The sequence below is a fragment of the Coptis chinensis genome, chromosome 6 (assembly GCF_015680905.1).
Source record: "Coptis chinensis isolate HL-2020 chromosome 6, ASM1568090v1, whole genome shotgun sequence".
Classification (NCBI taxonomy): Eukaryota; Viridiplantae; Streptophyta; class Magnoliopsida; order Ranunculales; family Ranunculaceae; genus Coptis; species Coptis chinensis.
Window position 1 is genome coordinate 7,558,696 of NC_141461.1, and position 144,179 is coordinate 7,702,874.

At 37.8% G+C, this 144,179-nt stretch overlaps 6 protein-coding genes, 4 long non-coding RNA genes and 1 pseudogene across 12 annotated transcripts; 6 read left to right on the top strand and 5 right to left on the bottom strand.

Moving 5' to 3' along the window:
- The first annotated feature begins 327 nt into the window (after positions 1-327).
- Positions 328-2,408, top strand: LOC147491194 (anthocyanidin 3-O-glucoside 2''-O-glucosyltransferase-like; annotated as a pseudogene). The gene has a single exon (XR_015199393.1). The product of XR_015199393.1 is annotated as an anthocyanidin 3-O-glucoside 2''-O-glucosyltransferase-like (transcript).
- Positions 2,409-52,578: 50,170 nt separating this feature from the next.
- Positions 52,579-55,682, bottom strand: LOC147491195 (uncharacterized). 2 transcript variants are annotated; one of them, XR_015200164.1, is made up of 2 exons: positions 55,094-55,682; positions 52,579-54,296 (listed from the first exon to the last, which is right to left on the bottom strand). It is a non-coding gene; the product is annotated as an uncharacterized LOC147491195 (long non-coding RNA). The 2 variants fall into 2 exon arrangements; XR_015200163.1 differs by having other exon boundaries at positions 52,579-54,624.
- Positions 55,683-57,363: 1,681 nt separating this feature from the next.
- Positions 57,364-58,645, bottom strand: LOC147491196 (defensin Ec-AMP-D1-like). Its single transcript, XM_086569082.1, has 2 exons — positions 58,489-58,645; positions 57,364-57,877 (listed from the first exon to the last, which is right to left on the bottom strand). The coding sequence occupies exons 1-2, from the start codon at positions 58,553-58,555 to the stop codon at positions 57,708-57,710; spliced, it is 237 nt and encodes a 78-aa protein (XP_086425208.1). The 5' UTR covers positions 58,556-58,645; the 3' UTR covers positions 57,364-57,707.
- Positions 58,646-63,034: 4,389 nt separating this feature from the next.
- On the bottom strand, positions 63,035-64,827 carry LOC147491197 (endo-1,4-beta-xylanase 1-like). Its single transcript, XM_086566060.1, has 3 exons — positions 64,670-64,827; positions 63,595-64,341; positions 63,035-63,395 (listed from the first exon to the last, which is right to left on the bottom strand). Exons 2-3 carry the CDS (start codon positions 63,739-63,741, stop codon positions 63,147-63,149), a joined length of 396 nt encoding a protein of 131 aa, XP_086422186.1. The 5' UTR covers positions 63,742-64,341; positions 64,670-64,827; the 3' UTR covers positions 63,035-63,146.
- A 4,915-nt stretch (positions 64,828-69,742) lies between these two features.
- Positions 69,743-70,790, top strand: LOC147491198 (uncharacterized). The gene is made up of 2 exons (XM_086567201.1): positions 69,743-70,153; positions 70,200-70,790. The coding sequence occupies exons 1-2, from the start codon at positions 69,743-69,745 to the stop codon at positions 70,788-70,790; spliced, it is 1,002 nt and encodes a 333-aa protein (XP_086423327.1).
- Positions 70,791-74,902: 4,112 nt separating this feature from the next.
- LOC147491199 (uncharacterized) lies at positions 74,903-77,934 on the top strand. The gene is made up of 3 exons (XR_015200143.1): positions 74,903-75,192; positions 75,524-75,912; positions 77,318-77,934. It is a non-coding gene; the product is annotated as an uncharacterized LOC147491199 (long non-coding RNA).
- An 8-nt stretch (positions 77,935-77,942) lies between these two features.
- LOC147491200 (uncharacterized) lies at positions 77,943-78,493 on the top strand. Its single transcript, XR_015200144.1, has 2 exons — positions 77,943-77,974; positions 78,101-78,493. It is a non-coding gene; the product is annotated as an uncharacterized LOC147491200 (long non-coding RNA).
- A 1,734-nt stretch (positions 78,494-80,227) lies between these two features.
- Positions 80,228-86,097, top strand: RXF12 (glycosyl hydrolase family 10 protein / carbohydrate-binding domain-containing protein). Its single transcript, XM_086565107.1, has 8 exons — positions 80,228-80,581; positions 80,673-80,732; positions 81,962-82,299; positions 82,375-82,534; positions 82,853-83,205; positions 83,412-83,589; positions 83,746-84,282; positions 84,787-86,097. Exons 1-8 carry the CDS (start codon positions 80,507-80,509, stop codon positions 85,900-85,902), a joined length of 2,817 nt encoding a protein of 938 aa, XP_086421233.1. The 5' UTR covers positions 80,228-80,506; the 3' UTR covers positions 85,903-86,097.
- Positions 86,098-86,367: 270 nt separating this feature from the next.
- Positions 86,368-89,756, bottom strand: LOC147491202 (putative protein phosphatase 2C 74). Its single transcript, XM_086565108.1, has 5 exons — positions 88,662-89,756; positions 87,819-87,992; positions 87,512-87,682; positions 87,176-87,355; positions 86,368-87,054 (listed from the first exon to the last, which is right to left on the bottom strand). The coding sequence occupies exons 1-5, from the start codon at positions 89,280-89,282 to the stop codon at positions 86,899-86,901; spliced, it is 1,302 nt and encodes a 433-aa protein (XP_086421234.1). The 5' UTR covers positions 89,283-89,756; the 3' UTR covers positions 86,368-86,898.
- Positions 89,757-92,206: 2,450 nt separating this feature from the next.
- Positions 92,207-93,141, bottom strand: LOC147491203 (uncharacterized). The gene is made up of 3 exons (XR_015198957.1): positions 92,954-93,141; positions 92,728-92,768; positions 92,207-92,655 (listed from the first exon to the last, which is right to left on the bottom strand). It is a non-coding gene; the product is annotated as an uncharacterized LOC147491203 (long non-coding RNA).
- Positions 93,142-94,518: 1,377 nt separating this feature from the next.
- Positions 94,519-97,175, top strand: LOC147491204 (RNA demethylase ALKBH9B-like). Its single transcript, XM_086567202.1, has 4 exons — positions 94,519-94,524; positions 95,586-95,896; positions 96,199-96,270; positions 96,362-97,175. Exons 1-4 carry the CDS (start codon positions 94,519-94,521, stop codon positions 96,810-96,812), a joined length of 840 nt encoding a protein of 279 aa, XP_086423328.1. The 3' UTR covers positions 96,813-97,175.
- Positions 97,176-144,179: the final 47,004 nt, after the last annotated feature.

A 144,179-nucleotide genomic window follows, 5' to 3' on the forward strand; every position in this document is an offset into this window, starting at 1 on the left:
ATAATATACATATATTCGATTTAAAATATATACATTTGTATAATGTATGATAATGTATTTAAAATTTTTAGATAACTTTCAAATATTATTATTGAATTTAGAACCATTACTTTTTATGAGAGGACAAAAATATTGATGACAAGTGTTATAGTGCCAGTCAAACCAACTTTTATATCTTTTATATAACTAAAAATAATAATTTTAGCAATAAAAATATATAATCCGATAAGAAATCGAAATAGAAACCGAAACCAACTTAATTAATAGGTATGGGTCCGGGTTTTCAAAATATAAGAAAAAACCCGAAAAAACCGAACTAGATAAGAACTACTAAAAATAGACCTAGAACCGAAACTGATAAGAACCGACCCATGAACACCCCTAATATCAATCCATTTCTCTACGTCTCAAACAAATTACTGAAATTTCAATAGAATACGAAATTTCAATCCATTTTGACGTAACCAACCGGCTGTGTAGAAATTTTCGCTAGATTTATCTACGACAATGCAACACTTATTTTGAATTCGTGATTGTAAACTTACTTAAAAAGAAAAGACAAACCATCGACTAGGACTGCTCCTGACAACTCTTTAACTCATGAAAACATCTAACCACCAACACCACCTACCCTCAATTATATGAAATTAGTAGTGTTAAATACCAGCTTTCAGAGATGCACATGGGGAATTTTTACTGGTTGCAGGGAAAGGACTTGGAGGATTTATTGCTGAAGTTGTGGCGCTAATAACGAGATATCTTCTCTGTATAAGTAAGCTTACAATCACGAATTCAAAACAAGTGTTGTATTGCCGTAGCTAAATCTATTGAAAATGTCTACACAACCCACATATCATGTAGCTATGTTCCCTTGGTTTGCCATAGGACATATCACTCCATTTCTCCACGTCTCAAACAAGTTAGATGAAAGAGGCCACAGAGTCACCTTCCTCATTCCCAAGAACACACAGAACAAGTTCAACCATCTAAATCTTCATCCCCATCTCATTCAGTTCATTCCACTAACCGTTCCTAAAGTTGATGGTCTTCCTCCTGGTGCTGAAACCATGTCCGATGTACCTATACAGAAAGCATCACTTCTCGCAGTAGCATTTGATATCTTAAAAGGCCAAGTTGAGATTGCTCTTCACAAGCTAAAACCTGATGCAGTTTTCTTTGATTTTGCTTATTGGCTTCCAGCTTTGGCTGTCCCACTTGGGATAAAATGTATTTTCTTTTCTATAATTAGTGCTGTTTCAAGTGCTTATTTTCTTGTTCCATCAAGGAAACTTGAAAAGGGACAGCACTTCACTGAACTTGATTTGATTGAACCGCCACCAGGTTATCCAAGCGCTTCACCTTTTAATTATCTTCCTTTTGAGTTGAGAGATGCCAAAGATTTTTTTTCAACCGAGTTTCATGGTGGGATTTCGTTCTTTCATAGAATTATCACCTCTATGACAGAATCTCTGGCACATTGTTTCATAACTTGCAGTGAACTTGAAGGCCCTTTTTGTGATTACATAGAGAACCAGTACAATAAGCCAATTTTGCTAACAGGACCAATTTTGCCTGATCCTTCAAGTAATTCGCCGTTGGAAGAAAAATGGGCCAAGTGGTTGGGTGGTTTTAAAGAGGGCTCAGTTGTGTATTGTGCATTCGGAAGTGAGTGCGTCTTACAAAAGGACCAGTTTCAAGAGTTAGTTTTGGGACTAGAGCATACTGGCTTGCCATTCTTGGTGAGATTGAAACCTCCGTTTGGGTGTGAGACACTGGTGGAAGCTTTACCTGAGGGGTTTGAGGAGAGGGTCAGGGGAAGAGGAGTTGTTCATGGGGATTGGGTTCAGCAACAACTCATCTTAAAACACCCTTCAGTAGGGTGTTTTGTTTTGTGGGCCTGGGTCTATGTGGGAATCTTTGATGAACACTTGCCAAATAGTTTTGGTACCCCACCATGGGGATCAGTTTGCAAATACCAAATTCGTGACTAGAGAGCTAAAGGTTGCTGTAGATGTAGAAAGGAGGAAAGAGGATGGGTGGTTTACAAGGGAAAGTGTGTTGAAAGCAGTGAAATTGGCGATGGACGAAGGTAGTGAAGTTGGTGGAGAAATCAGAGCTAACCATCGAAAATGGAAAGATTTCTTGTTAACTGAAAGCCTCGAGTCAACTTACATTGACACTTTCATAAGCAAATTACAAGCCGTTCTCAAGTGATTTCAACGCCAGGCAGTGTTACTAAGTTGCTCTGGAATGGGTGTGGTTATGTTTGTATTTGATTATTGGAGTCATCTCATTATTTTTTTTCGATAATCCAATTGGAGTCATCTCAAGTATTGTATTTTCCCTGATGTTAAATTGTCTATCATATATGTTGGATAGCACCTTTACAAAGCACCACAATTTTCACCGAGGAGCGAGTTAATCAAGTACTGCCACTACCAGCATTCACATTCTTATTCATGTGGTATGTTAAAATGCAGCACCGAGTTATGGTGGGTAGCTCTAATTTTAGATTGCACTCTACACCACGTACCCTAATTTTAAATCTAGCGACTAGCTTTGGAAGCCTTCGGCCTTCCCCTGTCTGTGGGCCAGTTCCACTGAGGGCTGTCAATGGGTTTCGATAATCCGATAATCGATCCGAATCAAACCGATAAAAAATGGTTTGGGTTGGAATAATTTGATTTATTTTCTACCGACTCGAAACCAAACCGAACCGATAAGATATTAGTTTGGTTTCAAGTTTGCCTTCTACCGAACCGATATGAACCCGAACCGATAAGATGACATTTTAGTAATATTTATGATTACTTTTGTATATGTTTATCAATTATGTGATTGAAATTAATTGATTTAATTTAAGATTTAATTGATTTTATAGTTTTCGGTTCGGGTCGGTTGGATTTGGTTTGCAATATTTTTTATCGGTTCGGTTCGATTTCGAATTCTCAATTTTCTTATCGGTTTGGTTTGGTTTCGGGTTCCTAACTTTCTTATCGGTTTGAGTTCGGATTTTCCAGAACCCGACCTAAACCGATCCATTGACAGCCCTAGTTCCACCATCAACTTATGCATCTAGCTATCAGGGAATACTCATTCGCAAAGCCTTCCCCCCAATGGGTCAGTTCCAACACCCGGGCTTATGTGCCTAGTGTTGCGAGCTAAAAAATAAATGGCCATAACAGCTACCCAACAAGAAAAACATGTTTTTCGTTTCAAATGACTATAAATGAATAAATAAAATCAGACACAATCATCCATCACAAATCCCTTAACACATAGTAAAAAGTACTAATTATATCATATTAAGAAATTGTTTTACATAAAAAAAAATCAAATAATGATTTAATACTAGACAAAAGAAACTTAGAATGGAGGGGGTGGACTGTAACCAATGAACGACCTTCCTGGAATATAAGGATCAACATCATAATACACCGTGTTCTTTATCTTATCAAACCCATGCTTGAAAACTCCAAAACCAAATATAAACCCAATCAATATAACCAGCATCCATTCAATAGCACTTATAAAAAAAAACGCTATAAATGTTTTGGGCATAGCATTTGTTGATTTAGTGCTATGTATTTTTTCAGCTGGACCAACATCAATTAAGCCCATTCAAAACGAAAATCTTAATTTTCAGCCGCGCTCTATTTTTTCTCATTTTCCCCCTTTCCAAATTAAGAACCAAAGAGAAAACACAGCCACCAGCCACTGTTCTCTCTAATCCAAACGCTCTTTCTACCACCTCCAACCACCCACTACCACCTCCAATCACCGTGCCACCACATTTACACCACCGACCCCATCAAAAAAATTTCCTTCCTTCCATCTCAAAACAAGTCAAAAGGTTTTATCGTAGGTACTCACCTTTTCCTTTTTAAAAAACCCCATCTTCTCATTTCATCTTTATTTTTAACAAAAAAAATTATGTCTTTTGAATTATTTTGTTTTTCTTTTTTATAACAAAAAGTTTTTGAAATGAAGGCATACTCTATAAGTATTTTTTTTTCACTTTCGTTTCAGTCTCAGTTATTTCATCTTTATTTCAATTTTACTTCAATTGTTTTTTCTTTCTTTTTTGTGTACTGGGTGTTCAGAGTGAATAGATTTAGCCAAACAACGTGAACATCTCAAGCTCGTCAAATTTATTCATCTTTTCATATTTAATTCTAAAATTGTATTTTCTTGTACGAAGTCAAACTCCAACTTAGTCGCCTGATGATTATTTGTGAATTTGGCTTTTCAGTGTTTTACTTCAAATTTGCAGTGATGGCTTTAAACGATTGGAAAAAAATAAATACATAAAAGAGATAGAGATGAAGAGAAAGAGAGAGAGTTGTGTATATACCGAGTTGATTGGTGTTGCTAATAGTTTGATTTGTTATCTTATTTCAGTAATCAACCCACGTTGACAAGTTTCATCGATAGCCGACGGAAGGTTTAAACTTTTTGAGAGGTATTATCTAATTTTTAATTAATCATGAATTGAGGTGTTTGTATGTTATGTTGAATCATTTGTAATTAGTGAATTATGAATTGGGGTTATCTAATTTTATGCCAAAATTGTTAGTAATTAGAGAACACATTGAAACATGCATCATTAAACTAGTTTTATATATATATATATATATATATATATATATATATATATATATATATATATATATATACACAATCTTTTCTTAAAAGTAGCTACTTAAATTAACTTAAAATAAGTACGTAAGTAAAACTTCACCTAGAAAATGAATTCAACCCTAATGTTTTGTGGTTATGAAACACTCATCATAAAGATTATCTCCACAAAATTTCAACTAATTTGAAAACTTCTAACATAGATAAAAATTGTTGTTATCTTTAAAAAGAAATCTAATGGTCAAGAAATGTCGAGTTTTTGCAATCATTTTTTTCCAATGTTAGAAGTTTCCAAATTAGCTGAAATTTTGTGGAGATGATCTTAATGTTGATTATAGCATATCTACAAAAAATTATGGTTGAATTCATTTTCTAGGTGAAGTTATACTTACGTACATATTTTAAATTAACTTAAGTAGCTACTTTTTAGAGAATGACTATATATATACAGCCCGGCTCCTAAAAGGACCTTAAATAAGGACCAAATCTAAAACAACCACAACTTTACCTACAAAATGATTTAAAATATAATCTTTTGTGCATATGATCTACTAGCCATAAAGAACATCTCTACAAAAATTCAACTCGTTTGATATCCTCTAACTTAGATAAAAATTGTTGTCCATTTTTTAAAAATATCTAACAATCCATAAATGTCTATATTTTGCAATCATCCTTTGCCAATGTTAAAAATTGTCAAACGAGCTGAATTTTTGTAGAAATGTTCTTTATGGTTAATAGATCATATGTATAAAAGATTAGGTTTTAAATCATTTTGTAGGTGAAATTGTGGTTGTTTAGATTTGGTCCTTATTTAAGATCATGTTAGGAGCCAGGCTGTTATATATATATATTGATTAGTAAGCCTGTTTTAAATAAGATTAGTAACCCTTTGATGCTGGCGAGGTTCGATCCCCATACCTCTGGTATCATCACCCAAAGGTTTTATCGACTTTGCTAGTTGCCAGCTAATATTCTCCCCTTGTTACGTCTATAAACTCACCTTTAAAAAATTATATTATATATTATACCCCTCTATTCTTCCACTTCTCCCATTAACATAAGCTCACCACCGTCTCTTTGAAAATTAAAACTCTCTAATTGGATAAACTGACCACTCAAATATTCACTCGATCTCTTTTACAAACCTTTATTATATTCTAGTTTATACATAATGATAGCAATTGAATCAACAATAGATTGTTCAACCCCATGACTAACACTGGTAATAATTTTTTTTTTGGTAATTGGTAATAAATTGTACGATGTATTATGCAATCGATCATCTTTATATAGATGTAAAAATCTTGTTCAAATTTAGTCTTGAGATAGTCCAATTTGAACAATATCTTATAATTATTCTTTATATATATATATATAATAGTAGTCCCTTTTCAAGCTCTATGAGGCTGTCTACGTAAGCAAATTTTAAGTACCCACTTTACTCATGCGAAATCTGGAAAGGAAAAAATTACTCACGGGAAACAAGGAGAGAAAAAAGGAAAATAAAAAAGGAGAGAAAAAAGGAAAATCAAACTTTCAACACAAAACACTAAATTCCTCTATTCTAAAACCCATCCAAAGATTAATCTAAACCCACCAAAGCCTACATAATGGAAGAAATAACCAATACTCACAAACAAGAAACAACGAAGAAAAAAAAACTAAACCCAAAAAATACAAAAAGTGCACGAGTAGCCTCCTTCTCCATTAATCGCGCTCGGAAAAGCCTAAATCGGTATAAGTCAAGTCAGGCAAGTTTTTTTAATTTTCCTAATCAATTATTCACAATTTTTCGTATTAGCCAAACTTGGGCCATGGAAGGATTAATCAGTCTCCAATCCTTGCTACCCACTCAGTCCTTTCCCTCCCACCCACTACAAGTGGCGAAGAGACTACTTGGCAAGATAACAACTTAAGATCGGCTCTGCTATGTTTTATGCATCGCTTTCAGAGCTCAATGAGGTATCATGGATTTTTCCTTATGGTATCATGGATTTTTTTTTAATAGTAGTGATTGATTGACTGAGCCAAGACTGCATCTCTTAATCGATTTCCCAAGAGCTTATTATATAATAGCAGTCCCATTGAATTAACCTGCGCACTTTTTTTCGCACTTATTGTCTATTCGTATCTCGAGGTAATTTGTTTCAAACCTCGATGCTTCATAATTATCCAAATTGTTGAAATTTTGATTGAGTTGATTGATTATATGAGGTTTTTTATTGGAGTTTTAGGATTTTTTGATGTTTTAGGGTTTGGTTATTCATGTTAATGGGGTTTTTGTGTTTTTCATTCATTTAGGAACCGATCCATCTATTTTTAGTTTGAAATTTTGTTTAATTGAACCATTTTTAGCTTTTCTATTGATTATTCATCGTTTTGATTAGTTTGATGAAATTGTATTGGATTCATCGCTCATACATGTCAAAATTTTGTATACTTTTGATCTCATCTCTTTTAAAGACAAGTAATTGACATTCTTTTCAATAGAGTGGTGATAAGAGCCCAAAACTGTAGTTTTAACCCCTTAATAATCATACTGTTAGACCAATTATGTGAATAATAAGTAAGAGTTAACACTGATTACGCGTTTTTATGCATTTCAGGCTTCAAAGTCCATTATGTGCAGAAATGTACCACTTTAGCGAGATACAGGAGCAAAAGTCAGCAGAACTTCCGAAAGCCGTATCTTTGGACTCAGACCTCGGAATTGGGCATACTTTATGTCAAAACGACCGGCTCGGAAAGAGCTTTGTAATGGTCCAAGCCTTGACCCAATCAGAGGAGCAGAAGTGGACGAAAAGTCTGTGGAAGTCAACTGCAGCTGAAGAGGCCTTTTTGGATCGAAAGAATTGGGTTTGGGCTGATTCTCCGCCCAAACCATGGCTCCAAGCCCATGCACGAATTTTGGATCTGAATGTATAAGAACAAAAGCTTAAGTCTTTGTTAATGGTAGATAGTTAGGTTAGAAAATAAATTAGATTAGTTAGCCTCCATTAAACTTTTAATTCTAGATCTAGTTTTCATTAGATTAATTAAGTTTAATTTCATTTCAATTCTTGTTTTAGATTAAACTCTCAAATTATTGTTCTTGATTGATTAGATAATAAAAATAGTTATTTAGTCAATTTCGATTTATAGATCTAAATTCCATTATTGTTTGTTATCATTTCATAGTTATTAATTAGATTTCGATTATTGTTTAGTGAAATCGCATAAAGTTAGAATCTTTTCATTATGTTTAGTTTAGATTCAATGGGAATTGTTAGTTTGATGAATCAAGGCTAAATCCTCCATTAGAGGGTTTGATGAAGCCTTGATGAAAACTTAGTGGTTAGTATAGAATTGGTTGTAGAATCTATTCCACTCTAGAAAGTCGTGTTTCGGCCATGAGAATGGGTGGACGACTTCACATGCTAGTTAGTACTTTCGGTAGAAATGCCATGAACACTAGGGATTAGAACTCGAATTTCTTGCCGAAGAACGCGTGAGAATCGAGATACAAGAATCTATCCTAGGTTATTAAGTTGGATTCGAGGTGGATTCAATTCCCCTAATCCTTTATCTAGATTCAAAACAAGCATATTTCCATAGTATTCAGTAGTTAAATTCAACGTAGACTCATTTTAGTTTCATCGTAGTATAACACCCTTCAGAAAAGCTCTCATTGACTTAAGAGCTTAACTAGTTAGACTTAGAAAACAATCCATGCTAGAGAACTAGGAGTGGAACTTAACTTCAGACTCCATTTAGTGCAATTCGATAGATTTGAGAGTAGAAGATTTGATAATAGACTCGTAAAAGTTTAAGTTTAGTTTACTTTACGTTTTGGATCGTGTAGTTCATTTCAGTAGGTAAACTATTGACATTTAAAAGTTATCAAATGGCCACGCTGCCATCTTAGTTGCACTTTAGCATTGTTTTTTCTTTGTAGAAGTAGTCATTTTAAGTCCCATTAAACCCACCCACCCTTGTTTGATTCATACCGTGGTTATTCGTTTTCATAAAAATTCGGAAAAATACACCTGAGCGCGCCGCTTCAAAGGAGAGCCACGACCGCTTATGTTACTTGGAATTTCAACAATACACCGAAGCGCCCGCTACAATGAGAGAGCCGACCGCTAAGTTACTGGAACTTCAATTTACACCGAAGCGCTTCGAATATAAACGCTACCGCCAGCCTTAGCTGAAATTTCTGGATTTCCCCCGGGTTTGATTCAACTTCGAAGTTGTCAAGTTTTTCAGTGTTCTAATCTCTTATTTACACTGAACACGCGTAAACAAGACGCTTATTCATAAGCGAAGCAAGGACGCTTATCGTATTCCTTTCTTCCACTCCTCGCGATCTTCGTCCGGAGGAGTTTTAATTCTAGTATAATCGGGCTTGTTTTCCGTGAGAAATAAATACAACACGCTTATCTAGAATTTCACACACTACACCTGATATTATGGGTGAAGAAAGAGAGACTCTCTCTCTCGACTTTTATAAAGCTTTGAGCGATAGCCCTAAATCTTGCATCGCTCTAGTTAGACTCAACGGGGATTTTCGAATCCCCAAATATATTTAATTGCTATTACCCGCTTTTTCATGGGTTAGACCATGAAAAACCCTATCAAAGACACGCGTAGGGATTGAACAAGTCCTCATAACATTCCACCATCCTACGGTTGGTACGGAACAGATTAAACTAAGGGTATTTCCTTTCACATTAGCCCGATAAGGCGGCTGCCTTGGTTTAACCGCCAAGCTTTAATTCTCGTGGACTCGTGGGCCAAACTTGTTCAAATTGTTTATGGAACATTTTTACCCACCCCTAAAGACGGATGAAATGCTTTCCAAGATTCACTTTTTCATTTAATCCTCATGAATCATTTTTCGAGGCTTGGAATCGCTTTCACCGACCGCTTTATAGAGTGTCCACACCATAACCTAGCAAAGACACGTTAGTTCGCGGCCTTTTCAAAGGACTTCAACATCATCATAAAGAAGTCCTTGACATAATGAATGGGGTAGTTTCCTAAGTAAAGGAGCCAATGAGGGCTTACAAATTTTAGAGGATCAAACTAAGCTTAAATAACAACCGGGGGGGTAGTGACGATTACCCGGCCTCCGCTAGTTCTTCTTCCACGATTAAGGCTACCAAGATGTTTGAGGTTAAACCCGATCTAGAACTTAAAAATTTAATCGAATCTCTAACTAAAAAGGTTGAGGCCATTTCTCGACAACAAAAGCCTTCCCCCGTATTGAATGTAAATTCAAATCCATGTAGTTTCTGTTGAGTTCGAAAGCATCCCGACTTCATCGGCCCTATAGCCTATGAACATTCTTGTTCTATTAATAGTGAACCCTACGCCCTTGGAGACAAAATCCCAACTTCGGTTGGAGAAATAACCAACAAGTCACACCTCCGTGGTACAATAATCAATATGTTAGGCCAACACACAGTCATAACCAAGCTCCTCCGTGACAAGGGGGGGGGTCGTCGGTAATTATAATAATTATAACAACCAAGCACAACCTCGACAAGGTCAAGCACAAGGTCAATATAGTTATAATAATTATAATGCTAATAGAGGTATCGTTCCGGTAAATAATAACTACCACAATCCGCCCATAAATAACCAACAAGTCACACCACCCATGACCACTACACCAACACAACCGGATCGTCTTGACACCTTCATACAAGTGAGCCAACAACTTTTCCAAACCATGGCTCAATCTAACCAACACATTCTACAACTGTTAATAATATAAACCAACAGGTAGCCAAAGAGAAAGCCCAACCAAAAGGCGTGTTTCCCGGCCAAGCGATCCCCAACCCTAGAACAACAAACACAGCCCTTTGAGGTAAACGGTAATACTAGTACGGAAACTACAACCAGAGGTGAAGCTAAATGCCATCACCACTCTCCGCTCGGAAGAGTGGTTGATAACAAAGTAACTATGCCTATAGTTACCCCATCAAGACTCCCTACACGGATATTGAACTAGATAACCCAAATAGAAACTCAAGAACCTACAACCGTAGAGGTACCCGGTTAAACCACAACCTAAGAAACAAAAAGCCAAGGTTAAACATCCTGTTGATCCATATGCTAATTATAGAGAGAAAACACCGTTTCCCAAAAATTAGCCATGTTAACTAGGGATACAAATTATGAGGAGATTAGGAACGTTTCAAAAATCTAACTATAAACCTTCCTTTCTCAAGCTATTAAAAAGCTACCACACCATGCTAAGTTTCTTAAGGAGTCAGGTACTACTAGGCGTAAGACCAATATACCAAAAGATGCCTTTTAATAGAACAATTCCCAACGCTTATCGAAAAAATAATGGAATTGTTAAGTACAAGGACCCCGGTCGCCCCATCAGATAATGCACCTTAGGAGATTCTCACACGACGACCGCACTACTAGACCGGGGGCTAGTGTTAACTTACTCCCCGTTTTATTTGTATAAACAAATAGGTTAGAGGAGATGCAACCTACTAAAATGACATTGCAATTAGCCGGATCGGGTCTATTAAGTATCCTAAGGGTGTAGTGGAAAACGCGTGCTTGTTAAGGTTCGGGATTTCTACTATCCTGCTGATTTTGTTATCCTCGACACGTAAGTCGCTAATGACTCTGCATCCGATCATATTAGGGCGCCCTTTGCAGCACGCCAACGCTTTTATAAATCGCCAGCGATGGTTCGATGTCCTTGTCCTTTGGCCATCTTTTCGTTGAGGTAAATGTTTTCAAAACTAGGACACAAGATCCGATTCATCTACAAATGGAGAGGTTAGCATGATCGAGAGCTTAGCTCAAGATTACTTCAAAAACATGTTTCCAGAGAAACAGATTAACAAATTCCTTTCCTTCGAAATTCGGACTTTAACAATGACTCCACGGTAGTAGACTAAATAGAAGAAGAATTCCTCGCAACTCTTTTGCACCGCTTCTTTACCACTTCAGCGAGTCCCCTTGCCAACAACCATACATCCTTTGATGCTATGACGGAAGATGAATTTTTCAATCTCTATCCCGGTGATCCTTTTGACCCAACTATTGAGGAATGTCTTGCACATATCAAGATTTTCGATGATATGGACTTGAGAGCTCTAGCTGAGAATCATTCACCTTCCCTCACCAATATTCCCCACCTCCACCTTTTCAAAGGAACCTCGAAGTTTGCACTTTCGATCCTTTAGTTTCTCCCCAGGCTTCATGATTTTTAAATCCACCTATTAAACAAATACTTCCCAAGGATAAACCACTAGACACCTTCATTTTTTAGACTTGAGAGCGGTCCCTAACTACACCATGAATGAGTTTTGTGCTAAACCCACATCCTCATTTTTTCCATGCTTTCCCTTTAAAACTTATCCCAATCCACCATATCTTCCACAACCATTCACTTTTCCACACTTATTCACTAGGACACCCTCTCATTCAAAGATGAAACATAAGGTGCCTACTCGGTTATGTTATAGGTCTATCCGACTTCGCTTTCATTCCACTAGGGTGCGGCCAGAGGGAAATCTTGGTGCTTGATTGTGTTTGGATATGTTTTCTTTGATATTTATTTATGGAACGATCCACAACTATTTCGGTTGTTGATATATGATAAACCGTGATATTCATACATATGTTTAGATAAAGTCTCAGTATCCGACTATAAACCACTCAATTTCGTGTTTGGTGCACTTCCTTTCATTTCAATATATTATTGAGTGCACCATTCAGGTGTAACCGGCCCTCCCTATGGAGTGTGTGTGGCTGTAAGTACCGGATCCTAAGTCCACGCTTCACATAATTCACGTTTTCCACTCTTGCATGTTTTCTCGGTTTTTTGAGTCATGTTTTCTATGGTGTGAATTATGTCTTTATCGCTTATTGTTTTCCTTTATATTAAACCTAATTCATAAAAAGTAAAAAGTTTAAAGATATATAAAAATAGTAATCTAGCACGTCTCGAATCGACTTTAAAAGACCCACGTTTTAAAACAAATTTTACAAACCCTGTTTTCAAAAAATTGTTGGGGGGGGGTGTTTGGTTTTTCCATTCTTGATCACTCAAATTCCTATTCTTACCCCCACCTCGCTCCCTTGAAGAGTAGCTAGATTTCTACTTGTTTGTTGTTTTGATGTTGTCTTTTATTATTTTTTAATAGATAGGATGTTACGTTGTTAAATTCAGAGTTAATTTTGACTTTTGTAGTGAAATGTTGTTTGAATGACAATATGAATATAATGTCGTTATTTTCATTGTGCGTGATTAGTTAATGTTGATCCCACCTTCCCAAACTGTTTGGGGTGGTGTTATCTATTCCAAAGATGATTTTATATAAACTTCATTCATTCTACACTCACAACCCACACTACACCTAACTTCCATCACTCACCTTTCACTCCCACGTTTCGCCTCATTTTTCAATTTTCAGCAACTCCGAAGATCAAGGCTCCTCTACAGGAGCTCTCAAGGCCTCAGATATTTTGTTCTGAATTTTGCTTTCGGCGCCAGCGGCTAAGCCGAAGCGCGACCGCCCCCTCATCTATCGGACCTAGAAGCGACCTAAGGCCAAGTTGAGCGACCACCCGCGCTAAAACACCGGAATTCTAAAATTTCAGAGCGACTTCAGCGCTCGCTATACTATATGCCCGCCCGACTTCCGTGGGACCGTAAAAAAATTCCAGTTTTCTACGGGTAGTTTCCGATCATTCATAGCTATTCCAGAGCGTAATTTTGAGATGACATCTCCTATAATAATACCGAAACAGTCTTTCAAAGATTTGTTCCAAAGCACTACTTATGGTGCTTGGTTTCATGAGGTGATCACACACGAGGCTAGGAACGCTTTTATGGGTCTTGCTAGAAATTGTTCTTGGACTTGCCATGCCCGCTGAAATACAAGACCCATGATGCTATTGGGTAGATAATATGCATGTCCGGGAGTGGAGGTAAGTTTTAGTTTCTGTTAGTGTCTGCTTATGTCCCAAGCAATTTAATTCTGTTAACCCCATAATGGGTGGAACTCTTATAGAGTTCGTCAATTTTTATTTCCTATATTAGTACGTTCTAACCTTGTTTTGTAGATGTTTATGAATTTTCACGCGTTTCCATGGTATTTTTCTACCCTCTTTATTTAAATGCTTTGAGGACAAAACATGCTTTTTGGGGGCATAGAAACACGTGTAATTAAGACATCTGCTAGGATATAAATATATATAATATGCATTTGTTTTCTAAAGTTAAAATTTCAAAAATTTAAAAATATAAATAAATAAGTTTATGCTATACACTTAGGAATATTGGTATTGTTTTCTTTCTCCATGCTTTTAACAATCTAGAAGTCTCACATAGTTGCGTGATCGTAATAATTGTTAGAAACTTAGGTTAATAATGTAGGTAATAATCTTTGCATCTATCTATAAATATATTACATGAGTATCTATGATTGTTAGCAAGAAGTTTTTGAAATCTAGGCTAGAGTACTTATTCTACAAATCCTGTGAGAATATAGCCTAAAAGCCTTATATGATGTAAAACATTTGAGAAATGACACAAGGGAGAAGTAAAAATCGGATAGAGAAATCACACGCCCACTTGCTTTGATCACTAAACCATATCCTAAGTGAGAATTTAGGGCCGCTCTTTGGATCGATATAGCCGTAAATTCAAACCTATGAATTATTTTCCGCTAGTCACCACTCGAGCCTTTTCTTTAGCCTTCCATACACCACAATTCCTTTACCTGTTACAAAAAAAAAAACAAAAAAAAAAAAAAAGAATAAATCAACCTACCCAATTTAGAATAAGTCTGAGAATAGAATGAGTGAAGAAAGAAGAAGAGAAAAACCTGTGTAAACAAAAATTGTTACTTGCTTCAGAAAATAAAGAAAAGAAGTTTCCATCCAAAGAAAAGAAAAATAGAAATAAAATAAAAACTCCAAAAAAAAAATAGAATAAAAAGGAGTCAAAAGCCAAGGAAAAGAAAAAAAAAAAAAAAAAAAAAAAAAAATACGGCTAAGGATGGAAACAAAGTGTAGAAGCAAAAGAAAATAACAAGGTTTTCTCTAAGTTACATAATACGAAGACTCTATTATCTCAGACTTGTCCTTTTGAATATCCATTTCCTTCCTTCTTAAACCATCTCCTAATCCCCGTAACACCTAATAAAGACCTCTAGCTCAATTAGGAATAGGTTAGTGTGATAGTAAGTGGCAGATGTGTTTGATCGACCCCGGCTTCCTTGTTGTCATTGAGATTGTAAGGTAAAGTGTGCCCACCGCATTAATCGGAGTAGCTTAAACTTGAGTGGAAAAATCAGAGTGTTGTTTCTTGACTATTATTGTGAGAACCTACTTAAGGACGCTTATTCCGAAGTTCTCTAAAACAAACCCGCTAAACATTTGATAGTACTACTCATCAGATATATGTTTATTGTAGATGATTGATTATTATGCATATATTAACTTAGGGTTTTGACTGGTTATTCTTATGTAATTGCTAGAGAGATGTATAGATAGTTGAGCATGAATAAGGAAACAATAGTTTTATTTTCTTAGTCGGATTGTAGTATAGATGAAGTTTGTGAGTACCTTCATTTGGAAAACTCTCACGAGGTTATAACTCGCCCACTAGGGAATTCCTAGTGGTTTAAGGCCTTGTTGCATATGGTCAATGCAATCGCACTCAAATAAACGAGAGTAGTTAGAACTCCATTTTTGGTCACTTATTCTAATTTCTCATATTTGCTTGAGGACAAGCAAAATGTTGTTTGGGGTGGTTTGATAAGAGCCCAAAACTGTAGTTTTAACCCCTTAATAATCATACCGTTAGACCAATTATGTGAATAATAAGTAAGAGTTAACACTGATTACGCTGTTTTATGCATTTCGGGCTTCAAAGTCCATTATGTGCGAGAAATGTACCACTTTTAGCGAGATCTGAGCAAAAGTCGCAGAACTTCCCAAAATGCCATATCTTTGGACTCGGACCTGAATTGGGCATACTTTATGTCAAAACGACCGGCTCGGAAAGAGCTTTGTAATGGTCCAAGCCTTGACCCAATCAGAGGAGCAGAAGTGGACGAAAAGTCTGTGGAAGTCAACTGCAGCTGAAGAGGCCTTTTGGATCGAAGATTGGGTTTTGGGCCCGATTCTCCGCCCAAACCATGGCTCCAAGCCCATGCACGAATTTTGGATCTGAATGTATAAGAACAAAAGCTTAAGTCTTTGTTAATGGTAGATAGTTAGGTTAGAAAATAAATTAGATTAGTTAGCCTCCATTAAACCTTAATTCTAGATCTAGTTTTCATTAGATTAATTAAGTTTAATTTCATTTCAATTCTTGTTTTAGATTAAACTCTCAAATTATTGTTCTTGATTGATTAGATAATAAAAATAGTTATTTAGTCAATTTCGATTTATAGATCTAAATTCCATTATTGTTTGTTATCATTTCATAGTTATTAATTAGATTTCGATTATTGTTTAGTGAAATCGCATAAAGTTAGAATCTTTTCATTATGTTTAGTTTAGATTCAATGGGAATTGTTAGTTTGATGAATCAAGGCTAAATCCTCCATTAGAGGGTTTGATGAAGCCTTGATGAAAACTTAGTGGTTAGTATAGAATTGGTTGTAGAATCTATTCCACTCTAGAAAGTCGTGTTTCGCCATGAGAATGGGTGGACGACTTCACATGCTAGTTAGTACTCGGTAGAAATGCCATGAACACTAGGGATTAGAACTCGAATTTCTTGCCGTAAGAACGTGAGAATCGAGATACAAGAATCTATCCTAGGTTATTAAGTTGGATTCGAGGTGGATTCAATTCCCCTCTAATCCTTTATCTAGATTCAAAAACAAGCATATTTCCATAGTATTCAGAAGTTAAATTCAACGTGAGACTCATTTTAGTTTCATCGTGAGTATAACACCCTTCAAAAGCTCTCATTGACTTAAGAGTTAACTAGTTAGACTTAGAAAACAATCCATGCTAGAGAACTAGGAGTGGAACGAACTTCGTACTCCATTTAGTGCAATTCGCATTGAGAGTAGAAGCTTTGATAATTGAGTATAAAAGTATCAAGTTCTAGTTTACTTACGTTTTGGATTCGTAGTTCATTTCATAGGTAAACTATACATTTTCCAGTTATCAAGTGGGAAAAACTAAAGTGTTTATTTGTAGTGTACATGATAGTGAATAAGGATGGCTTTCTTTTGGAATTTTACAAATGGAATATATATAAACACTGTTATGGATGACGAGGAAGGAGAGGATTTTGGTGTTGGTAATGGATTAGGGAATGAATATGTGAATGGGAGTTTGAGTGAGAAAGATGTTCAGTTAAGGATTGATGATGATGAGGGAAGTGAGTTGCCATAGTCCGTAGTGTGTAAAATCTGTGGTTTGGTTTTTGGTTCCAGAACAGTGGGCTATATTGAAATACAACCTAAGTAAATGGATTCTATACCTTGCGGTGTTAGAAGGTACTTTGCCTATGACTATATTTGAATCTCATGGTTTATATATCTGTATATTGTTGCATTGAATTAAAATCTTAAAACGTGAGTCAATTTTGTCTCCAACGTATGTTTGCCTTAGAATAGCTAACAAACATGTCTCCTGTTCCCATTTCAGATTATAATCCTTATTGACATGTGAAGCAATCCATTGTTTTCATAAGAAAAAAACTTCAATAGCTCATACTCTAATGGATAACTTACAGTAGTTGAGATTGATGGTTTTTTTTCATTATATTATGTTTACAATTATTTATTCCATTTTTTTTGTATGGTGTGTCGCTCTAACCATTAATCAATAGTCTTTATATAATAGCAATCCCTTTTCTACCTCATTGAGGTTATCCACATCGACAAAGGGTATTATGAAAACTTAGGAGAAAAAAATTGCTTGAGAAAACTGGCCCTCCAAGTCTCGAAACCCAAAAAACCCCACGATTTAAAAAACCAAAATAGTTGCCTTCAACCCAAAACTCTATTGTTGAAATTGACAAAACCCCATCATCTTACAAAGCTCCATCAAAGAGAAAAATAGGAAGTTTTATTGTCATATATTACTATATAACTTCTATGTTCTATCCACCAAGCAACCCTTGCTCCATATCTGATTTATTTACACAATTTTATCAACAATTCAAACTCAGCAAAGATGAAGCAATTTGTTGAGAATATCAACCATCAATTCAACTAACTCGCCCGCAGCTTCAACATTGTTTTTTTTTTTTTTTTTTTTTTTTTTTTTTCCAGTAATTTATTTTTTCATATTGTGTTTTTGTGATTTTGGAATCGATTCAATCAAAGATTTTCAATTTCACACCACGAATGAAGTTGACCTAGAGCCAATCTTCAAGGCTACTCAGTATGTATGTGATTCATGATTGTATGAAAATGGTGGCTACTAAGTGGTTAATGTCTTGGGAATCATTTGCACGGTTTTAAAACTTATTGCATCAAATTTTAATAGTCAATGTTGTTGCAACTGAAGTCGATGAGGCGATTATTACCTGTGAAGTTATGAACATAATACTGTGCTAATTCCTCAAGGTGGTTTCATGTTTGTCCTGCCATTTGTTTTAGGTAACCTATAATTTGAGTTTTCTTTGATATCTTTCAAGCTCAAAAATTTCTTACGATAAGTAGAATTTTGTTTTAAGGTTTTTTCTAATGAAGTTTCTTTGTTAATTTTACTTCTATTGGTCTTCTTCACTTTTGCTTCATCCATATGTTTTAAACAGTTATTGATCACACACACACACACACTTATAACTCGATTGGATTGGTACACTTGATAATGATTATAGAAAACAATGTTTTAAATTCTAAGACACAAGCTTAATTTGATTTCTATATGGACAAATTCCATGCATTAGGCCGCCATTAATTGTTATCTTGGTAGTTAAATCCTAAAGCTTCATTTTAAAATAATAGGAATTTTAAAATTTTGTTTCTGTTCTTGCAGATTTGGGTAAAGTTTGGAGATTCCTTCAAATCAATTAGGAGTTGTAAGTCTATGCCATTCGATTATTTAAACAAGGTGAACTATACTCTTCAGTCTTCGCAAAGGTAAAAATCTATAATTAAATGGCTTATCCTCTTGGAGTTCCACTCTTTTAAGTATTGTCATGAGTTAAATAGGCATATATTTTTCAATAATAATTGTTTTTATTATACCTATTATATATTGTCCGAAAATGTGTTCATACATGTAATATTGTGCTTTCCTTTTCTTCCCCTTATGACAAGTAATTTTCTATAAATTTTTTGCTAGGTAGGTAAGCTAAGCATTAGATTGAAAAGAAAGATAAAATAATTACACTAGGCCTAAAGGAATAATACATGTTAGGGCCAACATGCATGAACTATATAAATAAGTATGTGCTACACAATGTTTCAAGGAAATAGACCGGTGGACGGACACCTGTAATTTGGCCATTGACTGCCTATTATCAATAATAAACAATTTGAGTGACCATATCCAGGCTTTGGTTAAGACACGTGAGCCCATCATAGCGTGAAGAACACTGCACCAATATAAACACTGATGGCTCTGCTAGGTTGAATGCAGGTCCAGCTGGAGCGGGAGGTGTGCATAGGGATGTGATAAATTGTAAAAACGATAGTTTTACCTACGAATAAGTAACGAGACTCAATGCAAGTAAAACTAAAGCTAAACTTGTGCTAATTATCAAAGTTTTCTACTCTCGAATGCTATCACAATAGAGTTGGAGTAGAAGATTCGTTCCACTCCTAGTTCTTTAGAATTAGCGTTTCCTAAGATTATCAGTCTATCAAAGTCTATGAGAGTATGGACGGAAATTATACTACGATGGAAATTATACTAACAAGATATGATAATTCGACTACGGAATACTAAACTTGACTATATGATAAAGAATTAGGGGGGATTGATTCCACCTTAACTTGACTTAATTAACTAGCGAAGATTCGTCGTGATCCAAATTTCAATACTTTCGCATAACAAAATGGTATTTCTAATCCCTAATTATAGATGTCAATCTCTACCAAATAATAACTAGCATGTGAAGCAATCAAATCCATTCTCATGGTGAACTAATTACTTTCTAGAATTGAATAGATTATCACGACGATTTCTAAGCTAGCAAAAATCAAGTTTTAATCAAGGCTTCATCAACCCCCTCTAATGGAGGTTTAGCTTTGAGTCATTAAACTATCATTTCTATAATGAATTTAAACAAGACATGATATAAAGATTGTAAATTTACTAATTTGAACTACAATAGTAATGATTTCAATTGAATTAAACAAGAATTGAAACTAAATTAGCACTCGGATCATAAATACAAATTATCAATGAAGACAAACTAATTCTAAAAAGAATGAAATCAATAACTAAATGGAAATGAAAACTAATACTTTATTATAAAACTAAATATGATTCAAAAAATAATAATCTACTTTGTTCTAAAACTAATTAATGGAATGTAAAAACTAGATCTAAAACAAGCTATTGAAACTAATTAATGGAGTCTAAAACTAGATCTAAAATATTGGCTAATGGCTACCTAAAACTAGATTGCTTAAGAGTTAAGTCTTGTGTGTTCAAATGGAGGAGACCAGATCCATATTTTTGTGCATGGGCTGAGGAGCCATATTTTGGGCCGGAAAATCGAGCCCAAAACCCAATATCTTCAGTCCACAGACCTCTTTTCAGTTGGATTTGACTTCAGCAGACTTTTAGTCCATTTATTCTCCTCTAATTGGGTCAAGACTTGGACCATTGGAAAACTCTTTCCGATCCGGTCGTTTTGACATAAGGTAGGCCCAATTCTGAGGTCTAAGTCCAAAGATACGGTCTTTGGAAGTTCTGCTGACTTTTGTGCGCTGTTTCTGTCCGCGTTGACTTTGACTTTTCAGCTTTGACCGGGCATTTTAAAGGATTTTTCTCCTTGAATCTTGGCCTTTAATCACAGAACTCCTTAGCAACCAACCCTTGCTCCTTTATCTCGCAAAAGTGACACATTTCTGTACATAATCGACTCCAATGCCTGAAATACATAAAAGTACGTAATCAACATTAACTCTTATTTATTACTCGCATAATTGGTCTAAAAGTATTATTGTTAAGGGGTTAAAATTACAGTTTTGGGCTCTTATCAAACCACCCCTAAACAGCATTTTGTTTGTCCTCAAGCAAATATGAGAAATTAGAATAAGTGACCAAAAATGGAGTTATAACTGCTCTCGTTTAGCTAAGAGTCGCGATTGCATTGACCATATGCAACAAGGCCTTAAACCACTAGAAATTCCCTAGTGGACGAGTTATAGCCTCGTGAGAGTTTTCCAGTGAAGGTACTCACAAACTTCATCTATACTACAACGACTAATAAATAAACTATTATTTCCTTATTTATGCCTCAATTATCTATACATCTCACTTAGCAATGAATCTGGAATAATCGAAAGTGAAACCTAAGTTAATATATGCATAATAATCAATCATCTACTTAATAAACATATATTCAATGAGTAATACTATGAAATGCACTAGCAGTCCATTTATGAAAACTTCGGAATAACGCCTTAAGTAGGTCCTCACATAAATGTCAAGACAAAACCACACTCGATTTTTTAAGCTCAAGTTTCGCTACTCCGGTCTTGCTTGATGGGCACATTTTACCTTACAATCTCAATGACACACAAGAAAGTCGGAGTCGATCAAACACATCTGCCACTTATTATCACACTAACATATTCCTAATTGAGCTAGAGGTCTTTATTAGGTGTTGTGGGGATTAGGAGATGGTTTAAGAAGGAAGGAAATGGATATTCAAAAAGGACAAGTCTGAGATAATAGGGTCTCCATATTACGTAACTAGAGAAACCCTTGTTCTTTTGCTTCTACACTTTGTTTCCATCCTTAACCTTTTTATTTTGGCTTTTTGACTCCTTTTATTCTATTTTTGGAGTTTTTATTTTGTTTTTGTTTTTATTTTTCTTTTCTTTTCTTTGGATGGAAACTTCTTTTCTTTTTCTTTTCTGAAGGAACTAACTAATTTTTGTTTACATAGGTTTTTTCTTTCTCTTTTCTTCACTCATCCTATTCTCAGACTCATTTTATAATGGGTAGGTTGATTTTTTATTTTGTTTTGTTTTGTAACAGGGTAAAGGATTTGCGGTTTATGAAAGGCTAAAGAAAGGCTCAAAGAGGCGACTAGCAGAAAATAATTCATAGGTTTGAATTTCTGACTATATCGATCCAAAGAGGGCCTAAATTCTCGCTTAGGATATGGTATAGTGATCAAGTAAGTGGACGTGTGATTTCTCTATCTGGATTTTACTTCTCTCCTTTGTGTCATTCTCAAATGTTTTAGCTTCATATAAGGCTTAAGGCTATATTCTCACATGATTTGTAGAATAAGTACTCTAGCCTAGATTTGAGAAACTTCTTTGCCAAACAATCATAGATACTCATGTAATATAGTTATAGATAGATGCAAAGATTATTACGCACATATTAACCTAAGTTTCTAAAACTATTCTCATGCAAAAGCTACATTGAGACTTCTAGATTATTGAGAGCATAGAGAAAGAAAACAATACTAATATTCCTAAGTGTATAGAATAAACTTTTTATTTATATTTTTTGAAATTTTCAAATTTTTACTAGCAAACACGTGCATATTGTACATATATATATCCTAAGGATGCCTTAATTACACGTGTTTCTATGCCCCCCAAATAAGAAGCATGCTTTGTCCTCAAAGTATTGAAATAAAAAGGATAGAAAAATACCATGGAAATGCGTGAAATTCTGGAATATCTGCAAAACAAAGTTAAAACATACTAATATAGAAAAAGAAAAACATACGCAACTCTATAGGAGTTCCACCGGTTATGGGGTTAACAAGAATAAACTTGCTTAGGACATAAGCAGACACTAACTGAAACTAAAAACTTACCTTATCTCCCATTTAAGCATCATCCTCATCCTCATTTATAAAGAAATGAGGTTCCTTCGCATCCTGCCACGCCATGATAATTTGTCAGGCTTCACGCCACTTATCATCTACTATAGCTAACCTGTCAAGTGCCACTTGGTCGTATGGGGTGTAGGGTGCAACCTGATGAGGTTGTATCCTCCACCCTTGCCAAGTCATTGCACGGAAAGATTGAATAATACAATTGGTGGGTCTCACATGTCGACCCCAACCCAATCCGTGAAACGGGCACAAAAACAAGGGAAGAAACATAGCATAATACGGCAAACTAAAACAGGCATAAGAAGGTACTTATGCCTCATACTCTGGGCTCGTGCTAAACTAGACATTAATGTCTTGGGAAGGTCATATTGCAGGCGCCCCTTAGCTAGAGCAAGGAAAACGTCACAAGTGGTGTCATTCGCAGAAGAAAAACGCCACTCCCCTAATATGTTTAGCATGATAAAGAACATGACCGTGCCCACGTTAAGGGACAAGCTACCAAGGGCTACGTTATATGTCCCTTGGTCCTCTACACGGAAAATGTCGGCCCCATAATTCTCATGCAAAAGCTCATAGTTGTAGGCAGAGAAATTATCAACTATGTAATCCCATGGGTCTTAAATCTCAACAGGCATAGGAAGGTCAACAACAAAAGCCAACAAGAACTTGGTTATTTCCATTGTTTCGTCATCAATGTTGATGGAGAACACGTGTTCTCCATCCATCCGATAAAAAAAATTACAATGGTCATAAAAATACGAGGTAAGTGCAGGAGAGTAAAGTTCATCAGAACTTACCATTGAAGATTGTCATCCTGCTTGTATGATTACTTCGCGGAACCACGCACCATAGGTGTCACTTTGGAACAAGTCTTCAAAAGATTGTTCCGGTATGATACGAGGGGATGTCATCACCAAACTACTATCTAGAACAGCTGCAAACGATCCTAGAACAACCCACAAAAAATTGGAATTTTTTGTGCCTACGGATGTCAGAGCACGGGGGGCGCTCAAACTATGCCTTGTATGGGCGCAGGTTGCACTCTGGCTATGATCGAGTTCTAAGCACTTAGCGCAGTGGCGCCTCACTTTGCTGGGAAGAGCGCAGGGCGCTTCAGTCTGAATGGAGTTCTGATGTTTTGGGTGCGGGGCGCGCTCAGATTTGGTCTGGGTAGGGCGCGGGTCGCGCTTAGGTGAATTTCGAATTACAGGTGGTTCAAGTGCAGGTGGCGCCAACCAAGTGAAGAAGCGGCGCTCCGTGCGACAAGTCTTTGAAGTGAAGAAGAAAAGAGGAAAAATTGGGAGTGAAAGGTGAGAGATGAAAGTGAGATATGTGGGTTTGTGTGGAGAATGAAGGAAGTTTATATAGGGTTTGAGTTTCTAAAACGAATCGACAAGTTGCCAAAAAGCTTTAAGGCAATTGCCGGAAACAAAATATTTCCAAAACTGAAAACAGAAACAACCCATATTCTTTATTCCAAGACAAACCTAATATCTTTTAGGTTAAATTTAGGATAGTAACTGCCTAACTCATTGAGATTTCATCCTACCACATTATCTACTCATAGCTATGCCAATATCGGCAGCATTCCCAACAATCATCGCAAAATTACATAATAAATTGTGGATCATATAAAAACCATGCTAAAAGAAATAATACCACCCCCAAACAATTCGGGAAGGTGGGATTAACACAAAAATCAACGCATAATTTGAAAATAACCACATTAAATAAAAATCGAAATTCAAATTAAAATTAACTACAGAATTCAAATTTAGCTAATGAATTCAACCACTTAACATCCAAACTAATAAAAACAATAAAACAACTAAATAACATCAAAACAACAAATTTTTCTAAACAACTAGCCACGTGATGAAGATGGACCCTGAGATGGAGATTGGGCCTGGGATGAAGATGGGGCTTGAGATGAAGAAGGGCCCGAGCCATCAGTCTTTTGGCAACGATGCTCATGCCTCTCAGACTCATCTGAAACAGCCCCCAGGGGTGGCATGCGTCGTAGAATCTCTACTCGGAACAGGTGTTGTGCTTCCATCTCTGCCTTCATCTCTGTATAATGCGCATTCTGACACTGAACGAGAGTCTCCATGTTACACAAGAGATCCTCCTGACCCTTGTCGAGCATTTCAAAACTCGTCTGAAGGTTCTTTTGTTTATTTCGAATTATAATCTGCATATCCCGTACATCTTCACAAATACCATAAATGTAACGCAAGCCAGTATGTAGCACTGACATGCGTTCTAAATCAGAAGTACACCTCTCCAAGGCATCTTCATCCAAACATGTCATATCCTCTATTTCCTCATCCGAATCAACCACCCTATCCTCTGGCAACTTCCAAGTCTTTTGGATACACTCCATATAAATAATTGCATTTGAATACAATTTTAGCATAATATGAACATATTTTGTATTAGCTCTAAAAGACAGCATGATCTTAGTGATCAATACCGGAAAGGGCGCGACACTCTTTCCAACGCCTCTAATCATAGTTAAAATAAACTCGAGGATGCAGAAGTTATACCTCTTCTCCTGCAATATCCAAAGAATGTGAAGACTGTTCAGACTAATGTCACTGACCTTCTCTTTTCCCGTGACATTCCTACCAATCCACTGAGCTACAGCCAATTGGTTGGTTCGCAGAGATGACTGTCGAACACAATGAGAATTCGAATTGTACTGACCCTCTATGACAGTGTCATTCATCAATGCAGGAACTCCCGTATACTGAGATTCTTACAAAGTGGCTTCAAGGTGGCGTTCCAGTGTAATGCCTAAAATTTCAGCCAACAACTCTCTCGATACTTCTCTCCTAGTCTCAGCCACCTTCACGAAAAATTTCTGACCCTCTAACTCTCTCTTCTTATAGAATTGTTCGACCAAATCGGAGTGGTAGAAATCATCTGTCGAGTACCACAACCTATTCCAATTCCTCCTAATCATCTCGTCACGAAAAAACGACATAAAGCGGGAGGTAGTAAAAGCTTGTTCCACCAAAATTCTTCGTCTGAGAGCCATTGAAGTTTTGAAACAATTTGTGGGTTTGAATAAGGTGGAGGAGTCGAGTTTGAAGCAAACTCACTAAATAGTTGGGAGGAGGCGCGGTGGTGGTTCGATTATTTTTATAGTTTGGTGATTTTTTTTTTTTTTTTTTTTTTTGGTTCAAAAGGTTGGGAATAGTGGTGGAGATGTTTTGGAGTGGGTGAAACTAGTTTGGCGTGGTGTTGTTTAGGTTTTCTATTTTTTATTTTTATTTTGTTTAGGGTTTAAAATTTGGTAATGGTGGAATATGGAGTGAGGAAGAAGAAGAACGCGATGCGTTCTTGGTTCGTACTGTTGACTTGGGCCTAAGCCCAATCAAATTCGGAAATGCCCATTTTGTCCTCATGCACGCAAAAATTAAAATTGGAATTCTCAACTTGTTACCGGTCCGATTTTTGTGAATGAGATATGAAAACGATCAGGAGAGAATTTCCAATCCAATGATCCATTCCACACTCTAATCTAACTGCGGATGACATATAGAAAGGTGGTAAATACCTCGAAATGCATGAATGATGTAAGTTATGCGAATGAATGAAATCTAAATTTATAGATAATGTCAACCAGAATCAAAATACAATTAAACAGCCTAAGTAACAAAAATGGAAAGTTTAGCAATCAATGACGGAAAACCAATACCCCACCCCCAAACAAATTTTAGACAACAGAGTTTAGAAATTTTGTTTTAAACGTGGGTCTTTTAAAGTCAGATTCCCGAGACTTCCTAGATTACTATTTTTATGATTTTAAATTTTTTTTTACTTTTTATGAATAAGATTTAATATAAGAAAAAGAAAAGCAATAAAGACATAATTCACACCATAGAGGAACATAACTCAAAAACCGAGAAAATATGCAAGAGTGGAAAACGTAAATTATGTTAAACGTGGACTTAGAATCCGGTACTTACAGCCACACACTCCATAGGGAGGGCCCGGTTACCTAAATGGTGCACTTACCAATATATGAAAGTGAAAGGAAGTACACCAACATCAAAGTGAGTCTTTTATAGTTAGATACTCAAGACTATATATATTTAAGACATATGTATATAATGAACATGCAGTTTACCATATATCAACAACCTAAATAGTTGTGGATCGTTACATAAATAATTACCATGGAATGCACCCCAAAATAGAATCAAGTACCAAGATTTTCTACTACGCAACTTAGTGAAATGAAAGCGAAGTCTGATAAACCTAGAACGTAACCGAGCGTGCACCTTCTTCTTTATCTTTGAACGAGAGGGTGTCCAAGTGAATGATCGTGAGAAAATAGATATTTGTGGAAGATATGCTAGATATGGATAAGTTTTAGAAGTAAGGAATGGAAGAAATGAGAATGTGGGTTTAGCACAAAACTCATTCATGGTGTACGTGGGAACTGTCTCAATTCTGAAAATGACGGTGTTAAGTGCATTTCCTTTGGAAATTATTTCCGTATTAGGAGGATTTAAAAAATCATTAAGCACAGAAGAAGCACGAGGGTCAAGCACAAACTCAAGGTTCTTTTGAAAAGATGGAGGGCGGGGAACATTGATGGAAGGTGAATGAGTGACTGGATGATATGAAGTAGGTAAATGGTGCTCACCTAATGCTCTCAGTTCTAGATCATCAGAATCTTTAAGATATGCAAAACATTCCTCAATAGGTGGGCTAGAAGAATCACTGGGATAGAGGGTGAAAAATTCTTCTTCTGTCATGGCGTCGAAGGATGAATGAATATTGATAAGTGGGGACTCACAAGGTGGCAAAGAAAAGTTGCAAAAGAGTTAAAGGAAATCTTTCTCAATTTCATCTACGTCCAGGGAGTTCTTGTCGAAATTAGAACTTTCGAAGGAAATGAATTGGTGCATATGATTCTCACGAAACGTGTTGTTAAAATACTCTTGAGCTAAGCTCTCTATCATGCTAACTTCTCCATTGATATTCATATCAGAAAACTATTTCATCTTTTGAAAAACAGTGACCTCAACAGAAAGATGGCCAAAGGAGAAAGACATCGAACCATCGCGGCAGTTTATAAGCGCGTTGGCAGTTGCCAAGAAAGGGCGCCCTAAAATGATCGGAACAGAGTCGTTAGCGACTTCTGTATCAAGTATAACAAAATCCGTAGGATAGTAGAAATCCTGAATCTTAACGAGCACGTTTTCAACTACACCCTTAGGATACTTGATAGACCGATCAGCTAATTGCAACGTCATTTTTGTAGATTGCATCTCCTGTAGGCCTATTTGTTTATATAAATAATAAGGGAGTAAGTTAACACTCTCCCCCAGGTCTAATAAAGCAGTGGTCATGTGAGTATCCCCTAAAGTGCATTGTACAATAGGACGACCAGGGTCTTTGTACTTAACGATTCCATTATGTTCTGATAAAGTTGGAAAATATTCGGTTAAAAAGGCATCTTTAGGAATATTTGTCTTACGCCTAGTAGTGCACAACTCTTTGAGAAACTTAGCATGGTGATGTAACTTTTTAATTACTTCAAGAAAAGGTAAGTTTATCGATAGATTTTTAAAAACTTCTCTAATCTCATCAAAATTTGTATCCTTGTTTAACATAGCTAATCTTTGAGGAAACGATGGTTTCTCTCTATATTTAGCATATGGATCAACAGGATGTTTAACCTTGGCTTTCTGTTTCTTAGGTTATGGTTTAATTGGTACCTCTACTGGAATAGGATCTTCAGTTTCTACGTCCGTATCTAGTACAATGTCTGGTGTAGGGACCACTGGTGGGGTAACTATAGGCATAGTTACGTTGTTATCAACCACTCTGCCAGAACGGAGAGTGGTGATGGAATTTAGCTCACCTACGTTTGTATTTTCTGTACTAGTATTATCATTTATTTCAAAGGCTGTGTTTGTTGTTTTAAGGTTAGGTATCGCTTGATCTGAAAACACACCTTTGGGTTGTACTTTCTCTTTGGCTAAGTGCTGTAAGGAAAGTTGGATAGCTTGTAAAATCTGTTGTTGGGTTTGCATAAAGGCGTCAAAATGATCCGGTTGTGTGTTCAAATGGAGGAGACCAGATCCACATTTTCGTGCATGGGCTGAGGAGCCATGTTTTGGGCCGGAAAATTGAGCCCAAAACCCAATCTCTTCAGTCTATATACTCTTTTTCAGCTAGATTTGATTTTAGAAGACTTTTAGTCCACTTTTGATCCTCTGATTGGGTCAAGGCTTGAACTATTGGAAAGCTCTTTCCGAGCCGGTCATTTTGACATAAGGTAGGCCCAATTTCGAGGTCTGAGTCCAAAGATACGGTCTTCAGAAGTTCTGCTGACTTTTGTGCGTTGTTTCTGCCCGCGTTGACTTTGATTTTTCAGCTTTGACCGGGCTTTTTAAAGGTTTTTTCTCCTTGAATCTTGGCCTTTAATCACAAAACTCCTTAGCAACCAACCCTTGCTCCTTTATCTCGCAAAAGTGACACATTTCTACATATAATTGACTCCAATGCTTGAAATATATAAAAGCACGTAATCAGCATTAACTCTTATTTATTACTCGCATAATTAGTCTAAAAGTATTATTTTTAAGGGGTTAAAACTACAGTTTTGGGCTGTTATCAGGATGACACTGGTAAGTTCATTTTTTCCACAACCATTCCAATTTTTCTCGGAACTCTATTGTGTATATAATAGTAGTCCCCTTTCAAGCTCATTGAGGTTGTCCATGTCAGCAGGGGTATTACAACAAAATAGGAGCAAAAAAGGAAGTTTACGTAGACCCAAAAAGTTAACCCCAAAAGCCACTTCTTCCTTATTTCTTTTGGCAGAGATGAGGACCTGACTTCTTCTCTCCCAATTAAATTCCAGAAACAGAAAGACTTCTCCCCATTGCTTCTCCCCGAATGTCTAAATCTTTGTAATCTCATTCGACTTATCTCTTCCTGATGGAGTTATGAGATCTAAAATCAATCTCCTCTACCTGTTATTAATATGGTAAGTTATCTCTATTGATTTTAGGGTTTATAATAGAGAATCTTGATCACCCCGAGCCTAAAAATATGACATTGAAAATAGAGGAACAATGCACGCACCAGAGCAAATCCTTTATATGTCTCCCTTTTCTATGACACTATGATCTCTGAAGTATTGGAAGTTAATTGTCTAGCTAGAAGGATAGCCATACCAGATATTGACTATCTACATAGATCGATGCACCTTTAATTAGCTCTGTATTCAGAGATGAAAAGTGTTAAACCATCTTGGCCAAAGTTCATTAATTAATATAATCATCAAATAAGCCTTGGACGTCTTGCTCTTTTAATCTTGAGTTGAATTTTGGCATTAATTAAGTTGGTTCTTTTCCTGTTTGTTTTTCTTTAACTGTTGAATGAAGATCCATGTTTTTCAACTCTATCAAATCAAAACTTATCAACCTTTAACGGTAATGATATGTGTGTCTCAGTAACTAAGCACTGTTTAAAGACATATTGTTGTAGATCGAGCTAGAATTTCTTATATTTGTGTTCAAACTTATTGAGCGGATGTTCTTTTGAGAAATAGTTCAAAATTGAAAATAGTGTTGGTTTGTCTGCTCTTCTTTAGTCCTCTTAGGTATGCTTCTTTATTAATTTGAAAGTGGTTAATTCTTGGCATAGTAAAGCTTCCGATAGAGCTTTGGATGGGCAAGAGATGGGAACGTTTAATACAGCTACTATTGATATAGAGTCCGATTACTTTTGTGCCACTGGAATAAATGTAGAGGTAATTCTATTTTGACTTTATTTGGTATGTGTACGTATCAATTTTTGTTTGAAGGATTACGGGTTGATCTCTATACCTAAATTTTCTCATAGGCTATTAACAGAGGGATTAATTCATTATTCTTGCATTTGATAATAGGGACCTACCGAAGAAATATTTACATATTTACATATCTGATTAAATGAGAGGCCATTAGTTTGTTAGGTCTTACGCTAATGGGTGGTCAATATAGTTCTTTGCATGCACAAGTCCATAGTTATGAAATAAAGATTCCAGGTATATATTGACAAGTGACTAATACAATTATTCCTAGCAATCCAAGTTACAAGTTCATGAATTAAGTTAGCGTTAAACAAACCGGTATATTGATTGGTGGTTGATCCAAGTACTGATATCCAAGTATTGACCAAAGAAGGCGTAAGAGATTTTTCTGTAACTTATTGTGTTGGTGTATATTGATTATCCAGTTCTGCAGCTTCTCGAGTTCTTCAATTTTCAAAATAAGATTAATATTCACTATGGTCATTTTTATAGCTTCAACATTTTATTAGACACTAAACAATATTGGAATACCCCATTGATGTCTGATGATATATAGTCGACACCCCCAATCAGTAACTATGATGCACGAGAATTTCTTTATTGATAAGTACTGTTGGAAGTTGAATTTTACGCCTTTACGCTTAAAAGGGTCTTGGGAAGGTATTAGTAATGGTCACACTAATAATTGTTTTGAGGATGATGAGCAGAAACAAAACTCCATTCCACATCTCGCTTCCTTGAATGTCTAGATTAAGTTTTGCACACAACACACATGACACCAAATGTAATTGGTATCTTAGAACTTAATGGAGTATGCCGACTCGCCATAGTTGTCCGCCTTTGAATTAGCTACTCAAGTGCTCTGCACTAATCTATTCATTTATTTGTGGGCTTTCAGTGCTTTGTTAGGAGGTGGAAGTCATTGGCAAGTCATATTCCATGTTCTCTTTCTTATTGATAAGTACCAAATTTAAAAAAATTGATGTAAAATGGTGTGTTTAAACATACGCTTAATTCAAATAATTCACCTATAATAACAATCAAAATTAAACATGATTTCAAAGTTTTTCCAAAGTTTTGATTTCCATCCTAACAGCAAGATCAAACATGAGTTATCATGACAGGAAACTTGCTGGGCTCTGCCCCTTGAATGCTTTTGAGGTTACGAGGTACAGTTTGAAATATTTCTATATTTTCTATATTCAACCCTTACTCTGTCAGTAATCCACTAGCTATATATATTGTTCTTCTGCTAACCTACTTAAATGCTTTGTCTTGCTATACATTTTTAGGCTACTTACAGCACTTGGTGCCCCAAGATATGCAAATATCTATTGGGCAGGAGGGCCACCATTTGGTGGACAAGAAGAATTGATACCATTAACCAGAGAATTTCCCCATCTCTACAATAAGGAGGACATTGGCTTCCCTGGTGAATTGGAGCCATTTGGAAACAGAGCCTCTCTTATGCCAGCCCTTGATTATATTATTTCTGAGAGCAATGATGTGTTCATGCCATCTCATGGTGGAAATATGGGCCACGCAATCTAGGTATAATTCCATCTTGATGAAGCACATGTTTTGCTTGCTAGACTATTGTACTCGAGTTAATTGAATAATCATTAAAGAGGAAGATACCTCGTAAAATTTTATGGTTAATAATAGAAGTACTTAAAAAACATTCCACTTTTCCAATTTATGCCCCAAAAAGCACATAATCTCAAAGTTCTACTTAAATTGGATGATACTTAACTTAAATATCCTAAATGGGGATCTTTAGATTAGAAACATAATCAAGTTTCACCACATTTCAATCTGACTCTTTTGGATTAATCATACGTATTCTTTTCTATATCTTGAGAAGGTTCCTTGACATATACATAGTTTTTATTGAGCTTTTTTTACCAAATGACACAAATTTGTTCTTTTAGCTGACAACTTATACTTTTTTATTTACACAGGGCCATAGGGCTTATGCAAGGCATAAGAAGTATATAACACCAAACAAAAGAGAGATGCTACCTTATTTTATGAATTCCTCTCTTTCTAAAGCAGAGTTCAACAATATCATCAGAAACTTGCACCATGAATCATTAGGGCAGCAAGATCTTCGAACACGCAAGATTGGGAGGGATGTTACAAAGTATCATATTCCCGCGTGCATGTGCAACGATTCAAACCAGTCCACCTGAGTCCTAACTGAAATCAAAGAGGTTTCTTCACTACATATACGGTGTACACTATGTTGCTTCATAGGAACTCTGACTATGGCAACCTTGAATTTGTACTGCCCTTTGAAGGAGGAAATGCATCATCGCTTTTCTCACAGGCATTCTGGCTTTGGACACCCACTGCAAAAGGCAATTTATTTATGAAGACATGCTAAGATGTGCATGCACACACACTTCACCATCTATTGAAGTGCATGTGTTACAAGATCTACGCCAGGATTGGGGACAAAATCATCAGCTTATATTTTTTCCATTCTTTACACAATTATTATATTACATTCTTTGTAGCACCCAGTATGTATATAGTTGTATAAAGAAGCATCTAATTTTATGTTTATACTAGATTTTGAACCCAGGCATACGCCTGAGATCTTTTAGGTATTATGTGTATATAAATCGCAATATTCGAACATTGTTTATGTACTGAAACATTATTAAGATCAAATGTGTTCTATGTTCCAATGCGTACTTTATCAATCTATCGTGTGTCTTATATAGTCCAAGTAAGGTATCTATTTCCGGTTGTGGTTTTGGTATAGCACTTTTTGATGGAAAAGATTTAAGCTATATGGCTCTTTCACGGAAGTCTCCTATGAGTATAAGCTACTAAACCTAGTGACCCACTACTAACATTACTAACAATTTACTTCATTTGCACGATCTCTCTCCTCAAGTATCATTTTTATAATGTGTGATTCATATAATCTCTCTCCTCAAGTATCACTTTTATAATGTGTGATTCATATAATCTCTCTCCTCAAGTATCACTTTTATAATGTGTGATTCATGTAATGTCAGACTGAGTGGAACAATAACATGTTAAACAAAAATTAATGCAAATAACATATAGTGTCTAGATTATTTTTGAACGTACAGTATAATTTCTTTAATTGACTCTTATTTTGTATAAATTTAAATAAACAAACAAACTAATAATTGAAACAATGCAAATAATTAATGAGTTCTTCTTTGTCGTCAGTTATGCATTACCAGTGGTGAAGATTTAAGGTCAACAATTTCTGAGGATCCCAATAGACGTTTATGCATACTCTCCCATGTAAAAGTTTATATCAAAAAGTTCCTAGCTCATAAACATTGCCTCTTAAAAAAAAAATGTAACCAATGACTTCTGTGTTTGATGAATTATTCAGACTTCAGGGAGGACCAATTGTTTGCCTATTCCCATGGTTGACCTCCAAATGAAATTAATGCAGAGAACATAGTGTCTAGACTATTTTTGAAATTTTTTGTAGAGTTTTAATTGAGAGAGAAGTCAAGAGTTTTAATTGAGAGAGAAGTAGACATTGTAGAGGCTATTAGAAAAGACTAATTCTCATATTAGAGTGCCACCTAGGAGAGAGAAAATCTTTTATTGGAGGTCTCTACTTTAGTATATAGATAGTAGATTACTGAGTGTGCAAATATAAAATTTGGGCCAAAGTCCTTATGCAATTTTCTTTTTAAAGAATCACTTAGATTCCAAGCAAACCAAACAAGGATCAGAGAAAGAAGCACAAATTCAAGTCTCCTTGTTGCAATAGGATGAATCTTGGAAAGAGTTTGACCAAGCAACCAACTAATGTAATGGATTCTTAGTATGCTTATTTGTGTTGAGTTTTGCATCTCTAGCTAATGGAACAAATTAAGCACTATAAGTTTTTCAGAGTTAACTAACCTCAAAGAAATAATTAACGAGAATCGGAAAATAGATGCAACTGCATTAAACTAACCTAATTAATAGGAATTCAGAAAATGGATGCAAATGCATCGAACTAACTTCAATGAATTAACGAGAAATTAGAAACTGGATGTAAATGCATTTAACTATCCTAAGTGAATAATTAACTGGAAATCGGAAATTGGGTACAACTCCATCGAACTAACCTCAAAGAATAATCAACGAGAAATCAGAAACTGGATTCAAATGCTAAGAACTAACATCAAGGAATAATTATCGAGTAATCGGTAACTGGATTCAAATGCATCAAACTAACATCAAAGAATAATTAATAGGAAATCGGAAACTGGATATAAAAGCATCGGAAACTGGATGTATTTAAATTTTAGTGGTTAGCTACATGCATTTCAAGCATGTCACACACCATATCGATAATGATAAGACAAGGCCCAAAATCTAAAATTTTAGTCTTTGGCAGTTCATAAAATTATCTGGACGATAAAATCTATGGTAGCTTCATGGCTGCTAAAAAAACTTAATTGAAGCGTGAAGAAAAAAAGATATGATTCGTATGCAAACAATATTATTCGTAATTTATAATTCTTACAAATGTTTGATTTTATGAACGATGTGTTTGGTTGCATGAGATAGTTTTCATTGGTTAAAAAATTCATTTTGAATTATTAACTTGTTGTAAGAATACTCCCCTCAAATTTCTCCCCTGCAATTCACTCGGTGAATTTATCAATACAATCATTACCATGTTCAACTAATAATTTAGCCGCTATATAATCCTTCTGTGAAGGCATCAATGGATCATATTCAACTTTCGAGCATCAAATTACCTTTTAGGCTGGGATGCTTATTATAGGAGAATCCGAGTATAGATTGAAATTGAATTGGGATGGAAAAAATTTACTTTCTAATTAGTCTGACATATGCATTACTTATGGATAATTATAAATTGATTTGCAGTTTAGTTTTTCATTTGGCAACCGAAATTCATCTGTTTCTTCCCAAACACTTAATTGTAAGCTTTTCTGTTTCAAATTGTAGCAATAATTCAGAACACAACCTCAACTATTCAACATCACTTACAGCTATCTAAGATATAATCAAATACTAAAGACCATCGACACGTCAAAAGAGTCACATTTATTTTTTTTTATCATATTTATTAATGTTTGAAATAGTATTCATCATGAGCTTGACCTGAATAGGGCATATATATATATATATATATATATATATATATATATATATATATATATATATACGGTTTGTCTAGGGTGCCACTCTTATAGTGACACTCTTATCTCACTCTTCTCTTGAACCGTCCGATCCACCTCAAGATCTCATGATCTAACAAACCAAATTCTAACCAATCAAGTGGGGTAAAAGCGTCTTTTCCTTCTCATCTTCGAAAAAAAAAAAAAAAAAAAAAAAGATCTACCAAAAAAAGAGGGATCGACTATTGTTAAAACCCAAATCCATCGCCATTAACGACCACCTGAGCTCTCTGAACTTCACTCTCTCTCGAGTTCCAATTAAGGTATGCTTCCATTAACACATTTTATTCTCACTCACTTCACTCACTACTGCAAACTTGAATTCGTAAAACTAACAACCTCATTTCCTCTCTAATTTTCAAACATCATTTTGTTTATTGATAATGTAAATGCAATAAACAACTCAAGATTTACTCTTAAGTGTAAGTTACACCTTCGTTTTTATTTAATTAATGTCTTTCAATTTGATGCCATTGTAGTTGTGCGAACTGGAAACTAGATCCGGGTATTGTGATTCTGGTATATATATATATTAGTTTATTAACATTGTGTTATTTAATTATGCAGTTTTTTCAATTAGTCATTTGAAAGCTACTATTTAATATTATTTTTCATTTATCAATAGAGTTACTGTCGATTGGCGAAAGAGGTTTCCTTTTGTGTCAAAATGTTCTGTATGTGCCTAAAAATGCTTTACTTATTGGCCTTATGTTATTATAGTCATCTAATAACTTTCTTTATCTCACATACACACACAGACATAGAAATTATACATGCAGAGAGGTTTATGCTTAATTGTAACTATATTTTGTTTTTTTTAATCGTTTATAATATTGAATTTTGATTTAATTTAGGTTGCTATGATTATAGTTATGATTGATATGACCCTCGTTTAAAGACGGCGACAATTTCGGTGAACTCTGTCAGAGTTCGGTGAACTCTATCAGAGTTTTGAATTCTTTCAGAGTTCGGTGAACTCTGTCGTATTCTTCATGCCGTATTCTGTCAGAGTTTTGAACTCTTTCAGAGTTTTGAACTCTGTCATATTCTTCATGTCGTATTCTGTCAGAGTTTTGAACTCTTTCAGAGTTTGGTGAACTCTGTCGTATTCTTCATGCCGTATTCTGTCAGAGTTTTGAACTCTATCAGAGTTTTGAACTCTGTCAGAGTTCAGTGAAGTAGCATATTCGGTGAACTCTGTCAGAGTTTTGAACTCTGTCAGAGTTCGGTGAACTCTATCAGAGTTTTGAACTCTGTCAGAGTTCGGTGAATTAGCATATTCGATGAACTCATCGGAGTTTTGAACTCTGTCGAGTTGATGAACTAGCATATTCGGTGAACTCTGTCAGAGTTTTGATGTTTAAGTTATTTGCACTGTTTATGTACATTGGGATTTTTGACTGTTTAAGTTATTTATATTTTTAATTTTTTTGATTTATAGAAATGGAGCAGAGACATCAATCAATATCGAAGAAGGCGTAGTTGGGTCTTCGTCTACTAAAAGCCCACTAATTCAAGGCACGCAAACATTAGGCGCTCCTTATATAGGAATGACTTTTACAAGTGTTGATGAGGCAAAGACTTATTACAAAGAGTATGGTCAACAAGAGGATTTGAGACTTCGTGTTCGGACGACTTCAAGCAACAAAATCAGGTGGATTTGGTTAGTGGTTGTTCTTGGTTTGCTCACGTGAAAGGGTTAACAAGAGAGATGAAGTCCGATCAAGAAATACATCAACTATCCGGTGTGGTTGCCAAGCTAGAATTCGTATTAATAAAAGAATGCATGAAGAGATATATGAGGTCAGCGTTGCTCATAATGACCATAGTCACGGTCTGGTGACCCCATCAAAGAGAATTTGCATGAAAACTAACAAACATATGCCTGAAGCAGCGAAGTGCTTGACCGAGATATTTAGTGATAACAGTTTATCTGTTGGGAAAGTAGCATCTATTTTCCATGGAGAGGAAGTTGGGTTTACACAGAAAGATTGTTGGAACCATTATTATGGTTTGACCAGAAAGATGCCTAAAGAAGGTGATGCAACTGCCGTGCTGCAATATTTTATCGAGGAAGAGTCGAGGATCCCCGGTTCTACTACGCTTATTGATTTAGATGAAAATGGGACTGCGGTGAACTTTTACGGGTTCATGGGGTCTCGATGCGATATGACTATTTCGGGGATGTTGTGTCTTTTGATACCACATATCGTACCAATGCATATTCCATGCCTTTTGCCCCTTTTACTGGAGTCAACCATCATTATCAGTCGATTCAGTTTGGTTGCGCATTGTTGCTTGATGAGACAGAAGATACATTCATATGGCTATTTAAGGCCTGGCTTGCAGCCATGGGTGAATTGGAGTGCGCCAACTGCAATCATCACTGACCAGGATAGAGCGATGACTGCAGCCATTGCCAAAGTGTTTCCTAGTACTCGTCATCGTTACTGTCTTTGGCATATTATGCAGAAATTCCAAGAGAAGATGTCATTTACCAAATTTGAGACATTGGTAACTGAGTTGAAGAACACTATTTCTTTTTCGTATAGGATTGTTGATTTTGAGAGAAGATGGTGTACAATCATTGAGAAGTATGAGTTGTCTGAAAATCCTTGGTTGACAGAGATATATTCAATGCGGGAGAAATGGGTTCCTTGTTATCTCAGTGGCACCTTTTTCTTTGGTATGCACACGACCGGGTCGAAGTGAATCGATGAATGCTCATTATGACCGGTTTGTCAATTCGGCGACTACGCTTATGCGGTTTGTACATGGTAATGAGAAGTCTTTGGCTTTGCTTGCTAGGAAAGAAAGAGATTCGATTACCGCACCGAGCATAGTTCGCGGATTGTGCCCTAACGATGCTTTCCTCCTTATGCATGCGCGAAGGTCTATCGATCTCAATATTCAATAAATTTAAAGAGCAACTAGAAAAGGCAAAGATGGAGTACAAAATTGATGGGGAACAGATTGATGGTATGGAACGGAAGCTACATGGTGAAATGGAGAGACCGAAGAATTCTGTTTGGAGAGTGAGTTTCGATAGAGGAACCTTAGAGGCTGCTTGAATGCAAGTACTTTCAGTTTATGGGTTTGCTTTGTGGTCATATCTTAAAGGTTTTATCTTATTCTGAGATTGAAGAGATTCCAAACCATTTTAGATTGGCGTGGTGGATGCAAAAGGCTAACACTTATAGAGCGGAGTTTGATACTAGATTTGTGGTCAGGAATGTCTCAAATGAACCTTTGAGAGTGGCCCATTCTATCAAGGTTGCTTCTCAAATGGCTTACGATGCGTCACATAATTTTGAGGGTTATTCATATTTTATTGAAAAGATTGGTGAAATGGCTATTGAAATTTCAAAGTTTAATGAGACTTCCTACAAAGGAGACGCAGAAGTTGCAGAGCCTCCAGTTGCAGAGCCTTCGATACCTTCGGTTAATACATCACAAGTTTTTTTTTATTTGAATGTTTAATTTGATATAAATTTAGTATTTAATTTGGTGTTTAATTTGATATAAATATTTATTTTAATTCGGTCTTTATTTCAGCTATTGATTTTGAATCCCAACATTTCTCAAACAAAAGGGAAGGGGAAGAAGAAAGCGGATAGATGGAAATCCCCCAAAGAGATAGCCCTAAACAATTCAGGAAGAAAGTGTCACAGATGTGGACAGATTGCTAACCATGACTCGAGAAATTGTCCAGAGAAAAATAATATGTAATCTGTCGATTGTAAGTATAGCTTTATTCAAAACTCTTTGATTCTAAATGTTCACTAGTTCTAATGATATTTTATCTGTGCGTCATGGACTTCATTGATGTCTGGACTTGTTAAGAGTGGTTTAGATATGGCAACCTTGTTAGAGTTTTATCAAGTGTTGTTAAGTTGAATTGTGTCGAGGGTTGTGTTCTATTGCATCATTATGTCCATTGGATAGTATCTAATGTTGCCTGCTAGGCTCTAGATAGGAAACATCATAATGATAGACTAGTGCTTTTTTTGATAACTTCTTTCTCCCTTTTTATTTTCAAAGTTCAATATTGCTGGTTTAGGTTACTTTTGGGGAGTTTAATTAGACTGAGTTCTAATCTCATTGATGTTGTAGAAAAGAGAAGTATGGCTCAAGGAGAAATGGAGAATCTGGAGGCAAAGCTTTGCTTTAGGTAAAAATCTTGCCTACTCATACGCTTTCGTTTCCAGCCCTTGACTTTGCATCGGTCGATCTTGATCTTTTCATCATTCTCTGCGGTTATGTTTACATTGCTACAGTTCCACAAGATGCCACGATTATCGCGCCACCTTGACTATGCACCATTGAAGAAAGTCGTCAAAATTGAGTTATTAGTTACAACGGGAGAAATTGTCGTGGAAAGAGCGAGAGAAGAAGCAGAAGTGTTGAAAGAAGGTGGAGAAGTTGAAGAGAGCTGAAACTTGAAGTGAAAGGCTTGAACAAGCCAAAGCTAGGTGCAGGCGGGCTATACTTGTTGCTAATTCATTCTGATGTGCTTAATGTTGTAATACAGAACAATAATATTTGGGATTGCATAAAGCATTTTGATGTGCTTATTATAAATGTTCTTTGTTGTTACACAAGGCGCCCACTTGCAATTTTGTTCCGTAAGTTGATATGATGTATTGATGCAGATACTATACCACCGATTATAATGCCAGCGTTTGTCAACAACAAATTTACCTCAACTCATATGATCATCAATCAACATCAACAAAATTTAGCTCAAGTGATAAATTGCCAAAAACGAAACTTACGTTTTTTGCCTCTTGACCGGTGTGGCCAAAGGGGCAAAAAGACATCGCCATTTTTATGCAAGTTCAAATCCAAGCGATATGGCGCACCGTTTGGACTTAGTCCCAAACGGCATGCACCGTTTGGGACTAAGTCCAACGGATGCGGCCATATCGTTTGGATTTGAACTTGGATAAAAAATGGCGTCCGTTTGGATTTAGTCCCAAATGGTGTGGCCACACCGTTGGTGTGGACTTAGTCCCCAAACGGCATGGCCACACCGTTTGGTACTAAGTCCAAAGCGGTGTAACCATGCGTTTAGGACAAAGTCCAAACAGAACCGCCATTTTTTTGCAAGTTCAAATCAAAGCGATATGGCCCACCATTTGGACTTAGTCCCAAGCGGCATGGCCACACCGTTTAGGACTAGTCCAACGGTGCGGCCATATCGTTTGGATTTGAACTTGCAAAAAAATGGCGGTCTGTTTGGACTTTGTCCCAACGCGGCATGGCCACACCGTTTGGACTTAGTCCCAAATGGTGTGGCCATGCCGTTTGGGATAAAGTCAACGGTGTGGCCATGCCGTTTGGGACAAAGTCAAACGAACCATCATTTTATGCAAGTTCAAATCAAAAGCGATATGGCGGCAAGCGGTGCAGCCATATCGTTTGGATTTGAACTTGCATAAAAAATGGCGTGTCTATTTGAACTTTGTCCCAAGCGGCATGGCCACACCGTTTGGGACTAAGTCCAAATGGTGTGGTCATGCCGTTTGGGACAAAGTCAAACAGAACCGCCATTTTTTATGCAAGTTCAAATCAAAGCGATATGGCGCACCGTTTGGACTTAGTCTCAAACGGTGTGGCCATGCCGTTTGGGACTAAGTCCAAACGGTGTGGCCATATCGTTTGGATTTGAACTTGAAAAAAAATGGCGGTGTTTGGACTTTGTCCTAAAAATGGCATGGCCACACCGTTTGAAACTTAGTCCCAAGCGGTGTGACCACACCGTTCAAGAGGCAAAAAAACATATCTTTTGTGTTTTGGCAAAACATTTGCGTCGCATTAGATTTTTGTGTTTTGGCAAATAACATTGGGATTTTTGTTGATAACATTGGGATTTTTGTGTTACGCATTAGATTATTAATAGAGATACTTTTGTGACAAATTAAAATCGCCAAGTTGTCGGAGAGCACAAGAAGAGCCATTGAATGGATATAAACTGAGATCTAAGCAAAGCACATACGCCGCAGCCACGGTAAGTAGTATAACTGTTTACTCGGCGATAGCGAGGCGTCCTATTAAAATCAAATGCCGCTAATAGCGAGAAACATAACCAAAGGCCATTCTTTGGCATGCCGTTTTACTAGATCTTGCACCAAAAAAACCCTAGGATCTTAGGTGAACATAAAAGAATGACAAGTCCAAAGCAAGATCACTATCATTTCATATTTCAACAATGTGACACCATATGAAATACATTGTGCGAATATCTTGAACATAAAGCTAAGTTGCAACATATCAACAACTTGCACTTACAAAAGAGTCCTAACATAACATTTTTTACTACAAAGAGATTTCCAATCTAACTTTCGACTTTAGTTGTATATCTAACTCTTTGTTCTTTATCTCCTTCTGCGCAAAAACAAAAAATTAAATAAACGAGATCGGTCAAGCAAAGTTAAATCAAACCGCTTTATTAAGGTCTCCAGGAAAAACTAACCTCTCCACTTGCTTCCTCATGTTCACCATCTTCCGCCACCACCATTTGCCTAATTACCCCCAATAAAAACATATGAATCGGTATAAATACTACCACATATGTCAAATCCAACACCAAATCTAGAAACCTCATTGATTGGAAAACTCTTGAACTTAAGTCATGATCAACTCTCAAAAAGAACAAAGAAAGGCAAATGCCAATAAACACTCCCCCGCGATCATCTCAACTAACACAAACTGAAAAGTAAAGGAAAACCCGCGATCATCTCAAATGCTAATAAACACTCCCCGCGATCATCTCAACTAACACAAACTAAAAAGTAAAGCAAAACCCGCGATCATCTCAAATGCTAATAAACACTCCCCGTGATCATCTCAACTAACACAAACTGAAAAGTAAAGCAAAACCCGCATCATCTCAAATGCCAATAAACACTCCCGCGATCATCTCAACTAACACAAACTGAAAAGTAAAAACAAAACCCACCAAAAACAAACACAAATTCCAACTAAAATGATCTCCTAACTCTTTCTTTAGCTCCAAGACACGCGGTACACTTACAACTCTCGGTCGCTAAAGAATCGAGTTAAGAAAGAAAGAATCTTGGAATCAATACCCCTCATTTCCAAGCAGTGTGCACAATAACTCAGAAGCAGCGTGCACAATGCATGAGCATTTTTATCTACCGGACAAAAACAAAACCACCCTCACTTCCCACTTCCCCACTTAAAACTCTAAAAAATAATACAAGAACCGATAAACACTATTGAGAACCCGATAAACACTATTGAGAACTGGTAAACCATTGAGAACTGACAAACAAACCATTTCCATTTCCAACACTCGTCCCAACATAAGATAAAAGGAGGTAAACTAACCAAACTAACCACTAAACCCTAAACTAACCAAACTCAACATACCTAAATCCTATGCTCCTTCACGATATTGTCCGCCAATGAACTTGCGGGTCAAATTGTATGCCTCCATGAACTCGTTTTGCGGTATCGTCACGGAATCGCTTGATCCCACCCAATTGCAGGGCCTTGATTGAGCAAGCGAGAAATTTCATTGACGACGGGTGTCTGTCAAAATTAAAAGAAAAACTACATTAGTATATACATTTACATTTATAAAATACCAAAACAAAACAAAACAAAAATTAACGTTGTAAGATATTAACTCACCGTGATTATGATATGGAAGACTACGTAGGGAGTAGTGACTAAGATGATCGGGGTTTATCATTCGAATATGACTATTGTTTTCGTACCAACTCATGTATCTACTAACACACTCTCATGGATAAGACGGAATGGGTCCTCGTTGTTCAAGTTGAATCAAGTGATTACGCCATTTACTCCGAGAGGAAGACGCAATATTAAATTTCACATCATACCCGCGATCCGTAAGTAGTTCGTCGAGGTCTTTGATCTTGGGGATCCGAGGGTACAAACTGCATATGACCTTAACCGACGACAACCCTCAAACATTGTACGCTTTCGACATTATCAAGAAAGCATATAAATCCCTCGAAAAATGCTATTTCATCCACCGGCCGTGTAGCTCGGACTTCAACATAGGGATACCATTCAACCTGTCAAATAGCATATGATCGAGAAAATTAATCATTAACCACATACTAATAATATCAATTAATAAATAAAACTATTTACGTACAAAAATGCTTACATCGGTACAAGTCATATTATCAATTGTGGCTCGGATATGCTTCAATGCAGCTGTTGTGCTAGCATAAAAAGACTGAGTAACTGAGTACCTATGAGCACGGGACATGCTCAAATGATAGTCCTCATTTGAGCATGTCCCGTGCTCATACTCATTTGGGTATGGCCTGAACACTGGGAAGTACTCATAAATCCATGCCTACATTAATATAGACACCCAGTTAATATTGTAATAGATAGATAAAATTGACATTGAAAAGAAAAACAAAAAAACTAATACCTGTAGGAGAGTGAAATAGCCTGAAACACCCTTCACCTTGGCACTTGTGGCAGTCCCAAGACCCCTGTACAAATAAGCCAGTAAGGCTACACCCCACGCGTAGTCTCTGATCTCGGCAAATTTCGAAAGCAATCTCAGATAACAAATGGGAACTGCAGTTCCAGACGTGTCGGTGAAGGCGGTACATCCAAAGAAAAATAACATATAAGCTCTCACAGCAAACTGCACCTCTTTTTGGGTTGACGCCTTCTTCACAACAACCCCATTTTCATCACGTAAATCTTCATATGTTACCTTCCCAGCAAACTGCTTCATCAAGAAATCCATCCTAACTTTGGAAGTGAACTAATTGGATTTCATCTCCGTGATCTATCTTATCCGTGGGTATGCCAAGATCTTTGTGGAGGAGTCTTTTTTTGTTCTGTTTCCAAGGTCAAATCGGTGTCCCGATCAACGCTTTGCCTCGATCGAACTCCTAAGAGTTGGGAAACATCATCCAATGTGATTGTCATCTCGCCCCACGGCATATGAAACGTGTTGGTCTCTGGATGCCACCTCTCCACAAACGCAGAGACCAACACAGGATCCTGATGCCTATACACTTAAGACCAGAGCACATAAGCCGGTCTTTTGAAGCTCCACATGAAAAGTAGAACAGTCTAAACACTCTCCAATGATATCCCATTGTACCAACTTGTTTAGGTGCCCATGGCACTTCAACACCCCTCGCTCTGCCTAAAACAACAAAAACTTAGTATTAATGTATGCACAAGTTTCGTAATACAAAATTTAAATACTAATAGACACTATATGATAATATTACCTGCCCCTCCCAAACATCACGAGCCACGTGCACTGCATAGTCATACAACAGATGTGACACACAAGAGCCACCTCCATAAACACCTCTCTTGAACTCCAAGTCATTGTTAGACTTTTTCACAATATTCACTGGAGGTACAGGTACATGGACTTCCTCGTCATCCTCCTCCTCCTCCGCGTCCTCTTCCTCCTCGTCAGTCTCCTCTTCTACATCATCAACACCCTCTTCTTCACTATCAGCATGACTTAAAACTACACTCTTCCCACGATCCATATTTACGTCATCGTCATCTACATCTACATCTACATCTAAATCTAAATCTAAATCTAAATCTAAATCTACATCTACATCTACATCTACATCTACATCACTCAGAACAGTCCCCTTTCTTCTCTTTTGATTTCCTAACTCTGCACCACTTACAACATTACTGGGATCATCCGCTTTCCGATCCCTACTTAACCGATGCGAAGTGGTTGTTCTCCTTCCTCTCTTTTTCGGGCTCCTCATCGCGACCGAACTACTACTCCCCCACCTAACAACTTCTTAGCACCCGTGAAAACACTTTTGCTGCATTCTTTTTCACATTCACATTCTTTGTTCGAGGCATTGCTACAAAATAAATAGGAGTTAAAAATAAGACATTCAACTAATTCAAATTGTTGCAATACCAACGTGAAAAAACAAAGAACGAAATAAAGGCGGTGTGCATGCCAATCTATATCTAAGGTGTACATGCTATCTAGGCAAACTATATACTCCTCTATTAAATCCCCTCCACACACTAACAAAAACCCAATCTAATTCAAGCATGCGAAATTGACTAGGAAAAGTTTTATGAGAGCGACTCATGTAAAACTTTAAAGCCGCCATGGAGATAATGAACATCGAAAAAGAAGCACATTTGTAAAACTAAAATAGTCGACGTGGCATAAGAGAAAGACAATATAAAGTTTGAAGCTTCGATGGGGAAAATGAAAGGGCCATAATCTCACGAGTGGAGGAACGAAGAAAGACCAACATCAAAGGGGAACAACCGTCGATACTTTCGATCTTAAGTCTCTAACTCAAAAACTAATGAATATGAACCGAGTGTAGAAGCTATTAAAGTCACAATTGTATACATAGCACATCAAGATCAAGAAGTCGAGAAAATTGTAGAGTCGAATGCATCTACTTTGCACATATATATATAGCATGAGGCATTATAGAAAAATTGCTATCGGTTATTAAGTTGGATTCGAGCATATGGCATAGATGCAAGTTAAATGCACCCGTGGTCTTGAGTTTGAGGCAAGTCTGATGTGTCGCGATACACATTAATGAATTTTGGCGTCTCTCTTGCTAGTTTGGGACGTCCACATAAACTAAAATGTCAAAAACTTTTAATCTTTTGTACTTGCATGATCTTCATGGCAAATTCTTAGCTGGAAAGAAGCCTTACGACCATGCATGAGAGTACCAGGGTAGGACGGTAAGTAGTCGGGACCTTAATTAGTTTAGTTAAGCGTCACACTCCTACTATGATTTGCATGTACAAAATGGGTGTCTAGAATTCAAAAGAATTGAATCAAACATAACATTATATATATATATATATATATATATAAGATAGAAAAATAGAACAGTTACCTAAAACAGAGCTATATATTTATTTTGAATCAAGCAAGCAGTACTCCAGTCGATATGGCCTCAAATAAAAATCTAGTGATATCAACAGGAGAGACAATAAGTTCATAACTTCATTGCTTGATTTAATGATTTATTTATTTTGAACTTGGATAAACATAACATTGATGTCTCTGTCTCCATTTCTATAAATCAAAAAAAATATAAATATAAATAACTTAAACAGTCAAAAATCCCAATGTACATAAACAGTGTAAATAACTTAAACATCAAAACTCTGACAGAGTTCACCGAATATGCTACTTCACCGAACTCTGACAAAGTTCAAAACTCTGATAGAGTTCACCGAATATGCTACTTCACCGAACTCTGACAGAGTTCAAAACTCTAATAGAGTTCACCGAACTCTGACAGAGTTCACCGAATATGTGTTTGTCACCGAACTCTGACTGAGTTCAAAACTCTGACAGAGTTCACCGAACTCTGATAGAATTCAAAACTCTGACAGAGTTCACCGAATATGTTACTTCACCGAACTCTGACAGAGTTCAAAACTCTGAAAGAGTTCAAAACTCTGATAGAGTTCAAAACTCTGACAGAGTTCACCGAATATGCTACTTCACCGAACTCTGACAGAGTTCACCGAATATGCTACTTCACCGAACTCTGACAGAATTTGAAACTCTGACAGAGTTCACCGAACTCTGACAGAGTTCACTGAATATGCTACTTCACCGAACTCTGACAGAGTTCAAAACTCTGATAGAGTTCACCGAACTCTGACAGAGTTCAAAACTCTGACAAAGTTCACAGAATATGCTACTTCACCGAACTCGGTGAGTTCACCGAATATGCTACTTCACCGAACTCGATGAATTGAAACTCTAACGAGTTCACCGAATATGCTACTTCATCGAACTCGACAGAGTTCACCGAACTCGATAATTGAAACTCGGCGAGTTCACCGAATATGCTACTTCACCGAACTCGGCGAGTTCAAAACTCGACGAAAATCGCATGAAGAAGAATCATGGCGAGTTCACGAAATTGTCGCCATCTTTAAACGAGGATATCAATCATAACTATAATCATAGCAACCTAAATTAAATCAAAATTCAATATTATAAATGATTAAAAAAAACAAAATATAGTTACAATTAAGCATAAACCTCTCTGCATGTATAATTTCTATGTCTATGTGTGTATGTGAGATAAAGAAAGTTATTAGATGACTATAATAACATAAGGCCAATAAGTAAAGCATTTCTAGGCACATCTGAGGAACATTTTGACACAAAAGGAAACCTCTTTAAGCCAACCCGGCGGTAACTCTACCGATAAATGAAAAATAATATTAAATAGTAGCTTTCAAATGACTAATTGAAAAACTGCATAATTAAATAACACAATGTTAATAAACTAATATATATATATATACGTAATCACAATACCGGATCTAGTTTCGGTTAAGCACAACTACAATGGCATCAAATTGAAAGACATTAATTAAATAAAACGAAGGTGTAACTTACACTTAAGAGTAAATCTTGAGTTGTTTATTGCATTTACATTATCAATAAACAAAATGATGTTTGAAAATTAGAGAGGAAATGAGGTTGTTAGTTTTACGAATTCAAGTTTGCAGCAGTGAGTGAAGTGAGTGAGAATAAAATGTGTTAATGGAAGCATACCTTAATTGGAACTCGAGAGAGAGTGAAGTTCAGAGAGCTCAGGTGGTCGTTAATGGCGATGGATTTGGGTTTTAACAATAGTCGATCCCTCTTTTTTTTTGGTAGATCTGTTTTTTTTTTTTGAGAAGATGAGAAGGAAAAGACGTTTTTACCCCCACTTGATTGGTTAGAATTTGGTTTGTTAGATCATGAGATCTTGAGGTGGATCGGACGGTTCAAGAGAAGAGTGAGATAAGAGTGTCACTATAAGAGTGGCACCCTAGACAAACCGGAGAAGGAAAAGACGTTTTTACCCCCCACTTGATTGGTTAGAATTTGGTTTGTTAGATCATGAGATCTTGAGGTGGATCGGACGGTTCAAGAGAAGAGTGAGATAAGAGTGGCACTATAAGAGTGGCACCCTAGACAAACCGATATATATATATATGATAAAAAAAAAATTATTCTGAATTATATTATGAATATTATACCCTATTCATATGAATATTATGCCCTATTCAGGTCAAGCTCATGATGAATACTATTTCAAACATTAATAAATATATTCTTTTTTCTTTTTTTTTTTTTTTTTGCCATTCTGGTACATTAGCAAGTATTCAACTTTTTATGTGGTAGTCTTTGCTTGAACTTTGGCTGGCTTTAACAGGGATTTACTCTAAGGGTGTCCACGTCAAATTTTACTCACGAAAATTCAGGAGGAAAATAAGAAATATTACAATAAATTAGGGGAAGTCGCCTTCTCAATTCCCTATTTCTCTTTAGCTTTTAATATATTTCTTTTGGTTTTCATTACATGCAACACTTACATGGCTATATCACTATAACATTGTTAATAGTTAGATCTTTCTCATCTTTGTTTTCAGTTAAAATCCTATTACTTCAGTTTATATTTGGTAAGTTCAGCAATTGTTCTTACATAACCTATGTCCTCTATGTAATTTTCATAATTGGTTGAGATTGAAATTTTGATCACGTGAATTTTATTGTTGAGATAAACTGAATCTTGGAGACATCTCATTCAATACGATTGCTTAGCAAATGGCCGCATTTTCTTATTCTTAATTAGTTGTTTTAGTTTACAAGTGTGTTTGAATTCTTCTATATAGAATAATTCAAAAAATATTAAAAATAAATCAAATCAATTCTATGAAAACGGTCCCTGTTCATTGAACGGGCTCAAAAACTAGTTTAGTATAAAAGCTAATGAAAAACAAACACCTTCTAATCTCTAAGTATAACAATTGAATTATGACAACTCCAAACGTGTTTATAATAATATTCGTGAAGTTTCGTTTTGCTCCTTCTATAAAAAAATCTATGTAATGATCGAGACTATTTAATTCGTACAATTATGCAAAAATTAATAATATGCATTTTGTTTTACTTCCACCCATCACTTTTGGGTCGTATTTACGTGTATATGTTAATTAACTTGGCTTAGACGCATGATGTAAGTTGGTTAAGTTGTGGTCACAAAAAGATTCTTATATGGTCATTGAATCAAATATTATATTTTGTCAAGTGTTTGACTATTATTTGGAATTTTTTGTATTTGGTCATATTGTTATACTGTTAATAGTAATATTTGTGTTTGGTCCACAAGTAAGTCACGTGTATGGCATGCGCAGGGTATTTTAGCCGTTTCTAGAAAATTATAAATGGAACAAGATGGTCAACTCAAAGTCAATGCAATCAACCATCAATTTTACCCCAAACGCAAATAGACGATCAATTGGTGACCAACTGTAAATTATCCAATTAAAAAGTGGCCCAAATTCTAAATAGCCCCATTTTTTTTCCATAACCACCACCTAAGCCAAAGTTTAGTTAGGGCTACTGGCTAGTGTAGCTGCATTTTCTTATTTACTTATATTTAGTTCTTCTAAAAAATCAGCAAGTACATTTAATTTGGGAGTAGAATGAATGAGTTATGACTTGTGAGAGTATTGGAAAAGAAGTTCAGGTTTTTCTACGTCCTAATCCTGGCTACTAGCCTAAATCGAGTTTTGGTTGGGTTTCATTTTTCCAATCTTTGTTTAACCATGACATGCAAATTCAAGCCCAGGCCAAAAGTTAATGGAAAGTAGGATTGAAGCAGCCAAATAAGTTCAACCCTTAAATCCATTTGGGCCAGGGATTCAATTCATAGCATTTCGATAAGTCCATTTAGTCTCATCTCGAGATACCAGCAGGGGCGGATCCAGGATTTTACATCAAGGGAGTTAACCTTTAAAGATTTTTTTAGGAACCAATAATCAATGTCTACAGAAAATTATGCGAGTATCTATTTGAGTTCATAATTAATTAGCTAGCCTTGATAAGCAAAAAAGTTGTCGCTTTTATTACCTTACCCAAAATGGACAAAAGAGTGTTTTCACTATAGACCCAGACAAACATAACAAATAAATGTGCAAAAATAGCATAACACATTAGCATCACACGTACTAGTGAAGTTTTGACCTGTGTGGATTCTTATCAAATACATCTATTATTACATCCAAATCAAATTCTTGAGCAAAATCTCGTTCAATATAGACAACCATGCAATCTGCAATAAATCAATCCCCCATCTTGTTACGAAGTCGTGTTTTGAGCAATTTCATAGCTGAGAATGCTCGTTCTATAGTTGTCATAGAAACAGGAAGTGTCAAGACAAGACGAATCAGTCTATCAATCAAATAATAGATCTTTGTTTTTCTTGTTTCAGCTAGTCTTTGACATAATTCGGATATGGTAGACAATAAGCAGGAGGAACTATTCTAACTCGTCCGGGATTATGCTGGAAAAGACTCAACCTTGCGAGCTCTTATAAACCAAATCTCTCAGTCTAATACCATGTTAAATTTATGAATATAATATCAAGAGGAGTCCTGAGAATTGAATTTAGGTAGGAGTGTGGGACACCTAATATAAAAAGGATTATCCTTGAGCATGAGACATTTAGGAACATTTCAAAGCATGAGAATGAAATATCAATGTTACAGTCATGTAACATGAAGGATCAATTTAATTTATTTTTCTGTAGAATTTCTATCCTTTTATTTTTAGTTAGTTCCCTATTTCTTCTTGATACAAAAAACAAACGTTGTGGTTCCTGTACTCGTACATTCTCGGGGCTAAGGAAAGGGATTCACATCTTGTGTTGAACTGGACTAGTTGTGGGATGTAGCTTTGTCTGGTTTCCTAGTCATATTTTCTGGCTTTCGGATTACTATATCCTTAGTCATGGTAAGGCCTACTCATGTAGAAAGGACACACACATCCTTAGTTCCGTTTACAATACTTTTTATACAACGTTTTATACAATACTCGCCACCGGACCCTTCAAAATGTTTTAAGGGCTAATTGTTTGTGGATAAGATGTTCTCACTATGGATATGGCCTCCACAAAAAATTAGCTCATTTGAACATTTCTAAGTTTGCTAAAAAAGAATTACAAAATTGATATTTCTCGACAATTACTAAAAATTCATAGGTTGAGAACAATTTTTCTCATGGTTAGGAGTTTTCAAATGAGCTGAATTTTTGTAGAAATGATCTCCATAGTGTGAAGATCATATATACAAGGAATCAATACTTAATTCATATTTTCAAGGGGTATTGTATAAAAAGTGTTTTAAACGGAACCTATATATATATATATAGTAATTCTCTAAAAAGTATCTACTTAAGTTAACTTTAAAATAAGTACGTAGGTAAAGCTTCACCTAGAAAATGAATTCAATCCCAATATTTTGTAGATATGATATAATCACTATAAAGATTATCTCTATGAATTTTCAACTCATTTGAAAACCTCTAACATTGGCAAAAAATTATTGCAAAAACTCGATATTTCTGGACCGTTAGATTTCTTTTTAAAGATCACAACAATTTTTATCTAAGTTAGAGGTTACCAAATGAGTTGAAATTTTGTGGAGATAATATTTATGGCGAATGCTTCATAACCACAAAAAATTAGGTTTTAATTCATTTTATAGGTGAAATTTTACCTACGTACTTATTTTAAGTTAACTTAAATAGCTACTTTTTAGAAAAAGACTATATATATATAGCAGGTTCCGTTTACCATACTCTTTATACTAATATATATATATATATATATATATATATATATATATATATATATATACTAGCATCATGCACGTGCGTTGCACGTCTTAACCATATGCTACTGAACCAAAAAATAAATTTCCCTAATAAAAAACAAAGAGGAGGTCTCCTTTCTAATCTCACAATCAAATCATCGAATGAGACCCCCAGAAATAATTCAAACTGGAACAAAAATTAGATATATGACATACCAAGTGAAGACAGAAAGTCAACAAAGGACACACATGAACAATAGGCAAACCAATATCAGAAATTCAATTTTTCCAGAAAAGAAATCATAGTTGTTCACAACATCAAGAAGACATTACCCATTCAAACTTCAAAAATTAAGAGGGAACAAAAATAAATTACACATGAAACTCTAAACTGCAATTCCACGCTTGGGACCTTGCAAACAAATCCCTACTTTAATATATAGTTCAAACAAACAAAACTTCTCATCCGCTTGGTTGAAATAAAATCTTGCTCTATCAATCTGAACTTTCATGAGCTCTTTTTACCCATCCGAAACCTTCCTCAAAAAAACATCTTCGTCACACAACCCAAATTGTGTAAGATCATCTTGTCGAAAATATAATCTCTCTCTTAAAATACTGTTAAGAGAAGTAAAACAACGTTAATGGGTAGAATGGTAGGATTAATATAAGTATTGCTACAATCAAGTTGTAAGGATAGTGATGGATTGAGTGAATCTCATAGGAACAACAATCTTATTGAGGATGCAGGGATATGGATAATATGAGATTAGTGACATTTTAGTAAGTTTTGGGATTTTTTTATGAGCTTCCTCGACGCCATGTCAAGCATGAGTCTGGTCATAACACTTTCCAATGTTTTATGTGTCTTGTTTTTTACAATGCTTTCACCTGTGTCATTCCAACAAAGACATTGATGCTTATGAGATAGCATGCTAATATGTTTGAACTACACATGTAATAAATTAAGAGAACATCATTACACGGTTTAATTATCTGATCACCATATGTCAGAATCTGCTTCCTTGGCCTCCATTTGTTTGCCTGAAATCCAACAAAGACTTTATAACCTTTGTTTGCCTAAAATCCAACAAAGACTTTATAATATTGACACCTGGTACAATACTAAACCATTTTCCTTTTTCATCATAGCTTGTACAACATCAATTTCTAGAACTTGAAGTGAATAACTTTACATGTATGATTGTATGGCACACAAATGCTTAGGACATTGTGACCCTTATGTTTAGTAATGACTCTGGTGCAACTTTACATGTCCACAGAGAATGCTTCCTAATACCCAAAGCCAAATTTTTCGTTATGCAGACAATAACTATAAACAGAATGTGTTATCTATTACAAAGACTCAGCTAGTTTATGAGGAAATGAGAGGGAAGAAATTTACAGGAATCTTCCACTATAATATAATGCTTATTATGTGAATAAGTTGTACCCTCATATTTAAACACGGTTGTTTATTGTAAGTAGGACAATTTACAAAATCAGGAGGAATGTGTCAAAGAAACACTCCACCTCAACACGGTTGGTAGGTAGCTGTTTCTCGTCATCCCCGAATATCTAAACAACTTTTGAAAAGGAAAAATAACACACCCTGAATAAAAATAAACACTAAAAGAACTACTAAATCTGCTAGTACTCTCAAAAAACAAACCAACACCTGACAAAACAATTTCTTTGTGTGAAACACAAACAGTATACCATTCGAAGAATAAACATGAAATACAAAAATGAATGAAAGATTGACTGTATACTTTCTTATGTTACCATTACACAAATAAGCATCCATAAGCTGAGCACACAAACGACAATCTCCATCCAACGCGGATCTCAAAAAAATTCCTTGAAAACTCTTAGCGTTTCTAACTGACCCATGTTCCAAAACAAACCTTCAATAGCCAAATATAAGCTCGAACACCATGCTCTTCCATTAAAGGAAGAAGATCAAAATCATCATTCATTAATTTCACTGTCAAATAACTTATTAATATATACTCACAATAAATTACAGAACTACTAAATTGAACACATTACAAAATCTAACTAATAGATCAAAATACAATTTATTATTATAATGAATTCAAAATTTTCAAAAAGAAAAAAAAAATAGTTTAAGACTTTAACTAACTGTTTCTAGAGGAGTAGGATAGGGCACAGGTGCAACATAATTTTTAGTTTGCAAGTTGTTGTAATGCGGTAAATAAACTTCGAGTGCTAGCACTAACACACCTATCCCCGAATACATCATTATAGATTAGCCAATATCCCAATATTTAGGCAAGGAGCAACTCTAGTACCTACATACCATGTATTTTTTCAGTTAATCACATATCCACTAAATCATTCATAGAGTATAGAAGCATAACCAAGGTAAATCAAACTTTATATGTCAAAGGGTTGCTTGTTGGTCCATGTTTACACTTAACGTTATATATATATATATATATATATAGGAAAACCATTCACATATTACAAAGGGCCAAAATAATCTAACTACACCAACTCATATATATAAAGGAAACCATTCATATATTGTTCCAGTTTCACTTTTGAACTGAAAAATGTTAAAGACTCCATTACCTGCTCAAATAGATTAATCATTTACCGATGTTGAATACACATTTAAGCCACTAATGGGTATACTCCTATATAATAATCTTGTTAAAGTTTCCAATCCCAAATACCAAATATCAGTAAAAGATACCAATTGTAAAACAGAAATAAACATGATACCAATTACAAAATAGAAAGTGTCAGAAACAATACCTGACTGGACTCACTGGTTGGAGGATTACATCCCCATAGACTTCCACTATTTTCTTCAATTAAACGAACATTTCCTTTAAGATCTAAACTCTCATTTATGCATAAGCAAGGAAGTAAACGACAATTGCTGCTGCATAAACCCATTAACATCCATTCCTCCGTTCACCCCATTTTCCAAATCAACAGAGAAGCTTCGGAGCTACTTACAGCAGAAAAAACAGACGGCCTATCTCCAATGTTTTTCTTGAATCGCTACACCCATGAATCTTTGTTTATTTTAATAATTCATGCTCACTATGTATACAGCAATTGCATCAGACCACCGAAGGGTACTGAAAATTATAAATCAACCAATCACACCACATCAAATAAAAACATACAGGTGGACGAATAAGGAGACCGCAGAGAGAGAGAAAGAGTTTATTTCATAAATCAAATTCAATAAGCTTCCACAATCAAAATCACCGAATAGCCGTTATACACAATCCCGTTAACAAACTGACAACTCTTGAGCAGATTAATATGATAGAAATAGAGATGGGGAGGAGAGGAAGCTTGAGCAGAGAGACAAACCCTGGAGACAAAGAGATGAAAAACCGAGAAACATAGAGAAATTTCTAGTAGGAGCAAAATGACAAAACTGCCATCATTTGTTAGGTGAGAAATGACAAAAATGCCCCTGTGACATATGTGAAAACCACTATTCATCGACCCCCATATTTTCTAATAATATCCCAAAAAAATAATATAAGTTGGGGGATAACTAGGGATATACGATGTTTTATTTTTATTTTATTTTTTGGATAAAGATTGTTTTACATTTTTACTTGGGCTGTCTGTTTGAAAAATGCTCTTGAAATCTAACATTATAAACTAATTACTAGTACTCTGGCACGTGCCAAGGCACTTTTCTTGAAAGCTAAAAAGCTCAAAAAGAAATGTAGTGCAAAAGGTGTTTGATTTTAACAAAACATAAAGATGTGTGGAGTCCACAATGGGGCGCGGTATTGGCACCCCCATAAATGGGACTAGCACCCTTTTGACAAAAAGTAAAACAATAATGGTTATTTCTTATATGTCCTTTTACACCCCACATGCTCATAGTTCTACGGCGGTTAGCTTGTCGAGATCGACAATCCACCGGCAGGCGATTGCCGTGAGATCTCACAATCTACGGCATCAGGTTGCCGTGAGATCCCATATCCCACGGCAGGTAGTTGCCTCAACATATTTTTTTTGTGTTTTTTGTTTTTTTTTCACTTCAAATTTTGTGTATTGAACACACACGACGTATGGATACTTCATTTTTTTTCTTTAAAGTTTCTTTATACACTCCAAGAACAACACCAAAACCATGACAAAAAAATATATGATCAAACCATAATCTTGCTATCTCGCGGCAAATATTTTCATATGTTATAAGAAAATTTTGTGATCAAATTAATGAAGAAGAGTTTTGATAATTAATACAAACAAAAACTCCATTTTAGTAAACAAAATCATCTTGCGACAACTAACTATTTTTACGGTGGCTATTAAAAAAAATGACCCACGGCAACCACCTTCCGTGGGATATGGGATCTCACGGCAACCCGATGCCGTGGATTGTGTGATCCCGCGGTAGTTGCTTGCCATTAGTGTTTTTTGTGTGTTTAATAGAGAGGTGCTAGTACCGTTGAATTGGTCAAAAGAGTGCTAGTTTCATTTATAGTGGTGTCAATACCGCGACCTGTCCACAATAGATAAAAAATAAAAAATAAAAATAAAAAGTTTTGTTGGTTTGTGGCTTTGTGCTAAAGGTGTTTGCCACGAGTCCACCACTAACCGGCTCAAACCCCTACGCCGCATTATAACGTAGAATAGTTGTGGTGTATGGGAATAGGGGCAACACACATTTACCGATTTACGGCTTAGCAATTTTAGCCTTTGTCACCGACTCACCGATGCAACTCTAGTTATTGCATTCCTCATGAGTCATGATTCCATTTAATTACTTCGTGCACAGAAAGAAGAAGGAAAAGGAGATAGTAAAGTCATAAAGACAAAGCACTGTTAGTTTTTCAATCTTTCGAAGATCTTTGTTGGTGAATAAGTCACTCCAACTTTATGTCTTTATGTTTTTTATATATATAACTATATAAGTGATAAGTCTTATCTTACCGTCATACTGTGTAGGGCGTTCGATATCCATATGGATAGATAAGGAAGTCCATTTTTCATTTTGCAGGTTTGAAGTTTGCAACAAAATTTAAAATCTTAAACTTTTAGAGTGCAAGAAGCATCGTAGCGCATATTTATTCAAAGATGGATGAGTTAAAAGGCAACACAGATTTGGAGCAACGCAACTTAAGATGGAGTTCATACTGAATTACAGAACAATACTCAACCTTCTCATAATTTCCTCACTACCATCACCACCACAATATAAGCAACTAACAACAACAGAAACACAAGCACAACCTTGAAAAGAAAACACGTACAGTACACATCTTAAGACTGGTAATATACTAAAAAAAATGATGAAATAATGATACAGTGATAGCTGGATCATTATACTTCAACATAAAACTTGGAGAGTGGATGGTGGCTGGCCTTATTATGCTCAAGTGCACGCCTAGCACGGCTTGCTACACATGCATCTCCTTCGAAATCCTTTGCAGTCTCCGCCACTGAAACGTTCAGTCGCGCAAACGCTGGCACAATTGCTGTTCCTAACACAGGGTCCATTAAACTTTGTACTTGCAGCATAGCAGGTCCTTGCATCAACCTTTTCAACCACCATTTCTGTTCAGGATTTGAAACAAAGCAACATCAGATTAAGTTCTTACGTAATACGGTGAAGTTTCCACTCTCAGATTTCACTCCTCAAAGAAGGGGTTTGCTGAAGTCCAAGAAAATGTGATTTGTCCTGAAAAGTATTGTTAGCATAACAAGATATTGGTGAACCACTTAGGCACCTAGCCGAATGTGGGTTTCTCTATAGTAGCGCTAGCTAGTGAAAAGGTTGGGTGTTTGTCCTAAAATGGTGTTAGATAGCTTTGTTAATTAGAATGCATATGCCATATACGTTATATAACACAGCCACCTCGATCAGTAGTGTCTTGATTACCAATATACCATAATATTTACTTGTTCAACTGATCCAGCTAAGCTGGGTACACAGAATCAAATTTTCTGTCAAAACAACATGTCTGAGCTATTTAGCTAGTAGTTAAAATTAGCAGATGACATAGTGTGTTATCATGGGATGAGAATCAGCATTTTTGGTCACTAGGGTGACCCTAAGTGAAGTGTTTTTAAGAAAAAATTGAGCCTTCAGTAGAAACAGAACGCCAAGATTTTCTAAACAAAGTGGTAAAGATAACAACTAAAAATGAGCGAGTTTAGAGATGCACCAGATCCCACAAGGAGCAAGCCTAACAGAATAAGAGCAAACAGAGGATTTTTCTTCATGAGTGCCATCTCTAATAATGCCAACAACTTCTCGACTCTATCTCACTGCTTAGATATCCTCTGTATTTATAGAGAGAAGAATCCGATTGTTCCAAAACTAGCCTTGTGTCATTACGTAATTCTAAGAGAGTTGCTTGGTGACACATCCTCTGGAAAGTTCAATGTTGCACCTACATCTTACTGGACCAACTACGCTCTACACTTGCCAAGTTACCCGCTTAGATTTTGGTTTGGCACCGATGAAAAATCTTGACCACCTGGGTCGTTGTAGTATGTTCTGAAGGTCGCATTTGATACGGGCTCAAAATGTCGTGAGACTGTTCGTCCATAACTTGTGTCCGCATTACAGGGAACCTTTCTTAACACCTGATTTTGAAATGCAAGCATGCATCCAATTTGTCAAAACATTTGTACATACATCAACACATGGAATTCATTATCTATTGCTATGCACCCACTTAAATCCAACATCCTTTGATTCACCGCTTCTTCTTACTGTTATCAAGATTACATTAATATCGGATCAAATAGTATGCGAAACATGAATAAGAATATACAATTAGTTAGGTATGAAAAGAACAATTATTTACCTGGGGTACCGCAGCACTTCACCTGGGGTTGGCATTAATGCAACTCCAAAAAAACGGAGTTGTTTCTAGTAGCTAGTTAGGAATTAGGATACCGACCAAACACCACAATATAGGGACCCACTCAATTTGAATTGCCCGATAGGCAGGGCAGTGGAATCATTCGGTAGGAATATCTTGTGCCTCTAATAACAAGCTCACGCTTAGAGATTAGGGCCTACTGGAATGTTAATGCATGTATCTAAGACATCTACGCATATAACACATTATCGATTTGCCACATGATTAATTGATGAAGTTTATCCTTGAGCAAAAACAAAAAAAAAAAAATTGAAGTTTATCATACGAAGATATCAATACTCAAAAGTGAAATATAGGTATGAAGGACAGAAAGAAGCATATATTATCTAAAAGCGTATCTTCTTAAGGGCCTACTGCTGTACTGCAAAAGAAACCAATATAATCTGAGGAAGACTTCCAAAACAAAAAAAAGTGGCGCTCGCTACCTAGCTGCCACGACGAACGTTGGGCAAAAATTGTGAGCAAGCAAGGATCAATTTCTCGTAGAGTATTAGAGCATTTCTTGATGGTGGTAGTATCACCAGTCAAGTTTGAGGTTGAAATTTGAAGAAAATATCTTTCAATTTTGACCAACTCTAAATAGAGACAAATATTAGTTGCAAATCTGTATGTAGGGTCTATCCTGCGCACCTGTACCATTGTCGCCCTAAATTTAAAAAAATCAAAATAAATAAATAAATAAATAAAAATGCGACACTCCCACTGTCGCGCCAAATTGAAAAAAAAACCTCTCACGCAACATTCCCACTGTTGCGCGACATTAGTAGACATTAGTAATGGTGCAGTGTGTTGTAGTCAAAGTCAAAAAACTATTTGGACGGACGACATTAGTGTGTTGCAGTGTGTCGCGCCGCATCCGCATCCGAAATGACAAATTTACATTCACGGATGCGGCTAGATAGGTAATAACTCCAAATTTGTTTCCACCTAGAGTTAACTTTTCGTGAAATTCTGAATTGTGGAAGCAAATTTGGAGGTAATACTACCACCTAGAGATGCTCTTAAGACATTAGAAATTCAATTAGTTTGACTGCATGCATTTGCATAATGGTATAAGAGCATTTCCAATGGAGGTGTAAAAAAAAAACTCATTTCCAATAGAACTTGTAAACTGTAGTTAATAAACTAATAACTAATAGAGAAAATAAGGAATTTACTACCCGAATATAAGTTGTTAAAACACTCAAGTGTCGTCCAAATTTAAAATATATCCAAATGTCCCCTTTTAATTTTTAAGTGTTGATTTCTAATTTTTAAACTCTGAAATCACTCCAAAGGACGTCTAGGGACGGATGCAAGACTCAACAATAGTGGGCTACTAGTACTAATTCTCACTATTATTTATGAATTTTGAACAAGGGGGGTAATTCTCACTATTATTTATGAGGTTTTAACAAAGTTGGAGATGCTCTGTATGTGTGTTAAAAGCATAGTTCGGAATTTCGGAATTTTCAAAATTCCGACAAATTTAAAAACCGAAATTTATAAAATTTCGACTCTTGTTACATTTGAAATTTCAAATGATTTTGAAATTTCAAATATTTCAACTCTATATTCGAAATTCCGTTTTTTTAAAAAATTGAAATTCCGACGGAATTCCGGAGTTTCGTTCGGAATCACGAACTATGGTTGTTTTTTTTGTTTTTTTTTTTTTATATATATATAAAAGGACAAACCACTTCCAAAAATTTAGGAAGCGCTTCCTACAGAGTTTTCATCTACGGACAAGTGAATCAGAGACCTAGCCGTAGGTGGGTTCAAGCTAAAAAATGGGGGAGCTCTCCTTCCCCTACTAGCTAGTGCATGAGCAACAAAATTAGAGTCTCTACGAATAAAATGAAAATGACATGTAAGTGCATGAGCAACAAAATTAGAGTCTCACGAACTATGGTTAAAAGTAAAGCTTTATCACTTTTTTTAGTCCATGACATGTAAAATGAAATATGGCAATAAATCTGTATAGTTACGTGGAGCTTTCTTTCCCATTTGAGCCTATGGTCAACAAATTGTTGGCACAGACGTACAGTACATCAAAGGCACCAATCCACCACACCACCACAGCATCAATTATTTACTTATAGCAAAGCCCCCCACAGCATCAATTATTCAGTGACAGTAAAGTAAGTGATTCGTCACCATTCAGAAACCAGAAGAAATGGTACAGAAAACAAAGTGACCCGACCTCGTGTTATTACTGTCGGCACAAAAGGTTAAAGCATGTACCATCTCCATTTCCAAATTTTAAGAATGCCCAGAATGGTAAACTATGAAAAAGAGGTGCAGTTGTACTGTGGTCCTTTTGAATCATCTACTTTTTTTACCAGGCACCAAACTGTAGTTTTGGGCTTTGGGCTATTGCGGTGACAATGCTATATAATGCTACATTCGTAGCAGTGTTCTAAAAAACGTTGGGCGGTAGTGGGACAGTGGGAGAGTGCCTAGACGGGCTAGGCACTAGACGGTTTTTTTCAAATATATCTTATAATATATATAGTAATACACATCTATACTATAATAAATAAAGAAAATCATTTACTATAACTAAAAAAATAACCACAAATAAAAATATTTATTATAAAAATGCGTAATAGTTTACGAAAATCAACTTCATATAAAAATATATTCTTTTTTATAGTGATATATAATTTACATTGAGTTTTAGTCTTTTAAACTCATTCAAATCTAAAACATATATGGGTCTTTAATTTTCAACATTTAATCAATTCAAAAAAAAAAAAAAAAAAAAAAAAACTTGATTGGACCGCCTAATCGGTCTACCTAGCCCGCCTAATTAGTCCACCGATTTTTTAAACGACTTAGGCCTATGCAAGTCGGTTGGGCACCGCCTAGTGCCTAGAGACCTCCTAGGCGGCTGCCTAGACGGATTTTTAGAACAATGATTCGTAATTGGGTGAGGATGGACCGCACTTGGGTTTCAACGGTGTGGGTCTTATGGCGCTCTAGGCTCTAGCTTATATTCCAACTTTTTGGGCTTCGAGTATGGGCTAACGATCCGGTTAAATTTAACAAGTAGGCTCGAGTCAGTTTTCCCCGCCTTCAATCTAATGGGCTTGGGTCTGGTCTTATGCAGCCGAGACAAATTTTCATACATACCTGAGTACCTGACCTCCTATTCGAGTTTGGAAATTGGGTAATTTCTCAAACAAGACTCAATAATATTACATTGTCTCTAATCCGGAGTTCCAGACCATGACAACTTTTCAGCAACTATGTACGTCTATGCTAGCTACTTTACCCTGGAAATTTGGAACAATGCATCTCAAATGTACCTCCAATTAAATTTCAATGACTTCATCGGAAATGAACCAAATATAATCAAATATCTACTCAATTTATTTCGTCCTTGATATCACACCAGAATCCTCTCATTCATTAAAAGTTAGAATCAGCGAAAAAGAATGAAAAAATTCCATGTATAAATGCAATGCAAGTATGCAACTATATTTTCAATCGCATATTGTCACAAATTCACGATTAAGTATGAGCTGTTTTATCAATTACCAATTTCTCATTATCGACAACAGGGAGCCGAATTCCTAACTGTGACACTCAAAGTCACTACAAATTAAACTCTCCTTGATCATTGATCTCTAATTTATATATGCAGTTTAACACCTTACTAATTCGCATAGACACTGAAAAAGTGCTGTTTAAGTATAATTTAAGCTACCAGTTCAAATCAATGACATTTCTCCAATTAAAATTTGAGCACTTGACCTGATTGTAGAAGACAGACATAAAATCATACGGATGTACTACTATATGAATGGAACTAGACACTATTTTCCTGACACAACACTAGATAATGTATCAAATCAATCAAAAGACAAAAGGTTAACAATTCAAATTTCACAAAATGTTGGCATATATTCCTCGATAGCCAAAGATTCACCTCTTGTTAACTATCAGTTTCAGTTATCTCCATTTCCGTCGTCTTGACGCTCGTTAGTATTTAGACTAAAAGTAATACCTTGAACTGTACCAGATTCTCCAAACCCAACATGAACTGAAAAAGGGCCCACTGAAAAATCAGTAACAGGGGACAATAGTTTGTATGAAAATTCTGGGCCAGTCCCAGTCCTCAGTGCACACTCAAAAAGAGGACGAAGATCGTTGGCGGCGTCATTCTGGTTCATATTATCATCTCCAAAAGAAACATTCTGCACGACAAAATAGAGATACTCATTAAAAACAAAGGAATAAGAAGGCAAATACTAGCGGTAAAACATACAACAAATTCTTACAGCCAGGTGTAATTAATGACAGAAGGATATGTCCGATATGACAAACATTGAAAATATGATAGCACCAGCTGATCCTCAACAAAGAAGAATATTGTCGTATGTACACATAACTAACCTCAATTACAGTTGGAGGTTTTGGAGGCTGAACTCGTGCTGGTTTCACGATTAAACTATCCATAAGAATGGCCACTCCACCAGGTGGGCCTTCAATAAAAATGATAGCTCTTGCTGGGACACTATCCAGTTTGAACTGTCCCTGCATTACCGTCCATGCCTTAGTTGAAGCCTGCAAGCTTCAGAAACCATTACAAGTAAACAGCACAGCACAGTTGATAATCCTTTGATGCAAAAGCTTAAAAACTAAAGTCTCCGCGTGCTAATGGAATCAAATTATAAAAGCATAAAGGAAGCAAACTCCTTAGGTCAGCCACCAGACCACCCAGACCACATATTATGAAGGGCCAATACTGAAATATGTTTCTACAAATAGGACCAAAGTAGTAGAAAATGAAGTAATGCAGGTATACAGCTCTTGTCCATCCCATTTTTGAACCCACAAAGTTATCTGTACTAATGCGGTCATTTCGGAATTATTACAGACTGGACTAACCACAGCAGCGACCTCATAATCAACTTTTTCCTGCACCCTTCCAGTTATTTCTTGCTGAATTCCATGCCAAGTCTCGGTTCGGTTAGTTGTATAAGAAAAGTATTGGCCAGATACTGGAAGTATTTTAACAAATTTCTCTACTATAAATGGATTACCCTGACCTCTTCCGGACCAATGACTTAAACCATCATCAAACCGAGGGTTCAGTATGATATTTTCTTCCTCAATAGTACCACCACCCATTTGCAATCTCTACAAGTTTCAAAAGAAATAGTAAATTCAAGGCTGACATTCATCGCAAAACGAATTAAAGTCTACTTTCACTAATTTACCACGGCCGATAGCCCGATACACTAAACGTGCGGAGTAACAACTGTATGTAAAATAATGTGCTTATTGATTCATGCATCTTTCTCAAGTCCATTTCATACGCGAACATTTTTTTTCCCCAAAATTCAACTACTATAATGTCTACCTCTCCAAATCGCCATTCAAAATACAAAAACAGAACAACTTCTTTGTGAAAATTTTGGAAAGAAAAGAAACAGTTGAAATTCAATGGGAGTTAAACGGGGGATACCTGAAAATGCTGCTTCAGACACTTGGTGTTGTTTTGAGTTGTTGAGAAATGAGAAAGCATTCCTTTTTTTTTTTTTTTTATTGGCAAGCGAAGTTGTTAACCGAAGCCCTACGAGAGAAAGCATTCCTCATTTATAAAAGAGACCTTTATTGAATTCATTCTCACGTCTATCTTTTTTTATCTTTATCTTTTATCTTTATTATCTTTATCTTTTTATCTTTATCTTTATTATCTAATAAATTATCTTTATCTAATAAAACAGGGAAGTGTGGGGCCCGAAGGGCCCGATCCAACAGCTGCAATTCAGTTTCAACAAAATATGACCTGGCGAAAAGAGCGGCTCCCAGCTGGTATGTTGCTTCATTCCACAACATCTGGATCCATGCGACTCGGCTTTCTCGACTTTCTCGACTTTCTTATGCAAGAACACTTTCGACTTTCTTTATCGCCGCGATCATCATCTCCCATTTGGTATTTTTCTCTCTCGTTCGTTCTTACCTTTTCTTATCTGCCACGATCCTTTGTTTCCCTCTCGGTTCTTCCGGTTTTAGTTGAGGCGATTCGGCCATTTTTTTGCCTTTTTATTTTTTGTCTTTTTAGTTGGCACATTACTTAGTAGTAGTTTTAAAACTCCAAAGGAACAACCTTTTCCACCATTCCCCATCAACATAATCCATCGTGGGTAATGGGTAGAGTTTCGAGAAAGAAGGGGATGGACGGATGGTTATGGCCAAGTTGTAAAAACAAACAGAATGTGGTTTGGTCGCATGGGTTCTATGGTTAAGTACTTAAGTAATGGTGTGGTTGTTAACAATCATTGACTTGAATCATAACACGATCGTTGTATTCAAAATTGTTTGACAAAATGGCTTCTTCCTAAATGTTGAGTGGATGGAAAGCAAGTTGAAATGATTACCGCATTGCTATAATAGTTTATGTTAGGGTTGCTATCTTTTAAATTTTGTATGTATTATCTTGTGGTTTAGCTTTTGTACACAGGACTTGAGTTTCATAGAACATGCTATCTTTTATCTTTTTTCTTACTGGGACTTGAGCTTTTTGATAGCTATTAAGAAGTTTTTCCTCACTCACGACTCTATGAAACCGCTTACTCGTGCATCACTCCATTTGAGTGTGTTTGTGAATCGGGACTCGTAGGCTTAGGGATCTTGTGGAAACGGGAAAGTTCGGTTGGCGAGGTATTTTTTTTTTGTGTTTCATCCCTCCGAGCCTAAACCCTAAAAAAATATTCATCGCGATGTGTCACACCATTTAGTGTTTACTAAGAGTCTAAGACTTTAATACCTCGGCAATCCATAGCTTATTCTTGTCCACCGGGTAGTAGATTCCAATAGTTAAGAATGGTGTCATCTTGGAGGAATAGAAATCCTTACAGACTTGTATACCGGTCAAATATCTTGGGCAGATATCTCAGAAGATCCAATAACAACTATGTCATTAGAAGAAAAGTAGCATTGGTGGAGTATCAAGTCAAGTCAAACCGCCAACTTTATGCCACACTATGTATCACTTTCGGGTGCCTTGTTTTCGAAGTAAAGATTTCTAAAGATTTGGTGCATTACTAAATAAACAGATGGTGAGGGAGTTGTTCACACCTTCAACCAAGAAAACAAGTATAAAGTAGCATTACACACACACACGCCCACAAACGCACTCAACCACACCCAAAACAGGGCCGTGATCCCCCCGGGTCCCACACACACACCCTAAACAAAGACACAAAAAAAAAAAAAAAGAACAAAAGGAAAAAAAATAAAAGAAAAACTAAAGTGAAGCAAAGATTAATCGAAGCCACCTTCAAAAATAACAAGAGCATTACATTCGTGTACACGTCCAAGAAATCCTCAATGTGTAAGAGTAACTATAACATAGCCATTTTATGTTATGCTTTTCACTTCTATCACTATCAAGTATCGCTAGATAAAGCATGTTGGAATTGGTTTGATAGGTTAGACATCATACAACACTACAAGAACAAAGCTATTAAACCGCGACGCTAACAAGAATGAAAGACGGTCCGAAAGGTGGAATCTCTTGTGGTCGTTAAGTCAACCCACATAAAAAAGTACTTGCAATGAACTTAACATATGTCTCGTGCAAGCATAAACAACAAAAATAGATGAGAAGGCTAGAGTAGGTGCTCTTTAATAGGTACTCCCTCTTTTATGAATGGTTTCTTGCCAAATCCATCCACAACTGCGGTGCAAAATGGGTTTAAATCTACAAAGAATCCACTTAAGGACAATCAAGCCTCAATGTTTGCCTATTAAGTGACCTCTACATAAACTTTCGGTTGGAGACTCACTTAATCTAATTCTATGTTATTCGATTGTAAAGCTTCTTTGGACCCTATGAAAAGATGTCATGCTTATATCAGAACTTCTAAATCTTAGCATCCGGTATTGGATCCAATCCCTTGTTCAAGGTTCATGTCTTGAGAGGGGGTCTATAGTCGGACTAAAACGGCTTTGGTACCATGCATGGCCTTTGCACTAAGTCACGAGTAACCGATAGGAGTACATATGAGTATAGGACTACCATCGTTAGCGTTGATCTGATCACAATCCAGGAAGTCACGATGAAATGTTAGGATCCTAGGTTAAGTATTTAGCATTCTCGCTCCTTTGACTATTTGGGCTTTTGAGGAATGACGAGTATTGGCTGGTTAATAAACACATAAAAGCACCTAAACTTTTCAAAATCAAAAGATCAGCAAGAAATAAGAGCACTACAATGTACAATCCTCGAAAAGAATAATGTAAGAGATTGTTATAAGTCAAAACTTCCGAATTTGACTTATATTAAACCTAACTGAATAGTGTAGCCACTATTTTGATATCGTATATACACATCAAAGAACAAGTACTATAGTGAGAACTTACTTGTATGCTTGCTCCAATTGGCCACGCCAACAGCAAGCTCTGAATTGCTGCTTTCAGATAGAATAATCACGCTTTTAAATATCCCGCCATAAAGTAGTCTCCACTCTAATGCAAGATCCGATCTCCATGACCAATAGTCGGGGGCCTACCCAATTCCAATGTGAACGTTAAATAAGGAATCAAAGCTCTTTTTGTGTTGCTTTATGGAGGAGTTTTTCCTTCTACAACTATTATTATGAGGGGATTGACAGATTAATTGGTACATGTGAGCAAAGATCCGGGTCGGGTCCAATCCGGAGGTCAGCGGTCATTTATGATAAGTTCTTTGAGCTGCTTTGCATTATTGCTCCCGCCATGTCTCCAAAGATGATATAGAACCATTGCAAGGTACCTAATGAAAGAAAAATTACATTATCAACACTCAACACATAAAAAAATTACGACACTATAAATACCGGATATACTCACTACATTATGTTTTAGTTAAAAACTCGTCAATGCAAGAGTCGCACGAAAAACCAAATATAGTGTCGACTAGACTTGACTTAATGTGTTTTGTAGATCAAATATAGTGTCAACTTGACTTGTCGAATTTAATGTGTCGACAAGAAACTATGAAGTGCACCTTTGACGAATGTGTTTTGTATTTTTCAGAGCTTTTCGATATCAAAACAATGGGGCCTGGGCCGACTTTCTATGGTTCCATGGTAACGCATTTCAAGATTCGCCATCGCCCATTGCAAAGTCCAAACTTCCATTTTTGCTGCTTTTATCTTTTTATATTTCTGGATCGCATGGATAAGGGTAAACGCCCAATGGACCCTTCTAAGGATCAATCAAACAAGAAAAACAAATTTTTGTTCCGGTCCAAGATAAACTCTTCCTCCAACCACCTACTCCTCAACGACGCCGCCCCGTGTAATCCTATCACCGGCTCCAATAAATGCTTATGTTGTCCGTTCATTATCATTTCTTTTGAACCGCTTATTTGGTTTATATAGCTTCCGACGCTTAACCAATTCTCAACAAAGGGAAACGCCCTTTGGACCCTTTTAAGCAAAGCAACAAAGAAATAGCCCCCCAAGATAGGCTCAATCTTCAACCGCCTCTTGGCTTTTCGGTATTTCTTGCTTCTGACTATTGTATTTATTTCCCCACTTACGTTCTTTTTGTTTATTACCATTTACTGCTTTATTCATATCCTTCTGGTCCACATTTTTTTAAAAATTATGACTACCATTTACTGCTTTATTCATATCTAATTTATTCCTCTTTCTCCCCATCCGTCTACTTAAGAGAACAACCCCTTTCTCCGACAAAGAGGTAGAACTAACAAAAGCAATACTAGGACAGCGTGCTCGAAGGGAAAGAGAAAGGATCACTAAAGAGAAAGGCATTTCAAACTTCGCCAACCGAGGTGTACAAGCACTCACGCGTCCTGTCATTAGCCACCAGCTGATAGGTTCAGCATTAAATGCCTCTCCTTCACTTCCACGAACTCCATCTAAATCTAACGGGCGGCGAGCACAAAGTACTACAGTTACACCTCATGCGACACCATGCAGACGCCTTTCTTCTTCTGAGTCTCTTCAGAAATCTCTATCGTTCCTTAATCCTGTCAGGTTGTTTACGCTCCCCGAAGAACATGTCGCATCAAGTGCCCATGTTGATTCAATAAATCAAAACAATGAGATCTTCGGTTAACGCAGACTCACCAAAATGCAAAAGGTTAGTAATGGGTTCAATGCACCTTTCTCTTGGTTCTTCCCGGTTTACATTTAAAAAAAAAAACTATAATATTCTTCTACATTCTTTGCGGTCTTAAGCCGCATGTCTACTACCTCATCATTAGTCCATACAATACCACTTTTCGTCAAATGCAGCTTCAACTTCTCGTGATCATCATCAACCTAGGAAATTCACGGTATACTTCTTCACATTTATTAAAACAAGAATACAAAAAATTAGCTCCTTTGTCTAAATAATTCTTTCCTCATACAGACCACAACCATTTGGAGATCCCGCGACGCGATCGCGGAGGATATTCACCGTAATGGTTTTGACCGGCCCATTTTCGCTAATAATGCCGACATCGCTGATGATGAAGACGGTTCGACAATATTCTCGCCGACCGTCACGATTGAACAAAGGAAGACACTCCTTAGGGAGAATGGATGTTCAATGCCCATTTTGTAATGCACTCCATTGGATGGATGAACGGCTAACCAAATCATCATTATCACATCCTCGATTTGGGACTTGCTGTTTGCAAGGGAAAGTCAAATTGCCTCCACTACGACCATTACCACCAACTCTTAAAGCTCTATATGATGGAAATGATCGCAAGTCAAAGTCATTTCGCAAGTACATGAGGCAATACAATCAAGCTTTTGCATTTACGAGCCTTGGAGGAAACGAGCGTGTGTTTACTGGACGAGGTCCACGGCCTTTTACTATCCATGGTCAGCTGCGTCATAGGACTGGAGCTCTAATTCCTGACTCTGGGCGGCATCCAACTTACTCTCAACTTTACATATATGATCCCAGTCTTTGCATTGAGTTACGTCAACTTCAGAATCGGGTTTGAACACGATGTTCTTAAAATCATTCATGAAACTATGCTCCAGTATAATCATTTCTCTGCTATTTTCCGTCATGCATACGATGTTCTTAGATCTGCCTCTCTTGACCATGGTGATAACTTCAACATCCCTGCGTATTTGCATTACAGTGCTACTAGAGACAGACGTCGTTACAATTTGCCAACCGCAGATGAGATTGCTGTCATTTTACCTGGGGATGGCAGCGAACGGGGAAGCATGCGAGATATTGTCATCTATCTTAAAGGAGGGCAAGAATTCATGCAAATCAGTGAATGTCATCCAGCTTACTTGCCTTTGCATTATGTGCTAATGTTTCCTTCAGGAGATCTTGGGTGGTCACCTGATATGAGACGTTCAAACAGTTTAACTGCAGCAGCCACTAATGACCGATTGACACAGATGGATTTCTATTCTTATCGGTTGTTTGAACATACGGAGAATATTACGCAATCTTATGAGGGCACAAACCATTCCAAGAGTTTGTGGTTGATGGGTGTGGCGATGGATGAACAAAACAAAATGAGATATTACAGGGCAACAACAAGACAAGCCGGGGCGAACTTTATCAAGGTATCATCGATGTCGCAATTGAAGCTTTCAACCCAAACCAAATAGGAAGACGAAAGTGGTCTTACCAAAGATCTCAGGTCGGGCAGCCCAAGGCACATGTTCGAAATTTTTCAAGATTCCATGGCCATCACAGCGTTACAATAAGCATCCTGATATATTTCTCACTATGACTGCAAACCCACACTGGGAGGAAGTTATTGATGCATTGTCTACGCACCAAACCGCAACTCATCGGCCCGAGGTGGTGGCCCGTGGTCTTTGAACTAAAGCGAAGGGCCTTGATGAAGGAAATTAAAAAAAGGTGTGCTTGGTAATGCAGTTGCACATGTCTACACCATTGAGTTTCAAAAACGGGTTGCCACATATGCATGCACTTATATATCTTCAACATTTCGACAAGATCCGCGTACACTTTCGGGTTGATCGCGATTGTATGTGCAGAGTTTCTCGATCCGTAGTTTAACCTCGATTTGTTTGGACCGCCCTCACATGTATGGTTCATGGTCCATGTGGACTAAAAATCCTAACTCTCCGTGCATGGTAAATGGTCAATGCAAGCATCACTACCCCGTGACTTTTGCGATGTTACCACCATGGATAAAGATGGATATCCTATCTACCGCCGTCGCGGACAATGGTAGATCATATATTAATGAGAGGGCATACGGTTGATAATAGGGATGTTGTTCCTTATAATCCTTATCTTTCTAAAATGTTCAACCGCCACATTAATGTCGGTTTGTCTTTGGGATCCGTTGTGTTAAATACATTCACAAGTATATATTTAAAGGGCATGACAGGACAACAATGGTGTACAGTGACTTGGATGAGATCCAACAATACTTGGATGCGAGATACATTGGACCCCCTGAAGCTGTTTGGAGGTTGTTAAGTTTCCATCTGCACGAGGAGATTCCCACAGTTGTACGCTTGGCACTTCATCTCCCTGGAATGCACCACGTAGTTTATAAAGCAGACGAATCAGTAAATGATATACTATCAAGAGCTAAGCGTCAGAAGTCAACTTTGACTGCCTTCTTTGAGTGTTGTGCATCAAATCCAAGAGCAAGCAACCTCACTTATCAAGAGTTCCCGGAATACTACGTCTGGAACAAACAATCACAGACTTGGACATACAGAAGACAAGAAGGAAGATTTGCTATTGGTAGAATGTATTTTGCCAGTCCTAACTCCGGTGAGCGATTTTACTTGCGCTTACTTCTCACGGTTGTAAAAGGACCCCATTCATTTGATGATCTGAAGAGGATTGGAAATGGTCCTCCACTTCCAACTTTCAAAGATGCCTGTGTTGCACGCGGACTTCCTCGAGGATGACGTTGAATGGGTGCAATGTCTACAAAGAGGTCGCAATTATGCAACCGGATATCATCTTCGCCGACTATTTTGTGTTATTCTCGCAGAGTGCAATCCTTTGCAACCCCATACACCGCGGGCATGATTTACGGAAAAATATATGTGATGACCTTCCACACAAGCTTCGCGACACTATTCAACATTCAAGAACCTACCCTTCTTTGAAGTGCAAGATTACGGTTTATTTCTCTTAAATGAGATTCTAATAGAGTCGGGTAAATCACTAGCTAATTTCCTCCGATGCCGATGCCTCTGTTAACTACCGGATGGAACTTAGCATTTGTAAATCGTCTCATATATGACCAACGGCAATTTCAGTTTGACCCTCAAAATGAAAAAGCACATAGCAAATGTGGTACTCCTTAATGCAGAGCAAGAATTCTCGTGATAAAGCAGTTGATAGATTCGGTTTCCAAAGATGAAGGGAAGCTATTTTTTTAATGGAGCAAATGAACGAAGGCAAAACTTTTGTCTACAACACAATCGCTGCTACGTGTCGTCTTTGAGGGCATATTGTTATTATGGTTGCTTCATCGGAATAGCTTCATTTCTTGTGTGGTCGTGATGGTCACTCAACTTTTCGTGATCCCAATAGATATTCTTGATACCTCGCTTTTGGGGTTCAAGAAGAATTCAATACATGCCGAATTATTCAGGGGAAGCTAAACTTATTATTTGGGATGAAGTCCCAATGCAAAACAAGTTACGTGTGGAGGCAGTTGATCGGACACTCCCCAGGGATACTCGCGACAATAATAAACCTTTCGGTGGAATAACAGTGGTGCTTGGTGGTGATTTCCGTCAATGTCTTCCAGTTATACCCAAAGGGGTTCGGGAACAGATTGTGGGTGCTTCCTTGCGCTCTTCCTTCCACTGGAATCACATTCATGTTCTAACTCTTTTGAGAACATGCGATTGGAAAATGGAAACTCAAGCAAATATTGCGTTTGCAAGTTTCTTAATGGAGGTACCAAACTTTGCATTTTCCTTTCTACTATTTTCCTTCATTCTAATATTCATTTGCATCCTTCTGTGTACTATTTTTATTCGTACTAATATCATTACTATTTTCTCCTTGCCACGCTTTAGATAGGAACCGACCCAAAGCGAGACAGGTTGAACTACCTCCTCCACAATTCGACGATGTGCAAATCTTCAAGATCTTATTTCTACTACATATCCTCGGCTTTGATCAAGCTTCCATTGTTACACTGAATATTTAATCGAGCGCACAATTTTATCGACGCGAATGATGATGTCAACGACATTAATGCAATCGCTTTAAATATGTTCCTGTGGGAAAGCACTCTCTTTCTAGCTGCGGACAAGATGATGACGAGGATGCAACCAATCCAGCCAATATTAATCAATACCCAAATGAGTACCTAAACTCACTTGACCCAAACCGGTTCGCCACCGCTTTCGCCTCAACCTTAAAGTTGGTTGTCCTATAATGTTGTTGCGAAATATTGCTCCCAAAGATGGATTATGCAATGGAACCCGCTTTGATGGTGGTCCAATGTCACCACATGTTCTTTTGCAAGAATTTTAACCGGGTGAAAAGGCGGGTGATCATGCATTTATTCCAAGGATATCTTTGTCGCCGCCTTCTTCGATTTTCCTTTCCATATGACAAGAAGACAATTTCCTCAGATGCGTGTTGCTTATTCAATGACTATAAATAAGTCACAAGGACAATCGATTGAAATATGTGGAATTGACCTTCGTGATTTTGAAGTTTTCAGTCATGGTCAATTATATGTTGCCCTATCAAGGTGCACTTCTTCGCATTTAATCAGATTCTCGCTCCCTCCAAATTCGGAAATCATACCCCAAACTTTGTATACCCGTAAGTCTTACTATAATTCGTAAGTTCTTTTCCCATTTACTTTTGAGTAGTTTCTCATTTATTTCATGGTCATCAAATTTATATATTTGTATTGGCTCGACTTGGTTAATGTGCTTCATTCTATTTATGTAGTTAGGACTTGGAGTGTATTTCCATTTTGTCCGTTTCGTGGTTTGGAGACTTATCCGGTGTATTCCTTCCTTTTCTATGTTGAAGTGCCCTTTTTATGTTCTTGACTTATCGTTCTTATTTGTCATTCTTTTATTATTGCAGGTTTGATCAGTGCAAGATTTTTGAGCAAAAAATGGAATTTTGGGAGCCTTTCTCATTAGGAAATTTTCCTTTTTGGAGATTTATGGTTTTTTCATCGAGTGACCAAGTTTTGAATTCTCGGATGATGGAATTTTTTTATTTTTGGTACTTGAAACTTTTATGCCGTTAGGAATCAATATGTAGTTTGATAATCGCTAGGAGTCAATATGTAGTTTGTTTATTTCTCGTTGTTTCTACTTTTCTCGATGGAGATTATGATATCCCAAGGTTCGCTTTGATTTTTTTTTTTTTTGGTGCGGTGAATTTATGATTCCGAAGTTACCGTGTTTTCATCCAAATAATGAGGTTTTCCTTGATATGCCTAAAGCATAATACTAGCATCCGATGTGATTTCATAAGCTTTACAGGACTTGAGCTTTTACAGGAGGCTTGTGAGTTGTGTCATGCCTAGGAGAAGAAAATCGGGATAGCTATTAAGAAGTTTTTCCTCACTCACAGCTCTATGAAACCGCTACTCGTGCATCACTCCATTTGAGTGTTTTCACTTAATCGGGACTTGTAGAAGCTAGGGATCTTGTGGAAACGGGGAAAGTTTGGTTGGTCTGAGGTTTTTTTTTTTGTGTTTCATCCCTCTCGAGCCAAGCTAGGGACTTCCCGTAGAGATTTCCTTTTTGTTTTATTAGATAGATTGGTGAATGCTATGTTCTGCTCTGGGAATTGTTTAAGGGAATGCTTAATGGGCTTACACTTTGTCTGGCCATTGCATTTTCCATACTTCGGCAAGTATGCTCTTTCCATATACCCACATTTCATGGTTTCCATTTTCTTTTTCCCTTTTTAAGCATCACTTTTTAGTGCTACCAACACAATAATTTAACTGCTCTGTGCTTCTGTTTGACTGCGGGTGCAGGTTACTGGTTCCATCCATCGAGAGGTTGCAAATTGCTGCCGGTAATTACCATTTATATATTGACTTTTCTCCCTTCTTATATACCCCTTGGTTTCTTTTTCTGTGATACATATCTGTTGGGTGGATGAGACATCTATTGTTCTTCCTTACCAACTATCTTAGTGGTACCATAATATTTTTTCTGAATTTTCTTTGAAAACTAAGGTCTCATCGTCAATGCAAAAGATTGTCCATTTATTATCTTTTCTGTGCGACTCTTGCATTGACGAGTTTTTTAACTAAAAACATAATGTAGTGAGTAGATCTGGTATTTATAGTGTCTGTAATTTTTTTATGTGCTGAGTGTTGATAATGTAATTTTTCTTTCATTAGGTACCTTGCAATGGTTCTATATCATGCTGGAGACATGGCAGGAGCAATAATGCAGCAGCTCAAAGAACTTATCATAAATGACCGCAGCCTCGGATTGGACCAGCCAGATACTGCTCACATGTACCAATTAATCTGTCAATCCCCTCATAATAATAGTTGTAGAAGGGAAAACTCCTCCATAAAGCAGCACACAAAGAGCTTTCAGATTCCTTATTTAACGTTCACATTGGAATTGGGTAGGCCCCGGGCGACTATTGGTCATGGAGATCGGATACTGCATTAGAGTGGAGACTACTTTATGGCAGGATATTTAAAACTGTGATTATTCTATCTGAGCAGAGCAATTCAGAGCTTGCTGTTGAGCGTGGCCAATTGGAGCAAGCATACAAGTAAGTTCTCACTATAGTACTTGTTCTTTGATGTGTATATACAGTATCAAAATAGTGGCTACACTATTCAGTTAGGTTTAATATAAGTCAAATTCTGGGAAGTTTTGACTTATAACAATCTCTTACATTATTCTTTCAGGATTGTACATTGTAGTGCTCTTATTTCTTGCTGATCTTTTGATTTTGAAAAGTTTAGGTGCTTTTATGTGTTTATTAACCAGCCAATACTCGTCATTCCTCAAAAGCCCAAATAGTCAAAGGAGCAGAATGCTAAATACTTAACCTAGGATCCTAACATTTCATCGTGACTTCCTCGTTGACAGGACTGTATCAACGCTAACCTGATGGTAGTCCTATACTCATATGTACTCCTATCAGTACTACGTGACTTAGTGCAAAGGCCATGCATGGTACCAAGCCGTTTTAGTCCAGCCTATAGACCCCCCTCTCAAGACATGAACCTTGAACAAGGGATTGGATCCAATACCAGATGCTAAGATTTAGAAGTTACAGTATAAGCATGACATCTTTTCATAGGGTCCAAAGAAGCTTTACAATCGAATAACATAGAATTAGATTAAGTGAGTCTCCAACTGAAAGTTTATGTAGAGGTCACTTAATAGGCAAACATTGAGGCTTGATTGTCCTTAAGTGGATTGCTGTAGATTTAAACCCATTTTGCACACAGTTGTGGAGGGATTTGGCAAGAAACTGCATTCATAAAAGAGGGAGTACCTATTAAAGAGCACCTACTCCTAGCCTTCTCATCTATTTTTGTTGTTTATGCTTGCCTGAGACATATGTTAAGTTCATTGCAAGTACTTTTTTATGTGGGTTGACTTAACGACCACAAGAGATTCCACCTTTCAGACCGTCTTTCATTCTTGTTAGCGTGCGGTTTAATAGCCTGTTTACTGTAGTGCTGTATGATGTCTAACCTATCAAACCAATTCCAACATGCTTTACTGCTGATACTTGATAGTGATAGAAGTGAAAAGCATAACATAAAATGGCTATGTTATAGTTACTCTTACACATTGAGGATTTCTTGGACGTGTACCTGAATGTAATGCTACTGTTATTTTTTCGAAGGTGGCTTCAGTGTACTGCTTCACTTTAGTTTTTTCTTTTATTTTTTTCCTTTTGTTCTTTTTCTTTTTTTTGCTGTGTGCTGTTTAGGGTGTGTGTGTGGGACTGTGGGGGGGATCTGGGCCTGTTTTGGGTGTGGTTGAGTGCGTTTGTGGGCGTGTGTGTGTGTAATGCTACTTTATACTTGTTTTCTTGGCTGAAGGTGTGAACAACTCCCTCACCATCTGTTTATTTAGTAATGCACCAAATCTTTAGAAATCTTTACTTCTCGAAAACAAGGCACCTGAGTGATACATAGTGTGGCATACAATGCCAGCTCATTTTCAGGTCAGTTACAAGGAAAATGGCCCCGCCAAAAACAGCCTAATTCTCTGCAGTTCTGATGTTTTCTATGTTCCCCGACGCTTTTTGGGGGACTTCAAAGATCTGGTTGGTCTGGTGGGAAATTTAGAGATCCATCACAAGTTTGCCATACCCATGTTCTTTTTGGCCATGGATTCACCGCCTCACTTTGACTCCGTGTTCAATAAAATGATCTATCGGACAGATATTCCTTCCAAAAACTCTTCAAGCATTTATTCGCTCTAGCACCCGCTGTGCATCCATGGAGTGTGGCTAATGAGCCTGATTTCATAAAGCTGGTTAGAATCATGGCAGAAGGTGACCCTTTCAGATTATTGTTGGCTTGTGTATGTGTGTCACTGAATAACTGGTTTCATTGTTACAGCTATGGCAATATGGCTCTCTTCTATCCTGGTCTAAACCAAACGGAGCTCGCTTCTACGGCATATGCCCCGTGACATTGCTCCTACAAAGTTTATCATGTGGTCCTGATCATCCTGACGTGGCTGCAACTTTCATAAATGTAGCTATGATGTACAAGGACATAGGAAAGATGAATACAGCTCTTCGTTATTTGCAAGAAGCCTTAAAAAGAATGAGCCTTCTTGGTGAGGAGCATATTCAGACCGCTGTATGCAATCATGCTTTGGCCATGCTATCAGCATATTTATGGTTTTTTTAATCAAGTGACTGAAGTTTTGAATTCTTGGATGCTGGAATTTTCTTTATTTATGGTTTTGGCACTTTGTTTATGTAGTCCGAGAAAAATGAGCTTCGTGATGAGAAGCAAAGGCTGAAAGCAGAGAAAGAGAAGCTGGAACAGCAAGTTAAAGCCATGACTTCTCAGCCAAGCTTCATGCCTCACCCTTCTGCCATTCCAACTGCATTTGCTCCTCAAGCTCAAGCACCTGGCAACAAGCTGATGCCATTCATCGGCTACCCTGGAGTTTCCATGTGGCAATTCATGCCACCTGCAGCAGTTGATACCTCACAGGATCATGTTCTTTGCCCTCGGGTTGCTTAAAATGGCATTCTTCAATGACTATGTTAATTGTTATCTGTGTGACTGTTAATTGTTGACTATGTTAATTGTTTAAAGTCAAATACTTGATTAGTGGATGATGACTGCTATTAAAAATGGTTGAACTCCTATTTTAGTTTTTGGGTTTATGTGGATCATTTGTAAATGCTAATAAGGAGATTTTGACTTCCGTTATTGGGTATTGACATCTTTTGGAATTTTTCAGCAAAAAAGGACATCTTTTGGAACCATCTACAACTAATTTGTTACTGAGTGGTTTTGGAGTAGGCGAGTAGTCTGATACTCAGATGTGTTGCTCCCTTTCTATCTCTGTTTTAGGAGCATCTTCATTTGTATATTTTGGCATAGAGCAGTCTGACATATGCCCCTACAGATCACAAAGTTTCGTGATAAACTTCACTTCACAAACATCGAGAAATGTTTTTATTCCCATATGAACATTATTTTGCTTCACATAACCTTTTGCTGCTTGGTACATAACCTTTTGTTGTTTGTGATGACTTGGTACATAGTTCATGAACAATGGAGATCAAGTAATAATGGCAGTGAATGCATATGCATTTGAATTTGCTAAACCGAATATGTAAACCTTCTTTGACGGTCTTACGTTGTCTCACGCCAAAGCCTTTAAAAACATGATTTTATAAGATTGCAAAGAGCATCTACAGTCCGGACTCCAAACAACGAGAATCAAATAGAATGTAAACGTATTATGAAACACCTAAACCAAAACATTTTATTCAAAAAGCAATTGCACCTTATCACATTTAGGAACCGATCACTCAAGTCACCTCGCTTATTCTTCTTTTTCTTTCGATAATCAAGTTACCAAGTAATGTTTTGGTGTAAATATGTACATGGGCATGCAAAGGTACTAGGTAGCGGCGCGTTGAAGGCATGACGAAGTTGTTGATTACCCGTCCGCACGGCACGGGCAAACCCTAGTTAATCATACAACGCAATGCTTCGACTTCCTAAACCTGTTATGCATGCCTCCTTATCTTCCCAAGAAAACAACTCCCCATGCATGCCTCCTTATCTTCCCAAGAAAACAACTCCCCAGTGTTTTGAACGAAACAAGGCGCAACTTTCAAGTTCCTAATTTATACGTACTTCAGAATTTAGAAATCAAAAGCGTAGGCAACATCACAACAGTGCTTAGGACTTGGGAGCAATTTTGGGCTCATATCAAGTTGCCCAATGGGCTTAACCAGCCTTTGACTGATGGGTTTGTTTTTTTATATTTTCTTACAGAATTGATTGATGGATTATTTGGTGTGGTTAGCAAACGCATTTGGATTGTAAGCTAATGGCTCCAATTCTGTAGGCATAATTTAGTGTTGATTTTTGGTATAAAAAAGAAAAATAAGGGTTAAGTAGTATTACCCCTCACTAGATAAGCTAATTACAGTAATTAGGATTTTCCCACTAGATCGGGAAATTAGAGTCTACTCTAAGTAGGCACAAAAAAATAGACTTGAGTTGACTATGTTTTTTTTTTGTGTATTGGGGGAGATCCTAATTTCTAATCTAGTGGGGTAATACTCAACCCAAAAAAGAAACTAATGCTTTTAAAGGGGACATTTCAGGTTATACTTGTTTTGTAATCAACTTTTCTTTTCGAGTAAAAGTAAGAAAAAAAAAGCAACAAGTTCATTAGAAATGCTGGATTAAGATTTAAGACGTAACATTGGAGCTCCAAATTGGTTTTGCAGCGTAAATTATTCGGGACAACGTCACCAAGAGCGACCAAATACCAACTCAAAATTGACACACAACCTGACTCTAATCTCAAATTGCTACATTCACAAACACACCACCACATTTCCAAAAAATGTAAACAATACACAACAAACTTAAAAATAGAGATACCAAAACCTTAAAAGTTAAAACAACCTTCTACTGCAAGGTCAGGAAGTGTATATCCAAAACTGCAAGACAACGTAAACTGATCAAACCAAGCAAACTAACAAAACAAAACAAACATTTCGTAACAAAATATTATGAAGTGAAGTCACTCTTTTCTATACTTTTGAGGAAGTGTTTCATTTGTTAGTTGGTCCCGCCCCCGCCCTTTTCGTAGACTTCACTTACAAACATTAAAACATTTCAACACTATAAATGAGGAAGAGATTCTCAACATGCTGCTTCAAAGGTAGAATCGAGTCTCATTCAACTCAAAACCAGATTTTGCAGGTACCCTTCTTCTTCTTCACTCTCATATTTGATCAAAATGTTTTAGTTTTTGTCAAAATATTGATTGTTGTTTGTTTCTTGTTTACACTAGGAATCTAAACAAAGTATGGAGAACCCACAGTCAAGCAATGGAAGTGGTACTACTTCTGAGGTGGGTTTTTTTTTTTTTCCTATCTTTTTGGTGATGTTTTGTTGAATCAGATATGTTTCCCTTCACATTTTTCTTTTTTCAATTATGTTTTAGAGATTTTGTTTTCTGTTTGGATTCATGTTTTTTTTAAGCATGCTAGTAGTTGAGAAAGTAGAGGAACCTAATTACCAAATGAATGTGAGCAAATGAATCAACTACTTTCTATCTGTTTAATTGTTTTTGATGGACAATTTATAACTGGTCAATAGTTGGTATAAGTTCATAATAACCAACTTTGGAGTAGAGGGTATGGGGAAGTTTGAAATTTTGGGACAGTCCTAAATTAAGGTGAAATCTGGAATCACTTTTAAGTGTATAAAAAGGCATTACAATCTATGAGGGATAGTTAATGGATTCTAACACGGGCGATACCATGTGTATTACAAAACACCCAAATGAGCCACAAGAAAGTAACTATAATAATTTGTATTGAAGGGTTGAAAGGTATAAAGAGACCTTAAGGAGCTTGAACTATTATAAGAAGTATTTGTAATGAGATGCCCAATCCATGGAAGGAACTTATCTTGGGTTCTAAGTCAAAATGAGAAGCAGATACTCTGTTTTCCAATTCTTCTATTTGTGCTCCTTAATTTATTTTTATAGGTTTAACTTTATTTTTCCTAGGCAAATTTGTTTTATTAACAATAAACTCTATATTCTAACAAGTCTTACTGTACATATATGAAATTATCAAATGTATAATTAACATATGTGTACTCTCTTGCAAGACACACGCATCAGTGTATGACATCCACTTTTTCCCCTTTCTTTATTTTAACACATATACTTTTGTAATCTCCTACCCCTTTTCCCATACTTAATACAATTCTCAGCTCACTTAGCAAAAAAATAAAAATAAAAATAAAAAATACTCTCTTGCAAGACACGCGCATGTATTTAATCAAGTATCCGTAAGGTATCCATTATAAGAAAATTGTTTATTCTTCTTTTTAATGAAGTTATTCATTATTGTTACTACCAAAAAAAGCTACTCTTAAATTCTACTTTGACCGATCCAAGAAAAGTTAAGGTACTTGTGGTCGTTGTGGATGATAAATTTTCGGAGTTATTTGAATCAGGCCTTTGTAGACAACAAACATCTAGTCATACTAATGCAACCTAAGATATTGCTATATCTTTCCATGTTAATATGTTATAATTCGCTAACCATTTCTTTATCACTACATCAGAGCTCTCTTCCAGGCAACATCATTCTGAACCATGACTTTTCTTTAGGATTGCAATCTTGGCACCCCAATTGTTGTGATGGGCATGTGGTTTCCGCAGAGTCGAATTACCTTGAAGGAGTATCAACAAAATCGGGAGCAAGTTATGCTGTTATTCAGAATCGCAAAGAGTGCTGGCAAGGGTTGGAACAAGATATCACAACACGAGTGTCACCAGGTTCAACTTACACCGTCTCTGCCTCGGTTAGTGTGGCAGGGTCTCTTCAGGGAGCAGCTCAAGTTCTAGCCACATTGAAACTAGAGTACAAATATTCATCAACTAATTTCTTGTTTGTTGGGAGGTGAAGTGCTTTCAACTTTTGACACTTTGATAAACTTAGTAGTAATAATTGGCTGACGCTAGTGTCTTGTGTCAGAAAATCGGTTTTGAAGGATGAGTGGGAGAAGTTGGAGGGCACCTTCACATTGGAAACTTTGCCCGATCGGGTTGTGTTCTATTTGGAAGGGCCTTCACCTGGAGTAGACCTGCTCATAGATTCTGTCGTGGTGTCATCTTCCAGCAACAAGGAATCTGAGGTGCATGTTATATTCTTTTCCATTTGTTGCTTGTTGCTTTTGTGAGACTCCAATTTGTTTAGAGGATTTTGGATGATGTTATGGGAGATGCCATAGAATATAGAGTTGTGTGGGCTCTTAGTAATCTGGTAAAAGACATTAGAGATTTTCAAGTTTTTATGTTATGGGTCATGACTTCACATTAGAATAGTTCATGACTGCCCTTTCTTCTTTGTGTTGAATAATTCCTCGGTATGTTAAAAACTTATTCTTCAGTATAATCCATTTTGTCAGCTACTTAATGACATCTGAAAATTTCCTTTTATTATATCTGGAAAGACTGTGAATGGAACGTGTCACACTGATGGAGATGAGAACATCATTCTGAACCCTCAGTTTGAGGATGGCCTTAATAATTGGTCTGGGAGAGGCTGCAAAATTGCCGTGCATGACTCCATGGGTGATGGAAAAATACTTCCATCTTCTGGAAAGTTTTTTGCTTCTGCAACAGAACGCACCCAGAACTGGAATGGGATTCAGCAAGAGATCACTGGTAGAGTGCAGAGAAAGCTTGTTTATGAGATGGCAGCAGTTGTTCGGATATTCGGGAACAATGTAACTAGCGCCAACGTACAAGCAACATTGTGGGTCCAGCTACCCAACCAACGTGAACAGTATATAGGCATTGCCAAGTTAGTTTCTTTCACTTGTTTTGTCTCCATATCTTACATTGTCTCTGTTTTCCATATCCGCACGGCTTCATATTGTTTGAATTAATCTATTATGAATATGTACCCCGTTTTACATAGTTTGAGTTGTTTTACCTTCATTGTACTTTCTAAAGTCATTTTTCCTTCTCTTTTGTCAATGTATTGATATGAACATACTGTTTATGAAGTTTGCAGGCATCCGATAAGGACTGGGTGCAGCTGCAAGGAAAATTCCTTTTGAATAGTGCTCCAGCAAAAGTAGTCATTTACTTCGAAGGTCCACCTGCTGGCACTGACATTCTTGTCAATAGTGTAGTAGTAAAACATGCACCAAAACTCCCTCCCTCACCGCGACCAGTAATTGAGGTTAGTCATCCGTACATTAAATCTTTGGGATGTTCTTTATATTCTCAGTTTGTCACCGTTCTAAATTTCCTTGAAATTCTGATCAGAATTTCTTACGTTTATATTATTTTATTTAATACTTTTAGCTACTAAAGCATTCTTCTCTCTTTTCTACAGAATGCTGCTTATGGAGTCAATATTGTTCAGAACAGTAATCTTAGTGATAATCTCAATGGTTGGTTCCCTCTTGGTCAATGTACACTAAGTGTTGCTAGTGGTTCACCATCTTTGCTTCCTCCAATGGCAAGAGATTCCCTTGGCCCCCACGCACCTCTTAGCAGACGCTATATCCTTGTGAAAAATCGCACACAAACCTGGATGGGTCCTGCTCAGATGATCACAGATAAAGTGAAACTCTACTTAACATACCAAGTATCTGCTTGGGTACGTATAGGTTCTAGTGCATCTGGTGCTCAAAATGTAAATATTGCACTTGGTGTGGACAACCAATGGGTTAATGGTGGTCAAGTTGAAGTTGGAGATGATAGGTGGCATGAAGTTGGAGGATCTTTTAGAATTGAGAAGCAACCGTCAAAAATTATGGTTTATATTCAGGGTCCTTCTTCAGGTGTTGATTTAATGGTAGCTGGTCTCCAAATCTTCCCTGTTGACAGGCATGCAAGATTCAGGCACTTAAAGAATGAGACTGATAAGGTATGTCATCTATTCATGAAAACACGGGAGAAGATAACTAGTACTATAAACTGTAGTTGAATATCTGATTGTGTGGTTATCATAGTAGATTCATATGGACTAAATGGATTCAAAACTTCGGGTTTGTATTTGCTAATTGTTGTTTTGCTAAATCGAGCTCATCAGATTGTTATTTGCTACTCGTATAACTAAAATTCCTGCGATTAAAAGGCATGGAGCTAAACAAGCCATTGAAGTCTAGTAGTTGAATCTCACTCTTTATTATTACTGTGAAAATCCCCGACTTCTCCATTCTTAAAATATGTTTAGTGGAGTAATGTCTGTGTCTCCGAATGGGACAGCTAACCCTATTTAGCTGCATAAAAGTATGACATGATTGTTTTACATTTCTACTTGCTAAAATTTCTAGAATGCTTAGTGAACCACCAGGAGCCGTACTTTTTTACTTCCGGTTACTTCTCTAAAGTTGAAAGTTTAAACTAGTTAATTGTTCCTGCTCTGCAGATACGCAAACGCGATGTCATCCTGAAATTCTCAGGTGTGGATGCCAGTAGCTTGTTAGGCACATTTGTATATGTCAGACAAACACAGAACAGTTTCCCTATTGGGTCATGTATAAGTAGGACAAACATAGACAATGAAGATTTCGTAGACTTCTTTGTAAAGAATTTCAACTGGTCTGTGTTTGGGAATGAGTTGAAATGGTATTGGACAGAATCACAACAAGGTAACTTGAACTACAAAGACGCAGATGAGCTTCTGGACCTTTGCAAGAAGTACAACATCGATGTCAGAGGTCATTGCATCTTCTGGGAAGTAGAAAACACTGTTCAACCATGGGTACGATCGTTGAACAAGAATGATCTTATGACAGCCGTTCAGAATCGTCTCACAGGTCTTCTTACTCGGTATAAAGGCAACTTCAAACACTACGATGTCAACAATGAGATGCTCCATGGCTCTTTCTACCAAGACAAATTAGGGAAAGATGCCAGAGCAAATATGTTCAAGACAGCCAACCAACTTGATCCATCTGCTACTCTTTTCGTTAATGATTACCATGTTGAGGATGGATGTGATACAAGATCTTCTCCTGAGAAGTACATTCAACAAATTCTTGACTTGCAAGAACAAGGGGCGCCAGTAGGAGGTATTGGAATACAAGGACACATAGATAGTCCTGTTGGACCCGTAGTTTGTTCTGCTCTTGATAAATTGGGAATACTTGGTCTTCCAATATGGTTTACCGAGGTTGATGTCTCATCCATTAATGAGTATATTAGAGCCGATGACTTGGAAGTTATGCTACGTGAAACCTTTGCTCATCCTGCAGTCGAGGGTATTATGCTGTGGGGATTCTGGGAGTTGTTTATGAGTCGAGATAATTCACATTTGGTTGATGCAGAAGGTAGTGTTAACGTAGCTGGTAAGAGATACCTTGAACTCAAGCGAGAGTGGTTGTCTCATGCTCATGGCCACATTGATGACCAAGGGGAGTTCTGCTTCAGGGGCTTTCATGGGGCATACAGTGTGGAAGTCACCACTCTTGCAAATAAAATTTCTAAGACATTCGTCGTTGACAAGGGTGACTCACCCTTGGTATTGAACATCGACTTGTAAGACACACTGACCTTTGTGTGTGACTCATGATGTTATATGCCTGTTTAAGTGTGAATAAATGAGTTGTTATTCTGTGCAGTTTATTTATTTCTTGTCATAGACACGGTACTATATCCACCAATTGTTTGAAACATCAAAGTTCAGAAAGAAGTTGATTTATTGAAGAGATAATAAATTTTCTGGTTTATTGGTCGAGTTGATCATGCTATAAATATGATAATAATTGCAAGCTACTGTGTTCTTGCTGGCTTAATCAGTTTTTTCTTCACTGGCCCTCTCCTCCTATAGCTACTCATTCAGTGCTGCTGTGCTGCATCACTATACTAGTTCTACGGATAAAAAAATAATGGTAAATTGTACATAAAGGATAATTTAGCCTGCATGCGCCAGCGTATTAACATTTGGAGTATTTTAGCAACTCCATTTTTAGCAAATATTGGATGATTTGCAATTTAGTTCCCGATATTTCAAAAGGCAGATCCTTAATATATAACATAATTTTGAATAACATAACTTAATGTATAAAGGACTGATTTATACAATAATGTACAACATGAGCAGATTGCTTACAAAACTGTCTTTGGCTAAAGAAAACTAGTTTCTCAACTCCGAAACCCGACAAATATTCACTTCTATCCCTTTCATATGGAATAGAAATATCCCTTTCATATGGAATAGAAATTTTGAATAACTATAACGAAAATAACAAATAATGAATCCATTTAAACAATTCTGAAGGATTTGGTTTCCCAGTGTGTTATTTGCCAGAGAATTAATAATCCTTCACTTTTACCCTATCTTTTGCCAGTAAATCAAAATTTTAGTTGGGTGCATATAAGTTCCACCCAATAACATGAGATGGTTTCATAACCAACTAAATCATTCTTGGAGCTTGGAGTCGTGCTTTAAGGGCATATACTGTTGCAGTCATGTTTTTCTTCCTGTATGCCTGTGTATTGAGGTTCTTTCTAGACATTCACAATAGCGCCACACTGATTAACCTCTTCGCCTTTTGAAGTTTTTAAGGTCAACCACCATAACAGTAATATCATCTTTGTTGCCTCTACTTGAAGAAATATCTACAAGCTTTTTGCAAGATTCAATGTAGCTCTCATGTCTTAACACCATGTCAACTGCTTCTTGATTGCCCACCTGAAAAATTAAACCAGATTTAAATTGACTGCATATATGTATGTGTAGATATACCTATATATGTAGGTGCATCATCATATATCAAGTAACAAAAAGAGCTTAATCGTAACTTTCCACATACCTTATCCCACAATCCATCTGATGCTAGGACTAAAAAGTCGCAATCTGATGTTAATTCAATCCTCTTAATCTCTGGCTCAGATATGACCCATTGTTTCAAATGTGAGTCTCCAATCGCTCTCGAAACTGCTAGTGACCCTTGAACTCTCCAAACTCCATTTTGGCAACTGACATACCCTCCCTGCAAGGATCATATACGATTAAATTAATTAAGATCGTTTGATGGCATCTTAATTATTCAAAGTAAACAAATTATATGAAGATTCAACACTTCAACCGTCAGCTAGAGTAAGACAGCTTTGGAGTAACAAGCGGAAGATAATGTACGGAAGCTTACCACGCTCTCTATACGTAGGCGCTCATCTTCTCTATCAAGACGATGGTCGCTTGTTAATGCAGTAGCAACTCCATTCCTACTTAAAACTACTCTACAGTCACCAACATTTGCAACTCGTAGTTCACCGTCCTTCACAAGGACTGTAGCTGCACAAGCTCCACTACTTACATCCTGCATGTTAATGAAAGTTCAAATTTGTATTGAGTTAATTATATATAAATAGAGGTGGTTGAAATTTTTAATCTATACATGTGTGATTCAATCAAGATACACAATGTTGAACTGTTCAAATTAATATTTAGAATACCTGACTAAGAAATTTTTCGTCTGTGACCAAGTAGCCCTTTCTAATTGCTTCCTTTGACTGATCATTTGCCTCTTCAAACTCCTGTAAAGCTGTTATTATATTATTTCCAAGATTTTCAGCTACATAGTTAACAGCTGCACTGCCCCCATGTCCATCAAACACACCAAAGTAAGCCTGGAGGAGAATTCAAACTTTTTTAGTACCCTTCTAAGCTAGCTAAAATTTCATGAGTAGCAACTCTTTCAAATACCAGCAATAAGCAATTTCTACATGATTGAACCATATCTTTCAGGTTGAATTTTATTTTTCTTCTAGAGATATATCTCCTTGGTCCAAAAGGTGCTGTTAAAAGGGGGTAGGTTGTCCTTTATGAACTTAAATGAAGGAGCTTATAGGCTTTAGGGAGATGAAATCTTCTGTACATAACCTATGAAATTAACATACTGTTTAATTTATGATGTCTAAAGTGATTGGTCCCAACTATTTACAGACTTATACAGTAATATCCCGGTCAATAACGAAGATAATGATAATTAAAACATGAAAAGTAAAAAATGCCCAAATCAATGTATCCAGAAATCTCAAATAAGTTTATTTTCTGTGTGGAAGTTTTCCGAAGATGGTGTTGGAAACTTCGATATGATGAAATTATATTAAATATAAGAGCGGGCCTAAAGAGAACATATCAACTTTCAAATCATCCATATGCTGTAAAATTTATTTCAGTGGGAAAAGGTGTGTGTATAGGGTATAGTATATATATGTATGTAGAGCATAAGAAAATGCTTGTTTTTATATCAAAATTATGTAATGCTGGAACCAAGTTTAGTGGTACATATATACCTGCTTAGAGTCTCCCACAATATCAGTTATAACTCCATATCCATCTTCCATGACATTTCTCCTTCCTCTCCTACTGGCCACAAAAAAATCTTTTCCTTCCATCTCAAACTCCTTCTGGCTTGGCACGTCAACCACTTCAGCAACCTGCATCTCTAAAGCTGGACATGACTCCGGTACCACAAGTCTCGCCGGTCTTCTTTTTATCTTGCTAGATACTTTAACCTCTCCTATCTCAGCCTCCGCAGAATTATCCAATCCTACTTTCATCATCACAGAATAATTCTCATGTGAGTGTTTCTCAGATTTTAAAAATAATCCATCAACAGCCATCGGCGCTACCTCCTCTTTTGGTGAATTTATCTCGCTCTTTTCTGGTGATTCTTCTTCTTCTAACAAAGCAGCTAGGCCATTTGAAATGGCCTTAGAATATGAATTACTATGCATGGAACGATATTTGGGTTTTGAAGATGTGAGGGTTAGCCATGATGAAGTTTTAGACCAAGTTTGAGAATTACAACCTAAAGCCATGCAGATACCTTTCTTAATCAGTTGAAGAATTTCTACAAGGAAAGAAATGATTGAGAAACTCAAAAGAAATTTATCAGCATCAACATCTATCATCTTTTGTTGAAAACTTGAGTGTTGTGTCTAAACTAATGAAGGAGAATTTTGTTTGATGATCTCATATACTACTAGCTCAAATGGTAATGTCATCAATTTATAAGCTAAGGTGGGAAGACCAAAGTTTTCTTTTTGTATTAATTGTGGCACATGGATGGGACCATAGTTTTTTTTTTCCCTCTAGAAAGACTAATTACTTTTTATTTCTTTTCTATATTACAGAAGATTCCTTGGGACTCAATTTTCTTTACATTTGATTGAAAGTAACTATCTTAAAATCAAAATAGTAATAACAATTGTTTTTAAAACCTATTTTGTTGAAGAAAGAAGTAATTGTTTTGAGTATATGATACCCTAGTATATTTTTATTAATAAGAATTGAATATTGATACCCTAATATGCATTTGAAACACCATATCAACATTGACTTTGCTTTGTTTGCTTTATAGGTCTGCTCTCTATCATTCATTGGATAATGTGGATACAATGATTTTTGGTGAAAGGGATTGATTAATCAACGGAAGTTTCCGAAAAGCACAAAACGGTTTTTGAGTCGTACAAACGAAAAACACGCAAGCATTTGAAACTTTCCATGCGAAGGAATTGGTCGGAGAGAGAATTTTTCCTCGAAGGAAACTGTGATGTAGTCCAACAAACCGTAATATATCATTTTGTTTAGTCGATTTTATATTTGCAAACATACACAAAAGTCCAATTTCAAGTGTACATTTAATACAGGCTTGAATTTATCGGGTGGCCACTGTCAACAATTCTATCCCATATGAGTACTCGACAACTCTTCAGTCTTTACTAAGACTTGGTTAGAGTTAGAAATGGTAAAATTAAGTGTCTATTTTTGTGAGCAGAGCTAATATATATTTACAATTCGATATATGGGTTTGATCAACTTTTACTGCTCAATTTTATAATTTGATCACCATTTTTCTATAAAAGAGTGCTATTCTAGACTCATTCATTCATGTTGATTTTGGGACCTTCTAAACTGATAAAGTTATGTGGTCTAAGGGCATTTTCAATGGGGGGTGTAAACCGTATAGAGTGGAAATTTTACACTCAAAATATCAAAAAACTCTCTCCAATGGGGGTGCTATACCGTAGGTAATAGTGTATTAGCTAATAGAGAGGGTGGAGAATTTTCCCTCTCGCTATTAGTTAATAAAAAACCCGGGCGACACTCGAACTGACGTCTGAGTGAAATAATTTTCGGACGCCACTGGAAGAACGCCCCTTTCTAATTCTAAAGTAATTTTTAGACCGGACGTCATTTCAGCCGACGTCCGGAAGTTAAAGAAGAGGGCGTCCTTGGAGTGACGTCCGAAGTTTAAAATCTATTTTTTACACTTTTCTATTGGAGAGTATAGAGTGTGGATATTTATAAACTATACAATACTATACAATTAGAGGTGTAAAATCCTAATGGCACCTACGTGGAGCCTAAGTTGAGGTGTAAAATCCTAATGGCACCTACGTGGAGCCTAAGTTGAGGTGTAATTTTACACCCCCCCTATTGGAGATGCCCTAAGAACAAGGATACACGCCACATTTGCAACAAAGTTATTTGCTCCCAGAATTATTGTTGTGTAATGTCTAAAGAATTTACCTTTAATACTCTAGTTAATGCCTATGTGTTTTCAAAGATGGTTGCAAGGACGGCGGAAATCGGCAATCAACTACGAACAACTCAAAACTAATAACTTCCGAAAATTTTCAAGAAGTCAAGTTTACATATTCTCACACTATGAAGAAAATACAATTAACAGATTTTATGCTCCTAAACTAAGTAAAAATATTTGATCTAGAATAGAGACCTCTTGGTCTTTTGATTACTAGAGATAAACTACTTCGAATGAGTGAACTAAAAAGCTTAAAAGTCTCTTGGAGTGTATAGACCGCGTCAAGAACGTAGTTGACCAGCTCATAATTTGAAAACTGTTTCAATTGCGGCTGAGAGGATAGGCCAGATTTGTTGGAAGTTTGCTCTAAGACACCGATGTGGATAGGTTTCCATTTAATTGGCTTATTGGATTACTTTTATGCAAAATCAGATTTTCGTCTGTGTTTTCATGTTGGTAGCGGAAAAATATATATTTTTCATTTTCAAGCCATCACATCAATAAGACACCTCATATGTTGCAGTTCATTAAAAAAATCGTATCTCTTGAAAAATATTAAGAGCTAGTGGCAGGGAAGTGGGGTGTTGGGGAACTCGGGGTTGGGTGGCTTAATAGAAAAAATAAAAATAAAAAAAGTAGTACCGTTTGTGCATCAACACTGATCTAATATATAATCCATTAATCCCCACTATAAGATAAAGAAGCTTAACCAACTAATCAAATATAATCCTCACTCTTGTGTACCTTGAATTCGTTCAATTAATAATGATTCTACTTGTTATACATATGGTAATTAAGTACAACAAGTTTACAAAATATACATTGTTTACTGCAAATTTAGTTGAAAATTGGAAGTAAATAATATCATTTTTGCGTGTGCAAGTACAAGATTACTAGAGTTGGGCAATGACTGAAGCTGTTCTTTTACCAAATAAAAGACTGAAGCTGTTATGGCCATTACTCTAATTAAGCAATGTCTAATACAAGTTTAGCAGGAGTTAATCAAGATGTTAAGTATAATTAGAATAAGATTTAAAGTTGTTCATTATGAGAAATGAAAGTTCTAGGGGTATCTGCAACTTAAAACCTAAATTAGAAATGTCTTTTTCTTTTTCTTTGTAAGTTAAACTGATGTTATTGCACAATGATACTCTGATTTGTAAATTTGTAGCCGTCTACAAAGAATTTTTATCGTCTGATCATTTTGGCATTTCTTAATATCTGCTTAAATTTTATGGAAATCACACTGCAATTTGTAGTTGTAATCTAGTCAAGGATATATCGTCTGTAAACCATGTAAATGTACCAGTTGATTCAGTTCTGGAAGAAGCCAAACACGCATTCTCTCAGAATTCAGAAGAGCTGAAAGCGCACAGTAGAAGGGATGTCCCAGTTAGGGACTGATGATTCATCTCCTAATAGCTCGTCATACAAGTCATCAAGTACATAACTAAAAACAGCTTAAAATTGCTCTGTGAATTACACCAAGTTCAAATACATAATCCGTGTTGTTCAATGATAACTTGAGCCACTTTGTGAATCATTTTTCTCCACATGGACATGCTCAAAGCAACTACTAGAGAGTAGTGTAGATTTCCCTTTAGGATTGGAAGGGTTGAAATTCTGCTTCTGTCAGTCCTGAAACCGATAATTTAAACTTGCTTGTAATGCCTGGGCCGGGGTGAAAATTCATGTGGCCTTTCAAACACTTTGACGGCGGATGTAGCTGCAAGATTAATCTAAAAGCAGGATGAGGAAAGTTAATAATAAAGACTTCCGTGGCAAATAACGAAATGTGAATTGATTCTTACTGATTGAGTAGGCAGCTTTAACGAGTGGCAAAATACAAAACCTATGGGAAAAAAAAAATTGGAGTAACGAAAATAGAACTTACTGAGATAAACCCAAAAAAAGAGAGGAACATTACATTCCTCTAGCACCAGATAAAGCTTCTTCAGAAGGGTCTTTCCATTCATCAATATCAATCTTATCATTAAGTAATAATTAACAATGAATGGAATAGAGAGAGTTACTTACACCCAACCGTAGCGACGATCGAAAACAAGGCGTTTAGATGGCTTTGCTCCTACTACTTCTACTTCATCGCCTTTCTTCTTCTTTTGGGTACCGTCAGTTAATTTGGGTTGTTAGAAGGACTAATAAAGCAAATGGACTTGTGTAGTTGGGCCTTTAAAAAAACTGTTTGGAAAACGTCTCTAGAGTCTAGATATATATGATTTAATTTGCAAAATCTGACGGGCGTACCCTCATAAGTTGCTTATCAGTGTCTGATACAGAGTACTCGATCAAGCCCCGCATCCCCATTTCGTTTTTATTTATTTTTGGATCCCCATTTCATTTTTATTTATTTTTGGTATTAATGTTTGTTGTTGTATCAGCCTGGAGGAAAAGACCACCCTTGAGCAATCAGTGGTCGTCTTAGTACATGCGAGTATGCACAGTGCATTTTGAAATTTTGAGATGAACTTCTTAGTTCTAGAAGAAGTCTTCCTGATTCCAAAACAAAACCCTTAACAAATTCTTCAGCATCTTTCGAAATAGCCTTAATTTAAGTCATTACACTTTCAAATTCTTTTTCAGTAGGACTCTTACTAGTTTTCCAAAACAAAGCCCTTAACAAAGCAGTACCGCTAAAGGTCTTCCTAAAGTTCGCATATATTTGCCTTGCACAACACCTGTGTTATGCCAAAGACAATAGCATATCCACTGCAGCTATGAGACCCTTTTGTTGGTCTGAGATCATAGTCCACCCAAGCCCATGTACCTCCCCAATGTCCTGAAGCAGCAATTCCAGAAACCAAACCCAAGATTTTGTGTTCTCACCTTCAACCACAGCTCATGCAATTGGGGTACATTTGATTATTCCCATCTCTACCCACAGCTGAAGTTAGAGAAGAGATGGATGTTTGTCTAAACCTATTGGGCTGGGCTTGGTTTTTAATTTGTGGGCATGGGAGTTTTTATTTGAGAACTAGGGTTTCAATTTGGGCAATTTTGGATTTTGATTTCTACGTTGGTATTAACTTCCACCTCATCCATGCACACGCCAGGTAAGAAAAATTATATATGACGTCATTTAAAAAACGAAATACGTCATACGTTGCTAACGACATCAAGCAAACTAACAGTTGTGCAGGGCGTGGTGGACAAACTATTGTTTTTTCTATCGAATCAGTTGAACGTCACAAAATAACGTTACTTGGAACTCAATGAACTTCCTTCGAATCAATTGAAATTCACAAAGAACTTACTTGAAAATCGAAAGGCATCTAAGACTTGTTGATTCCACTAATAGAATACCAAAATATGAGAGATAAACAAGAGAAAACACTTCTTTAAACAAATTTTCATTAATCTATAATATCATCTACACTTGGTTCCACTGAGATATTATACAGTGGAACCCCTCTAACAGGTAAAGCATTTCTCACTAGCTAGACCATAAACGCATGCTCTCAACAAAATTCTTGGTCAAACACAGCTAATCCACATTCAATTGTACTATAGATAATCCCTACAAATATTGGGAATATGCATATTTGTCACTTGACTGACCAACAAAAACCCTGAAGAGAACAAACATGGCAGTGAGATGATGTTAGGAGAAATCCAAAAGCAAAAGTAGTAAATCCCACCTAGGGGTGGAACTCGGGCAGGTTGGGTCGGGCTGAGGCCTAACCCGAGTTATAAATGTTTCAGACCAAGTCCTAGTCGGTTCTTAAGTTTTCAATCCAAGCCCAACTCAGGTTAGTCAGGCTGGGTCGGGTTGGTCAAATTTCTCAGGTTGCAATGTTAAATAATAAAGAACTCAACGCCTTTTAATTGTTAAATAAATAAATTAAGAGGTAAATAACACTGAAATTCAATATTAACACTGAGTCAGGTTTTAATTTTATAAGACCAATCTTGGACCACAGATCTGAAATAATAGCCCAGGACCAACAAAAGTCTTTAGATGATATATATAATATAATTTGCAAAATCTGACGGGAACGTAGCATTAGTAAAGAGGTCGCTCCAGTGTCCTAGGCCCCACTGCGAGCGAGTATACGAGGAGCCCGAGATCGAGCCCTCGCGTTCCCATATCGTTTTTATTTTATGTTTTTTTTTCTCTGTTAAAAACACCCTTCAGCAATCTTGTTGAGTCCCCGAGTGCGTGGACAAGCATTTTTTGATGATTCGGCAAATTCTGAAAGGAGGGTTCAGACATTGTCAAGGGAGAAAAGAGAGTACATTCGGTTTACAAGTGTTAAGAGGAAGAGAAGGGATTGTTTATCTTATATATTCACTTGAAGAGAAGGGACGAAATGGAGAATTGAGAGGTATGCTATTCACGCAAAAGTAGAAGATGGTTTATCAATTGATCAGTTTTTAATTTTCCATGCTGAATGTTAGTTTCCAGCCTTAAACTTCATAACTATTTTATAGTATGTGTCTCATATTGTATCTTCTGAGGCATTTAGTTAATTAGGATATATCTAATCGCAGACCAAATCTCAAAAGGGTAGCTGGTTCATCTATTATTGTTCAGTTTTTATCTATTGCATGTCGTCTTATAAAGACAACCACAATGAACATATTAAAGTACAGTTAATGCAAAAAGTAGTGAATATGGTAGAAATTCTCATCCATATGTTTTTGGTGACAGTTGAAAGATGGCAGAGAACCAGGTATTCTTCGAGATGAACATGTTGATCCTATACCTCCTCTCTTTAAGGTGATCATAAGGAGGTTAGTTGGATGGCACATTCTTCCTCCAACTTGTGTACCTGATAGTTGCATTGTCAACATTTACGATGAGGGAGACTGCATACCACCTCATATTGACCACCATGATTTTGTTCAACCATTTTGCACTGTATCCTTTTTAAGTGAGTGTAATATAGTATTTGGAACGACTTTAAAGCCTTTGGGACCTGGTGATTTCGGTGGTTCTGCTGCTATACCCCTGCCCGTGGGGTAAGTATTATCTACTTTAACTACACTGTATGTTTTCTTTTGTCTCTGATGTTCTACCTGTTTGATTGTCTTATCAATATATGGGAGTAGTCGATTCTGTAAGTTGTGATCTTTTGCCATGTCTGCCCTATTTGTCGTTTAAAATGTGGGATACACCATGTTATTTTTGTACTTGTAGAAGATCTCTGTAGGTAGAAGGAACATATCCCAGAAGAAAGTCCTAGAGCAAGGATCGACTATGACTAATTTGAAGTGCTTATCTTTCAAGACTCTTAGGCATTCCTCGTGACTTTTGTTTTCAGGTCTGTGCTGGTTTTAAAAGGAAACGGAGTAGATGTAGCAAAGCATTGTGTGCCAGCAGTGCCTACTAGAAGGTGGGTGTAGTTTACTATTATCTATTCTTAGTGGGTTTGGCAACATTTACATAGGTCTACTAAGTTCTAACCTAACCGTTATCTGCTCCAGGATTTCTATTACTTTCAGGAAAATGGCTGAAAGCAAATGTCCACTTGGGTTTGTTCCCGAACCTGATTTGCAGGGGCTTCAACCGCTTCCATATGATGTTGATGAATCAAATGTTATGAATCCTCCAAAATCTCCACCTTTGATGAACAGACATCCAGTAAGACAAGTGGATTATGATAATAGAAGAGAGTTTTCTAGTAGAGGCAACCGTTCAGAGTCACGCTACTTTGGTCAGAGGCTTCAACCGCTTCCATATGATGTTGATGAGTCAAATGTTATGTATCCTCCAAAATCTCCACCTCTAGTGAACAGACAGCCAGTAAGACAAGTTGTTTCTGAAAATGGAAGAGGGTTTTCTGGTAGAGGCAACTATTCAGAGCCACGCTACTTTGGTCAGACTAGGTCACACCCCGAAGGTAGGCGAAGAATGCGGGTGAGTTTGGGCACCTGATGGTGTATCTGGTCGAAGTATACGCCAACAACCTGTTACAATTATTATTTTTTCGTTTTGTGCTGCTTGTGCTTGAAGAGTTACATATATAGCTTCCTGTATTGGATGTCCATTTGATGCATTTAACTGTTAATTCTAATCATTATGAAGAGATGAAGAAATGACGAGTGAAAAAGAAGTTTGTGGCATTTCTAGTGCAAGGAATGCGCGTCAAATAGTTCGTTTGGTCCCTTCCTTTTGTGTCCCAAAGCTTAGATAACTGCAATCGAGAGTATCCTGTTTCTTGTTAATGCCTGTCAATAATTTGTTACAACTAAATATCTACAACTACAATAATTTATTAGCATAATTTTCCTGCTGCAATCTATTTGCTTAATAGTTTTGTTTTTTGGTAACTCATTTGCTTAATAGTTAATACAAGGTGCGGACGTAGTCGTGGAAAATGTGTCATCTGTTTCCAGGACGTATTTAAGCCAGAGTCTACAGAACGTATCAGGCTATCAGTGCATTCCAAGTTCCAATTGTGATATGGTTAGGGCAAAAATTAATCTCTGGAATACCAATAAAACATTAATTTAATTGGCTCCAAATTGTAGAAACTTGGAAAGAGTGGGGAAAAGAATGCATAGCTGGCTAGGTTTATAAACAATAGAAGCAATAGCAAGGCGGGGATCATCTATTCCATAATTAATTGGCTCCACATTGTAGAAAATCAAATGCTCTTAAGCATTAAGATATTGGACAAAATTTGCAATGACTGTGAACTCACATTGATTAAATCTAGAAATGCGAGTTTCATACAATGAGTACAAATGCTTTTCCAAATCCAAAGAGCACCAACCTTAATATTGATAGTGCTAGCTAAATTTTGGATTTGGGTATGTTTAATCAATCTGCAAACAACCAAGAAACACGGTAATGTATGTATAAGGCTATAAGCATTTGAAGTATCAAAAGTGTTCCAAGTTCAAACTTCAACTGCAAACCATTTAGCAAAGCAATCCAATAGAAATCTGGAGCTCTCCTTGCCAAATTTTCAAACATATTTTATCTATACTAATAAAATGTACAATGAAAACATTGCTTCAACCATGATTTAGTCGCAAACATGACCATCCTTATCAATTTGGCTGCGTTATAAGTAAGATTAGAGGAGCCCAACATTTTTTAGAACTTGGCATCCAAGTGCCATGCGAGAAGTACACGGACTTGCTACATGAATTTGTTTTATTCACTAATTACGATTACAACCAATGATGTAGAGTATTAATTACAACCACCATATAGTTTTAGGTAAATAAAGTGTTCCAAGCTTTGGATACAAATCAAAACCGCTTCCAATACTTGAATGGCAGTACGTGACCTGATTGGATATCCCAAATTTTACAGACTAAATCCAATCTACGTCTAGGCTAAGAGATAAATTACATATCTAAGAGGTAATATTTGGGTTGTCCCGAATTCTCAAGGCCTTATGCAAAATGTGACCCTCATTCTCCAGTTTCAACTCCAATCATCAGTTGGTGCTAGCTTCATTGAACCTGGAGGATCATCAGAAGACCCACGCCCCAACTATTTTCTTAGAGGACGACGACAGTTGTCACACCCCGAATTTCAACAGAATTCGGAAAAACAATATTAGTTCCCGACTCTTCGATCTTCGAGGTGTGACGCACTCTTCACTTCTAAAAACCCATAAACAGTTTAAATATACGGATAATTAAAAACCAATAAATTTTTTAACTTAAATAAAAGTCATCTTCATTATAAAAATTCACAAATAAGATTAGGTTACAACTCTCATTTTCATAACTCTTTAATTAAAATTACAAATGAAAATACAAAAACATTGTCTAGACTGAAAATCTATATCACCTCAAGGGAAAACAAAACCTATCTTGAAAAGTGACGCTAACGCCAACCACAAGCAGCAACCAACCTTCTTCAACACTAAACCTGTCAAGACTTATCAACTATGTTCATTTAATGAACACACCCGATAAGCAAACATGCAAATCGGGTCAGCATTATAAAAATGCTGGTGTGAGTAGCTTTAAAATACAACATATACTTATACATATATATACACAATCCATAAGGCAGTTAGTTCCTTCCCCGAGGCGCCTTAACTTTCAACGACTAATACAGCATCCTTAAGCACAATAATTAAGACAGGTAGTTCCTCCACTGAGGCGTTTTAACTTCCCACTAACCACACAACAAACCATACGCATAATAAAAAGGCATTTAGTTCCTCCACGGCGCTTTAGGTTCTAACTAAACTATAACCAACCAAGCATATTCCATACTTACCTCATTTCATGCTCAATTCTGAGTTAGTCGCCTGCAAGACAAGTAATTAGTTTGACCCACCCTTACGCCAAACCACATACAATCATCTATCTAAAGATATATCATAAACCAACATATTACCATAATTATATTAATTAAGGCTTTCTTTGTGTGTCCCTAAAATTCACGTCAGATCTATGTCTTAATTGTTTCCCTCGGCTACCCAATCGCTTCCAACGCCGAACATGTACATCCACATGCCTCCCTTACATAATGAACCACTCCGTGCGTAACTACCTCCCCGGCGGGATGCCACACACCAAGTAACCCCTCACACCTAAAGCCATTATGTAAATCTTGCCATTATCGGCATAAAAATATCGCGTATCTTTCTAATTTCATAACGGAATAATCAAGCCACCATTAAATTTCACGATTGCCCAACATGCGGCAAAGTCAAATACCTTATTGCACTAAGCCACAATATTTAGAAATATCTCAATTATATATCGTAACCACTTTCATTCTTTCACGTGCCAATGTATTATTGCACTACGCCACACTCCCATGGGAAATATCCACAAATACTCTACTAGCATCTCACAGATAAAATAATGGAGGGTTTATACATTTATTTCTCCACAACTATTACATTTAATATATATATCCCAACATATTATATAATGTTACAATTGCTTCAAACATATCGCATAACATTTTTATAGCGTTTTAGGAATATTATATTTCCTAAAGTTTCTATCTCGTCACGTGTCAAAAATATACAACCTCAACGTCAAATCTATATTAGATACTGACAAACAAGTTTATACAAGTGTCACCAACATCCTATCGTCGGATTGGTCCATAAAATTCAATCTATAATATTTTGGAAAAAGTCAACGGTCAAAGTCAACACATCATTGTCAAAGTCAACACATCATGGTCATAAGCCATGGTTCATGGCTAAGGTCAAAGGTGCATGGCTCATGGGCTCATGACTAAGGTAATAGCTAAGGTCATGGTTGGGACCCACTAGCCAAGCCCAAACCCAACCTAGAACCCGAAAAGTCTAAACGTTTAAAGACCCAAATAGATCTATTTGAAGTTATATGGACCGCCCAAAACCAAAATTAGAAACCGGCTCAAAACACAAATGGGTTTGGCCCGGAGAATTAAACTGAAACCGGCCCAACACTTAAACTAAAACTGGTCCACAACAAAAGATTAATCCGGCCCAATAACTAACTAATGTTTAGGCCCAAAAACTTAAACTAAACTGGCCCACAACTTAATCTGGAACTGGCCCAACACACTAATAGATTTCGGCCCAAAACAAAACAAAATAGAACTGGCCCAAAGAAAAACCAACTAAGGCCCAACTAACACAACTAAAACCGGGCCCAAAAAAACAAAAATAGAATTGGCCCCGCCCAACCAACTTAAACTTGCTAAGGCCTAAGGCCCAAGCCCCAACCCCCAACAGTTCATCTTCTCCAGGCTTCTTCCTCCACCAGCCACCACCGATTCAACCACCGCCAATACCGATCCCCACTCCTCCCAATCTACTCGAAAATGCTCAGGGGAAAAACCCCCACAACATTAACAAAACCGAAACCCTCAAATTATTCAATTCATATCTTCTTCAAAACTAGATCTAGAATTTTCCGACCGCCATTAATGGCTTCTACAACCTCCGACAATCCCCCACCAAATACCAACATTCAAACATACCTCAACAACCAACAAAATCAACCAAATCACAGTTTGAATTATGTTATTGGAGGACGTCTGGGCGTGCCGCCATTAATGGACCTTCTAGCTTTCAATCAACACTCTCCAGCACTCACTCAAACCCCTCCCCACAAATCTACAACCCATTATCAGACCACAACCAAACAAAAACGACAATGACAGTTACATAAAATTTGGACAGGCGATTCCTTGGTGCCGCCATGAATACATTTACAGAGCTTCAACAGCACCATCCACCGCTTCTAAACCCGACACCAACCAATGAGATTTAATATATAACAGTGTTGAATAATCTACAACAGTTCCAACCCGTATACAGACCAACGGTTTGTTTTGGCTCGCCGCCATTAACGGCCTCCAAGCTTAAGCTTTGACAGTTCAAATACAAATTTCCGATATTTAACGAAGTTTAATAAGACGACAGGCACGATGTCGAATAAAACATGATAATGAGCAGTATCAATTGGCAGAAATCTTAAACAGTATACACCGATACACGAAAATTATAAATTCGGTGAAATAGCAAAAATAGATACTCACCTTTATTAACAACTCCACGAATCCCTCGTAGTCCGAATCGTCGCGCTCCACCCTCCAGCAATCCAACTTTTATCTCTGCCTCCATTTTTATTATTTTATTCTCTAAAAACCCTATTCTCTATAACAATGTGATTATATACTTGGGTTTGAAACCCAAGCCTAATACAGACTCGGGCCCAGAAACCAGGCCCACATATCTCAAATCCAATCCAACATATTTTATATAAATAATTAAATTAATTGATAAGTACCCAAAAGTGTATTATGAAACCCCGTTGAGACATATAAATTTGGTTAACTATGTGTTTAATAATCATGAAATAAATATGTTTTCATACTTTTGCAGGTATTCGCAGTAAACATGGAAATATGGTTTAAACCTGCAATAAAGCACAAGGAACGACATATATATGAATTCTTCCAAATCTGCACAGAAGCATCAAACTTCCGAAGCTCCTACCTCTTGAACCAAGATTCCGAATGCGACAAGTGAGCTGCTCAGACAATCAGGGCGATGAACTCTACGCATAGGCGGGAAGTTGTAAAATTGCCCAAAGACCGGACCGCCATTGGACTACACATAGGACCCACTATGCGGGCCCACAAGATTGGATGAGTCATCAATCATGGAGCATGTCAAGACAAAAATGACAAATTATTGGTGCAAAGTTGACACCTTGCATGTAATTAATTAGATTAGGTGTTAATAGTGAAAAAGGCAAGTTCGTCACTTTGTTTTAATGTGGTGGATAAAAATGAAGTAAATGTGGTTTGATGTTTCACATGGGAGGAAATGAGATGTCTTTCATATGGAGAAGAAAACAAAACAAAGGGGGGACACTCCATTTACTCCCTTGACTTCTTTTCCTTACCTTGTATTATTTTAGTTCCTTAGCCATTTTTATTATTTAGTTTTTAGTTTGGTAAAGAAAAGCTTGTAATAGTTTTAATGGAGGAAATTTTGGTTTTCTTCTAGTTGGAAATAAATAAAAATCAAGTGAGTTTAGATAGTTAGTTTTCTTTTTCCTCTTTCTCTCTCACTTTTTGTATTTCTAACTAGTAATCCTTTGTCCCAAGGATCATGAGCTAACTTCCCTTTAGGGGAGTTAATCCAACTCATGTGAGGGAAAATATTTGTTGTTGGGTTGGTTAGTTGTTTAGGAAGAACAACTAGACCTACATCCTATCCTAAAATGATAGTTGGTGTAGTGTCTAGTTAGGAATCAAAGTGATAAGCTTAGAGATAAGTTATTGCATAGTTCCACTTGCTAACATGCATAGTTCCACTTGCTAACATGTATGAGCTTAGAGATGAGCCATACATGCTAGGGATCAAGTTTTCTTCCATTATGGCTTGTCTATGAGTCTAGGAAGAATCAAATAAACCTATTCAAATCAATATCAAAAAGTTAGTTTCACATGAGGAGGATTGGCTCTCCACCTTTTTCTTTAGCAATTTGTATTTTGTCTTAGTTTCATGATTTCTAATCTTAATGTTCTTCTTTAATGTTTGTGTAGGAAAGAAACTTAGTATTTGTATTAACTTACTCACTAGTTCCCTAAGAGTAAAAACCAAATTGTAGTTGTCCTAGACTTTAGGTTGGTTCGAATCCTTATTTCAACTTTACGAATACGAAAATCGTGAGTAAGGAAACTTTGAATTCGCTCTTTCGCCAAATTAGGGAGTCAATCTCTAACGTAGTGAAAAGCTTATATCAAAATGGTGCCGCTGCTGTTCTCAAGGCATAGGACTTGCGCTACAGATTGGAAGTTGCATCAAGGGGGAACCCACAATCTCTTCCTTTCTTCCTTTTCGTTCTTTCTTACGTTTTTTTTTTTGTTATTTTCGTATTTTGTCTCGAAAACAACCTGTTCGCTCACGGATTTTTGGTTGTACTTCCAGGTACCCAAAGTTAGAACTAGGAAAGTATACTTCAGGCGATTATAAGAGTTCGATGAAAAGTTGAACTCATTGTGACATCAAAGACACGCGTGCGCAGTATTGGACACGCGTCCGCTGGTCTAACCCGCGTCCGCGGGTGTATTTGTTTTGTTGGTGCTAATAATTTACCTCCAGCATCCTCTGATCTATCTTGATCCATATCCAGGCCTCAATCTCCGGGCTCAGAACTGAAAAATTCGACTATTCTATTGGGATTAATCATTAATTTAATTGAAACGCTTTTTTTCAATTTTTGGCGGAATAGCGGGAAGCTACGGTTCAAAGTTCCAAAGTTTTTTTTTTTTTTTTTTATTTTGTTGCATGAATGCCATGTACGTAGTTATTATAAATTAGTTTATGGATTATTATTTACGTCTTAGGCTAGAAATATGCATGAATCATGTTAATACGCCCGTAAATATTTATATGCGATTAAGTGGGTATGAATTGCATATTAATGTATATGTACATACCAATGGTATTGTTTTGCATGGTTATCTATATTTATATGTATAAGTGTCTATTATTGCATGTTTAGTATTTCTCTACGTATACGCACACGGTATTGTCTAATAAGTCGATTTTGTCAAGAAAGAGGAAAACATTCCAACGAGGGTTAAAATCTGAGTTGGGTAAGTTGTTTCTAAACCCTATGGGGTGAAGATGCTCTCTATATGACACTCGCAATCTCAATGAGTATTGTCAAAATTGAATTATTATGCAATACAAGAGTCGTATTTTAGTTTATGTATAATACATTGCATGTTTAGTTTTGTCATATTTATCTGCGTATGTATACTATATTCGCATGCTAATGTATTTAGATACGTATGAGTGAATCAAATTTGCCTGTTACTGTTGATATACGTTTACGTAATATCGATTTACAAATTAGCGTACATATATGTCTTACTGATGTATATTTGCATGTACGTATGGAAGTATTTATCGATGACACAAGTTTGCCTATTCGTATAGTTATACGTATGAATAGAGTATCTTCACATGCTACTGCACCTAGTATTGTATGAGTAGATCGTATTTGCATGTTTGTATTTTAACCCTTGCATAAATCTTTAAAAAAAAAATTAAAATTAATACCGCCTTTGCATAAATTTTATTTCCATAAATCTTAATCATATTCCAACAGTGTCTAGGAAACTTGAAAGATTGATGTTACTTAATTAGAACCGTGCTCGCACGGAAAGCCTCCCTCATATCTCTCTTGTGACCTAGCTGTTGGTTTATGTACACGTATTCCTAGCTTCACTGCTACGTTAGCAGCAGCTTAGGCCTATGTTGTTCAACTCTAATGCTTAAGATAATAATAAAATTCGAGTACTACTAAATTCCTTCTATAAATTAGATCTAATTTTATGCTTGCATGAGATTAAAGTCTGGTTCGACTAAAGAAATTGAACATACCTATCATCGAAAAAAATACGATAAGCAATTGCGTAAGTTCTCACCTAAAAATTGTTCTTCTTCTGTTAATTACCTTCATCACGATCCTTCGTCGCCATCAACTTCTGTCATTATGGCCGACGATCCTCCACCAGCTGAGAAGCCCCTCTCGGACTTTTATACTGTATTACAGGAAGGACATTTTTCCTGCATCAAACTTGAGGACATTGTCAGTGATTTTCGTATCCCACCAAACGTTTTTAGTTTGTTACCTATATATCATGATTTGGAGCACGAAAAACCTTACAATCATCTTCGTAGGCTTCAACAAGTGGCAACAACATTTCACCATCTAGCAGTTTCTAAGGAACAACTCTTGCTTCGACTGTTTCCATTCACTTTAGCGGAAAAAACGTCAATTTGGCTAGCAGGACAAAAGCCACAGTCCATAGACACATGGAATAAACTAGTTCAAGCTTTCATGCTTCAGCTTTTTACACTCGAAGAAAACAACCGAAATGCTTTCGTAAAAATTCAATTTTTCGCCAAAATCCTCATGAATCCTTTACGGAAGCATGGAGTCATTTTATCGATCTTCGTTAGAATGTCCTCATCACCAACCGACAAAGTCAGTCCTTGTTCGCTCATTCTTTAATGGTCTTTTTCGATCATCAAAAAGAAACTCTTGATATAATGAACGGCGGTTGCTTTATGGACAAAGGAGCTATGAAGCATATACTTTTCTTGAAAAACAAGCCAAAAAAAAAGGTACACACCGGGTAACACCGAGTCGCCTAGGTCATCAAAGGACAATGTTACAAATGCCACATCTATTTTGAAGTATAACCCGATCCCTAATTAAAAAATTTGATAGAATCCCTAACTAAAAAGTAGATGCCCTTGCGGTTCAAGTAAACGATCAAATACCAAAACAGGTCCTGAACGTTGACACATCCCCATGTGTTCTTTGTCTCAGTCCTGACCATCCTGATGCTTATTGTCCCTTGTTATATGCCTCCCCTTCTCAACAGTCGGAGGAGGCATGTGCTTTCAACATTCCCAATGCACCGTGGAGACAACAACATCGAACTTTGCTTGGCCAAAATAACCAACAAATGGGGGCTCCTCCAGGTTTTGCTAATCCACCTGTTCGACCAACCAACAACTTTATTCCATACCGCCAAGGAAATAATCAACAATACCAACAAGGTTAATTTCAAAATAATTCCAATGCTAACTATCAAACCAACCGCAGCCTTGTTCCAAATATAATCCAGATCCCAACTATAATCAACAACTTCTCCAAGAATAATCGTGAACTACTACCTGTTGAACAACTTGTGCAACCCGTTTCGGATAGGACAAACGAGACTTTTTTAGCTTACATGAACCAACAGCCTCAAATTTTAACGCCTATCCAACAATCACTTCAACAATTGGCGCAAGAAAAGAGTCGAAGGCGTGTTTCTCGACAAGCAGTTCCAAACCCTAAACCAGCAAACACAGCCTTTGAACTTACTAATGCACCTGGTACAAAGGTGAGGTGCATGCAATCACTACTCTACGATTTGGAAAAATGGTAGACAATCAAATACGTATGCCAGATGATCAACCAAAGGAATCCGAAGGTTCCAATGAATCTATTTCTAATAATGAACCTACGGACGATTCACTAGATCAAACAAAGTCAACATCTCAGAATTTAGGAAATAAGCAAGAAGACCCTTTTCCAAATTCCTCTAAGGCACCGCTTTCCTCGCGACGCTTTGGCAAAGAATAAAACCCGATGAGAATTTTTTGTGAAATTCGAGAGACTTTTAAAAATTTGTCGATCAACTTACCTTTTCTCGATGCCTTAAAACTATTACCAAAACATGCAAAATTTCAAGGATATGTACACCACAAAAGGAGAACTAATGTTCCTCAACAAGCCGCCTCACCGAGCAGTTTCCATCCATCACGTAACACAATGGTATAGTCAAATACAAAGACTCCGATAGACCAATCGGTTCCATGCACCTTAGGTGACAAATATATCTGCCATCGCTTACTAGACCTAGGAGCTAGTGTGAACTTACTTCAGATACTTATTTAAACAACTAGGTTTTCATGAGCTCAAATCTACCACCATGACTCTACAGGTTAGCCGATCGTTCCATTAAGTATCCAAAAGGAATTGTGGAAAAACGCCCTTATAAAAGTCCAAGACTTTTTCTATCCCTGGTAGACTTTGTTATTTTGGATACGAAGTTGCATGTGATTCCATTCCTATCATCTTAGGACGTCCGCTCCTAGCAATTGCTAATGCTCTTATTAATCGTAGGGATGGTTCAATGACCATGTCCTTCGAAATCTATCGTAGAGGTAAATGTGTTCAAGTTGATGAAACAAATTCGAGCCCGACATTGATGGTGAGGTGAACGGTGGTTGACAAAGATTTCAAAGAAGAGTATTTAACAAACTCGTTTCCGTAAGATGAAGTGTACCAATTTCTTTCCTTTAGCTTAATCTGAGTTTGAGGACGATGATTATACACAAGAAGTAAATGAGTTATTAGAGTCAATACCATTATTTGACCCTACGATCGTGATGTCCAAGAACTTGGATGAACATCAACTGTTTATCGCATGGATGATGACTTTCCTCAAGAATCTTTAATACCCACTCCGCCCACCCCTGATTTAAAACATCTTCCTTCGGAATTAAAATACGTACAGCTTGATCCAAATGGTCGTCACCCAGTTATCATTTCTTCACAATTAACTGACGATCAGGAAGCTCATTTAATTAATGTCATTCAACAACATCGTTCTGCTATTGGATGGTCCATCGATGACATTAAAGGCATTGAACCTACTGTGTGCACCCATCGCATACACCTTGAAGAAAATGCTAAGACGTCGCGTGAACCATAGCGTCGCCTAAACCCTACTATGAAAGATGTGGTACGAGATGAAGTTTTAAAATTACTCGATGCGGGTATTATTTACCTTATCTCTGATAGTGTTTGGGTGAGTCCAATACACGCGTTGTTCCCAAGAAATCGGCATTACGGTTGTGCTTAAATGATAAAGATGAATGCATTTCCGCCAGATCCCGCTGAAATGGCTTAATATGCATTGACTATCGCAAACTTAATGCCGCCACCGTAGGATCACTTTCCACTTCCATTCATCAATCGATGCTCGAACGCTTTAGCCGGTCATGCATATTACTGTTTTCTTGATGGTTATTCAGGTTATTTTCAGATAGTCATAGACCCCGCCGATCAAAAAGACCACGCTCAATTGGTCCATTTGGTACATTTGCATATAAACGAATGCCTTTCGGCCTTTGCAATGCACCTGGTACTTTCTAACGCTGCATGCTTCATATTTTCAGTGATATGGTTGAACGTTTTATGGAAGTGTTCATGGACGACTTCTCCATATATGGAGATTCTTTCGATAGTTGTCTATCAAATCTTGAAAAAGTATTTACACGTTGTGAAGAGAAAAACCTTGTTCTTAATTGGGAAAAATGTCATTTCATGGTTACAAAAGGAATAGTTTTAGGCCATATCGTTTCAAAGGACGGAATCAAGTCGACAAAGCTAAGATAGAAAAAAATTGCTTCACTTCCTATACCAAAAAAAGTTCGAGACATTCACAAGATTCTTAGGACACGCAGGTTTCTATAGGAGATTTATTCAAGATTTCTCAAAGGTTGCTCGACCTTTAACTAATCTCCCTACTTAAAGATGCCGCTTTTTATTTCAGTTTCAATTGCAAACAAGCCTTTGAGATTTTAAAACCGCGACTAACTACCGCCTCCCATAATTCAACCACCGATTGGTCTAAACCTTTTGAATTAATGTGTGACTGACCGGCCACTATGCTATTGGAGCTATACTAGGGGCAACGCCAGAAGATAAGCCGGTTGTCATTTACTATGCGAAAGTAAAACCCTTAATGAAGCTCAACGTAACTATACCACCACCGAGAAAGAGTTTCGCCGTTGTATATGCTTTGGATAAGTTTCGCCCTTACCTAGTGGGTTCTCCAACTATTGTCTACACACCGACCGCGCGCACTTCGCTATCTATTAGCAACAAAAGATGCAAAACAAAGGTTGATCCGATGGATTCTCCTTTTGCAAGAGTTTACTCTAGAAATTGAAGATAAAAAGGTTGCTAAAAATGTGGTTGCGGACCATTTATCACTTAATTTTGTCGGTGATGTTGATATCGACACCGAACCTATCTCGTGATTCTTTCTAGATGAACACTTGTACTCTATTTTTCATCCCCTTGGTACGCCGACATAGTAAATTACTTAGTTACCGAAGAAGTCCCTTCATCTTGGTCTCAGAATGACCGAAAAAAAGTTCTTATCCATTGCGGAAATTTTATTTCGGGATGATCCCTACCTCTTCAAGTATTGTTCCGACCAACTAATCCGCCGTTGCATTCCCGACTGGGAACACAATGACGTGTTATCCTTCTGCCATGAACAATCTTGTGGTGGTCATTTTAGTGGTAAGAAAACTGCGGCCAAGGTTCTACAATGTGGATTTTATTGGCCAACACTGTTTAGAGATGCACATGAGCATTGCAAAGCATGCAATCGCTCATGTGACTGTATCAAGGGGCAGTTTGAGCGATAAAGCACGAGGAACGACATATATATGAATTCTTTCAAATCCGCATAGAAACATCAAACTTCCGAAGCTCCTACCTCTTGAACGGGATTCAATCACGACAATAAGTGAAATCGCCGGACAATCGGGCGATTGAACTATATGCGATAGGGGAAGTTGTAAAATTGCCCAAAGACCGGACCGCCACTGGACTACACATAGGACCCACTATGCAGGCCCACAAGATTGGATGAGTCATCAATCATGGAGCATGTCAAGACAAAAATGACAAATTATTGGTGCAAAGTTGGCACCTTGCATGTAATTAATTAGATTAGGTGTTAATAGTGAAAAAAAGGCAAGGTGTTACTTTGTTTTAATGTGGTGGATAAAAATGAAGTAAATGTGGTTTGATGTTTCACATGGGAGGAAATGAGATGTCTTTCATATGGAGAAGAAAACAAAACAAAAGGGGGACACTCCATTTACTCCATTGACTTCTTTTTCTTACCTTGTATTATTTTAGTTCCTTAGCCATTTTTATTATTTAGTTTTTAGTTTAGTAAGAAAAGCTTGTAATAGTTTTAATAGAGGAAACTTTGGTTTTCTTCTAGTTGGAAATAAACAAAAATCAAGTGAGTTTAGATAGTTAGTTTTCTTTTTCCTCTTTTTCTTTCTTTTTGTATTTCTAACTAGTAATCCTTTTGTCCCAAGGATCATGAGCTAACTTCCCTTTTAGGGGAGTTAATCCAACTCATGTGAGGGAAAATATTTGTTGTTGGGTTGGTTAGTTGTTTAGGAAGAACAACTAGACCTACATCCTATCCCAAAATGATAGTTGGTGTAGTGTCTAGTTAGGAATCAAAGTGATGAGCTTAGAGATAAGTCATTGTGTTGTTCCACTTGCTAACATGTATGAGCTTAGAGATGAGCCATACATGCTAGGGATCAAGTTTTCTTCCATTATGGCTTGTCTATGAGTCTAGGAAGAATCAAATGAACCTATTCAAATCAACATCAAAAAGTTAGTTTCACATGAGGAGGATTAGCTCTCCAGCTTTTTCTTTAGCAATTTGTATTTTGTCTTAGTTTCATGATTTCTAATCTTAATGTTCTTTTTTAATGTTTGTGTAGGAAAGAAACTTAGTATTTGTATTAACTTACTCACTAGTTCCTGATAAGTGCTCAAAAAGTGCAATTTAACCCTCGATTATGCCTCTTGTTTAGCCATCTTAGTGGACTAATAGTGTTTGTAAGTTATGTTTTAAGATTCTACAGGTGAAAAAGAGAGTTTTGTAGAATATTAGAGAAAAAGAGATAAAATGGAGCAATTCGAAGCATTAAGGATCACATGGGAAGCCCGTGGACAATCATGGAGAAGGCCAAGGAATTGAAGCTATTAAAGATGCGACTTTGACCTATTTTAAAGCCTATTTGGAATCCCAAGGACAAAGGATTCGTTGCTTGGACCAAAACCCGCAAAAGAGGAAAGAAAAATAGACCAAAGGTGGAAAAATAAAGTCTCGCGTTTGAGACGCGAGTATCGTGCGTCCAGACGCGACCCATGCATTTGGGACGTATAGATCGAGCGTCCAGACGCATTGATTAAGTCTGGGACGCATGAATAGTGCATCCAGACGCATAAATCGACACTGTAGCCAATTCCTTCTAAGTTTTGGAGATGAAGTTGGACTCTAGAAGAAGTCTATTTGTATTAGGAAACAAATTACGGTTTGGAATGCTTCTAGAGCTCATTGTAACCCCTATAAAGGAGAGGACCTAAGGCCATGTAATGGGCTTAATTCACTTATATTCTTGTCTCCTTAACTTGAGACAGAGAGAGAGATTAATAATAAAAGATCGGTTTTAACTAGCTGAGTCTTAATAAATTAGTCTTTCTAGTCTTATGTTCTTCGACTCTTCTTCTTCTCGTTCTTCGTGTTCTTCCTTTTATATGGAAGGCTAATCTTCTCCTTCAAGGGAGGAGATGAAGCCAGTGCTTAAGGTTTAATGATTCTTCCCGGTTCATGGTGTTCTTGTCGGGTTAGTTCTTTATGTTTTTAGTTATTAGTTCCATTGCCCACACTAGGGGATGGAAGTATAGAATAGGGTTTATGTTTTGCAATATTAATATCATGCTAGTGTTCTTTACTTTTCTTCTAGTAGTATAGTTCTTTAGAGTTAGGGAAGTATTCTTTGTGTTGCCTTAGAAGGGGTAGCCTTGGAGTGGCTGCCTAGGGGAAGTATTCTTTGTGTTTGCCTTAAGTGGTGATTCATTGAATGGCCGCCCTATTAGGAAGTACTCCTTGATGTTGCTCTTGGTAATACATTGAATGGCTGCCCGAGCTTACATAAAAGGAAAGAAGATATTAATAGCATAAACATAGGAACAACCTTAAGTAGAGTTAATTGTTAACGATGTTTTGTCCAAGAGGGCATCGCACTTGCTTTCGATTGCCTAATTGTAGTCTACTTGTAAGAACAACCATGAAGCAGAAGGTCATAGATTAAAAGTATTGGTGGATTCTAATCTCTTGAATTCCATCTCTTATAAATTCCCAATAGTTTAGTTAATTTAGTTTAGTTTAGCATTAGAATCTAAATCTCTATAATCATAGTTTTTAATCCCTTAAACCCCCTTTCCAGTCCTGTCTTTCACATAACATACACTTAAAAGTGGAACGATACCCTACTCATCATTTACTTATTGAGGGATAATTAGGTTTTGATACGCTTCTATTTTGTTCAACGACCATCATCTATCCACACCATCCATACACATCTACACACACAAAAAGAGGCATGGTCAAATGGCGCCGCTGCCGTTTTAAGTTGTTTATGTTTAACGTTTTCTTTCAAGATTAGAACTTTGAATATTGAGGTATAATTAGCCGCATCATCCATCCTTTTGAGAAAGAGAGAAGCTTGAAGGACATCTCGAAGACAAGATCTACCATCCAGGTTAGTTGAATCTTCATTCTTTTTATTGCTTTCTTAGTATAGTTGCATCATAGTTTAGTTTTATTGCTTTCTAGTATAATTGCATTTAGGACCTTTTTCAACAATTGAAGTTGTAAGCCAACACAAATAAAACATCAAACTCTAGTGTTTCTTGTCTAAATCTTGACAAACGGACTATCGTCTACGGGCAGTGGTACTTAAGCAATCCAAGTGATTCACCATAACCCTAGAAGAGACAACTTTTAGATAACGGCGAGATACTAAAAGCGCAGCCCAATAAGGAAAGTAGTTTTTACATTTTAGTATCATTTTAAGATATTATAAGATTTTCTAGCATTTTGTATGCCCTCGTCATCCATATCATCGTCCGGTAAGAACACAACAGTGGACAAGGTTTAACAACCCACTCACAAGAATACTAGACGAGATTTATACAATGGTCGCGACGCGAATGATGGAGGTGTTTTGGACACCAATAATCCTCGAAGCTATCCCCACCCATGCAAAGTTAACAACAGAGGAAGAAGCCGAAGCGATTTCTATTCGCCAATCATTGGAGACCCACCCGCCAGATTGTTTTTCCGAGATGCTAATCGGTTTGAACTTAGAGCATCAATAATCTCTATGCTTCCAAAGTTCAATGGTTTAGATAATGTTCAACCTTATGTTCACATGAACAAATTTCTATCGATCCCTCGAACTTTCAAGAACCGAATATCGGGGATGAGAGTACCAAGTTTTTTTTCCACTCTCCCTCGGAAGGTAAAGCATCCGAATGGTTAAATGCACGTACCGATCAATTCAATCAACAACCGTGAGAAGTTGAGAACAAAGTTTATGAACAAGTTCTACCCACCCCGTACGAGATGCCACGCAAGAAGCCATCAGCAATTTCAAAGGGAAGGTGATCAAGAATATCATCAAAGCTAGGAGAAATTCAATAATCTGCTAGTCTCATGTCCACATCATGGTTATGATAAGAGCACACCGCTCATTTTTCTTTCGAGGACTTTCTACTATGAACAAGCGGATGATACAACCAATGCATCAAGGTAAGTTTTACATCATGGATGGAGAGGAAGCCTAAAACTTTCTCAAGAATTTAGCTGAAGACACTCAACAATGGAGTACTAGCAACGAGGACGTAGCTAGAGTGGAGGGGGTGCCGAAGAAATTTGGCAACCAAATTCAAGAAGACCCAAATCAAGCAATGCTATCAATTATGGCAAGCCTATCAACAGGACTTGAAAATCTGAACAAGAAGTTTGATCAGTTCTCTATGAATTCTCCAAAACCAAACAATTTCCAAGCTAAACCTCAGCCATCCAAGCCTTGTTATACCATTTGTGAGCTATGTTCTGATGAAGGCCACACCACTGAAGAGTGTTTGTACTATCTGGATACTAATGCAGAGGCATGTAGTATCAACTCTTTAGGAAGAAATAACCAGGTTCAATCGAGGGACGTAATTATTGGAAGCCACAAAATACAAATCGAGGAATTTTCCTCCGTGATTTCAGAATCACCAAATCGGGCCTGAATAACCAAGATTAGTTCCAAAACCGCCAAAGCCAGACCATATACGTAAATCAACAAATATACCGAAACCAAAGAATACCAAGCCAACACAAACAGAGTTAGTACCGGATCTTATGAGTGGATATATTGCCCTACGCCGCCAAGCAAAGCAGCTTACCCCACATCCGAAGATGCTATCACCACCATTGTCAATGAGTGAAACGGACAAATCAAAGAACCTAGAAGTTGGAGAATAACTTTAGTGTCATTCAAGGCCAGATAGGGCAAATCGTTGCCGCCTTGACAGAGAGATCAAAAGGAGCATTACCAAGCCGCCCGGTGAGCCAAACCGAAAGGAAAAGGTGTCCCCGCAGTGGATAACCTGGAGATTACTCAGTCGAATGCCCAAGTTAATTCTGTCACCACTCTTAGGTCAGGCAAGAAAGTTAATAACAGGATTGTCTATGAACCAGGAAAAAATTATGCGGAGCCTAAGGTAACTTATGTCCCCACCATCCCACCCAGTTCTAACATTCCAGATATATCTAGTGTTGTGCCACCTACTAAAGAATTTGTTACAAAAGAAGTTGAAGGAACTACTATGGAAGTAAGTAAGAAGAAGCAATCACGAGTGACTCCACCTGTCACTCCACTATTTGTTACCAAACCAACCAAAGCCGAACGAAGAGAACCGATATTAAAGAATCCGCCAAGCACCGTTTCCTTCGAAACTAGTGAATACCAGAAAAGATGACCAGTACAAGGAGATTTGCGATGTATTTCAGAATTTACAGATTAATATCCCATTTCTGACCGCCATCAAGCAAGTTCCCTCGTATGCCAAGTTCCTGAAAGATCTAGTGAAGAAGAAGACCAACTTTCCGAAAGAAGCTTTTATCGCTCAACGATGTTCATCGTACCTACAAAATCTATCGGGCCAGAAACCGAAAGATCCCCGAAGTCCAACTGCTACATGCAGAATGGAGATTCTTTGGAGGAACAAGCTTTATTAGATTTGGGTGCCAATGTGAATTTTCTACCATATTTCGCTTCACGAAGTTAGTCTTAAAGGATCTAAAAAGGATCTTTAAAACCGATACCGATACCTAGAGGAATCATTGAAGACGCCATAGTCAAGATCGAAGATTTCTATTATCCGGTTGACTTCATAGTACTCGCATTACGTAACCTACATCTAGTAGGCGGATACCAATCATTATAGGCGCACCATTCTTGGCCACCGCGAAATGCACTCATCAACCGTCAAAACGGTAATATGACGTTATCCTTTGGTAATATGAAAGTCGAGACCAATGTTTTCCATATGTTACAGCAACCACAGGAGGTATGTGCTGTGAATGAGGTATGCATGATTGAAGCGTTAGCACAGGATTATCTGACTCATTCATATCCTGCTAATGAGTTATTGAAAGCTCCTCGACATTGCATTTCAGATTGTGAGGAACTTAGTGTTGAGTCAATCAATGCGATTTTGATTCATCACCGTCATGGATGACATCAAGTTCAAAGAAAAGCTTGAATCACCTATGCTTGATGGACCACCTAAAAAGAGCTTAAGAAGGAGCCACCTAAGCTAGAATTGAAGCCTTTACCGCCTACACTCAAGTATGTTTTCTTCGGGACCCCTACCAAAGAGTCATTGCATCAAATTTGATCATGAGCAGAATCCGTGTTAGTAGCACTTTTAAAGGAACACAAGTCAGCTATAGGTTGGACAATTGATGATATCAAGGGGAGCCCTATGATAGTTCAACATAAGATTCATCCGGAAGAGGATTCCAAGACTTCTAAGCAAACCACGAGGAGGCTTAATCCGAAAATGAAGGAAGTAGTTAGAGAAGAGGTCGCCAAACTCCTTGACACCGCATTATCTACCCTATTTCTCGATAGTCAATGGGTTAGTCCAGTTCAAGTTGTGCCAAAGAAGTCCGGAACCACAATGATCGAGAACGAAAACAATGAGTTGATTCCAAACGTGATTCGACCGGATGGAGAGTTTGCATCGATTATAGGGAAGTGAATAGCGATCAAGGAAAGACCATTTTCCATTGCCATTCATCGATCGATGTTAGAAAGATTAATTGGACAAGCTTACTCATGCGCTTTGATGGTTACTCGGGATATTTTCAAATCCATATTCACCCCGAGGACCAAGAGAATACCACATTCACATGTCCGTTTCGAACATTAAGCCTACCGTCAGATGCCTTTTGGTCTATGCAATGCACCGGCCACTTTTCAACGATGCATGATGAGTATTTTTGACGACATGGTGGAGAAATACATGGAAGTTTTTATGGACGATTTTTCAGTTTTTGGATCATCTTTTGAGGATTGCCTACACCATCTCTCCTTAGTCCTTAAATGTTGTTGCGATACCAACTTAGTTCTGAACTGGGAAAAGTGTCACTTCATGGTAAAGGAAGGGATAGTGCTAGGTCACCAAGTTTCAAAGGAAGGAATTCTAGTAGATCGAGCAAAGATTGATATTATAAAGGATCTACCCAAACCGAGAACTGTCAAAGATATCCGTGCCTTCCTAGGTCACGCGAGATTCTACCATCGATTTATCAAGGATTTCAGCAGAATTGCAAGACCGCTGTCACATCTGTTAGGGAAAGATATTGTCTTTGATTTTGATACATCATGTGTTGAAGCTTTTATGAAGTTAAAGGAAGCACTCACTTCAAAGACCAATCATTCGCGGCGCCCGATCGAGCCAGCCATTTGAAATCATGTGTGATGCATCCGATTATGCTATAGGAGCCGTTCTAGGACAAAGAGACAAGAAAGTGCCAGATGCAATCTACTATGCTAGCAAGACTCTAAATGGAGCTCAGATTAATTATTCTACCAATCGGAGAAGGAACTCTTAGTCAGCCGCCTATTCTCTTGACAAATTCCAACAATATCCGATAGGTTCAAAGGTGATTGTCTATATCGACCATGCCGCCTTGCGTCATTTACTCGCTAAGCAGGATGCTAAGCCTAGGTTGATCCGATGGATACTACTTTTACAAGAATTTGATTTGGAGATACGTGATAAGAAAGGAACAGAGAATGTCGTTGCTGATCACCTTTCTAGATTGCTAGTGGAAAATACGGAAGACAATTTACAAATCTGTGAGACTTTTCCCGATGACAGGTTGTTCAAGATATCGGTGCCATGGTACAGCCACATTGCAAATTATCTTGTGACCGACAAGGTACCATCACATTGGAGCAAGCAAGAAAAAGATTTATTCTACTCAAAGGCCAAATATTATTTTTGGGATGATCCATACTTATTCAAGAAGTGTTCGGATCAAATTATTCGAAGATGCATCCCAAAATTGGAACAGGAATCCATTCTATCATTCTGTCATGATCAGCCTTGCGGAGGACACTTTGGCCCGTAACGTACTGCAGACAAGGTATTACAAGCTGGATTCTATTGACCTACTCTTTTTAAAGATGCAAATATTTATTGCAAAGCATGTCCGAGATGCCAATTTTGGGTAAGACCGAAAAGGTTCGAGTGGCCTCAACAACCGATCCTTATCTCGAGAAATCTTTGATGTATGGGGTATAGATTTCATGGGACCATTTCCTCCTTCTTTTTGGTTACACCTACATTCTACTTGCTGTGGACTATGTTTCAAAATGGATTGAAGCAGTTCCTACGAAGACCGCCGATCATAAAGTCGTCGTGGACTTTCTGAAGAAGAACATTCTACCAAGATTTGGAACACCGAGAGCCATCATCAGTGATAACAATTCTCACTTCTGTAACCGTGTATTTGGGAATCTTATGGAAAAGTATGGAGTAATTCACAAGCTAGCTTTACCATATCATCCTCAGACTAATGGCCAAGCAGAAGTTTCGAATAGGGAAATCAAGAGTATTTTGGAGAAGACAGTAAATCCATCTAGGAAAGACTGGTCTCTTAGAGTCCAAAATGCACTATGGGCATATAGAACAGCATTCAAAACACCCATAGGGATGTCGCCGTATCGCTTGGTATATGGAAAAGCGTGTCATCTACCTGTTGAGTTAGAACATAAAGCCTATTGGGCAGTGAAAGAGATGAATTTCAACCTAGATCAAGCAGGAGAAAGGAGGAAGCTTCAGATCAGTGAATTAAAGGAATTGAGAAGTGATGCTTATGATAAGTCGAGAATTTACAAGGATAAGACTAAAGCATTACATGATAGAAGAATTTGAAGAGAATTTGAACCCCGATGAAGGTTCGGGTCTACAACTCTTGTCTAGAAATTTTCCCCGAAAGTCGAGATCTAGATGGGCCGGACCCGTTTATAGTAAGACATGTCACACCTTTTGGAGCTATTGAAGTAGAAGACATAAATAGAAGGACTCGCTTTCAAAATCAATGCTCATCGACCAAGCCTTTTCTCGAGTTACCTAATCGGAGACGTGGAGGCCATTTTTCTCAAGGATCCGGTTTATCGTAATTCAATCGCAAGCGGAAAAATTGGGGTAAGTTACCTACACACCTTAAAGATTACATTCTATGTCTTATTGAACTGTTGTTTACTCTGTCTAGTTTAAGTTTTTTGCATGAGGAAGCCAAGCGTCGTAAGCTTGACTCCTTAGGATCTCATTAGTATAAGTGCCACTAATAGCCGGGCTCTCAAATTTTCATAACTTTATCCTTTACTGAGAGGAGTTGAAAGCGCCGGAGTCAAAGTCTCATAACTCTAGTAGACCGAGTATAAAAGGCAAATTGGCATATTTCACCCTCGAACTTGTCAAGTTTTACCACTTACCCCCCTAAAGTTCAGTTTAGGCAATTTTAACCCTGTACTTGTAAAACGTATCCACCTTCATATTTCCGGTACATTCCGCGCACCAAGAGTGACGTGGAGTGACGTGGAATTATATTTTATGACGTGGAATTTCTAATTTTGCCATGTGTCAAATTCTAATTTTGCCACGTCAGAAAATATAATTCCACGTCACTTTTCAGGTGTCGGAAATGAACTGGAAAAATGGAGCTGGATACGTTTTACAAGTCCAGGGTTAAAATTGCCTGAAGTGAAGTTCAGGGGGGTATGTGGTAAAACTTGACAAGTTCGAGGGTGAAAACTGCCTTTTTGCCAGTATAAAATGTCTACAGGAAGTAAGCATGTTGTTGAGAGATCAGTTTTAAGGTGGGAATACTAGTCTTGAGGATCTGACTATAAAGGACTCAAAAGTCTTGAGGATCTGACTTTAAAAGACTCACATTATGTCTTGGGGATCTGACGTAAAAAGACCTAAAAATTTGTTTCTTGAACTAATTCTGATATTCGGCATCAATGGTAATATCCTACCTTTTTCTCATCCATTTCATTTACTTCTTTATACATTGAGGTCAATGCATGCATAAGTAGGGGGAGGGTGTACTTGATAAATGAATTTCGAAAATTAGTTTTCAAAAAAACTAAAATATTTTTGTTTCTATATCAGTAGCATGAGAAAAATGAATTTTAATGATGAGTCTGGAATATATATTCTATACTGCTTAGTGTTGAGTTTGATAGATAGTTAATATTATTGATTTCATTACCGCTTAGACTATTTATTATTCTCGGACATAGTTCTTATTGATAGAATTCTTTATCAAGGCACCACCATAGTATTTTGGTCATTTTGTGTACTTTTGCTAAAAAAGAGATTTAAACCCTAGTAAACTAGAAGTAGAATTTTTAGACTTATTGCGGAGACTTGAGCTTTTATACCCATTCTTTGGAGAGTTCTTACGAAAAATCCGAAGTCTTAGTGACTCAACATCTTTCAGTTATTTATGTCGTTGTAATATAGTCTCATTATTCATTGATTTGGCTAATTACGGTGACATCAACTGGGGAGATAGCCATTAGGTCTTGTAGTCTATTCAAAACAGAGTATCATCTCGATAAGTCAAGTAGTGAACCCATTCAGCCTTTATCCCACCTAGTAGGACCATCATGTTAAACCCTTTTTAGCCTTTACAATAAGCCATTTTCTTTCATAAAACCCTTTACCCGTCCACCCAACTCAACGGACAAGGAGTATAGCCAAAATCTTTATCAGCCATACCCATATGTTTTCGAGAATACGAGGGGCACAAAGAGGAAGAAAGACCACAAAAGGAAGATTACAAGGAAATATCGAGAGATACAATGAAGCCCATCATTCGTTCAAAGTGAAAGAAGCTAGTGGAAAACAAACATATCCAATTACTAATCAAGGATATACCATCGAAGCTTTTAAAAAAAAAAAAAAAGTTGAGCGAGAATGGATGGAAAAGCTAAGAGAAAGAAAGGAAGAATTTTTTCTTTGCAATACAGAATTTGAAGAAATCTTCCAAAGAAAGAAGCAAAACCCTTAGTGTTTTCGAGAAACAACCTTAGAATCCTTTTTACCTTTCCTTCATAAACCAATACCCAAGCCAAGTTACAACCCATGACTTATCATTACAAGATGGTACCTAAGTCTAGAATAGGTGAGAGGATGCTAAAGTGAATGACCCAACACTTCATATGTGATTGACATTCTTTCCATGAGACTAATTTCATCCGTAAGTCCTTTTTTTTCAAGGTAGTATGTGGGATGTTTGTATTCACTATTCTTTTCCCCACATACATGAGGTAAAATAGTCGACCACCTTCTGAGAGATTCTTTTTTGAGAGTATGACCGATAAGGATTGAAAGTCGAGATTATCTACCTATAGTAAACTAGGGATTCCGTTTCTTGGATAGGAGAGTATAGGAGATTGACTAAGTACACACATAAGCCTTGATTGAGAATTTTGTCAATTTTTACTATCTCCCATCATAATCTATGAGTCTTTGTAGCAATGTAGTCAGCAATGGAGACTTTCTATTGGAGTAAGCACTAAGTGGGTAAGGAATTTCTCTCTCTGAAAAATACTATCATGTTATTGATTGATTTTGTGGGTATATCACCTGGAAACCCTCACGAGACTATAACTCGTCCTTTTTGGGGAACTTAAAGGTTTAAAGCCTTGTTGCATATGGTAAATGCAATCGCGATGCCTGCGAAAAGTGAGTTAGGATTTTATTTTTTAGGATGTGATTTTGATCACTTATCTATTTTATCTTATTTGCTAAGAGACTAGCAAAAGGCTAGTTGGGAGTTGTGATAAGTGCTCAAAAAGTGCAATTTAACCCTCGATTATGCCTCTTGTTTAGCCATCTTAGTGGACTAATAGTGTTTGTAAGTTATGTTTTAAGATTCTACAGGTGAAAAAGAGAGTTTTGTAAAATATTAGAGGAAAAGAGATAAAATGGAGCAATTCGAAACATTAAGGATCACATGGGAAGCCCGTGGACAATCATGGAGAAAGCCAAGGAATTGAAGCTATTAAAGATGCGACTTTGACCTATTTTAAAGCCTATTTGGAATCCCAAGGCCAAAGGATTCGTTGCTTGGACCAAAACCCGCAAAAGAGGAAAGAAAAATAGACCAAAGGTGGAAAAATAGAGTCTCGCTTTTGACGCTGAGTATCGTCGGCCCGTGAGCGACCCTACGCGTTTGGGACGATAGATCGAGCGCCCAGATGCATTGATTAAGTCTGGGACGCGATGAATAGTGTGTCCGACGCGCATGAATCGATTAATCGTAGCCAATTCCTTCTAAGTTTTGGAGATGAAATTGGACTCTGGAAGAAGTCTATTTGTATATTAGGAAACAAATGACGGTTTGGAATGCTTCTAGAGCTCATTGTAACCCCTATAAATAGAGGACCTAAATGCCTCATGTAATGGGCGAATTCACTTATATTCTTGTCTCCAGAACTTGAGGTAGAGAGAGATTAATAATAAAATATTGGTTTTAACTAGCTGAGTCTTAATAAATTAGTCTTTCTAGTCTTATGTTCTTCGACTCTTCTTCTTCTCGTTCTTCGTGTTCTTCCTTTTTATGGAAGGCTAATCTTCTCCTTCAAGGGAGGAGATGAATGTATAGGACGTATTCATGACACGTGGGGTTATAAGTGGCAAATGGGTCGTATGCCGAATAGCGAAGAAGAGACCTAATGTAGTGGATCGTGTCCGCGGTAATACAACTGTCGAGAACTGCCCTGTAACTGCCAGAGAAAGAGTGGGAGCGTCGGATCAAGCCCACGGAATAGAGATGTTCCGCGGAACCTAGAAAGGCATAAGATTCAGTGAAGTATCGGGGTCTAAAGGGATGTGGATTAAGGAAAGAAGTAGCAGGAGCACAGTAACCAGAACACAATACCTAGAGAGACGGTTGGACAAGTGGCAGACGTGGGACACAAAAAGAGATCATGGAGAGCGGTTAGAGAGGATGGAGCGGTTGGAGAAAGAGAGAGGTTATGGGATATATGGAGAAAAAAGGAAAAAGAGGAGAGAAGTGAGAAAAAAGGAGGTAATAAGATCAGAGTCATTGTGATTTCAGAGGTTGAAAAATCTGATCATACATTTTGGTGCCGTCTGTGGGGACTCGTAGGAGAAAATGGCCACTATAGCAAAAAGAGGCGTAGGAAGACCTAAGAAAGGAGCAGTTAGAGAAGCCGTTGAGGAAGTCGAGAGCGCTGGGATGGAAGGGGTAGGAGAGGAAGAATTATCAGATGTGGCGGCTGACGCCACCAGACTTCTGCAGGAAGAGGTAGTTAGGCTAAGAAATGAAAATGACGAGTTGAGGAAGGACAGGGAGACTACACGGGGGGAAACGGAGCTGGGGGATCCTAGGGGCAGTGAAGCGGAGGGGGAGAATGTGGAGTACCCGCTACCGGACGTCGAACCAACGGCGGGTATCACTTTGGAGGTAGTTCAGGCCATGATCGAGAAAGATAGGGAAGTGAACCGTGTGGCAGAAAAAGTGAACCAGAGTGCGGCTCAGAAAGAGGTAGCGAGCCTCAATAAAAATCCGCTGGCAGATTCAATATGGAATTCCGAAGTACCTAAGAGGTTCTCCCAGCCCAAATTTGAACGGTACGATGGGAAAGGAGACCCAACTGATCATTTGCACCATTTTCGGCAGCAAATGCCGTTATGGCAGGAGAGTAAGTATGATGGGCTTCGCTGTATGATGTTCCCGGCCAGCCTTAAGGGAGGCGCCTCGGACTGGTATTACCGGTTGGCTTCGCGGAGCATCAAAGTGTTTGAAGAATTGGAGCGCGCATTTATCGACCACTTCATTCACCAGAAGAGAAGGGTGGTTGATATCGCGGCTCTATTCAATATTAAACAAAGGTCCGCAGAATCGTTAAGGGAGTTTTTATGTAGATTCAAGGAAGGGACGCTAAGAGTGGAAAATTTGGATGAGCATACGGTGGTCATAGCTTTCCAGCACGGATTGAGGTCAGGAACGAGAGTCCATGAGTCGGTCTCCAAAATCGAAATTATTACTTTGCACGCACTATACCCGAAAGTAGAAAAATACATACGATATGAGGATATAATGCAGAGAACTGCAAAGAAACAGAAGAAATCGGGAAAGGCAGTGCAAGAGGTTGAGAGGGATGATCGAAAGGGTAAAAGAAAGATAGAGGACAAGGAGAGGGGGTCTTACAAAGGGGAGAGCCGAGGTCCGGAGAGGACAGGAGATCGGGGTAGAAGGGACATACGGGAGAGAAAGCCATACCGTGAGTTAGAACAGACGCCTTTTAGCAGACCTTTAGAGGAAATCTTGCCTCTAATTAAGGGGAACCAGTATTATGAGGGGCCGCGAAGTATCCCAAGGGAGATAGAAGGGAAACCATTCTGCAAGTATCATCAAGTCAGAAACCACCGAAGTTCACCAAGCTGAGAGAGTGCCAGCCCCGGCTAGAATTTTGGGTACCATCAATGTCATTTTCAGTGGAGAGACGCTGGGTAGGAATACACACAAGGATAAGATAAGAAGGGCAGCAAGTCTACAACAGGTGAGTGAGGTGGTGAGCATACCGTGGTTAGTGAGTGGAGCCGCGATGATAGACGGAGAGCATAATGTTCACCCCGAAGGATTTAGAGTCGGTAATTTCGCCGCATGAGGATGCCTTGGTAATTACCATAGCAATGGGAAATTACCCGGTTGAAAGGGTGTTGATAGGATCGCAGCGATTCGGTGGATTTGTTGTTCAAAGGGGCCATGGAGGAGATGAACATCGGCGAAACCGGTTGAAGGCTCCGCAAAACCAATCTGTATGGGTTCAATGGCGGTATATGACAGAGCCCATGGGGAGTTAACGCCCTCGTGAACAAAGAGGTCCCGCGATGTATTCACTAGGTTCATGGTGGTGGACATTGGTTCACAATATAATGCGATTTTAGGAAGAAAATGGATTCATGAAATGAAGGCCATTCCATTGACGTATTACCAGGTGATCCGCTTTCCCACGAAGGGGGGGAACATATGAAATCAAGGGGGATCAAGTAGCCGCACAGAGTATATAGCAGGTAACTGCGAAGAGTTTGCGCCGCGGAACAAAAGGAGAGGGGCCGTCTCATGAACAAGGAGCAGCGTAGCAATTACAGGAAGCGGCAGAGACAAAAAGATCCGAGCCGCCATTGGGTCCGAAAACGTTGGATACGGTTGAAGTAGTTAACCTGGGAGTAGGAGACAATGAGAAATTTACATCCGTAGGGACCGACTTGCAAAGAGAATGGAAAAGTAAACTCGTGCAGTTCTTAACTGAAAATTCAGACGTGTTTGCGTGGGTGATAGAGGATATCACGGGTTTGGATCCAGAGTTTTCATGTCATCATCTGCACATGAATGAAGGTGCTAAGCCAGTTCGCCAAAAGATGAGAAGCATACGTTCGAAGTACGCGGAAGCGATTCGTGAGGAGGTTATTATTCGAATCGAAAGGCGGCGGGATAATAAGGGAGGTAGAATACACAGAATGGTTGTCCAACGTGGTCGTGGTTACGAAAAAGAATGGCAAAGTCAGAATGTGCATGGACTTTACGGACGTGAACAAGGAGTGTCCGAAAGATTGTTACCCTATGCCGCGGGTGGATGAACTAGTGGACCGAACTGCAGGATTCAAGGTGTTCTCTTTCATGGACGCGTCCATGGGATACAATCAGGTCGCCATGTACGGCCCGGATCAGGAAAAGACCACGTTCGTGGTAGAGGGGGGCACCTACTGTTACACCAGGATGCCCTTTGGGTTAAAAAATGTTGGGGCAACATTTCAACGGGTAGGAGAAAAAATGTTCCAAGGGAAGATTCGGAAGGGGATGGAGATATATATTGATGATATGGTGGAAAAGAGCATGTCAGAAGACGAATACTTGGAAGGTCTTCAGGAAACTTTTCACATACTACTAAGGCACAAGCTGAAGCTCAACCCCGAGAAGTGTACCTTTGGAGTAGCGTCTGGGAAGTTCTTGGGTTACATAGTAACACACCGCAGTATAGAGGCAAATCCAAAACAAATTAGATCACTGATAGAAATGCCGTCCCCGCAAAATGTGAAAGAGGTACAAAGTTTAGCGGGAAGAGTCGCGGCACTAAATCGGTTTATTTCTAAATCATCGGACAAATGTCGACCGCTGTATCGACTGTTGAGGAAAACACAAGACTTCCAATGGACCGCGGAATGTGAGGGAGCCTTCCAGGAGTTGAAGAATTATTTAGGTAAAGCACCACTTTTGTCGCGGTTGGAACAAGGGGAAAAACTGTATTTGTATCTGGGGATTTCAGAGTACAGCGGTGAGCTCGGTATTAGTGCAAATCGTTGAAAAGATAGAAAAACCCATTTACTTTCAGAGTAAGACCATGCTGGACGTGGAAACCCGATACAGCAGAATTGAGAAATACGCTTTGGCACTGGTATTCTCAGCACTAAAGTTGAAACCTTATTTCGAAGCTCATTCCATGGTGGTAATAACAAACCTGCCTCTCAAGCAGGCGTTGAGGGCGGAGAAGTCAGGAAGAATGCTGAAGTGGGCAGTAATACTCGCCATTACTTAAATATATGATACCGGATCGTAACCCTTGAGAAAAAGCACAAGCGATGGCGGAGGTGTTAGCAGAATTCCCAGTTAAGGACCCAACGTGGGGAGAGGAAATGGTCATGGATCGCGAAGGGGAGCTTAACCACGACCCATTGGATCCATGGGATCGCGGTAAGAATGGTTGGAGAGTTTCCTTGATGAGATGGCTCGGCTATAGATCTGAGGAAGGGAATAGGCGCCGTCCCGGTGACTCCCCGAGAACAATAGGCTAGAATTATCGATGGCGGGATTTCGCGGCTTCCAACAATGAGTCCGAAAGTAATGGGCGATGATAGCAGGTTTGGGTATGGCACAAGTTAGGAGTGAGTTTAACCGGTCTGCGTTTTACTCGATTCTAACCTAGTGGTGTGTCAAGTGAATGGAGGATTCGCGGGCTCGCTGCCCAAGGATGGATGGTGAGATACTTGGAAGTCTTGCAGAGAAAGCACGTAAGTTCAAGAAGATTAAATTTGGCGATTTGAAGCTGCAGTGAAAATAAACATGCCGATGCATTGGCATATGTCGCGGCAGTACTTCCAGGGACAGAGGGAAGATCTATTGAAGTAAGGGTGTTGAGCAAGCCTAGTACCACCGAAGAGGAAGATGTCTGCCTTATCACTGATATGGATCCAAGTTGGATAACACCCATCAAAGCTTTCTTAATGGGGGTGGAGGTAGAAAACAAACAGGAAAGACCCAGAATGGAACAGGTGAGCCAAAGATACACTTTACTCGATGGGGATCTGTATAGGAGAAGTTTTAGCGGACCAATGTTAAAATGCATAGGGCCGCCGTAGATTGAAGAAGTTCTGGCTAAGGTACATGAAGGCGACTGTGGAAGTCATTCTGGCGGCTTATACGACCACCACCGACCGATCTCACGAGGGGGTATTTTTGGCCACATATGAAAAGGGATGCAGTAGGATATGCCAAAAGGTGTGAAAAATGTCAGAGATTTGCACCGCTGATACATGCTCCAGCTAAACCACTGCACAGTGTGTTTAGTCCGTGGCCGTTCGCCATGTGGGCGATGGATATAGTAGGGCCCGTGCAACAAAAAGCAAGAGGAGATTTTATTGGCAAAGCAACCGATTATTTTACAAAGTGGGTGGAAGGAGTGGCACTGCAACAAGTCAAGGAAGAAAATGTGAACAAGTTTCTGTGGGAGAATATAATTTGTAGGTTTGGATTGCCACATACAATCATCGCGGACAATGGAACACAATTTACTGGGGGAAAGGTACGAAAGTTCCTTCAGGCGTTTAAAGTGAAGCGGGGTTCCCCATACAATCCGGAGGGAATGGACAGCAGAGGCTTGAACAAAATCATAATGGATAATCTTAAGAGAAAGCCGGAGGAGCATGGGCTGACCCGGTTACATCATGTCTTTATGGGCTTACCCGACAACAATGCAACATCTAAAATGAATCACCATTCTATGGGCTTATGGAGTAGAACAACAATGGTGGAACATCTACAAATGAACCACGGGAGGAGTTGAATTTTAACCACGGAGTTGAATATAGGAAAAAGAGAAATGGCGTGCATTCGTCTGGAAGAATATCATTGGAAGTTACAGAGACAGTATGATAAAAGGATGAGGCCGCGAACTTTCAATGTGGGGGATCAGGTGCTGCGACGGGTTACGTGACACTCACTCCTTTTGTGTGTGTAGATGTGGTATATGAATGATGTAGATAGATGATGGTCGTTGAACAAAAAGAAGCGTATCAAAACCTAATTATCCCTCAATAAGTAAAGGATGAGTAGGGTATCATTCCACTTTTAAGTGTATGTTTATATGAAGGACAGGATTGGAAAGGGGGTTTGAGGGATTAAAAACTATAATTGTAGATATTTTAGATTCTAATGCTAAACTAAACTAAACTAACTAAACTTATACTAAAACTAAGAATTGGAAATAAGGAGAGAATATGAGAGAGATAGATTCAAGAGATTCAAATCCACCAATGCTTTTGATTTAATGACCTTTTGCTTCATGTTGTTCTCCAAGTAGACTTCAATCGGGCAATCGAGCAAATGCCGATGCCCTCTTGGATGAAACATCGTTAACAAATAACTCTACTCAAGGTTGTTCCTATGTTCATGTTACTAGTATCTTCTTTCCTTTTATGTGAGCTTGGGCAGCTATTCAATGAATCACCATCTAAGGCAAACACAATGAATACTTCCCTTACTCTAAAATACTACACAACTAGAAGAAAAGTAGAGAATAATAGTATAATATTCAATTACAATAAATAAAACTATATTCTAGCATTATATTCAATTGCAATAAATAAAAGCATGTTACTAGCAAATATTCAATTGCAATAAATAAAACCCTAAACTAGCATGATATTCAATTGTAATAAATAAAAACCTTAATCTATACTTCCATCCCCTGGTGTGGGCAATGGAACTAATAACTAAAAACATAAAGAACTAACCTAATTGAAAACACCATAAACCCGAGGAAATCATTAAACCTTAAGCACGGGCTTCATCTCCTCCCTTGAAGGAGAAGATTAGCCTTCCATATAGAAAGAAGAACACAAAGAACGAGAAGAAGAGTCGAAGAACATAAAACTAGAAAGACTAATTTATTAAGACTCAGCTAGTTAAAACCGATCTTTTATTATTAATCTCTCTCGCGCCAAGTTAAGGAGACAAGAATATAAGTGAATTGGCAAATTACATGAGGCACTTAGGTCCTCTATTTATAGGGGTTACAATGAGTTCTAGAAGCATTCCAAACCGTCATTTGTTTCCTAATACAAATAGGTTTCTTTCAGAGTCCGACTTCGTCTTCAAAACTGAGAAGGAATTGGCTACAGTGTCGATTCATGCGTCTGGACGCATTATCCATGCGTCCCAGCCGCAATCAATGCTGTCTGGACGCTCGATCTATGCGTCCCAGATGCAATCAATGCGTCTGGACGCTCGATCCATGCGTCCCAGACGCATAAGCCGATTTTCTCTCTTCTGCTCTATCCTTCTATCCTCTTTTGCGGGCTTTGGTCCAAGCAACGAATCCTTTGGCCTTGGGCTTCCAAATAGACTTTAAAATAGGTCCAAGTCGCATATTTAATAGCTCCAATTCCTTGGCCTTCTCCATGATTGTCTACGGACCTCCCATGTGATCATTGATGCTCCGAATTGCCGTTTTACCCCATTTTTCTCTAATATTCTACAAAACTCTCTTTTTTAACTGTAGAATCTTAAAACACAACTTATAAACACTATTAGTCCACTAAGATGGCTAAACAAGAGGCATAATCGAGGGTTAAATAGCACTTTTTGAGCACTTATCACAACTCCCAACTAGCTTTTTTGCTAGTCTCTTAGCAAATAAGATAAAAATAGATAAGTGATCAAAATCACATCCTAATAACAAAAATAAAATCCTAACTCATTTTAGCGGGCATCGCGATTGCATTTTACCATATGCAACAAGGCTTTAAACCTTTAAGTTCCCCAAAAAGGACGAGTTATAGTCTCGTGAGGGTTTTCAGGTGATATACCCACAAAATCAATCAATAGCATGTTTAAGAATGATATTATTTTTCAGAGAGAGAAATTCCTTACCCACTTAGTGCTTACTCCAATAGACAGTCTCCATTGCTAACTACATTGTTGTAAAGACTCATAGATTATGATGGGAGATAGTAAAAATTGACAAAATTATCAATCAAGGCTTATGTGTGTACTTAGTCAATCTCCTATACTCTCATATCCAAGAAACGGAATCCCTAGTTTACCATAGGTAGATAATCTCGACTTTCAATCCTCACCGATCATACTCTCAGAAAAGAATCTCTCAGAAGATGGTCTACTATTTTACCTCATGTATGTGGGTAAAAAGAATAATGCATCTGAACATCCCACATACTACCTTGAAAAACGATTTACGAATAAAAGTCGTCTCATGGAAAGAATGTCAATCACATATGAAGTGTCGGGTCCTTCACTTTAGCATCCTCTCACCTATTCTAGACTTCGTACCCATCTTGTAATGATAAGTCATGGGTTGTAACTTGGCTTGGGTATTGGTTTATGAAGGAAAGGTAAAAAAGGATTCTAAGGTTGTTTGAGAAAAACACTAAGGGTTTTGCTTCTTTCTTTGGAAGATTTCTTCAAATTCTGTATTGCAGAGAAAATTCTTCCTTTGTCTTAGCTTTTCCATCCATTACGTTCAACTTTTTTTTTTTTTTTTAAAAAAAAGCTCGGTGGTATATCCTTGATTAGTCTTGGATATGCTTGTTTTCCACTAGCTTTTTTCACTTTTGAACAGAATGATGGACTTCATTGTATGTCTCTCGATATTTCCTTGTAATTTTCCTTTTGTGGTCTTTCTTCCTCCTTGTGCCCCTCATATATTCGAAACATATGGGTATGGTGATAAAGATTTTGGCTATACTCCTTATGCGGAGTTGGGTGATGGGTAAAGGGTTTTATGAAATAAAATGGCTTATTGTAAAGGCTCAAAGGGTTTAACATGATGGTCCTACTAGGTGGGATAAATCTTTGAATGGGTTTACAACTTGACTTATCGATTATGATACTCTATTTGAATAGACTACAAGACCTAATGGCTATCTCCCCGGTTGATGTCACCGTGATTAACCAAATCAACGAATAATGAGACTATATTACAACGACATAAAGAACTGAAAGATGTTGAGTCACTAAGACTCGGATTTTTCGTAAGAACTCTCCAAAGAATGGGTATAAAGCTCAAGTCTCACGGGCTAAGTCTAAAAATTCTACTTCCAGTTTACTAGGGGTTTAAATCTCTCTTCTAGCAAAAGTACACAAAACTGACCAAGTATTATGGTGGTGCCTTGATAAAGAATTATATCAATAAGAACTATGTCCGAGCATAATAAATAGTCTAAGCGGTAATGAAATCAATAATATCAACTATCTATCAAACTCAACACTAAGCAGTATAGAATATATATCCCAGACTCATCATTAAAATTCATTTTTTTCATGCTCTTGATATAGAAACAAAAATATTTTTGTTTTTGAAAACTAATTTTCGAAATTCATTTCTCAAGTACACCCTCCCCCTACTTATGCATGCATTGACCTCAATGTATAAAGAAGTAAATGAAATGAATGAGAAAAAGGCAGGATATTACCATTGATGCCGAATATCATAATTAGTTCAAGAAACAAATTTTTAGGTATTTTTACGTCAGATCCCCAAGACGTAATGTGAGTCTTTTAAAGTCAGATTCTCAAGACTTTTGAGTCCTTTATAGTCAGATCCTCAAGACTAGTATATCATGCATTATCAATTTGGAGTGAGGAGATCATATTTTCTTACCCAAATCTGACGAATGTTTGGAGGACGAGGAGGTCTCACCTTGTGCTTTGTTAAAAATACTCCTTGATATGCTGGAAAGATTGTTGGTGAAGTTGTTTCTCTACCTTGAACTATTTCAGGTCTGATGATTTTGTGATAGGCCTTGTGGTTCCTCTGTATAGAAGATTGATGAAAATCTTTCTTTCTAATAGGATAATAGTATCTGATGTGCCCTTTACCACCACAGTGATGATAATGGATGTCTGGCTGACTACTCTCAGGGTGGGCAGTAGACTGGTTCACATACTTCTCTCGTTCAGACAATAATGGTGTAGAAGATGCTTCAACAGTGCAATTCTTCTTATTAATATGGTCCACTTTACGCTTCGAGAAAACTCATTTCGGTTTCTAGATTACATTTGTTTTTCCAAAACTTCTTTAAAAGCCGATTCTCTAGTAACCGATTTTTCCGGGTAGAAGTCATTTGTTCATCATCTGAAATGTAGAGTTCATCTTCTCAAGATATGATACTCTCTCTGTCAATTTTCCATTATGCTCACTTAAATCCTGAATTTTCTGCAGAGATTCCAAGAACATGGCTAGCAACACCTCTGTGGTGGGGTTCCGGGTTCATCACGGTTTCTATAGATTTAGCACTTTCAATTGTATCTTGAATGGGGCCTAATTCTTGTATCATACTATCAAGGAAGTACACCTCTCCACCCCGGCTTCATCACAATCCTTATGCAACAGGTGAAAGATATTTATATCCATGGACATCTTACCAAAGTTGATCTTCATTTCACCGTTGTGACAATTTATCAAAGCTTTTGCGGTGGCGAGAAAAGGTCGGCCTAGAATAATTGGTATTTTATCAAAGGCTTCACGGGTGTCTATCACAATGAAATCCATCGGATAGTAGAAATCGGCTACTTGAACAAGAACATCCTCAACTATGCCTCTTGGAATCTTGGTAGAGCGGTCACTAACTTCAATTTGACTTGTGTAGGCTTTAGGTTCTCAGCCCAACGCTTGGTACAAATGATATGGCAAGAGATTAACACTAGCACCAAGGTCTAAGAGAGCATTACCCGTGAATTTTTCTCCTATCTTGCATGATATTGTAGGACTTCACGGATCTTTGAGCTTATTTGGAGCTTTGCGATGGATAATAGATGTTGTTTGTCGACTAGAAATGCTCGCTTTGGAATATGAGTACTTCTCTTTATGTTGCATGCATCCTTCAAGAATTTGGCATATGATGGCAACTGCTTGATCGCTTTGAGAAGGGGATATTGATGTTATCTTTCTCAAATGCCTCCTTCATCTCGAAAATTGCTTGTCCTTTTTGCTTTGAGCAAAAAATATAGGAAAAGGTGCCTTTCGGTACAAACACATCGGCGTAATGTTGCGCTCTTCTTTCTCTTTGGCATTCTTGCATATCTTGTCTTGGTTGTCTTGACAAATGGGAGTGGAAAGGATTTCCCCACTTCCTTTTGAACTTCATTTGAAATCTTGACCCGATTGCTCTGTAGCAATGTCATCATGAGAAGGTAAGTCAACCTTGTTGTCTATCTTCAATTCGTGCGAGAGTAGTAACTAAGCTAACATGATCATGGAGGTGATCAATACTAGAAGTTGTCCCCGATGTGGCATACATCTTCACTCTTCAATATTGGTTCCAATAAGCTAGGTTGAGTGGCTTGTGTCTTCTGGACAAAGCGGTGGTGAGTTAAGTCGACCTTAGCCTCTAGAGACTCCATTCTAGAACATTGACTTGCACGAGATTCGGAGGAGATTGAGTGAGACTATGCAAGAAGCTCTAGAACACTTTCAAACTTCTGATTTTTTCTGTGATAGCAAAGTAATTGCATTCTCGAGGGTTGGCGGGTCGCGGCATAATTTCTCCTAGGATCGGCACTAACTCTCCACTTGTATTGGAATTTTGTTGAGAGTATAATTGTTGTTGAGGAACCAAACTGTGAAACTTAACTTGTGCGTGGAATATAACTTTGATCTTGAGAACACGGGGGTCCAACATTACGTCTCCAATAATTACCTTGAAAGTTATTACCACCTTGGTTGGGCCTCTGAAATGAGTTTATATTGTACTCTCCAAGTGATGCATGTTGATAGTAACGGGACATTCTAGAGTTGCATGGGAAGTGTCGAACGGACTTTCGCAGTATTGGCTAGCTTGCATGACTGGGAGAGATTTATTCTGGAGACTTGTTGAACTTGGAGGGATTCATAGAGAACTGATTAAATTTCTTACTCAGAGTTTCAATGCTGGTGGCCAGGCTGGCCAATGTAGACTTCAGTTCTTGATCTGATTGTTCATGTGCTTGGTAACCAAATTGCTTTGGCTCCCCCTCCATGCTAGCTCCATCCTCGTTGCTAGTAGTCCATTGTTGTGTTTCTTCAGCTAAATTCTCGAGAAAGTTGTAAGCTTCCTCTCCATCCATTGATGTAAACTTGCCTTTGTGCATTGACTGTATCATCTGCTTGTTCATAGTAGAAAGTCCTCGAAAGAAAAAATGAGCCAGTGTGCTCTTATCATAACCATGATGTGGACATGAGACTAGCAGATTATTGAATTTCTCCCAGCTTTGATGATATTCTTCAGTCACCTTCCCTTTGAAATTGTTGATGGCTTCTTTGCATGGCATCTGTCTTACGGGGTGGGTAGAACTTGTTCATAAACTTTGTTCTTAACTTCTCGGTTGTTGATTGATTGATCGGCTATGCGGTTAACCATTCGGATGCTTTACCTTCCAGTGAGAGTGGAAAAAGAATTAACTTGATACTCTCATCCCCGATATTACGGTTCTTGAAAGTTTCGGGGATCGATAGAAATTTGTTCATGTGAACATAAAATTTGAACATTATGCGAACCATTGAACTTTGGAAGCATAGAGATTATTGATGCTCTAAGTTCAAACCTGGTTAGCTTCTATCTCTGGAAAAACAATACTGCTTGGTGGGTCTCCAATGATTGGTGAATAGAAATCACTCAGCTTCTTCCTTTGTTGTGCTTGCATGGGAGGGATAGCTTCAGGATTATTGGTGTCCAAAACACCTCCATCATTTCTTGCGGCCATTGTATCAATCTCGTCTAGTATTCTTGCTATGCGAAGATGATGAAAACTATCCTACTATGCTTGAATGCAATTAAACTAATATGAAACTATTCTAAATTATACTAATATGCAAAACTACTTTTCTTCATTTGGGTTGGGCTTTGCAGCTAGTATCTCGCCCGTTGTCTAAAATTTCGTCTCTTCTAGGGTTATGGTGAATCACTTGGATTGCTTAAGTACCACGCCCCCAGGCGATAGTCCGTTTGTCAAGATTCAGGACAAGAAACACTAGAGTTTGATATTTTATTTGTGTTGGCTTACAACTTCAATTGTTGAAAAGGTCCTAAATGCAATTATGCTAGAAAGCAATAAAACTAAACTAACGATGCAACTATACTAAGAATGAAATAAAAGAATGAAGATTCAACTAACCTGGATGGTAGATCTTGTCTTCGAGATGTCCTTCAAGCTTCTTTCTTTCTTAAAAGGATGGATGATGCGGCTAAAATTACCTCAATATCCAAAATTCTAATCTTGAAAGAAAATGTTAAACATAAACAACTTAAAATGGCAGCGGCGCCATTTGACACTCACTCCTTTTGTGTGTGTAGATGTGGTATATGAATGATGTAGATAGATGATGGTTGTTGAACAAAAAGAAGCGTATCAAAACCTAATTATCCCTCAATAAGTAAAGGATGAGTAGGGTATCGTTCCACTTTTAAGTGTATGTTTATATGAAGGACAGGATTGGAAAGGGGGTTTGAGGGATTAAAAACTATAATTGTAGATATTTTAGATTTTAATGCTAAACTAAACTAAACTAACTAAACTTATACTAAAACTAAGAATTGGAAATAAGGAGAGAATATGAGAGAGATAGATTCAAGAGATTCAAATCCACCAATGCTTTTGATTCATGACCTTTTGCTTCATGTTGTTCTCAAGTAGACTTCAATCGAAAATCGAGCGAGTGTGCGATGCCCCTTGGATGAAACCTCGTTAACAAATAACTCTACTCAAGGTTGTTCCTATGTTCATGTTACTAGTATCTTCTTTCCTTTTATGTGAGCTTGGGCAGCTATTCAATGAATCACCATCTAAGGCAAACACAAGGAATACTTCCCTTACTCTAAAAAACACTACACAACTAGAAGAAAAGTAGAGAATAATAGTATAATATTCAATTACAATAAATAAAACTCTATTCTAGCATTATATTCAATTGCAATAAATAAAAGCATGTTACTAGCAAATATTCAATTGCAATAAATAAAACCCTAAACTAGCATGATATTCAATTGTAATAAATAAAAACCTTAATCTATACTTCCATCCCCTGGTGTGGGCAATGGAACTAATAACTAAAAACATAAAGAACTAACCTAATTGAAAAACACCATAAACCAGAAGAATCATTAAACCTTAAGCACCGGCTTCATCTCCTCCCTTGAAGGAGAAGATTAGTCTTCCATATAGAAAGAAGAACACAAAGAACGAGAAGAAGAGTCGAAGAACATAAGACTAGAAAGACTAATTTATTAAGACTCAGCTAGTTAAAACCGATCTTTTATTATTAATCTCTCTCTGCCTCAAGTTCTGGAGACAAGAATATAAGTGAATTGGCAAATTACATGAGGCACTTAGGTCCTCTATTTATAGGGGTTACAATGAGTTCTAGAAGCATTCCAAACCGTCATTTGTTTCCTAATACAAATAGGTTTCTTTCAGAGTCCGACTTCGTCTTCAAAACTGAGAAGGAATTGGCTACGATTAATCGATTCATGCGTCTGCGGGCGCATTATCCATCGTCGGCCCCCAATCAATGCGTCACGGGCCGCGTTAATAAGCGATTTTCTCATAAGCCCTTTCTCTCTCTCTTCGCTCTATCCTTCTATCCTCTTTGCGGGCTTTGGTCCAAGCAACGAATCCTTTGGCCTTGGGCTTCCAAATAAACTTTAAAATAGGTCCAAGTCACATATTTAATAGCTCCAATTCATTGGCCTTCTCCATGATTGTCTATGGACCTCCCATGTGATCATTGATGCTCCGAATTGCTTCGTTTTACCCCATTTTCTCTAATATTCTACAAAACTCTCTTTTTCACCTGTAGAATCTTAAAACACAACTTATAAACACTATTAGTCCACTAAGATGGCTAAACAAGAGGCATAATCGAGGGTTAAATAGCACTTTTTGAGCACTTATCATTACGCCAGCCACCAGGAATGAGAATGACAGCAAACTGGGGCCTAACTGGGAGGGACCATATGTCGTGACGAAAAAGGGAAATTCTGGGACTTATAAGCTACGGAATTCAGCAGGGAAAAAGATTGATAAACTGTGGAACATAAGAATGTTGAAAATTTACCATAGTGAAAGCCTTGTTTAGTTTTCAAGTGAGATATGAGAGTCAGGGTGTAATATCTGGTACAGTATATTTTTATCCATGAATAAAACAAGCCCTTCTCTTATATATAGTTGGTATGGAAAGCAAAAGGAATTTTGATGAACGAACTCCAAATCAAGTTGGGGGCAAGCTGAATTAAGCCCACCGGGGGCTTCTGACCACCCCACGCACAATAGGGAAGAGGAGCCGCCCGCGGACTATATGTCGAATCAACTTGGGGCAAAGCCGAAGTTGCCCTCCAGGCTTCTGACCATCTAAAGTCCCGGGGGGGGGAGGAGCCAGCGGACTATATGTCCGAATCAACTTGGGGGCAAGGCGAAGTTGCCCCTCAGCTTTGACCCGTCCGAGAAAGCGGGGGGAGGAGCCCTCCATGGACTATATGTCCGAATCAACTTGGGGGCAAGCTGAGTTGCCCCTCCAGGCTTCGCAGCCGTCAGAGAAAGCGGGGGGGAGGAGCCCTTCGCGGACTATTTGTCCGAATCAACTTGGGGGCAAGCTGAGTTGCCCCTCCAGGCCAGCGCAGCCGCCGAGAAAGCGGGGGAGGAGCCCGCCCGTGGACTATATGTCGAATCAACTTAGGGGCAAGGCGAGTTGCCCCTCAGGCTCCTTGGCCGTCGCCGAGAAAGGGGGGAGGAGCTCTTCGCGGACTATATGTCTGAATCAACTTGGGGGCAAGCTGAGTTGTCCCACCAGGCGGGGGGGAGGAGTTCTTCGCGGACTATATGTCGAATCAACTTGGGGGCAAAGGCGAGTTGCCCTCGGGCTCGGAGCCGTCGAGAGATAGCGGGGGATGAGCCCTTCGCGGACTATATGTCGAATCAACTTAGGGGCAAAAGCTGAGTTGCCCCTCCGAGCTTCCACGGCCGTCCCGAGGAGAAACAAGGGGAAGAAGCCTTTTATGGACTATCGTCTAAATCAACAAGATTGCGCGAATCGGTGTTCCATTAGGCTTCCGCGGTGAATACAAACACTCATATCGATGCACCCTTGCATATTTCGAGTCCAAGTCAACTGAGAATAAAATTAACAGAGATATATACAATGGAAATTGGACTTGGTAGTAAAGAAGGGAACTCTAGACTGCCAAGTGATCAACATTAAAGACCTGCTGGCCATTCCCAGAAACCAGGTAAAAGAGATGTTACAATCAAGTACTGTCAAAGTGTGAATCGCAAAATCTCAAAAGTACAAGGGGGAACATTTTAAGTACAAAACATCAATTCACTAGGACAAAAGATGAATTCCAAGAAATTACTGAGGCCCTTCGCTGACAGTCTGGTGAAAAGGCACTAATTCCACTTCACCGGCAGAAGGAGGGGGAATATCCACGACGATGGGAGCAGGCATCACTGGATTAACGGCTTCAGTTAGGGATGGGACCGAAAAAGGAGTTGAAATCAATGCAACGGTTGGAGGGCGCGCTATTGGAGGATCTTCACTCGGAACAGGAAGGAGGCGACCGGCCGCGGAGAGTTCTCCAAGCTGTTGTTTAAGTTCGCGGCTAATCTTCTTCTCGGCTAGGCTATGAAAACGATCTGCGGCCTCTTGCACAGCTTTATCTACGGCGACCTGAGTGGCGACCTTAGCTACCTCTTTTTGGCTCTCCAGCTTGGATGAAACACCTAAAACATAGTCACGGTGCTGATCTTTGGCCACCTGAAGCGCCTTTTGGGCCTTCACGGCCAAAATTCGAAGAGCATCGCGATCCTTCTCCAACACAGCATATTTGGCCTTCCAACCTTCAGGTCCTTCAATCTCCTGCTTCATGGTCTCCATAGAGTCCAGCGTGTTGGTCAAGCCGCGGATCACATAACCAATATCCAAACTCAGCTTGAAAAGAATCACGGGTTATCAAAGTGTTAAAAAGAATAGAAGAAGGTGCAAGAGACAGAATAATACCTTTTCCCAACCGTGGTATATGGATGTTCTATGAGCCGCAAAACTGCCAGAATCACCATATGCTTGATCTTTGGGCAAATGAGAGCTGAAGAAAAGAGAGGCTGCGACAGAAGGATTGTCCAGGGCCGAGTCGCGTATAGTTATTTCGCGATCTCTAGCCCTGAACTGAGGTCGCCATATTTCAGGTGCACCAGGAGGCACTGGCCCAGATGGCTGGGAATCTTTAGAAGGGCGGCAAGCAGAAACAATAGGCCACGGCAGGACAGCAGCAGCTTCAGTGGGGTTGGGCGCTGCAGTTCTAGCCTTTTTAGCAGGAGGGCTCTTAGCGGCAACTTCAACGGGTTCATCACCTTCAGAGTCACTTTCCCACAATTTGAGTTTGGAAGAGGCCATGGAAGCTTCTTGAACAGGGGAGGAGGGTTGATCAAAATCGTCTTCCCAATCCGCTACAGCAGAGTAGGAAGAGGGGGCGGTATATGGAGCAGGGGGATGGGCCTTGGACGCAATGGCAAAACGTTGGGCCACGGCTCGGGAGTGCGATATCTTGGTAGTATACTTAAAAGATTTGTAGGCCTTTCTCTTTGGGCGAGGAGAGGGTTTGGGGAGTCTCTTTGGGAGAATTTTCGGGCGATAAAGTGGACCTTGATACGGACCAATATTTTTCAACGAAGGATCAAGGAGAAGAGGATGGCCCTTTTTTGGATCTATGCCGAGGACTTCACTCTAGGCACTTCCCAAGTCGCGGAGTTTTTGAAAAATAGCTGAGGAGACACCGTTGTAAAGTTTGGATCGCGAATCTGGGCTCCAACCTGTGGTGCAAAAGAAAGACAAGTTAAAAGTAAAGTTAGGAACGAGCACTGCGAATCAAAAAGTTTGACGTACCACTAGTAAGGAAACTGAGATGCCTTAGAGAAACGTCAGAGGGAAGATCCGCGGATAGAAAACTACCGGACACATATAACGGATAATGATGCCACACTTTATCAGAGGTAGTAAGGTGGAGGACAAAGGACTTCTTCTGCGGACGGGTACAGAAAGACTGATATCCTACACTACCAAATTTGGTGCTCTTCTTTATATAATAGTGAACTATCATATCGCAGAGTTGGATTTTGGGAGAATTGGTTTTGTTGTAATGATCTGCGGCATATAAGATACGCCAAAAGTTACCGATGCCTTGGCAGGGGGGGATGTTGAAGTGGTTACATACCTCGACATCAAGGAGAGTTAAGGGAAATCGCAAGCCGACCGCTATCTGACCAACAGTTGCAATGAGACAACCAGACCGCGGTGGGACTAGATGCGGGAAATGGGAGACGCCAGGCACGTGCTCAAGGATCACGTTGGCGGGGATGCCATAGCGGCTTTAACGCATCTAAGTTGGGCCTCTGGCGGTATGATGGGGAGGCAGAGTGGCTTTCCTTCCTGAGGTGGAAGGTTCCGCGACAGGGCTAGTAGATCCCGAAGCCATGGAGTCAGATTGGTCCACTATGTGACTGCTAGATCTGGGAGCAGAGGACTCCGATCCATCGCGGGTAGGCTGAGAACTTCGCCGATTCGGACTTCGGACATGACAAAATTAAACAATGGAGAAGCCCTGGCGAAGAACAATGGAGAAAATAGGCTACGGAGGAAGAGAAATGGGAACAGTAAAATGAGGAAGAATAATCGGAACAATGACAAGAACTAAGGGGAGGAAGACAAACCTGAGGAGCAAAGCGGCAAAGAGCAACGAAAGAGAAGCTCGAACCTTGAATAATCAAAGACCCACTGAAGATGAAGAACAGGAAGAAAGGTAGAAGAAACTGGAAGAAAAGGAAAATGGGAAGGTTTAGAGACGAGTTTAGGGGTTTTGAAGGAAGAGAGATGTTTGGGCGGGATACTAATCGACAAGGGCAAAAGTGTCATTTCACTTGGGAAAAGAACCAGAAAAAAAAGGACATGTGGGGCATTGAAAAGTGGAAAAGCAGGCTCGATATACGTGCGCCGAAATGACAGGTTCGATACACATGCGGATCGGACATCGAGATGTAATGATTGCGCACATGCCAAGGGTGCACGTGATACAAATGTAAAAGAAAGGGGGAGATTTTTCTCGGTCTCGTAGTTTATCCGCGGACTTAAAACGATATCGCGGAACATCAAACGGGACCGAGAGGGGCATCTGTATAGGACGTATTCATGACACGTGGGGTTATAGGTGGCAAGTGGGTCGTATGCTGAATAGCGAAGAAGAGACCTAATGTAGTGGATCGTGTCCGCGGTAATACAACTGTCGAGAACTGCCCTATAACTGCCAGAGAAAGAGTGGGAGCATCGGATCAAGCCCGCGGAACAGAGATGTTCCGCAGAACCTAGAAAGGCATAAGATTCAGTGAAGTATCGGGGACTAAAGGGATGTGGATTAAGGAAAGAAGTAGCAGGAGCAAAGTAGCCAGAACACAATACCTAGAGAGACAGTTGGACAAGTGGCAGACGTGGGACACGAAAAGAGATCATGGAGAGCGGTTAGAGAGGATGGAGCGGTTGGAGAAAGAGAGCGGTTATGGGATATATGGAGGAGAAAAAAAGAAAAAGAGGAGAGAAGTGAGAAAAAAGGAGGTAATAAGATCAGAGTCATTGTGATTTCAGAGGTTGAAAAATCTGATCATACAATGAAGCCAGTGCTTAAGGTTTAATGATTCTTCTGGTTCATGGTGTTCTTCAATCAGGTTAGTTCTTTATGTTTTTAGTTATTAGTTCTATTGCCCACACCAGGGGATGGAAGTATAGAATAGGGTTTATGTTTTGCAATATTAATATCATGCTAGTGTTCTTTACTTTTCTTCTAGTAGTATAGTTCTTTAGAGTTAGGGAAGTATTCTTTGTGTTACCTTAGAAGGGGTAGCTCAGGGAGTGGCTGCCTAGGGGAAGTATTCTTTGTGTTTGCCTTAAGTGGTGATTCATTGAATGGCCGCCCTATTAGGAAGTACTCCTTGATGTTGCTCTTGGTAATACATTGAATGGCTGCCCGAGCTTACATAAAAGGAAAGAAGATATTAATAGCATAAACATAGGAACAACCTTAAGTAGAGTTAATTTTTAACAATGTTTTGTCCAAGAGGGCATCGGCACTTGCTCGATTGCCTAATTGTAGTCTACTTGTAAGAACAACCATGAAGCAGAAGGTTATAGATTAAAAGTATTGGTGGATTCTAATCTCTTGAATTCCCTCTCTTATAAATTTCCAATAGTTTAGTTAATTTAGTTTAGTTTAGCATTAGAATCTAAATCTCTATAATCATAGTTTTTAATCCCTTAAACCCCATTTCCAATCCTGTCCTTCACATAATATACACTTAAAAATGGAACGATACCCTACTCATCCTTTACTTATTGGGGGATAATTAGGTTTTGATATGCTTCTATTTTGTTCAACGACCATCATCTATCTACATCATTCATCTCATCTACACATACAAAAATAGGCTAGTTCCCTAAGAGTAAAAACCAAATTGTAGTTGTCCTAGACTTTAGGTTGGTTCGAATCCTTATTTCAACTTTACGAACACGAAGATCATGAGTAAAGAAACTTTGAATTCGCTATTTCACCAAATTAGAGAGTCAATCTCTAACGTAGTAAAAAGCTTATATCATTAATTAATTAATAAATAATTACGTATTTTAAATACAGGCGTTACAACAGTGTTAACAGGCTTGTTACCCGTAAGCTACTTGAAAAGTTGGGTTGCTATGTCTCACTTTTGAATTTCACCTTAACCGTTGCTAGGCTAGTAAGAAACGGATTCTAAAAGCCAAGGTTTTTGCCTATGTTCTCTTTCTCTGCTCAAGAGTGTTTAGTCCCCTATAAAAGCTCACTGTAGAAGCAACACACATTCTGTTAGAAGCCTATGAATAAAGAACGGTCATGAAACAATGAACAATAAATAGATATAAGCAAACATTTCTGATAAGGTGATGCCTTTGTTGGTATTAATGATGTTTTATCATGATGGAGATTCGAGATGTACCTGCCAAAGATGTCTAGCCTCAACCACGGAGTTTGTTGGAATGCCAATGTCATCCCAGTAAGCACTAACATTAGAACTTCGGCAGTCAGTAGAGTGGCCCATCCCAAAATTGTAAAATGAAACTCAATCTAGAGCTACATCAGTATATAAAGCAGAAAAGAAAAAGACAATGGATCATTTATAAAGAAATTGTGGGTTGTTCCTTCTGTACCTCATGATCAGTTTCCATTCCAACCTTCTTTGCTTTGACATCAAGTGAATTTGAGAACTCAACCGACATCAATGATAGCAAAAAGTGGTTATGTCCGGGCTATATGGCCGATAACAAATGGCAAGAAAAACTTGCCAAAGCTTCAAGAATAGATCTCACTATCAAATTCCAAAAATATAGTGCTAAATTTTAAAAAGTACATGATTTTCACAAACAATTCAAATTGAGCCCAATAAGTACCTGACATTGTCCAACAAAGACTAATATAAAAAAGAGCAATAATTCAATAAAGTAATCACAATAAATCCAGATACTAAGAATGCAAAAGAACTAAATGAATGCACGCACTACCATTTTATTAGTTCACTTTAACGACATTTTGCAAATTATGTTGCTCTTTCAAGTCAACCATGATACAAAGAATTAACAGGTGGCAATTTGCCTTCAAAATTCCTCAACAATGGCCAATGGGGATTACATTTTGAAAGAACTAATGAGAAATAATTACCTTAAATAGATATACTGCTTTCAAAGGAGTCCAGAGGTGGCTCACCATTGAGGAAAGAGAAACTGTAACGCCCGTATTTAAAATACATAATTATTTATTTTATTAATTATTTATTTATTTATTTAAAATTTGATCGGATTGGATTTGGGATACGTGGGCCTGGTTTCTGGGCCCGAGTCTGTGTTGGGCTTAGGTTTCAAACCCAAGTATATAATCACATTGTTTTAGAGAATAGGGTTTGGAGAGAATAAAAAAATAATAAAAATGGAGGCAGAGATAGAAGTTGGATTTCTAGAGCGGTGGAACGCGACGACTCGGACTAGGAGGAATTCGTCGAGCTGTTAATAAAGGTGAGTAGCTATTTTTGCTATTTCACCGAATTTATAGTTTTCGTGTAACGGTGTATAGGTTTCTGTTTTTTTATACTGCTCATTATCTTGTTTTATTCGGCGTCGTGTTCGTCGGGTTGTTAAAACTCTAGTGAAAATCAGAAATTGAAATGGAACTGTCGATCTGTAATACTGTGGTGGGGGCTATTTTATTTGAACTGTCGAAGCTTCGAGGAGTGTTAATGGAGGCGCGAACCTTTTCCGCTGTAATACTGTGATACTGTGGGGGGTGTCAATACTTTTTGTTGAAGCTGTTATTGTGTATTGTGGGATTGGTTAGTGGTGTTTTCGATGGGTGGTAAGGTGCTGTCAAAGCTTGGAGGCGTTAATGGCGCCGGTGGTTGGGATGTTTTTGGGTTTGATTGGAGTGTGAGGCTTTTACCTAGACTAGTGTATAGTTGAGGGTGCGTGAGGGCTGTCGAGTGGAGCTTGTATAAGCCATTAATGGCGGCCAGAAGTTTACAGATCTAGTTTTAGTGAAGTTTGTGAATTCCAGAAATTGAGGATTTCGTGTTTGTTAAAGTGGTGGGGGTTTGCACCCTCTTCATTTTCGGTTGGTCTGT

Coding starts and splice junctions, on each gene's coding strand:
- LOC147491196 (XM_086569082.1), bottom strand. CDS start 58,555: ATGGCACTCATGAAGAAAAATCCTCTGTTTGCTCTTATTCTGTTAGGC. Junction 57,878..58,488: donor CTTGCTCCTTGTGGGATCTG/GTGCATCTCTAA, acceptor AATCCTGAACAG/AAATGGTGGTTGAAAAGGTT.
- LOC147491197 (XM_086566060.1), bottom strand. CDS start 63,741: ATGCAGGGACAGTTCAAACTGGATAGTGTCCCAGCAAGAGCTATCATT. Junction 63,396..63,594: donor AACCTCCAACTGTAATTGAG/GTTAGTTATGTG, acceptor TTTGTCGTGCAG/AATGTTTCTTTTGGAGATGA.
- LOC147491198 (XM_086567201.1), top strand. CDS start 69,743: ATGGATGTTCAATGCCCATTTTGTAATGCACTCCATTGGATGGATGAA. Junction 70,154..70,199: donor TACGTCAACTTCAGAATCGG/GTTTGAACACGA, acceptor ACTATGCTCCAG/TATAATCATTTCTCTGCTAT.
- RXF12 (XM_086565107.1), top strand. CDS start 80,507: ATGAGGAAGAGATTCTCAACATGCTGCTTCAAAGGTAGAATCGAGTCT. Junction 80,582..80,672: donor CTCAAAACCAGATTTTGCAG/GTACCCTTCTTC, acceptor TGTTTACACTAG/GAATCTAAACAAAGTATGGA. Junction 82,535..82,852: donor CCAGCAACAAGGAATCTGAG/GTGCATGTTATA, acceptor ATATCTGGAAAG/ACTGTGAATGGAACGTGTCA.
- LOC147491202 (XM_086565108.1), bottom strand. CDS start 89,282: ATGATAGATGTTGATGCTGATAAATTTCTTTTGAGTTTCTCAATCATT. Junction 87,683..87,818: donor ACGAAAAATTTCTTAGTCAG/GTATTCTAAATA, acceptor ATTAACATGCAG/GATGTAAGTAGTGGAGCTTG. Junction 87,356..87,511: donor GCCTACGTATAGAGAGCGTG/GTAAGCTTCCGT, acceptor TGATCCTTGCAG/GGAGGGTATGTCAGTTGCCA.
- LOC147491204 (XM_086567202.1), top strand. Junction 95,897..96,198: donor GCTATACCCCTGCCCGTGGG/GTAAGTATTATC, acceptor TTTTGTTTTCAG/GTCTGTGCTGGTTTTAAAAG. Junction 96,271..96,361: donor CCAGCAGTGCCTACTAGAAG/GTGGGTGTAGTT, acceptor TATCTGCTCCAG/GATTTCTATTACTTTCAGGA.